The 140,690-nt window shown below is 51.8% G+C and overlaps 1 protein-coding gene across 1 annotated transcript; it reads left to right on the top strand.

The window, feature by feature from the left end:
* The first annotated feature begins 450 nt into the window (after positions 1-450).
* Positions 451-120,724, top strand: LOC141961798 (hydrocephalus-inducing protein homolog). The gene is given in 50 exon segments (XM_074909134.1): positions 451-588; positions 5,226-5,357; positions 6,525-6,650; positions 7,567-7,686; positions 11,691-11,825; positions 17,117-17,316; positions 23,165-23,289; positions 32,323-32,524; positions 35,199-35,370; positions 39,831-39,930; positions 44,371-44,489; positions 46,450-46,673; positions 50,898-50,965; positions 52,915-53,150; positions 53,959-54,059; positions 55,312-55,447; positions 55,909-56,073; positions 58,324-58,476; positions 66,135-66,373; positions 68,504-68,759; positions 70,625-70,768; positions 72,501-72,644; positions 73,490-73,803; positions 75,244-75,436; positions 77,326-77,442; positions 78,129-78,338; positions 79,196-79,333; positions 81,017-81,194; positions 81,703-81,833; positions 82,497-82,630; positions 83,633-83,769; positions 84,595-84,722; positions 84,835-85,026; positions 85,420-85,569; positions 86,654-86,893; positions 87,112-87,274; positions 87,413-87,593; positions 88,243-88,448; positions 89,074-89,247; positions 90,375-90,590; positions 91,037-91,185; positions 91,481-91,664; positions 92,143-92,284; positions 93,260-93,419; positions 94,170-94,784; positions 95,261-95,464; positions 95,871-96,085; positions 96,265-96,449; positions 120,218-120,487; positions 120,699-120,724. Coding segments are annotated over 50 exon segments (8,787 nt in total).
* Positions 120,725-140,690: the final 19,966 nt, after the last annotated feature.

The raw sequence follows: 140,690 nt of genomic DNA on the forward strand, positions 1-140,690 counted from the left end.
CCTGGTGTCCAGAAGCTGGCAGTGCCTGTGCTGGGGCTTTGTGATCTCCTCTCCACGCCCTGGGCTGCCCCACATGTGTCCTCTTGGAGTCAGAAACGCAGGCAGCCCGCAGAGCCAAGTGTGACCTGGGAATGATGGCTCCAAGCTGAGCTTACTGGTGACAGCTGGATATTGTGCAGGAAAGCAGAGGGAGGTCATGGGGCAGGGAGAGTGTTGGCAAGGGAAGAGGGGCTTGTGGGTCCCTGAGGGAGGAGAGGTGGGTATGTGCCAGCCCAGGAATGGAGAGGGGGCAGCGATATAAACCCCATAGCTCCTCTGACTCCATGGTCCTGAGCATCCACAGTGGTGAAATTTCAGCTTCTGGGCTCTCTTTTTGAAAGCGTGGGTGTTCCCTGGGGGCGATGGCTGATGCTTCATTTTGTGGCTGGCTTGAAAGTCTTCTTGGAACCGATGAGGCCAGTCACTGCGAAGGAGCCTGGAGGAGACTTGGTCCTCCTGCACTTCCCTGTCTCAGCTGCACCCGTGTACCTGGGCAGGGAGCTCCATGAGAGAGGGGTCTATCTGAGGACTTTTCCATCTCCAGGCATGGTGAGGCCCAGGAGTGGGTCAGAGTGGAACGGGGTCAGCGAGGGACTGTCTGTAGCCGCTGCTGCGAGCCGGGGTGACGTATCTGGGGCTGCGGCTGTGCTGGAGCCGGGCGGTGTGCTGGAGGCGGTCTCAGGGCCTTGGCTGTGCTCACTGGGGGCTTTGGGCACTGAGCATCCCTGTGCCCCCTGCCCCCATGTCACAGAGCTGCCCCCCCAGCCCCCACCCCCCATCCCTGCCGTTGCCATGGTGGTGTTGGGGCTGGCTGTGATGCCCAGTTGCCCTGGCAACGGGGGCAACAGCCAGTCTGGCAGTGGGGATACCAGCCAGTCTGGCAGTGGGGATCCTCCCGTGAGTGTGTCCCCACAGCCCCCGCGGAGTGAGAGAGGTGAGGGATGCTGCGGGGCGGTGTCTGCGTCCCCTCCACGGCCAAAAGCCGGAGGGTGGCTCTGGGTGCCGGTGCTGCCCGGGTGGCTCAGCTGCGGGCGGGGCGGCTTGGGAGCTTGGCGGAGCAGGGACCGGGGCTGCGGGGGAGCTCGGGGAGGCACTGACACCCCCTGCCCCACGCCGCGGGGCTGGGGGCATCCCTTGTGCGAGAGGGGGGTACCTGGGGCAGGGGAGTGCCCGGGGCAGGGGCCCTCGGTCCTGCATTTGAAATCCGTAGGTGAATTTCTGAGCAGCAGCTCCTGCGTACATCCAGGGAAAGGACCGGTGGGCTTGGCAGTGCTGGGTCTACAGCTGCCCTCGATGATCTTAAAGGTCTTTTCCAGCTTAAACGGTTCTTTGAACTGTGGTCCGGATGCCAGAAAAAGAGTAAATAAAAAGGGAGATGCAAAGTTGCCAAGCCAGAATAGCAGAGATCGGATGCTGGGAAGGGGAAAATGGTACTGTAAAGACTTAAGGCAGGAGCCACAGCAGTAAATGATAGTATGTGGAGCTGGGGAATCTCCATCAGGCTCCTGGAAGGGACCCTTGGTGCATCTCACTGTCAGCTGACAGCTGAAGTTCATTAAATGACAGGAAGGTGTAACACTGGGCTCCTGTTCATCCTCTCAACTATGGCAGAGCTTTTGTAATAAATTGCAGGATGACAGTACCAAAGTGATAAAATTCAGAGGGTCTGGAATATCAAGGTGATAGGTGAGGCTTCCTGGGTAGCGAGATTTGATTTAGAAAAGCACTCAGCCACTTAGCAGTGGGCTGGAGGGCCAAGAGATTCATCCTGGAAATTCTCCTCCTTTCCTGGCTCCCTTGAGATGCTGTTTATATGGTAATTATAGCTAAGCAGGGGATTCCTAGGCAAGAAATGTGACCTTTCTGCTTAATCCTGAACAGGGCAAGATGATGTAACTGAACAAAATTGTTCAACAGCATCCTGAGTCTCACTTGTAACAGATCTCGTGTCTTCCTCTTCCAGCAAAGTGTAGTAGAAAGGCAAATTAACCAACTACTCCAGAGGGAGATGGTTGATCTTTGTGGAAGGAAGAAGACAGAGGATTGATTGTGCATACTGAAGCAAGATTCAGACACACCCAGTCTGTGACCCCACTAGAGCAGCTGGGTGTAGTGTATTGTAGGGCAGAGTGTGCCCATCTATCCCCAGCCTTTAAGTCTGGAGGGCGATCAGTTGGTACCAGACAGCTCTGAGGCTGGCGCTGCTGCTCCGGCACGAGTGACGTGGGGTCCCTTGAAACGAGAGCTCTGGCACGTGGCACAGTGAGAGGCACAGGGTCTGTCCAGGCCTGGAGCTGTGCCTCCGCATGGAACTGGCCTTTTGTTCTTCATGTCCTTTAAGCACTTTGCTGTTTATTCTTAATTTCCCGTCCCTGTCAGCACAGTCTCATCAGAGCTCTGTTCAGTTTTATTGTACTAAGGGAAGCTGTCAGACACATGCACAAAGGATTTGGGTGCCTTAGGGCCATATCAAAGTGCTCACATCAGCTGCATCCTCAGCACAGCTTTTGCCAAGCCCCCTCGGGCCCTGAAGGCCTTTAATCCCAGCTCTTGCTGCAGCATGGCCTTGTGTCCATAGGACAGGGCTGTGCTCTGGGGTTTCTTGCAAACACAAAAGGAACTGGCAGCCTTGTCCTTTCCTGGAACTGTAAAGGGCCCAGTCCTTCGGACATGTGCAACACTGCAGCTGTTCTGGAGTAAAGGAGTGAAGTTACTGCCTTGCTTGCAGGGTGTGTGTAAAACTCGAGGGGAAGGGAATGTTAATCTTTGCATAGGTGGTGTGGAACAGAAGGAAGCAGGAGGGAATATGATCTGTGATTCTACTCAATGTCAGGATGTAAAAAATTGTAGAGCTGTGTTTGAGGGTGCTGGACTTTCACATCCCAGAAAATAAGTGGGAAAATCCATCTGTTCCTTGATCCAGTTAGCCAGAAAGGGAGGGAAAATGATTTCTAGTCCAGAGTAGTGCTTACTAAATGTTGTACGTGTTTATCTCTGATTTTTGTTGGTTTGCAAAGTAGGAAAGTGGTCTGATTTTGTGAACACTGGGCACAGCAGCGATCCTTGGGTTTAAGGCTGTTCATAATATTCTGAGCACTTCGTAAGGTCCGTCGGGTCAGCTGCTCTCTTGAAGTGAAGCAGCTGAGTGACGTTTATCTTCCTTCTGTTCCCACCAAAAAAATGTCAAGAGTAACAAAGGAGAGTTTGGATATTAATAGCGATTTAGTTCATCATCCCTGTAAACGGGGTTCCAAAAGTCATGGAAGTGGGGGGAAGGTGAGAAGTGCCAGCAGGCCCTGGTGTGTGTTTGTGGCCCGACCGTGGCTCATTTTCCTCTGTGCTCTTGCCAGGCAGCCAAGCCGTCCTGTTTTCCTGGTTGCAGAAGCAGCTCTGGCCTTGAAATGAACACAAGGGATTTGAGCCAAGCTCAGTAAGGCCTGACCTCCTCTTATCCCCAAGCCAGCCCCTGCACAAGGGCACTGGGCAGAGGCACTGGGGTGCAGTGCATCTGCCTGAGCAGAGCCCAGGGGGCTGGAGCTGCTGGGTGAGGGCGTGGGGGGAGCCGGGGTCCAGTCAGGAGTTAGTGCTGTGCCTGTCGGGCTGCGCTTCGCAGGGGTAATTTATGACACGGCGTCCCCGAGAGGGACAGGGGTGGTTGTGCTGGTTTGTGCATCGGTGTTTGCCTGTGGCAGGGCTAGGGGCAGGCTGGGAGCTGTGAGGTGGCAGCAAAGCAGCTGAGCTGATGGAACTGGGATCCGGGTTAGGAGCAAGCGTGGGGAGAGGGAAGCAGCTTCTCCCTACGGAGGGGGGTGCTGGCACTGCTGTGGGTTGTGTGTGAGTGGCTTTGCAGGCGCTTTTGCCCCCCTGAGTGTTCCCCAGTGGTATATGGCTCTCTCCGCAGCAGAGTTAATTAACCCTACACTGCCCGTGGGCTCACTCTCTTCAAGCTGGGAGAAGCCCTTTGGGTTCTGCCGGGACTGTCTGTAGCCGCTGCTGCGAGCCGGGGTGATGCACCCGGGGCTGCGGCTGTGCTGGAGCCGGGCGGTGTGCTGGAGGCGGTCTCAGGGCCTTGGCTGTGCTCACTGGGGGCTTTGGGCACTGAGCATCCCTGTGCCCCCTGCCCCCATGTCACAGAGCTGCCCCCCCAGCCCCCATCCCTGCCGTTGCCATGGTGGTGTTAGGGCTGGCTGTGATGCCCAGTTGCCCTGGCAACAGGGGCAACAGCCAGTCTGGCAGTGGGGATACCAGCCAGTCTGGCAGTGGGGATCCTCCCGTGAGTGTGTCCCCACAGCCCCCGCGGAGTGAGAGAGGTGAGGGATGCTGCGGGGCGGTGTCTGCGTCCCCTCCACGGCCAAAAGCCGGAGGGTGGCTCTGGGTGCCGGTGCTGCCCGGGTGGCTCAGCTGCGGGCGGGGCGGCTTGGGAGCGTGGCAGAGCAGGGACCGGGGCTGCGGGGGAGCTCGGGGAGGCACTGACACCCCCTGCCCCACGCCGCGGGGCTGGGGGCATCCCTTGTGCGAGAGGGGGGTACCTGGGGCAGGGGAGTGCCCGGGGCAGGGGCCCTCGGTCCTGCATTTGAAATCCGTAGGTGAATTTCTGAGCAGCAGCTCCTGCGTACATCCAGGGAAAGGACCGGTGGGCTTGGCAGTGCTGGGTCTACAGCTGCCCTCAATGATCTTAAAGGTCTTTTCCAGCTTAAACGGTTCTTTGAACTGTGGTCCGGATGCCAGAAAGAGTAAATAAAAAGGGAGATGCAAAGTTGCCAAGCCAGAATAGCAGAGATCGGATGCTGGGAAGGGGAAAATGGTACTGTAAAGACTTAAGGCAGGAGCCACAGCAGTAAATGATAGTATGTGGAGCTGGGGAATCTCCATCAGGCTCCTGGAAGGGACCCTTGGTGCATCTCACTGTCAGCTGACAGCTGAAGTTCATGAAAACAAATAGTTGTGGCTCTTGGGACTGCACCCACAGCTAAAGTCTGTTTTGGCTCAGGGAGTTTTTTTATGGAGTTTGACTTCTATGAATCTTAACTCTGCCACTTACATATGGTCTAATCACGAAACAGTGTGAGGCAGCCTTATGTTCTCCACTTAGGAAGGATGCCACAGCCTGGAGACACAGGTGTATCCTTTGGGTCTGCCGTGAATGGGATTCTGGATTTTTTAAGTCTCCCTGTTACTCCTTCCAGATTTTCCTAGTCGTGGCCACTGGCAAGATTCATCAGTCCATGGGATCCCCCAAAATGGCTGATGGACTCCAGAGAAAGGTGGCAGTACGCTGTTATCCGAAGCTGGTCAGAGAGGCAGAGCGGCGTGTGCCTGTAAGTACCTGCTGGGGGCCGGGTAGGAGCTGGGCTAAGGCTCCTTAGGGAAGCTGCCCCTGCCCCTCCTCTGCCTTCCCCTCCCGTTGTCAGGGCGCTGTGGAGCCAGGCACCACTCCCCACCTCTTTGCTGCCGTACTTCTGTTGGAGGGGGCTGTCATGGTGCGGGGGGGTGGGCTGTGTTGCTTCAGGGAAAGTCCAGGGTCTTGCCTGAAGGTGCCAGTGGAGCCGAGATAAAGGAATGTACTGGGCCTTGCACGGGAACAGCTGAAGCACAAATGTGCTGCCTGCCCTCCTCTTTGCTGTGTGGGCAGTAACATCTCCTGTCACAGGGGCATACCTGCCAGTGCTGCCCTGGCCACACCGCTGGGCTGCTGGGCATGTGGTGGGCTGCTCAAACCGCCTGGAGTCTTGACAGGACACGGCTGTCCCAGATAGAATAGCTTCCAAAGGAGTTGTTTTATGGCATCCCGTGTCCTGTGTGGAGCACAGATGCAGCCCTGCAAACAGCAGTGGGGATTCAGGGCGATTCCTCCTTGCCACCCACAACTGTCCCGTTTGCTGGCTGGAGCTCCCTTCACTGGAGGTGACCCAGTGTTGAGGCTCTGTCAAGGAGACATCTCTGTATCCTCCTGTGGAGGGGTCTGTGAGGCCAGAACAGAGAGGAAGCAAGCGCTGATGGAAAAGAAATAAAGAAAACTTGGACCCATTCCTCTCCACCTCTGTCTTGGCACAACACTGCTCGTCTGCTTTCCTCTGACTCACCCAGCAGTGCCATCTCCACCTGCGAGTTGGTGTGAGCACTGTGCAAGGGTGGAGTTAGGGGATTTCTGATAACTCCTCCCCGCTCTCTTCAAAGGTCTCTGGCTCAATCCAGCAAAACTCAAGAGGGGACAAATACCCAAAGAGCAGAAATCCCCAAACATGTCACATCACCTCATGAAGGAGATGCTAAAGGGACAGAGCCACTTGCTTGGAGCGTGTGTATTCAGCTCTATATCATTAACTTACTGATGTTAAATATTTCAGCAGGTAGTTTACAGGACTTCCAGGACTATCCTAGTGGCTGTGATCACAAATTATTGATCAGTGGTACTTGAACACAAAAATCCTTTCTGCAGAAAAGAAAAAAAAGTAAATCCTTTCTGCTGGTGTTTTGCGTTTCAGCTGACTCCCTCTGCCTTCCTGAAGGAGATGTCTCTGACCACCCAGCAGAGGCTGGCCAGCACCCGGGAGATGAGGCGGCCCCGGATTACCCAGCTTCTAGACATGGGAGAAGCCTCCCATCACAAGGTAAACTTTTCCTGCCCTTTTCCGTGCTGTTTGATGTGACATTTGAAGAGGGTGTGTGTTTGTGACAGGCGTGCCTCTGGCTCATCTGAATACCTCAGCGCCTAGGGCCTGTTGTCTTTTCAAACTGCTGGTGGTGGTGGAGTTCTTTCTGCTGGGGAAAGGTAGAACGTTTTTCCCTGGTGAGAGGTTGGAAGTCCTGATCTGTGCTAAATCAATATAAATAACCTCTGCTGAAGTTGGTGGGGTTTGCTGGAGTTTAGCTGATACTGGGGGAAGGCAGGGGCAGGCCACAAGGGCCCGAGCTTCCCATTTTCCATCCTCCTGGTGAAATAGCCACCTCGTGCTTTGGTGTAGTCACTGTCAAATGCTTGGGGTCATGGGACTCCTTTGACGGTGGCAGCATTGGCCTTTGAAGGCTGAGGGCCTATAGTGATTACCTGTTTTGCTTTGTTAAAAAGATTTAACAAAACCAAGTGCATTAATGTTTTGGGTTGGAACAATGTGTGGGACCTTTACAGGGTGTGAGATTTTGCAGGCTGCCAGATATACAGATATCTCCTGTAAATTCTTGGGTTTCGCTTGCTCCATGAGTGCTGGTGGCTCTTCAGGAAGGGCTCTGGAGCTGTGTGACCACGTCAGCACAGGGCTCTGCTGGCAGTAAGCGCTGCCTTGCCTTCTGGAGAAGGAAACCTGGAGGAACACCTACCAAAAGAGCTTCTTAGCTTGAGCCTGCTTAGTGTGGTCCAGAAACTTTTGATCAGCTCAGAACAGAGGTAGGGGGTTGTTTCCCTAGCGTGAGCTGTGCGGATGTACTCACCGAGAGACTGTACTCCACTGGAGATCGGTGTAGGATTCTGTCGTGAATCTTTCTGCCAGCAGCTGACCCTCCTCTCACTGCTCTATCTTGCCTCTCCAGTTCTCAGCAGTTGACCTGGACCAGAGCTTGTTTCAGCCTTTTCCTTCAGAGGTGGTATTTCAGAACTACATCCCCTTCGAGGTCTATGAAGTGCCACTGATTCTGAGGAACACTGACAAGGTAAGTGCTGGGATGCAGAGGTTTAACACTGTGCTGGGAGAGCCATGTAATTCCTGTGGTTTACAGCGTAACAAGTTATCTGCTGCAGCACGACACATCCAGAATAACATGTCTCACCACCTTTATTTTGCAAGACGGTGGAAGTCTTCCCATGCTGGGAATCCTCCCCCTGATTTTGGCCATGCATTGGTGGTATCTAACGCAAAGGAGCTTTTCTAGTCAGCGTCCTTCCCCTTGAAAGCCCTGCATTGATGGGGATGTTGGGGGTTGTACAGTTGTTACCTTCTCTCCTGCTTTACCTCGAGTGTGCACCATGTGCTGGTGGCTCCCTGGTTAGTCTCGGTTTCTGGCAGGGCACCTCTGCCTCTCGCAGCCTGTTCAGCTGCCTCTGTGCAGCTCGCTGTCAAAGCCCAGGGCTTGAGCCTTCTCCACTTCATGCTGGAGGAGGTTAGGGTTAGTGGCATTAGCACTCCAGGAAGGGTGTTTTGAAGCAGCAGGGGAAACGGACTGATCTAGCAGAAGCGGTGGGAGGCCTTCCGGTGCCACTTTAGGCTCCTGCTAAGCTTAATGCAGTTCTGCTCAGTTTTCTCTTAGCAGCGTGGCTCTCTGCTTTCCCTTTGGAGAACCGCAGCACATCCAGAGTAATATTCTCTTGAAGGTCTCCACCTTTACTTGAAAAAGTTGTGATCATTTTGAGATTTCCCAGAAAAGTTGAGAAGGGAGAAGTTGAAAAATGTCAGCAATGTTGTTGCACTATAAAGAGGAAAATTTGAATTTCAGCAGGGGAAATGTTTGCTTGAATGAGGCACGTTCCAAGAGCAGCTAGTGGGAAAAGACAGGAGAGAGGAAAGGAGCTGAGTGGGAAAGTGCTCTGGGAGAGAGCATCGTACACACAAGGGTTTCTCTTGACACGTAAGAGTAAGTGTGCTGGAAGCAGAGAAAGTTCCGAAAAAGAAAGGTGTAATTAAAGATACTGTTCTGTAATGAAGAAGAAGATGTGTATGTGAGAGGAGGGCAGGATGGGCAGATGGACGTGTACGTGAGAGCACGTGAATTAATCCCCCTCCAAATCTACCAGTCTTGTTGGAAAACAAACAAGGGGACAAAAAAATCTGTCAGGGCATGTTGCAGGTGGGGGAACAGCAAGAGAAGTCAAAGTATATTCTGAGGTAACGGGTTTTGACAGGGACATGGTTGAAAATGGAAGACCCTTTGGCAAAGACAGTTTCAGGGTGGTCCCTCAGTTATTCCTGGAGAGTCCTGCCCCGTTCCTGGCCTGGTTTAGCTTGGGAGTACTGGAAAGAGCAGCATGGGTGCCCCTGTCCAAGGGACACCATTCATGGGGTCCACACTGATTCTGGGCACTCTTTGCTGTAGGTATCCTCTTTCCTAGTTTAAATGTGCCTCAGTTTCTCTTGGTTCCTATGGCTCTGCTTTGTTCCCATTAAGTTTTTGGGCTTCAGCTGCTCCGTTATCCAGATGGCACTTCAAAATATTTGTCGTTGCCAAGTACCAGCCAACAGGCAAACAGTCAGTTTGCTCTGTTCATGCTTCCTCGAGTGGAAAACAACATCTGCATCCGCATTTCTGCTATTCCCAGTAAAAAATAATAAACTTGTGCAGCTGCACCTTGTGATTTGTATGCCGTGTAAAGGGGAGGCAATGTGTGAGCTGTTGATTTTTTCCAGAAGGAATTAGTTTTGAAGCTAGTAAGTCCTCAGCCATTGGAGAGCTCTGGTGGAAAAGCAAGATCAGCTTTAAGGGAAATCCTTGGCATATTGAAGTACACAAACATAGAGGTGATAATCCCAAGAGAGGTGCTTATATTCTAATTTTGTTGGCTTTTGGTGATGTCCAGCAACACTGTACTCTGTCTCAAAGTTTTCTCACCAGTTTCACAGATCCCTCCAAATCACGCTGACCTGTACTGCATGGTAGCCTGAGCTTGTCTGATCCATAAAAATCCAGCTAACAGCAAAGTGTATATTCCAGATAGAGGCTCTGTAGTCATTCAAATAGAGAAGTGCTCTGCTGTATAGTTACTGCTCTTCCCTGTGTGTTGTAAAATTGCTTTTCTGTCTTCAGGCTGCTCCTCACCACTCTCAGCGATGTTCTCGGTGGCTTTTGCTGAAGGTCTTAGCTCATCTCCCAAGGGTCTTGGTGACCAAAATGTTTGTCTGCAGTGTAAAATGTTCTCCTGGGTCTTGCTGTCCCAGGGCACTGCTGGGAGCAAAGGGTGTTTGGAGACGTCAGGACTGCCTTGGCCGTGGGTTATCGGGCTCGAGCGGGTGGTGAAGAATGAACCTCCATTTTGCCCAGGCCTCACGTGGGTTTGTTATTTATCAGTGAAGCTGCTTGTCAGTCAAAATTGCCTGTTTTAGACTTTCTGAGATGAGATTTGGTGTTCAGGTGTTGACATCAGTGTGCTAGAAAACACCTCTTTGCTGTGTCTGTGCTTGTGGTATCCCAGAGGGCAGAAACCTGCAGCAGGGTACCTGCCTGGACTCCTGGCTGTGGGGAGGAGTGCCCAGAAATCTGCCTTGCCTGCACTGGCAGCTGCCTGGCTACAGGCACCAGGCAGCAAGAGCCTCCAGAGAGCCAAGAGTGGCTTTTAACAACGAAACCACACCATGAGTCAGTGCTGGTCACGTATCTCAAGGCAGAAAATGCCTCTGAAGGCCATAATTGATAGGCCCAGCCTGGGGGGCTGTGTGGCTTTCCATCATTTTGGCAAGTTGACCGCTCTCATCTTCTGCATCAGCCTTTCCCTGTAGTGTGTTTGGCTTCTCCCTTGCTTCTTTACAGCCCACTCTAAGTTCCCTTAAGCCATCTCCTTGTTTCTTGTCTCGTTGTCTTCCTATGTTCCTCCTTTTGCTCTCCAGGTTTCCTTTTATTCCCAGTAAGGCCACAGTGTCTGTGGTCTCCTCTTGCTGGTCTGCCTGCGTGACTGTAGCAGTGCAGCTTGACTGCCCCACTCAAACCCAGTATGTTAGAAGTGAATTTCTTCCTCCCCCCAGTATAACAGGTGCTGTTTTGCCTTCGGGTATTTCATCCCCCTCCAGAGGCGTGACTGCTTGGGTGTGTGCAGGCAGAAGCCCGCAGGTTCTTTGGGCTGGTTGATATGCTATTGTGCCCTGGCAGAATGGATTCCATCCCGGTGTATTCCTCTGTAAGGAACTGAAGGCATTGATGCCTCAAACATTCATCGACACAGAAAACCTCCAGGACCAGCTGTGGCCTTTGGATTAGTCTAAGGAATGTCACCTGAGGGAGCGGGAGTGTATGGAAGGCTGCACCCCCCCACTCCCTTGTAGTTGTGTTGACAAATGCCTTATGTGGACCTCAGAGGGGGGGAAACTGAGTGAAACCAAAAGTTTCCCCTCGAGCACCAAGGCCGCTCATCACTGGCTGCACTGTGTAAGCCCGGTACTGTGTGGCTCCATTGTGTCAGCCAGACACCATGCTGGCCTTGCTAACGGCCTCGTGCCGTCGCCATTGAAGAGGCGGCAAGGCCTGACAAGAGGTGAGCATTTCTGCCCCAGAAGCAGAAGTGTGCTAACCAGCTGGTAAGATGAACTGAAAAGGGGACAGAAACTTTGTTGCGTCTGCACCCACCAGCCAAGATGGTCGGACCTGAGACAGCACTGGATCCAGGGGTGCTGATCCGGATTGCTCTCCCTCTCCCTCTCCCTCTCCCTCTCCCTCTCCCTCTCCCTTTGTAAGACACCACATTGCTTATTATCCTTTTCCAAGTTTAAATTGTTTTCTACCGCAAGTAAAACATTTTAACCGGTCGCTTGGTGTCATTTCACCTTAATTTAACCCAAGGGGATCACAGAACTGTTGCGACTCTCTGGGCTTCCAGTCTGGGTTGTGACAACCTCAAGAGTTAGAAGTGCTTTGGAAAAGTGGTTAAGGAGGGATGTCCCCAGGGCACGGCCAGGTATTTTCTCCTCATGTTTCCGTACGAGTGGCAAAATCATAGTTTCCTGTCTTCCCTGCAGGTTCCTCGGCTGGTGAAGGTTGTCTTGGAGCCATCGCCTTACTTCAAGTTGACCAGCCCCAGTGGTGTGTGCTGTAAAGTAGCACCTGGCTTGTGTGCAACTTTCCGCATCCTGTTCACCCCGGAGGAGAACGAGGTGAGACTGGAGGTCCAGAGAGGTCGGTGCCTTCAGTGTAAGCTGAACCTGCTGGGCTGGATTCAGAACAGGGCATCTGCTGTGGGTTTTGAGGACTGTCCTGGTTCCAGTGGGGTTGTCCTGGATCTAGAACCAGGGGAAACTCCTTCCCCATGGGGAAGATTATGCTCTCATAGGCTGGAGGCTCTTACATGTTTCAGATCACTTTTGTCCTTCAGTGATGGAACGTTTAATGTCATGTCTGCTGGTTTGAGAGATAAGAGAGTGCCGTCTGTAGTGGGGCGGCCTCCCGAGGTGTTGGTTTCTGGTATCTGTCCACTGCTGTGTGATTATGGGTTTGCTCCACTAACGGTAGATACAGAGGTGTGTTTAAAAGTGACTTGTTACTTGGAGGACCTAAAGTGAGCCTGATCAGAGTGAGGACTGCCACCCGTGGAAACTGGAGTCACCTTAATGCCTCGCGTGTTGGCCACGGTAGCGAGACAGCAGAACATTATGTCTGAAGTCATGGCGGATTTTACGCACTGGTTATAGCCCACAGCCTGCTGTGGGGTCTGCTCCAGGCTGTGGTCGGGCAGTCTGCAGCTGGTCTGTTAGGATGCTGTTAGCTGCTGCAGCAGGGACTGATGGGCTGTGCTTTCCCTCCCTGCGCTTCCCTGAGTGTTCGTGAGGGAAGATGCATGTGGAACTATAGGAAAATGGCAGGGTGGGGTATTGATGTTTGACCATCTCATCCCAACAGTAGGGGTTTAATTATTGTGGAAAATACTAGAGGAACAAATAGATCCAGAGAGCTTTTCTGTTTCCCATCGGGCAGCCACTTCCCTGCCTCACCCTGGACTGGAGCAAAGATGGTGCTTTTCCATCCCCTCTGTTTTCAAGCCTTGCAGCTGGGCTGTCCCTGAGGACACTTGTCTGTCTGCGATGCAGCTGGGAGGCTGGGGCAGAGGGAGCGCTGTGCAGGTGGCAGGGAGCCAGCCGGGCACAGGCACACTGAGCTCTAGATGTCCCTAACTCGGCAGGAGGCTGTTGGGCTGCAGGTGGCTTTGAGACATCTGCCTGAACGAGCACATAGGGGAATAAACGGGCAGGTACAAGCTGCAGGCAGACACGTTACCCAGAGCCTGCGCTGTGGCCGTCACGCGTGTTACTGTGGCTGCTCTGTCAGCTGGCACCTCTTCCATGCCAAACGCGCCGTGCCTTTGCTTAGAGGTTTGCACATCAGTGCTGTGGCCCTGGCAGGTCTGATTCTCAGTGCTGTGATGTGAAGGGTCAATACTGTTATCTGGAGGCTTGTTAGTGCAGAAGAATTTAATACCTGGCATGGATGGGAGGAAGCACTGCAGGGAAACAAGGACAGGCAGGCTGAGTCCTTTCACCACCGTCCTGCTACCTCTTAGCACTGTCCTTCGCATGGCTTTGTTGGAGAGACGAGGCCAGGGGACAGCTTTGAGCCAGCAGATGTTTCTGCGCCGGGCCAGCGGTGCAAGATCTCTTTGGGCGTACCTGCTTCTTCATCTTTCACTTGCTACTTAGATATAATTTAACACTTTGTCCTATCCTCAAACAGCACAGATATAGAAAACTGAAGAGAAAATGCCCTGTGGTCCCTAGCTCCCCATGCTTGTGAAATAATCTGTTCCTTTGGAGGGATGAGAAATTATTTCACATCGTTAATATTTAGGGTTAAAATTCTGTTGTCCTAGGGCAGTTCTCCAAACTACTCAAGTGACACAAGAGCTTAATCTCATTGAGGTAGGCTTTGCAAAGTACACCGGTGTCTTCAAACTCTGATTTATTCATATTAATTAGTGTACTTTTGGGGGGTGGCAGAGGTATATTGGTGCCCGTGAAGGGCAAAGTGCTGCTCTTCGAGTTTAGAGGCAGCAGAGCAACACGTGAACATCACCACAAATACAAGTGGGGTGAGAGAGCCCTCAAGAACCCCCATGTCCAATACTTTGTCCCTTGTCTTGCCCTTGAACTGGCGAGTGTATGGAGCAGGGAGCTCTGCCAGCAGAGCTTCAGCGACACTCCGGTGGTTTCTGGTGCACTGGGGGTTGTGCAGGGCATGGGGAGAGGGATGCCTGCTGCTCAGCGAGGAGCACGTGGGGATTTATACAGCTGAATCAGAATTTTGTACGAATTGAGCATTTTGTCTCATACTTGATGGAGTGTGGGGCCAGCGAAGCACCAGAGTGCCGTAGCTCAGCTAGAAACGCATCAACAGCACAGCCAGGAGGTGCACGGCGCCTTGAAAACCCCTCAGCAAAGAGGCTTTGGGAAATGGTTCTGCAGAGCCGCCTGCGTTGGGCTGGCAGTGGCTTGCACGCAGAACACCTGTGTGTTAGTTGTGGAAGGCTGACGAGCGCTGCCTTTGAAGAGGCTCTGCCCCTCTGCTGCTCCATCACCTGCAGGGAGGGTGGATAACCCCGTGAGCTGGGACGCAGGTACAAACCCCTCTGCCAGGGCTGGGCACTCCTCCTGCTGTGGAGCTGGTTTGAATCTGTTCTTCCCTGGGGTAAGTCTGACTTCAGCAAAGTCACTCCTGATTCAAGGGAGTAAAATTGCAGCTAAGCCCTAAATAAAAGGACCATGTGAGTTGTTAGTGGCTGAAATGCCACGTGCCATATAGCGCTTGCTTGAAAAATGAGCAATTTCCTATTGTCTTGCAGTCATTTGGGAATGTGCCACAGGATGGGACTGTCAGAAGGTAAATAAAGAGCTGACATGTCTCTGTTTATTGGCACTCTCCTTAGAAATAAGAAATGCTAATCTTTCTGTGGGTCAGCGTTTCCAGGTAGTTACTCTTGCTGCTTCTGTTGTACACATTTCGGGTTTAGGGCTTCAGCTGCACGGTGTGGGTGTTCTCGTGCCACCCTGTGTTCGGGTGTCCTTGCGTTATGGTCTGACAGTCTCTGCCTGATTGGAAACCATCATGGAACTGACTGGCAATAGACAGGAATACCTACCTTTGTGTGTGTCCTTTGGCTTATTAATAGATTATCTTAAAGGAAGAAGGAAGCAAGAAGCATATGAATACATAGCACAGCTTATTCTGTTTTGTCCTCTCGCTCTTTTTGCTGTAGCAATACAATATATTCAAGCAATACGCGTTCAGTCTGTAAGGTTTGCCAAATTCACTACTGTTGCTCAGTGGAGACTGAATTAATGCTCGTTAATGTGAATTATGACAGGCTGATGAGTTATTGCATTACTGAAATCAGAATTCAGTCGGGTGCTGTTAGATGTTTGGTAGCACACTGAAGCTATTCCAAGTATCCTTTTAAGATGACTTTTGAGGGGAGGAAAGGGGCAGAAAATCAAGGCAAATGGCCCTGTGCAAAATGAACCTGGAGCCAAGTGACCGATTTCAAAGCCTGCTGTGAATTGGTGGCTGAGGAAGGCAGGAGAAGGGCCACCCCTTCTCATGGGAAGCTGTCTACATCCTCCAGTCTCTCCTCTCTTAATGGCCCTTCTTTTCCAGCCTTTATGATATCCTGGTTTCAGCAGGGAGCTTTCCCTGCTTGACTTGCTACGTTACTTTGTGCTACAAGGATCTCTTCTTTGCAGTTGTCTGATGCAATGGGTTCAGTGAGGTATTTAGGGTTGGTTTCACAGCAAAACCGCCCCCTGCGTTTGCTGGTGTGCTGGGCAGTGAAGGTTGCTGTCACTGTGACAGTAATTAACGTTAACCTGAGCTTGCAAAGAGCCTGAACTGACACCTCTGAGACACAAGCAGTTCTTTAATTTCATTGGGTGCGAATTCAAATGCCAGTGGTGATACTTCGCAGGCCAGAGCTTGTAACTTATTGCTTCTCGAAGGTGAATAGGAGAAGAGGAACCATTGCACAGTGACAGGTGTTTTCCTTGAAACTGGGAGAGGAGTTGTATGAAGGATGAAGTTGTATTTTCATGAAAATCTGTAGACTGAAGCTGGTGGGTCTAAAAAGAAACTTTAAAGTGTGGAAGCGATGCAACCCCTCTCTCACCCAGGCATGTTTGTTTAGAAACCTGGATTGAAACCGTCTAAGGGTTTGCAGTTGCAAGGTAAAACAAGGCTGTGAATTGGTTCCAGCTGTACCCGTAGACTGTAAGTAAATGCCTAGCAGAGCTGGTAAGGCAGGGCAGTGCTGCAGTGGAGATCTGCAGCCCCCATCTCCTCCCACGGGAGGGTTATTCAGCTTGCAAATGCTCACAGGACTGTGGGTTCACAGCAGCCTGCACAGCCAGCTTCTGCCTGGCACCCCTCTTCCCTTGGCTTTCCCCCGGTTTGGCCTGAGGCTTTGTTCAGCTTGGTGCAAGGTCCCATTCTGGTGGGTCACGGAGCGTGGCTGAAGGTCAGGGCACTCTGAAGAGCTGAGTCCAGCCTTGTACGGGATGCAGCGTCCCAGGGCGTCCCTGGAGAGGGGGCTCGGCACGCAACGTGCCTGTGCATGAATGGCGAGAGGCAGTTTGCTCTCTCAAGGTCATGGTTGTCTCTGAGGCCAAATCCTTGTTGCTTTAGCCTTGCCTTCATGTACCTGAGATTAGGCACAGGAAGAACTCTTTAAGTCTAGTGTAGAGCTGGAATAGGCTGCTGAGAGCAGGGGTGGAATTGTTAGTGCTTTTAAGTACTTGTCAGACATCTTGCAGGAGTAGATTGGGTGTAGAGCTGAGCCAGTTCTGCGGTTGGGAGATGGATCAGCTAGCTTTTTAAGGGTGTGTGACCCCAGCCTTGTCCCTATATTGCTCTGGGAAAGGGTAGGAATTACACACTTACCCTAAACTCACCTGACATTAAAACAATTCCCATGTCCAGCTTGTTAAATATTTCACCAAAGACTGAGTGTTGGTCGTGCACGTGGCAAAGTCCTTTTGAAAAGGCACCTGAGCATCCCCTCCCTGGCCAGCATCAGTGAGGTCACTGTGTTGCTGGGATTGGAGCTAGTACTGTGGCACAGCTGGGTGCTTAGTGGAGCCTTTGATCATCTGCGGTGGGGATGATCACGGGTTCTTGTTACTGCTGTAATCCCTTCCATGAAATTGCTCTATGTTGGTGCCTCTGAATCAAAGTATCAGAAAATTTCGTCAGGTTCTGCCAGCTTGCTGTGAAAGCAGGCGAATCAATGGGATTGTTTCTTCTTTGCAAGTTAGCAGCCTTGTTCACACTACAGGAATGAAAGGTCCTTAAGGTAAAAAGCCCTTTGACGTTACTGGATGCTACTGTTAGAGTCATAAAACCAGCAGTTTTTCTTCTGCCATGGGATGGTACAAAATGCACTGTGCTGAGATTGTTTCTTTCCCTGCAGGATTATTTCCACCAGCTCACCTGCATCACAGAAAGGGAAAAGTTTATTGTGCCAATCCGAGCTGTAGGTGCCCGAGCTATCCTGGACTTCCCTGACCAGCTGAACTTCTCCATCTGTCCAGTCAAGTACAGCTCCCAGAAAACTCTGCTGGTTCGCAACGTGGGTAACCGGGAGGCTCGCTACCGCATCAGCACTGAGAGGTAAAGGAGCTCATCTTCTTTGTGCAAAACACTGTTGCATGATAACATGGTTGGTAACAACAAGGAACCAGAGCATCTGAGCTGCTGTATTGCGGCTGTAGCTGGAAACGGGCAGGACATGTGGGTTTTGCTGTTGCTTGTAGTGTTTTAAGTATGATGGAACCTGTGATAAAACTCTGCGTGCTGCAGCGAGGTTTTGTACTGCAGTGGTGTCTCCAACAGAGCATCTCGCAAGACTGATTCCATTAGACTGAAAGAGCACATGACAGAAGGCAACCTGGCTGCCCTTGGGCTGTGTAAGGTGCTGCGTGGCAGGCGACAGCTCTAGGAGCTCGGTTCCTGTAGGCCGAACACAGTGTTAAGAGATGGGCAAGCTGTGAGCTGGTGAGAGACGTTTACAAATTTACCAGCAGCTGTGTCTTTATATGCAAGTGCCATTAGAAATCGTAGATCAAAGCAATTTGTATTGAGGCCCTGACAAAGGCCAGGAACTTTGTTTTCCAGTGGGTTTGGTCTGGTCCGTGAGACCAAATATTAAGTAGAATGAGCTTTTAGGTGGAGATGAGCAGACACTGGCTTAAAAACTGCACCACAGCCCCAAAGCAGCATGCTAATGAGGGCACAGGCAAATGATGCAGCCAGTGTCTGGTGCATGGGTTGGGGGCCTTTTCTTCTAGAGCTTTATCTCTCCCAGATTTCCTGGAGAGTGCTCCAATCTGTAAGTATCCAGCTTGCAACCTCCTGATCCCGAGTGCCTTCTGAAGTGGTTCCATACCAGTGTCGGCCAAAGACAGCCATGCTCTGGGAGGCTGCGAGCACGTGGTGTTCCGGTGGTCCCGAATCAAATGCCTGACATGAGTTGTGTGGTGGACAGCCTGTCCTGCTCCTTCTGGTCTCAGAAGACAGCCCCCGGTTTCCCAGTTGGCTGAATGGGAGAGGGTGATGCAGCTGCAGGGAAACTGGTTCAGTTGGCTGGTAATTCGTGGTGAGTTGCTTGGTCCCGGAGGTCTTGGTGTAGGAGCTGAGGTCAAGAATGCAGCAAAGACCAGCGGTCTGACTTGGTGCACCTGAGCTGCTTCAACTTCTTCTCCAGGAAAACAGGGCTCAAAAGGCCAGTCTTTACTTTTCTCTTGTGAAACATGAGGGTTCAAGAGGAGCTTCCACCAAACCCTGGCAAGGCTATTTAAGCAGGCTTCTAGGATGCTATTTAAGGAGGCTGCTTCTTTTCCCTGTGGAAACACGTAGGCAGGAACTTGTAAATCACTGCACAGTTTTTCTCTGGGATTTCCAGATCTAGCTGTTGCCACCAAAATAAATACTCAGTAAAATCTCAGTAATCATCTTTTTGCAATGGACTCTCCAACTCTCCTATTGAGTGATACAGCACGTCGAGTCCTCCTTGATACGGATTTTAAGAGTTTCTGAGCTTGAGCAAATATTTCCGCCCAGATTTGCAATAAAGAAATGGGAGGCATTGCAAATGTTTTATTTCAAACTACACACAAAAAAGTTCTGAACAACTGGACTGCATGTGTACAGGGATGGGAAGCTGATATGATTTCCCTTGTCGGCTGAGGGCATCTGCCATCTCTTCCATTTCATGATAAACTTTTGAAAGCTGCTTTGAAATTTCAAACAGATGATTTAAATCTTTGAATATAAGTAGCATTTTATTCTAATTAAGTTGCCCTGACTTTCATTCAGATTTCTTTTTAAATACTCTTAAAAGAGTATTTAAAAATACATGCATGTGAGAGGAGGAGGAGGAGGAGGAGGAGGATTAGTGGAGTAGAAGGGAGTGAGAGATCTGTCTAAGCTTATAGATCCATCAAGTGACCTCTGTGTCCTTTATTCTCTATCTAAACAATTTAAACTTGTGTTTTCTGGCCTGAGCATGTTCAGGCTCTTGCCCATTCACAAGTCAGCTGCAGATGCCACCATTTCCTAGTCCATCGTGCTGCTCATATCACATTTCCTCGCAGCTTTTCTCTGGATTTCCTTCTCTGTGGCATCAAGCATAACCTGTCTGCCTTCACCTTCAGTGCATTTTTCAGCCCATCTCCAGTCCTAACCTTTCCCCTCAGCTCTTGCATCTGGTCACTTCGTGATGACTTTCCCTGCCTGTTACTCATTTATCTAAAGGCTTTGATGTTTTCTGTTGTGCATTTCCCTCCAGGGAAGAGCTCTTAAGTGAAGCCATGGGGCCAATTCAGCATCCTTCTGCTGTTCCCGTTTGGAGCTCTCCCTTGCCATGGTTTCTACCAGAAGCATGGCCGCGTATTTGATCACTTTTCATGGAGGGAGAAAACCACCAAAGCACTCCCTGTTATGCAGTCTGGCTTTGTGCCTCTCCTCCCTCTGCGTGTCCATACCCAGCTCTTAGCTGCATAGCATGGTAATAAAAAGTAATAATAGTATAAATAGAGAAAGTCTCTTCCTGTTGTCTCATTGTTAAGGCAGGATAACCAGTTTCTGCTTCATGACATTCACAGAGATAAATGTCATTCCAGTACATCCGAGTTGAAAAGGGTGTCTGGAAGCAGATCTCAGTGCAGCACTGCCTTCTCCTGACATTGCTGACGTTGTGCTGTGCCATGCTATGGGGCTAGAGGGGATCAGTCTGAGATAAGATCCATTTAGGAATGTCCCCACCAAGCTCTGAAGGCTCAGGAAATTATCCTGCGAGGCACAGTGCCTCGAGCCCCCTTGTATCCCTCCCTGTAGTACCCATACGCTACATGGAGGCGTGAGACTGGCGAGTTCCCGTAGGACGTGCAAAGACCATCCAAGGACATGAAAATTGAGCCTAGGTACAGTGAAAGAGGGAAATACAGACCTTGCGTGATGCTGACAGGATTTTTTAGCACAGAGATGGAGTCTTGGATGCTTTGACTGTAGCAGACTGGGTTTACTGGAAAAGATATATTGCTTGAGTTTGGTTGTTATACCGTTACTATAAAATAATATATGCCAAGATGAAACTACCTTTTTTTTTTTTTTTTTTTTTTTTCCTGCAATAGATCTTAGTGGACAGAAGAGGCAGTTCAATCACCAGTAATTTTACTGTCTTCCTTGGGTTTGGAGGTAGCTTGTAATGAAATCTATTTTCCCAAACTCAAATGATTTTATAAGGCCCCAGTAGACCAAAGAAAGGTTCGCTGCAGGAGATAAACATGCCACGGCACTTGAAGTATATTGCAGCCTCCTTGCACACTGCGTGTGCCAAAGGTGTGGTTCAGGAGAACAGGCAGCATGGTAGTTTGAGAGCCTGGGCCACAGAACTGCCAGCTTTATTCACTTGTCAGTTGTATTTCTCAGTTCTGTCAGGAGTATTTGGCCTTTGGTATCATCACGGGATGCCCAGCTGTCAAGATGGGGAGCTGTTGCCTGGTGAAAGTAAGCAAGATGTAAATGCCAAAACATATCATGATGAAATTGCTTACGAATCTAGTGTTGCTTTCTTTCTGAAGGGCAATAACAGGCAAGATCTCGGCAAGTACTGATGGGCAGGTCTCTCCTAAGTTGGTGTGGCTAGATGTGTTTATACAAGCTGCATAAGGGACTGCAAGGTGCCATTGGGAGATCTGGACATGTGAAAGTCTAGATGTCGTACAACAAAGCAAACCTACAAATGGACATAGTTACAAAGCATGTCAGAAGAAAACGAGCTATTAAAAAGCCTCCAAACCTTACCTTTTCTGTCTTTCAGGAGCAGTAGTGATTCATTAAAAGGGTAGATCTAACAGGATGCAAATTATCCCAAAGAACAGCTCACATTTAATGGGTAAAAAGCCAGTGTCTATCCCACTAGTGCCATCTCTCAGCAGTGGTTTTCATTTGGCTGTGACAGTGTGTCAGGGATGTCTCCTTAGCATCTCGTCTGTAGGCTGCAGACAACAGCTTAGTGATGGTGACTGAAATTCAGGGGAGTTAAGTTGTTAAACCATGGAGCTTGCATCTTTGGGTCTTGGAGAACCAGGTCCATGTGAGGGGTAATGAGCTCCCACTACAGCAGGAAGAGTTGTCTCATGGGTACGGCGTGGGGTAGGATGTAGGACAGGCAGTATCTGATTTGTGCTCCATTTCTCAGCCCTGAGAACTGAGTCCTGAACTTGGCTGGATCCTCTTCTGACAATTTGAAAAGATGAAGGTATCTTCGGGAGGGTTATTCCCATCCATCTGAGGGCAGGAGTATGTAGACATGGGGAAGGAGCAGGAAGGTGATAGGATGGGAGGTAGTGCTGAAGTGTTGTCCAGGATCCCCCTTAACTGGCAGCTTTTCTGTTCTGGCAACATTTCTGAAAGAAAAAGAACAAAAAACAAAACCAAAGAAACTCCAAAATCTCTGCCTTTCCCACACCAGGCAATGATCCCACCCAAGCCCTGGCAGAGACCTGCAGCAGTCCTGTCAGTGACCATCAGTGCGGGTGCAGGACCCTGTAGAACAGCCCAGTTCTGAGGCTGGTGGTGCCTTGTCTTTCCTCCTCTCTCCAGAGTCTCAGGCCCAGCACACAAACATTGCAGGCCCCGTGCTTCGGTGGCAGTGCTCCCGTGGTTGTAATGGGAGCAGGTCAGGCCCCTAATTGCAGTGACATCTCCTTAATGAGCAGAAACTCCAGCAATTTCATCAGCTGTCACTACTTATATGAACAAAGTTCAGCTTGCGCATGGCTCCAGTTGTTCTCAGTATTTTTGTGTGTGTTGCATTCTCTAATCATGGTAAAACTCTCCAGAGCATGTTTTTAAGGTGACAAATTGACCACCAGCAAAGCACTAAAAGCAATAACTTTTGTTTTCTAAGTGGGGCTGTAGAAGAGCCATGAAGCCCAGCTGCAGAAGCATGTTACACCTGGCTTGTCCCTTTGCATTAAAGCACTGAGGTTTGTGTCTGTCAGCCAAGAGCCGTTTACCTGGTGACAAATCATAATTGCTCATATTAAATCCAAAGTACCCCAACACATTTTCATAATTATTTCCAGTGCATTGCACAGAACTTGCCTGGTGGGCCAAGCAAACAGTTACCGAGCTTGGATGACAACCCCGAGTCCCAGATTGCAGTGCTTGTGAATACACAGAAAAACCCCTGTTAAACCCGCCTTGATGTGCTCCTGGTAATGGCACTTCATGTAGCCGGGGGTTTAACGGTTCAGGCTGTACAAGGGATCCTCCTGCCGTTCTTGTTTCCATGTCCTTGTATCGCTCTAATCCGCGTTTGCACTTATTCAGCTTTTTCTGATTGTTCCTTTTCTTAGAGCAGCTTTCACTGTAATGCTGACGAAATGCACCCTTTCTTAGGCTAAACTAGGATGTTTTCAAGGTAAAAAAATGAATTCTGCAAATTAAATCATATTTGTTCTCTGGTCTTCAGAAAGACACTTATTCTCCCTCCTGTCTGATTGCTAGGCTGCAGTCTCACTGGGACAGGTAGTGCCCTGACATTTGCATCTCCTGAGGTGGAGTTTATAGGTGGCAGGAAAAGAGAGATTCCCGCGGAAGTCAGTGTCAGGTTGTGCAGGCAGATCGCTCTCACCCTCTCTGTGCTCCTCAGAACCCATCCTCTGGCTGTGCTGCCAGCAGTCGGACTCCTGAGCCTCCCTGCAGAGATGGGGATGCAGAGTATGGGGGAGGTGAGGTCATTTGACACCACAGGATGTTCGGAGAGCCGGATCTCTTCAGAAGTGAGAGTCTGTAGTGCCATTTCTGATCCTCTATGTTCTGTTTTTAATGCTGGCTGTGGTTTGTTTGCTTCCTGCTTGCCCAATGAGCTGAAGTGGAGTAGGCTGCAAAAGGAGTGTAGTCCCCGGATCGCCCACAATAGCCCTGATGTGTCTCTTTCTCTGCGTTGCAGCCCCTTCTCTGTGGATCCCTCCATCGGGACTCTTGGGATTGGTGATGCCGTGCAAGTGACAGTGGAGTTTCACCCGCTGAAGACCGGGGATCATTCCGGTTCCCTGGTAGTTCACTATGACACAGGTAAGTGCTGGGCACTGCGTGGTGCACGCTCTCTGCATCCTTCAGAACAGAGCCCCTTCTAGGCAGAATAACGTTAAACTTGCTTTGCAAACTACTTCTAAAAGTTTTTCTTTCAAAACCTCTGCACGTCTCAGTGCTTAGAAGGGAGCAGTTAAAGGGCAAAGGCTGAGCCTGTTCTGTGTGTCCTGTGTGGCTGTGTGCTGGTCCATCCCTGCTGTCAGCACGGTGTTCTCCCCCCAGCACGCCCCATGACAGTCATCTACCATCATTGCCCGATGTCGCAGCCACCTTAATTCCCTCTCCAGGTGTACCTCCCCTGTCCTTTACCTCGGGGAAAAAGTGACAAATAGTGTCACTTTAAGAGTAGGTGGGAAAAACTCAAGAAAAGGTGTAATGTTAAAAGGCTTCTGTCTGCCTTGGTTCAGCAGAGGTATCTCGTGATGCTGATCAAGACACTTCTTCAGTTGCCTGAACGCATTTTGTGTGCATTTTCTCTTGCCTGAAAGAGAGGTTTGTTTTGTCCCTATTCCTGAACTTCATTCCTGGGAAGTGTGATGTCCTCACCTAGGTGCGACTGCGATGCTTTAGCCCAGCAATGAGCATTTTATTGTCTTGAGTTTGTGGAAGTTCTGTAAATTCTCTTATATCTTCCAAATGCTCTTTGCAGCCTTCTGAATTATCACAGCTTTGTTTAATATTTTTCAGTCAGTGACACATTCACAGAAAATTTATGCTCACTCAGAGAAGCTCATTGGTTTGGGTAACACTTTCTTGACAGAACAACTGACATTTCAGAGAACGACAAAAGGTGCCTCATTTGTATGCGTTTAGGGAACCTATAGGATAAACTTCAGAGGGATAGATCTTTTCCTGGGTTGGATGAGGGCTAACAGGGCGGTGGGGTTTATACCATGTGAAATGGAAAGTGCAATTGAAGAATCCAGGGCCGGGATCTTCACAGCTTGCTTGGAAAACCTGAGCCTTGTTCTTAACACCCGATCCCTCCATGGGTAATCTTTGCCAAAGTGCTTTTCATGGACAGGCCACAGGGACCAAACTATCTGCTGGCTCTGGGGTGGGCAACCTCCCCGTAACATGGTGCAGCTGCCTGGGAGATGAAGGCAGGATTTGTTCCTGCCTGTCAGTACGGCGCTGCAGTTATTTTTTAATAAACCACAGACTGAGGAGAGCAAGGAATAATTAAGGGATTATTTCTCACACTTTGCAGCATACAAAGAAGTAAAAGGCTGCTGAGATTAATTGCTGAAGTGAAACCGAAGCATTTAATCAATCAATCTTAAAAGCCGCTTGTTTTAGGCGTAGTGCAGAGCACCAGACCGTGTTACCCAGCCTGGCGGGGAGAGCCCTGGCTGCTTTGTCCTGCGCTGTCAGACTCCCTGCGACTCGCATACAAAAAGCAGCTGGGCTGCTCTTTCAGAGCTGCCAACAGACTGTTTCTTAAGAAGCGGAGGCACTAAGAGCAAAATATCAGTGTAGGGTGTTGGGAGGCGTTTTCCTTGCTTTACTGTGTGTCTGTATGGACTTGCTCACAAGTGGCAGTAGTTCTCAGTGAATCCCACTGGTTTTAGTGTGACTGATGCAGGATCAGGTGCGTGTTGCCTGGCTTTAATTTTAATTCAAATCTGTCCCTAGCATTGCTTAAGGAGACACGAAGCTCTTCCCTTTGCCTGCTATTTGGCTGATTAGAATTGTGCCTCCTTTACACTGTCCTGGTTAGGAGTGCAGGTGCTGTCCCCTGGACAGGCTGTCCGCGTGGTGGTAATTGTGTTGCTACAAACTTTACAGGTGAGTGTGAAGAAAATGTCTTTGCTGCTAAGAGCATAATGATTTACAGTGAAAATTTGATCTTCACTGCTTTACATGTCCCAGCTCCTCCATTTCCCCCATGTACATGGGTCTGGGTGTGAAAAAGCCCAGCTCATACTCCATCTGGGAACGTAAACGTGTTGGGATGCTGAATCCTTTTCCTTGGCTGAGCAGGCTTACTTCGGTAACGAGGCCACCCATGCAGGGGCTTGGCGGTGTGTTAGTGGTCACTGTACACATGCAGGACACTCATGAAATCCCAGCCCTGGCTGTTTATTGCTGTTTGAGGCTGAACAAGTAATGGTAGCGTGGACGTGCCGGCACCTCTGAACATCTCAGCTACCACGAGGATAAAGCATCTGAGAAAACACTGCCTTGTTGTGATAGTCATCTGTGGTTTGGCTTTGGAGAAAGCAACCACCTTTGCAGAGCTCTGTTCTCTTTCCTCTAAGAACCCCCTTTCGACCAAGGGTCTTGTCATCTGTCTTGCAAGGCTGGCATTGCAGTCACTGAGTTCTAGGAACTCGTTTGAAAGTGAAATGAAAATCCTATTGATTTAGTCTGTAGACCAAGTCTTTTCCTTCCTCTTTTTTCTCCTTTGTAAATTCACTGATGCATGTGGACAGGCAGCAGGGTTTAACTGAGGTTTAGCCCTTGTTGTGCTGCATTTTCTGTTCCTGAGATCACTCAGACAAGTTGCTGAGTGTTCTCAATTTGAACTGACTTCAGCCGGAATGGAGGAGGCTCAGTACTTGCCTGAGCAAACTCCCTACCTCGGTACATACTTGACTCGTCCCTGTATTGTGCAGGATACCAGGGTGGGAATACTAAAACCAGTTTCTGGCTTTAATCTTAGTCTTGTGCCAGTGTTTACAGGGGCTCTGGTGCTTCTGTGAGTAGCGTTAAGCTACTGTTGAGCTAAATTCATGGCAACAGACCGTGAGCTTCTGACGCCCGCCGCTGTGTGCCACTGCCACTCCAGTCTGCAGGTGTTCATCTTCATGCACTTCTCCGTTCCTTCCACACCAGGAAGATTTACGGTAGCTGCTTAGAGGTGCTAAGAGGTGGGGAAATCTTCCGCTTCCTAAGCAACAGCCCCTTTTGAATCCAAAGCTTCCCTGTAGTGCTCTAACTGCTGTAATTCTTTTTTATTTTGTGTTTAGTGCTGGCAGATGGTTAGAAACTGACATTATTCTGTGAGTTTTTAAAGAAGATCTTGTTTCCCGTGTTAGATCCTAAGGTGTAAGCCAGACTGATGCTGTACAAGAGGCTTCTCTAGATTTTCCTTGGGCTATGAGGCATTAAAAAACTTTGCAAGGGGATTTTTCTTTCCGCCTGTCGTAGGTGGTGAGTGCATGTTGTGCTTTTTTTTCCTTCTCTTGTGAGAATTCCCAGCAGTATGGCTGGTTTCTGTCAGACTTTTATGTTCTCGTACATCTGCTTCAAAGTGAGTGGAGGGAGTCGTATATTGTAGGCAAAAAAGGTGTAAATAGGAGTTTGTGCAATTATATGTTGACTTTGCATCCTAACAGTAGCAGCACTGCAACAGACCGAGGGTTGGTAACTAATACTTTATACAGCTGATTGGTTATATGCTCTTATAGTTCAAATCACTTAGATTGATGGGTGAGTCTAGTTGGTCTCCAGAGTGTTTGTCTCTATCAAAACAGGTAATAGGTAACAACTGTTTCCTGTCTTTGTTTCCCCTTTCCTAGAGCTGCTTGTAATAATGAATTTTTCTCATGCTGTTTTTGGTAAGGTTGTTCTGCTCCTTGCAGAGTATGGCCCCTCTCCAGGGCCTTGTGTTTCAGGAGAGCTGATTTGTCACTTTGAGGGTAGATGAAGGGGAATGAAGTTTGTGCTTCATTTGCTTGAGGTTTCTTTGCACAGCTTTGTAGCTCCACAACTACATAACACCCCTCTGAAGAAAACCCCTGCTCCAGCAACCCATGGAGCTGACTGCGTGAGCACAGACTGGGATGTATGTACTAGGAGGGTGGCTTGGAAGTTAGAAATCTCCTTCTGGCTGTTTTGTTCATCCTCAGGCATGCACAGAAACAGACATCTGCGTGACGCTGCATACCCCATTTTTAGCACGTGAAAGATTTCTGGAAGAATGTGGTTTTCATCTCTCTGCAGGTCATCCTTGACCACAGCTTGTCTACTCTTATCATCAGTGGGAATCACTGACGTGTTCTAAGTGTCATTACCGGTGGAGGTGTTTCAGGACAGAACTGAACATTCATTAGCTCCTTTCCTTGTGGATCGATCAGCATCTGCTGAGAAGCAGAAGCACAGCTTGAAGGGTGACTGATTTATTAGGTGGTCTATTGAGCATGTCTTTGCCAGGCAATCAGAATGAAAGTTCCTGCACCATTTTCCCCATGGCCAAAAGCAATGTTTCAGCCAGTCGGGTACCCCAGCGTGTCGTTACTGTGGTAGCAATAACGATTAAAAATAGCCCGCAGCATCCTGGGTACGTGGCAGTGGTCTTCCATCCTCTGACGGTTTCATCGTCCTTTTCAAAACATTCTGCAAAGCTCCTTCATGCTGGGCAGGACAAAGCCTCCGTGCTGGCTTCTGGATATTCCTGTGCCGGAGTATTTCATCCTGGAACCAGGCAAACAGTTCTTCCTAAGCACGGTGCAGAGGGGTGCTGGGGAATGCGGTGGGTGCTCGGTCACAGAAGGATGCACAGCGGGAGCCTGACTGCAGGGAGATGGCTCAGCGTGCAGGAGAGCTGTCTGAAGAGCCTGCAGCCTGTCCTGTGGAGCACTGCTGCCTGGTCACTGCTTTCCACCTCCCTTTTCATCCCCATCTGTTGTCTTATGGCTCCTTGCAGGGCCTCTGGGGTAGAGACCCTCTGCTTTCACTGTGCTGCGTGGGCTCAGTGGGTGCTTTGCTGAGGCCGGGGCCACACTGGGGACTCTGTCCGTTACAGCAACAACTGTGGGCACGGTCATGAGGAGGATGCTCTGAGCTTCGTTGTAGCCTGGGAGTGGTTCTTCAGAGACACCTGTGTTGCCAGCAGCAGTTTTTTAGTGGTGAGGTTTATAAAGGAGGTCTGGAGTAAATAACGTGATGGTTTAATGACGTCTGAAGGCAGCTCCTGAACACCGCCTCGGAGAAGCACTTGCAAATGACTGTCGCTGCTCCATGCTTTGCTCTGGGGCTGGAGATACAGGCGTGGGGACGGACAGACGCCTTTCTCAGGCCGGCGGAGACTCAGCGCATCCTGTAGGTGAAGCCATCAGCTTCCCAAGAGCAAAACAGCTCAGAGGAGCGCTCCTGACTCTGATCTGGTGGTAGCTCTGTGGGAGACGCAGCAAAAGGCACATGGTGGGACGGCTGGATCAAGCTGTAGGTGACTTCTCCAGCTTTCCAGAGATCGCTCGGCCTGGTGAGGTGACTCGCTTCTCCGGCGGTGAAGCGGTAACGGAGACCTCTGCACACTGCTTGAAAAACAAGAATATGCCGGCAGTGGAGGCAGCTGGGTATGATAGCAGGAGCAAAAGAATTACTTCTCATAGGTCGATATGGGGGTACAGTCACATCCTTTTGAGTGAAGAGCTCTCCTTTCATTGCTTGCTTGTATTTTCAGTGAAAAAGCAGCAGCAGGAAGGCACTGTCTTCTGACAGACTGGGCAAATGAAATTACACTTGCTTTCCATGCTACCTAAATATTCCAAATGTGACTGTCCTTCACTCCTAAAAGATTTTCAATCCAAATTCAGAGAGAGAATCTCAGAGAGAAACCCAGGGATAGAGGAAGAATATGTCGTGGCGAAGACAAAATGCATCAGGGTGCTGTTTTGTTTCTCTTCAGTCTAATCGACCTGGCTACCAGCTTCCCAATGTTTAGAGCAGTAATCAATGAAGGAAAGTACCAGCTCTTGGACACTAGGAACGTGTTCTTCATCAAACCTGAAATTTGTTTTGAAATCTTGTTCAAGGGCTTGCTCATCTATCCTTTCTGTTCAAGATCAGTTTGTACTGCTCTGAAAATTACTCCCTCTTGTACCAGGATGCTTGTGTAGTATTAGAAGAATTCAGAAAGATGCTTTAGCTCTTCTGTAAATTCTCTCTTTGTCTGTTTTCCTGCACAACAGGAGTCCCACAGATTTCTCACTTCAAGATAGTGAAAAGTTATCGTGGTGTGCTGATACGTGTGTCTGTAGCCATGTGGATGGATGCTGGGATAAAACACAGAGGTGTTTCTGCTGTGTCAAAGAGCACCACTCAGGAGTGCACAACCCGAAGCATCTGCTCTGCTGCTCTGTAAAAAGTCTAGCGTTTAATTTCAAGTTCAGGCATTGCTTTGTTCAGGTTGCAGAGTGAAAGCTGTGTCCTGCCACCTGTAGGAAATGTATCAGAAGCATGTAAGAATGAGAGAGTTGACAGTCTGCAATAAGATCACGTTGTGTAAATAATGATAGGGCAGACACATCTAGATTCAGTAGATGCGCTTTCATGGCAGCCAAGCATCCCAAACCACACGCCATGGACACTGCCCTGCCAAGTGAAATGCCTAGTGCTATGTCGCTGTTACAGTACAGAGGGGTTTATTGAAAAATAGCCAAGAGTCTTAAATGAAATGTCATATCTGATTTGACACCCAAGACATGAAGCCTGCAGCCGCCCGTGGCCGACCCTGGCCGGTCCGCTCTCCGTGTCAGCTCATGGGCCTGGCAGACAGATCCGTGGCTTCCTCCTGACTCGCTGGCAGCTGTGCGCACTCTCCTGGACCCGGCGATTTGTGGGTGTCTGTATTCAGCACGATGCCAAATGCTCTCTGTGGTAGAAGGTGCTCCGGCAAACCCTCCAGCCTTCAGAAGAGTCCTCAGTGCCTGCAGCCAGGAGGGCAAGGGTGACTGCATCCCCAGCAACTCCCCGCGAGAGCAGCAGTAGGGGATGTTTAGCAAATTGTGTAGAAACAGGCGGTGCACATGCTTTCTCCCTCTCGGGCTCTGGAGTTAGCATTTTTCTGTGCTGGAGGCTTTATTCTCATCTCTGTTGAATAGCTTCTGATGCCTTTATCTTCTAAGAATTTGTCCGGTTTCTCCCTGGATTTGCAGCTGTTAGCCTCTACAGCCTCCTGTGGCAGTGTGTTCCAAAGGAAGGAATACTCCCTGGAAAAGGACTGCCACTTTTGTGTAATTTCTGTCTAATAACATTATTTCAGGCCCTCAGGTTCCTGTTTTATGACAAATAGTGACAATTTTTTCCTTATTCACATTTCCCAGGCCATCCATGCTTTTACAAACCTCTCCCATCTATTGCCCATATGATTTCTAGGATGAGGAGTCGTAGTCAATCTTCTTATAAAAGCTACTTCATACTTTAAATTGTTCTTTCTGTCCTTCTCTATTTAGCTTGAGATGCTTCAGCTTGTTTTTTTGAGATCAGAACTATACCCAGTATTTCGAGACGCACGTGGCCATGGGTTTAGGCAGGGAGACGATGATAATTTTCATGGTGTTTATTTTGCAGTAGTTTGTCATCTTGATCGTTGTAGAGCGCTGGCTCGTGTTTCCATAAACCCAGGCTCGAGGCACTGTGCATGTCTCCCATTTCTTGGCTCCTGGCTCCTTTGCTTGCCAATATATGCCAAGGATTCAGTGGAGGGAGAGGCAGTGCTCATAAAGCATACCCGCCTCTGTAACTCTCCTGAACATCAGTCATTTCTGTATGCCAAGTTGTCCATTATAGAAAGCAGATTGTCAAGTCACTGTAAACATTGCTGCTGTCCTTGCAGCATAACTCTCATCTCTGACCACAAATCCCTACCACTCCATACTCCCTTAAGAGCGGAGAAATTGAGGCTATACAGGCATGAAGGCTGGGTTCTCTGTGTGTGGAGATGAGTGAATGACTCTGGAGAACTAGTGTTTTAAGGGTGAGTCAATCCCCAGTGCCCCCCCAAAAGAGGGGGCTCCTTTTTTTTTTTTTTTTTTTTTCCCTGGAATGAATGTGATTCTGCTGTGTTGTGTCTGGCTTAGGATTTCAGGAGTGCACCCAGCACACATCCAGCGCTCTCCCTGTGTTGTTGCACAGTAGCGCTTTAAAGGCAGGTCCGTTGGCTGGCTGCCTTGCTGTGACCTGTGCAGAGAGGAGGAGGCTCTGCCTTTGCAGAGGGATGCTCTCCAGGCTACGGCCAGGCTGCTGCACTTGTCCATTGGGGCTGGCTCTGAGGCTTTAAGCGCCACTCCACAGAAATGCTGTTTCTAGAGAGCATGTCTGATGTTGGCTGTTTGAGTCTCACCTGGGAAACACTTGCCTGCAAGAGGAAGAGTGAGCTTGGTACTGAAGTTTGATCTCAGTTGACTGCCAGGAGTTACTTGGCTGGGAAGAAGGAAGGTTTGAAAACTCTGGAAAGGAGGGAGCCTTTGGGAGTCTGTTTGGGAGGGTGACGTGCTGGCAGGTCCTCCAGCAAGGCCCCAGTCGTTGGTCAGTTGATGTGCACAGCCAGGGACACTCTCCTCTTCAGCGGGCTCTGAGGTGGAAAGCAAAGATGCCCTCGCTCTGGTCGTTGAACGGCTTGGGAAGACGCAGCGTAGACTTGCAGACTCGGGCATAAGCAGCAGGGTCCCGGCTGAGGAAATGGGCTTGCAGGGCTGTAATGGGCAGGTCGGGGTGGGCCGTGCCCCACCAGTCTCTTCTTGACACGTGTTCACAAACCCACAGCAAGTGAGGGCGCTGCTTCTGCAACACAGTGAAGCTCTCTTCTGTGTCCCATCCTGCCCTGGGCTGTCACTTGTTCCTCTGAACCTCCCTTTCCTGCCTGCGTGCCCCCAGGCATCTTTGGGTGTCAGCAACAAGGGATCAGGAGAGACACAACGCTGGGCAAGCCCTGACTGAGGTGGGACTCCTCAGAGTCACCTGAACGACTTGGATGCAGAATTCTCTATGACTCGAGTGGGATGGCAACCCAAAGGCCACCTGGGCACATCGGAAAAATCTCACTGTAAATACTGTCACCTTGGGGATAGATCTCTACAAATGCACCCAGAAATAAGGTGCTGACGGTGGTGCCATCCTCATTCTGTACATGGGCAACTGTCAGGATGTGATGAGTGTGCTGATCTGTGGAACTGCCAATACAGCTAAAAGCTGTAAGAGTTTATTCTGTTACTGATGGTTTGCTTTGTTCCTCGTACTTCCATCAGCAAGTGAGATGAGCAAAGACTCCCCTGTGCTTTTTTCCAGGTGAAGATATTCACACAAGCCTCTCTGGGGCAGCTGTAGATGTCAACATCGGTCTGGCCAGGAGCTCCCTGACAGTTGAGAAGACTTACCTCACACTGTCAAACCACAGATCTGTAGTCATTCACAATCGGAGTGAAATCAAGGTTCACTTCCAGTGGAAGGCTTTTTCAACTCAGGAAGAGGAGGATCATCAGAGGCTGAGGTTCGTTTGAAAGATTCATTTCAGTAAGATACACTGCCCAAGGGTAAAACTAACATGTGGCCTCAAGAGGTGTGGTGCATTGAATGGTTTAGGGCAAGTAAACCATCTATGGCATCAGGTTAGGTGTCCCTGGGCTTTAGGGTAATGGAGCTCAGTGCCTCGCATTCCAGCTCCATCCATAGTCCAGCTGAGGATGGTGTTTTGTGGAGGAAAGGTTGATTGCAGTGACTGGATTCCCTCAGAGATCAAATTTGCATTTTAGGGAGCCCCAAACCACTGATATCCAGAGACCCCTGGGTTATGGGGGGTCCATGAGGCTGAGGAAAGTGTCAGCACTCGTTCCCTGGGACTGCACTGAGTAGCAGCACTTAACATAGCTGCAGGTAGCATAACTGTTGTGATATTCACTGCAGCTTCTTCCACTCCAGCTTTGATAAGGTGGCAGGCTCCTTCTCCAGGAATGTGCAGGGTCAGGTGCTGTGTTGGCCCAGCAAGTTGAGGCCGTCCTGCTGTAGGATGTTGAATTGCCTTGCACTGTCCCGGTTTCCAGCACAACGAGGTATTTCTACCCTTCCTCAGAGACTGGGGAGAATTTGGAGGTGAAGGGTTCCGCAGGGAAGGCAGGGCAGCACAGGACAGAGCGCGTTTGGGCTGCAGCAGCCTGTGTCTTCATGGTGCTGAGAGATGGGGCAGGTTCTTCCAAGGGTGTCTTTGGTGAAGCTTTGACATTCCCCTTTCAGGCAGCAGAGGGGGCATGAACTGGAAATGACACTTAAAAGTTTGGGTGATTAAGGGAATCCTTGTGGGACTTTCCAGACTTGCATGGATGTAGGTGTGTAGGAGTTAGCTCACAGCTGATCAGGAAAGTGCCTTAAACTGGAGCACTTTTTAAAGGCTTCTGAGCCAATAAAGTTCAACATAATTAGGTCAGAAATGCCTTGAAGGCCAAAACTAGTTTTTCACTGTTCTCTATTTTTAATTACACAGTGTGTGACTTCCATGCAAGCTGAATGTGTTAAAAGAAAACCTCATTGCCTTCTCTGGGCCCTTGCCTGGACCCTTCCTTTACCGCTCTCTCCTCACCTGCCTGTCTCAGATTGGACCCTGAGTGATCCTCTTTCCCCTCAGAAGCAACCGGGCTTCCCCACAGTTCACTTCAACCTGATTCATTTCCAATTACATTTGATCTCATGCCAGTTTATGTCCTGAGTCTGACCAGGACGTTCTGTTCTTCCTCCTTGCAATCCCAGGGATGGTCATAGCTCCAAGGCCACTGTCCTGCTGCCAGAGAAGCCTTAGAGATCTCAGAGCAGAGAGGACTTTTTCCATGAGAGGAGGCAGTGCAGGACCCTGCTCTGGGCTGTGACCCCAGAAGACCTGGATCCTTAGGTGGTGTATCCAGGGGTTTGCTGTGTCTCCCTCCTGTAGGACTTTCTGGGATGTAATGGTGGAATTATTGTCCGCTGATGGAGGCTGAGCTGGGGGTTGCTCATCGGTGGCGGGAAGCCCTCCTCACGCGCAGGGCTGTAGGTCAGCCGTGGAGAAACATTCCCCACTGCGCCCCAGGGGGGGCGAGCCAAAGCAAGTGCTTTTGGTGCTGGTGCCAGCCTTTGCCCCAGGCTCTGTCTGTGTACAGCTAGTAACATCCGTGACCGTATTTCCGTTGGAACTGTATTTGAATTTAGCTGGGTGATGATTGCTATCCTGGTTTTACTACATTGCCTTGATCTGCTGCTACACATGGAGCCTTCCACTCATCCCCCCAGAGTTGTCACCTGCTGGTTCTTCATGGCCGGGGACTGGAGTGTGCAGAGGGGACAGCGATATGCCAGCTAGGAAGCAACTGCTCTGTAGCAGTGCTCCGTTATCTCTTGGTTGTGATCTTTAAACTCTAGAATGATTTCTGCTACAGCTGCCAAGTAAGGGAGAGATGAACTGCGTCATAGCCCTACAGAGATGGCCAAAAAGAGGAAAAAGATAAGGTGGTTCAAGGCCAGACGCAAGGGTTTGGATTCAGAGATGCTGGTCCAGACTTCTTTAGTGGGTGATGCCAGGAAAAGTGCCTTCCCCTCTCAGGGCCTCTGTTTCCATGCACATATAGACATTGGTCTCACCGAAGTGATGCAATGCCTGAATTCATTGGTTTGCTTTTACAGTGCTCTGGGATCCTCTGGTGAGAAGTGGTATAGGGCACAGAGAGCACATTTAGCTTGCTTACCCCTGCAGGTCCAAAGGGGAAGGAAAAAGGAGTGATGCCAGTAGCCTGCAGCTGAAACCCAGCTGCGTCTCCCCTTGCCAGTGAAGCCCTGCAGTGGGTGCTCCTTCGTCTTGATCTGGCTCCCCCAGGCAGCTCTGTGGTAGGAAAAGCCAGTTGGGGTGGTCGGTGGATTCTCCATCAGTTGTGGCAGAGGCTTTGAGCCAGGAGGCTCTCGAGGGCTGCTGGCTTTCAGAAACCTCTTCTGAGCTTGTAAGCGTGGAGTAAACCTGCGTGCCGTGGTGGTGGCCAGCAAGTGATAATCTGACCCATGGGGGACCCCGTGGCTTGGGGTCAGCCCCTCGCTGAGCTGCTGCTGATCCTCCCCGAGCGCTTTGCTGCCCCTGCGCTCACATGAGTCTCTGCAAATATGTTGCTCATTAAATTATCTGCTTGGTTTGTCTCTCCCCGTGGCTGCAGGCTGCAGAGGTGGAAAGGGGGCAAGATGGATCGTTGTCTGAGGGAGTGCAGGGTGGACTCTGCTCTTGGAGAACACCTTCCCCTTCTCTCCCGCCCCTTCCAGAACCAGCGGGCAAAGGTGCAAGGAGACTCCATGCTTTTCTCCGACGATGTGTTCAGCCTTGAGCCAATGGTAAGCGATAGCTGAGAACCTCCCTTCCTTCTCCTCCCTGGCTGAGGTCACTTGGCAGGTCCCTGTGTCAGCTGGCTTGATGGGCCAAGAGATAACACCAGGTTTCTAGGGAGGCTGCGAGAGCTTGTTGGAAAAAGCATCTCTGTGGGCTCCTGGCAGAGCGAGAGGCTGCCTAAAGCTGAGCTCTGCTGCAAGGGCTATAAATTAAGGGCGCTTGGTAAGTGTCCTTACACTGTTGAGAGCCATCGATAACGATGAGTGAGGGCACAGCTTACACATAGTGTGTGGGGATTAACAAAGGACATTAGAGCGCTCTCAGTTCATATATTGACCTGAGGAATGAAATGGTCCTCTGTGGAAAGGAGGCCAAGTTCAACCCAAGTTTGATCAGAGAGATACCAATCTCTTCATATAACCTGGATGGATACCACGGCTCAATCTCCCTTCCAGTGTCATCTGTGAGCCTGGACACAAGGCTGGCAGGTTTAAACGGACTTCCTGAGTTTCATGGCGCATAGGTACAGACATTTTATTGCCTCTTCTGTTTATGCAAGCAAAACCCCATATCCTGCAATCGGCCAGATCCCTGGTTCTGAGTATTTGCATGGTCTGAGATGAAGAATGCCCACTGTCCGAGCAATGTAAAATCCCTTTTCATCTTGGAGTAAATCCTAGGATAATCTCAACCTCTTCTTCCTTTTAAAATAGGTGAAACTAATTTTTTTTTTTTTTCAGGGAAGGGGATCATCTCCTCTTCTTAGTTGTTCCTATATCCCATATAAGGCTGAGAGCCACCAATGTTGGCACAGCGGCAGTTTCACACCACTGTAGCTGACAGCAGCATGATGTGACCAAGAGATTGTGTCAGAGCAGTGGGAATGTTGTAGAGAGAGGGAGCTGATCAGCTGAGCATTAAGACCAGCCTGTGGTGTGTCAGAGCTGATTTTGGAGTGTGCCTCAGGGCTCCTGCTGCTTTACAGTCAGACTGTCTCTACAAGTAGCTTAACCTGCTCTTAAGCTCCTGAATGCTTTGAGGTGAGGTCCAGAAGTCTGGCTGCCCACAGCGCCGAGTCCTGGCGCTCCATGTAGTGACATACAGACATAAAGTGTAGCCTGGCCTCAAGTCTCGAGGGGAAACCTTTCCTGAATGGAATGTTACACAGGTTGCTCTAGGACTGACTATAAGTGGGCTACCACATGAGTCTCTCCCCTTCTGTTTTGTCCAGCATTATCAACCTTTTGATTTCCATGAATTCCATTATTGATGGAACAATCAATTTCACATTCACTTTTGCTCATGCCTGTCTTTCCCCCTGGCATATGGGTGTCTTTACATCAAATGGTAGTAAGCATTTTCTACTTTTATTAAATGTAGAATCTAAAACTCTACTGCTGCTGGCTTCCACAACCTTCTTTGCGGTGACAGCCCTGTAACTTTTAGCCTGGACAGACACCCTTCGTGCACTGCCATGTAAATCTGCTGGAGAGGCCCCCCAGAGATGGGACCTTATGTCAGTGGACAGTTAGCTGCCAGTATTTTCAGGTGCTGCAATCTGTAGAAGCTGCAGCAGGTCGCTTCAGTCTGTATAGGGTTTACTCGCTGATGGAAATAACAGAAAAGAGGAGGTGTGATTTTGGAATTACCATGTGGATGAGAACATTCTGAGCAGTTGCCCAAGCCTGTGGGAAACAAGCTGATACGCAGCTCTGACTTTCTGAGCACATCTCAAATTTGGTTTATTTTTGCATCTACACATGATGTGTCAGCAGGGGCAGCTGTGGTAGAGGCCCAGGTGGCTCCCAAGGGACAAAGTCCTTGCTGTTTGCTGCATCCTCCCTGCCCCAGCTTGTCTGTAAGTCCCATTGGAGACCTGTGGGAGCTGACTCCTTGGAAATGGCAACCAGAGGAGAGGGAGGACGAGGACTTACTGCTACACTGACCTTGACAAGTCCTCACTGTCCTGTCCTTGCCTGGTAGTGACTCCTCAGTGCCACGTGTGAACTCTGGGCTGATGGAGGTGGTCGACAACATGTCCAGGTTACAAAGGTGCTACTGTTGTTGATCCAGAGGTTGGGCCAGAAGGTGACAGTGGTGTTTGTTGCTGCAAACCTGCACCTCAGCTGGGGAACCAAGCTGGTCCCCATCCACATGAGAAGCTACTGCAGAGCACTTTGTTTTTTGGCGGAAGGCACCATCTCCAGTGGGAGCTGTGGTCCATCCCACAGTTCCCTGTGGGCTCTGTTATTTATGGAAAGAGGCAGATGTTAGCTGTGGCACTGCCTTTCTCCTAAGTGTCCTGAGCTGAGAGGATGCACTTTGAGTGTCATTTTAGCACTTCTGTTGCCAGCTCTGTCTTTTTTTTCTTTGACTGCTTTGAGTGTGATTTCCTTCCATGGATTGCCTTCCCCCTCTGCAAAGCAAAGCAGGTGATTTGACCAGCAGTTGGTGGTGCCTGGCTTTTCAAGACCAGCTTTTTCTGACTCCGACTGGTGGAGATCTAGCAGATCCTCATTATTTAGGGGCTGAGGGAGGAGAGATAGGATCTGCCATGTATTTACGGTTGGGCTCTTGCAGAGAGATCACTTGTGTAGCTGTGAGTCCCGGTGTGCCATCCCCTCCTGTATCACCGTGCTTTATGCTGTAGCAAAGCCAGGGTAGGACAGCTGGAGTGGTGGTGCTGTACCATCGTACATCCACCGTCTGTATTTTATGCCACCTGCCGGTTGCAGCCTGTCTGAGGCCAGAAGTGTTTCAGCCAGAAGTGTTGCAATACCGTGTTCACAGCACTGCATAGTTTTACATCTGTCCTGGTTACCATCCACGGTGGCTCTCCATGCTCTGACTCCGCTGCCCTCCTATAGAGAACACGTCGCCCAGGCACGGGGCTGGCTCCTGAGGTGCCCCGAGGCTCGGACGCGTGTAGCAGTAGCCTGCAAGGGTGGGTAATGAAGCATTTCCTTTCAAGCAGCAGTTCTTTTTTCCCCTGTGGGGTAGCAGGAATGCAAGGAACCTCTTCAACAGCCCATTTTAATTTCCCAGGAGAAATAACTCACAGTATTTTCTGTGAGTTATTTCACAGTTCTTCCCTCTGTTCTGTTGACTCTGAGCAGGCTGTGCCTTAGGGAATTCTTTGCAGCTGCAGCCCAATAACTCACCATGTCATAGCTCTTCCATTGTTGTGGGGGCTGTCCTTTGAGCTATAAGGGCTAATTCGATGGGAAGTATTATAGTTACTTAATATTTATGCTGCAGGAGTGCCAGAGGCTCCACTCCGTTCAAGGCTCTTCTGGACAAAGCAGCGAGGATACCCAGCAGCATGCAGAATCAAAGCCTCGCTTTGCTGATAGAAAAAGAACTCTGTTCGTCTCCTTCTATAAGCTGATATTTTCCTTCCTTTGTCGAGTGTTATCACAGTTGTCAGAGGTGCCTCTATTTATGTCAACAAACACACAAGGAACATTGGTAATGCTAGGGGTTCAGGGGATGTAAGTGCTGTCTCACTTGCAAGAAGTGAGAGCCTTTAGAAACCAGGCATGCCTCCGAAACTGTGCGACAAGGCTCCCTGGGACTGAGCGCCAGTGCCAGGACTCTCTGGGCGAGAAGCAGAGAGAGAAGACCCCGAGGAAGCAGCAGAGAGCTGCAGACACACTGGTAGCATGGCCCAGACTTAAATCCCTGAGCAAGAGCATGACACGGAAAAGAGCCTGTTGGTTGAAAGAGGTGTGGAGCTGTAAGCAAATCCCATCTCTTCTTCTCTGAGCCTGTGTTCAGGGACACAGGAGCATGTGCACCTCGCAGAGAGAAACAGGGTGCATCTGTCTCTCAACTCCTTTCCCAGATCATCCGTCAGCTGGAGGAGCCTGCGTGCTGGCTGGCTGCTCATGGCTCGGGGCAGAAGCAGCCGCCAGCGGGCAGGAGCCTGTTCTTCTTCTATCCCCAGGCAGGAGGGCTCGTTCTGCTTGGTGCTGCGTGCCCCACTCACCGCAGTACGTTAAATACTTAGGGGCATGTACAGGTGAAGGCTATAAGAGGCAGCACCTTTGTAACTAAGAATGGGAAATTCTCTTTGATTTGTTAAATCTCTCCTGACCTGAGTAAAAGTCGTCATGTAGCCATAGTGCTACAGAGATACATGGGAAGGTTTGGAGGCGAGAGGGACCTTTTTCTTAAACTGGCTGGCATCTCTGGAGAAATCCTACTGGATTCACTGGAACGTGAGCCAGTTTGGTGGCTTCATTATAGCCCTAATTTAACAAAATGCCTCTACCAGATGCCAGTAAAGGTAAGAGACTTAGAAAGTTCTTTTGAAGCTGCTTCCAAACCCCCCTAAATTTTGTTGGTAAGTGTTGCTTGTTCCCTGCTCTTCACTGATGCTCTACATAAAGGCTACAGGGCTGTGGTTGAAAACAAGAAATGTGACATTTGAAGCTAAGTGGTTTGCTGTCTTCTTCTGTTTCAGGAGGGAGATATCTGGCCAAATTCTTCAGCTGAAGTTAACGTGATCTTTAGACCCCGAGAAGCCAGAGTCTATCAACAAACGGTCTACTGCGACATCTCAGGTACGGCTCCTTTCTCCTGCTTCTGTTCCCCACCGTGGAGGCGCAAGTAGTCTTGCAGCCCCCTCGGTTCTCGTCTAGTTGGTAGGAAGGGTCAGTGGTCAGCAGGGTGCTGGCACGTGCCCACTGCCCCTGCGGTTTCCAGGTGGTCTCCTGTCCAAGGCCAGCCCTCAGGATGTGTGGCTACAAGCCTGGATCACTGATCCCAGAACAACCAAGGCAGTGAAGGGATAAGTTCTCATGCCGTGGGTTTGCCAGCATTTGCTCTGCTGCCAGGTGCCTGTAGAGGCCAAAGAGCTCCAGAGCTAAACAGCTTCAGTGGGCGAGCACCACGTCCCTGTAGACCATTTGCCTCCAGGAGGAGTCTTTATTACACGGATGCATCATCAGACTCCTGAGGCAGTAGGAGCTGAGTTACAAATGTGCTTCCAGAGCCTGGATCCCCTCTCACTACCCCGACACTGCCAGACCTTGGGTGGCTGAGCCCTGCTGAGCACGGGCTGTCTGCAGAAGGACACCTCTGGCCAGCACGTGAGAATTGTCACCTTGTGGCTCTGAGTCTGTGGTGCCTCCGGGTACGCTGTGCAGGGCTTGCTGTGCTCAGCGGGGTGAGCGCCCTCCCTGGAAATCAGAGTCCGAGCAGTCTGCTAGGCAAGCTTTATGCTCATCCTGTCTGACAGAAGTGCCATCGCGTCTTTTGCTGGGAGCAGTTATCTCTGGCCCACGTGAGCTGCACCTTCTGTGCCCTGGGAGAGGTGATGGCCTTGCTGTGCTAGCACGGGGCAGGGAGTGCCTGCAGCAGGCTGCGGGGTTCGGGTCACCTCATCCTTCCTCTCTGTCTCTGCGTGGTGCTGCTTAAGGTGTTTTTCAAGACTGGGAGAGCGCTGTCAGGCTTCCATCCAGGGAACGTGATGGTTTTTCCCCGTCTGAGAGGAAGAGGTGTGAGGCCCGTGGTCCTCCAGCAGCCAGGTGCCTGTTCTGGAGTGTGCTGAAGTCACTAACCCAGCTGCTTTGTCGCTTTACTTACTGCCCTAAGCTGGGGGATACAAATGTCACAAAACAGCTTTTTATTTATACTGTAATTGTGCAGGGTTTACTTGGCAAATGCCCCCTACAGTCATTACCCAGGGCTTGTGTTCACAAAGTGTCTTCCTGCCTCCCAGCTGCAGCTGCTAGAGCTGTGGAAGGAAAGGATCGATTTAAAAAGTTGCGCCTGAGGGATTCCTCGCTCAGTGCTGTGCTTCTGGCTCTGGGATTTTTTGCTCTTGTGATGGGGGTGTCCATCATTTTGCTGCAGGCATCTCCAGGGGTTGTGCCAGGAGAGCGTTTTTGTTGCAGAGAAATAGGAAGACTACTTACATGCAACCCTTGAGCTGGTCTGAGAGTTACAGGAAACAGAGATGAGCAAATGATCTGTTTAGAAAGAGAAGCCTGCTCTTGAAAAGGTCCTGATGGACCCTTGGGAGAACTGAACTCCCCCACTGGCTCCTTGGAAGAGAACCTCAAGGAGGTCATTGAAATGATGCACCTAGCCCCCTCCCTTACAAACCAGAGCTGACCCCCTGTATTATCAGGGTGGAAACTGTCCCAGAGTCAAGGTCCCTGAGTGCAAGAAGAGTTTAAAGAAGAGAACAGTGATCTTTAACTAGAGAGTCAGTTACCTTTGCTTCTTGATTCCTCTAAGAAGCGTGACTGCCTTCCTCATGCACTGGCATGCCAGTCACAACGCCTTTGGAGGATGGTTTGCAGAGGGTGTGTGTCCCTTGCTGGGAACGCTTGGGAGCTTTTCCCAGTGCAGCCCCATGAGTTGTGCAGCTGGATCTCATGCCCCTCTGGAAAGGGGCTTTGCTGGCCTCCACTTTTTTGCAGGTGCCTCCTTGAATTGCCAAGCAGATGCTTCTGCATGCAGTGATTTACAGAACTAATCAGCACTGTGCAACTTGCCAAGCTGGCAGTTAAGAAGTGGTTTGAAATTTGCCCTCGTCAAATATTGAATCTCAAAATGAACTTCCTTAGTTATTCATGCAAATAAAGCTGTGGCTCTTGAGTGCTGGAAGGAAGCACATGGTGGGGGCTCTGACACCTAAAATTCAGTTTTAGGTTTGTCCGCACACAGAACTGAGCTGGGTTACACCTTGCAAGACCCTTTCTTAAGGGAGCAGCAGAATCCCACGTGATGATCAGTCCCTTAGCTTGTGACAGAACTGTCCTGCATCATGTAACACTATTGATGTGGTCAGATGAGAATCATGTTCAAAACCAGTCACAAGGGACGGGGACAGTCTGTGAGCAAGCAACTGAGTGTCAGAAAGCAGCAGAAGTTAAGGCCTTTGGCAGCAGAGCCCCGCGCTGTTGGGCCACCTAGACCCCTATTTATTTGGAAGCGAGGCAGCAGCGCCACCCTGTGCACCCTGTGACCCGCCGCTGCGTTATTCCTGCTGAGATCCCAGTGCTCGCTCCACAGCACCAGGGGTGGGTTTGGGACTGAGGACAAGGCTGTAGCCCCTCCATGCCCTTGGCCTGTGTGCTCGGGGACGTGTTCCGGTGGGAGCGTCCCAGGGCCACAGCCCAGCTGTAGCCAGGCCTTGGGCAAAGGCTGGATGCTCCTGGAAGCCCCAGCGAGCAGGAGGACATACTCTCTCTTTTTCCCTCTCAGCTCTCCTGAATGCTGCCTGCAGTTGAGTCTGCTCCTCCTCCTTTGGGAAAAGCCCTCTCTGCGGTTCACCTGGAAGGAGGAAGAGCAACATTTCTGGGATTTCCTAAAGTTTTAAGTTCAGCGTAGGGGTAGAAGAAAGGATGGTTTCCAGAGACCACCTGGAGAGGGTGAGGGCCTGCTGCAGAAGGGGAAGAACCGCCACTGATTTTTTGATTGCAGTGGCCAGGGAATGTGTGTCTCAGCATGATCATGGACAAAAGCTTGTCACTTGGAAATCTTTGCCATTACCTAAGAGCTTTGATTATTTAGACCTAGAGTTTTTAATGAAAATTAAGCCACATGTGATGCAAGGTGGAGTGATCTTCTGACAGGTAGCACCCAGTACTGCCTCTCTTATGGTGTCTGGGAAATAGAAATACACAGCCTTCCAATTAATGCCTGAGCTGTGCAACCTGTCATCTCTGCTGTCAGCTGGGCTTTGTCTGGAACCACTTGAAAAATGTTGAATTCGACAAAAGCTCCCACGCTCTTCCTTTCTGGCTTGGACATTATCAAAGGTCCTCATTCCATGGTTGCAAGATCAGAAAGTCAGCAATCACTGAAAGGGCTGTTCCCAGGGAGTGTTTTTTCAAGTTGTGATCGAGTCACTGTGTTGTCCCACCTGGGCTGCTCTTTGCAATAGGAAGTAGTTTTGGACATTCTGGAACAACTATGCAGCAGATTAAAAAAAAAAAAAAAAAAAAATCAACCTTCAATCCCTAATTTTTAATGAATGGTGAGCATTACACAAAAGGAGAGAGGAATATTTCTGCACAAAAGCTACACTGAAGGTTAGATACAACTTCTGGGCCTTTCTTTTCCCCTTGTGCTACTTGCTTTCTGTGCAGAGTAGGATGGGATGGCAGGGAGACCCAAGCCCAAATTGGAGCCAGGGTTCAGGCACTTGAGGCTGCTGCAGTGGTTCAGAACAGCCTTCGGACTGCAGGATCCCACCCTGTCATCTTAGCATCTTCTTATGGAAGAAAATGATCATCTTAGAGTTTAGCTATAAGCCTTGCCGTCTCGGTTCCCTTTGCAGCAAGGGCTGTGTGTATTAGCAGTATGTTCATGGCTTCTCTGACCTCAGCAGTGAGGTTTTCCATACCTGTTCAGCATGCCTCAGGTAAGGTGTCTTTACAAAGCTGAGCTCTCGGTATCATGGTGGGCACAGGCAAGTGCCTCTGGAGAGGCATCTCTCTCTGGAGATCACAAAGCCCTGTCGTATTTAGGTGCCGCTGCAGGAGGTGAGCCCTGGAGCCCCGGGCACGGAGCTGTGTGTCAGTGCTGAGATGCTCTGCCTGCTCTAGGCAGCTCTCAGACATGCACAGCGCCGTTAGCAGGGAGCTTCGCCTTGCCTGGGCTCGTACTTGTCGGCTCCTGTGCTCTTGTCTCCGATTGCATCAGTACAGATGGCATATTTAGATCTTCAGTTCTGTTTCATGAGCTTTGTGCCTTCACTGAATGGATTTCAGAGCTCATCTAAGAACACGGGAAGAAATTCAGATTGTGTTTTAAACTCAGCATCGCTAACTGATGGCTAAATGAGAAACCAGCCCGTGGCGTTGGTTAGAAATCAGAAGCCAGCCCCAAGGCATATCTCCTGAGGGCAGGGAAGAGTCCTGTGTCTCCTCCTGGAGCACCTAGAGCTGTTCCCATCCAGGCCAGAGTCAGGGAGGAGCACTGAGGCAGCCTGGACAGTCCGGGATAACAGAGGCAATTACTGTACTGAAGTGGAAATCTCTCCGCAGGCCGCGAGACCAGGCTGCCCCTGCGCATCAAAGGGGAAGGCGCAGGGCCTCGGCTCCGCTTCAGCTGTGAGCAGCTGGACATTGGGAAGGTGTTTGTTGGATTAAACCACAGCTATGAGGTGAGTAGTCGGGATTCTGAGGGGCTGGGGGGGATCGTGATGGCTCCCGGGGCAGCAGTGAGCCTCGTGGGTCTGTGGGATTTCTGGCAACTCGGGTCATTGTCAGCAGGGACTGTTTGACATACTAGTCAAGTCTGGGGGCTTTCCCAGAATCTGGATACTTCTGATGGGATCTGAAAGGTGCCTATGTTGTTTGTGAAGTCTTAATCCGTGCTTTTTGGCAACCTTCCTTGGGGATCAGCTGGGAGGCTTCATGTGAAAAAATACCCCCTTGACAGATGAAAGCAACACTGGGACAAAAAGATAAATATTCAGAGGCTTTTGTTTCAGCCCTGGATGCAATGCACCTTTGTACTCGGGCTGTTAAAAAGCAGCTGGAACAAATGAACTGAGTTTGAGCTCCAGGCCATTGCAGCCAGCTTTCGGGTCAGTGCGTGCTGCCGGTCCTGGGAGCTGGAGGAAATCTGTCCAGCCTCTGGCTCAGAGCTGGGTCTGGCCGCGGAACTGGGAGTGCTTCCCCTTGCTGACCAGTCTCTTGCCACTCTTCAGATTTGCTGCATCTCTATGAAGAGCAAAGCATTTCTGGAGATGAGGCAAAGGAACTTTCTACGTATTTGCCTCCCACTGCCAATGGTGTCTTCTGCAAAAAAATGAGATAGGGCAATGGAAAGAGGTAGGAAATGAGGCAATACTTTCAAAAGCTTGACTGGGCAGGGAAGGATGCATTAAGGTGTTTTCTTACCAAAATATTGTGCTCTCTATGCATTTTTAATGGTGATACTTTATTGATTATCTTTTTATTATTTTCATTACTTGAGAAAATGTGACTAAGTAGATGATACTGCTAGTGCTGTGCTGACTGAAGGTAAACCTCAGCTCAGCACAGGATCCCTGAGTGCAATTTGTAACTGAGGTGTAAAAGACATGAGAGGAGAGAGTAGTTTCCAGGTTAGCCTTGCAGAGCTTGAATACGTGAATATCTTTAACAGCAGCTGCAAAATTAAAAAATGCTTCTGTCTCAATTTTTCTACCAGGTTTTACAAGGACAAAACTTAGGGAAAAGAAATCCAAAGCAGATAGTTAATTCCATGGAAATGGCAGGATTTGACCCTGCAGCAATCAGAAACTTTACTGCTTTGCTTTGGGTGGGTGTGTTGGTGACTGGCAGCAGCTGTGGGCATTGCTCGCCCAACGTGAGAAGAGCTGAATCTCAACAAGTGCTGCGGGATTATGTCACTTGTTTGAGGCAGTAGGTCTCTCGAGTGTTCAACAAAATACGGCTTAGTTTTAAATTTGTAGTTTATTCTGATAATAGTAAAGCTTAGGTGGTGGCTGTGAATGTTTAGGAAAGAGAAATTCTTTGGAGTAGACGGAGCTGCTGTGCACCGCACGCTCATCCTTTCCTGACACGTCTGTTTGAGCAAAGGCTAAGAAAGTCTCCCATTAAAGACAAAATAAGAATCCTAAATGACATACCGTAGGAGAGCTGGGGAGTGCTTCTGAAGTTGGTGATAGTGCTGCCCTGAGGTGTCTTCTCCATGCAGTAAACTTGTTGGCTGCAATGTGTTGTGCCCTCGGCAGGATCGAACTCGTCGGGAGCAGAATCAGCTGTGTGATGATTCACTAGTAAAGCTGCAAGTGCCCTTCGTTGCTCTTAGGGACAGGTCTGAATCGGCTTGGTGATGCTGAGCGGCTCCTCTGCGCTGCAAGTCGAAGTGGGCTGCTCTGTGTCAGTGGAATAAATCTCGAGTGACTGTGTCTATGAAGCTGTCACTGCTTTGCATGAAAAACCCGAAGGCAGAGCTTGTCCTGTTGCATTTTGTTTGGCTTCTGCCAAGCAGCAGGACACAGCATCTTCTGCATTTTACAGATGTTAATTGGTTAATCAGAAAACAAATCAGCCTTCTGTAAGAAAGGAAGATTCCTTATGTATTTCCCTTATGCTTTCTTGCTGCTGCAGGTGGTCCTGTTTAACAAAGGAGCCATCGACGCTGCCTTCAACTTGGTCCCTCCAGCTACAGCTCTGGGCTCCTGCTTCACCTTCCTCCCCCAGGAGGGCATCATTTCTCCAGACGGGCTCCAGGTCATCCGGATCTCCTTCAGTTCCACCGTCCTGGGGAAGTTCACAGAAGAATTCAGCTTCAGTGTGACTGGATCCCCTGAGCCTGTGACCTTGACGATCAGGTGAGGAGGGTTATAGGAGCTTGGTGTATGCATCTGTAGCTGTTGGGTAATCATCTCCCACCTACCTCATTTTAGGATGAAACAGAGAAAAAAAGGTGTTGTCTAAGGTCTTAGTCTTGGCTTGGATCCTAGCATCCTCACGCTAAGAGTCAAGGCTTTTTAACCTTGACTCCAGTCTGAACATTGCAGTTGCAGCAGCAAATGAAGCGTAATTATCTGCGAGAGGAAATCGTAGAATTGTAGAATAGTTTGTGTTGGAAGGGACCTTTAAAGATCATTTAGTCCAACGCCTCTGCAATGCGCAGGGACATCATCATCTCGATCAGGTTGTTCAGAGCCCCGTCCAGGCTGACCTTGGATGTTTCCAGGGATGGGGCATCTACCACTGCTCTGGGCACCCTGTGCCAGTGTCTCACCACCCTCACTGTAAAAATTTTTTCCTTTATATCTAGTCTGAATCTTCCCTCTTTAAGTTTGAAACCATTACCCCTTGTCCTATCGTGACAGGCCCTACTAAAAACCCAGTCAAAATCTTTCTTACCAGCCCCCCTGAAGTACTGGAAGGCCACAGTAAGGTCTCCCCGGAGCCTTCTCCAGGCTGAACAACCCCAACTCTCTGGGCCTGTCCTCGCAGGAAAGGCGTGCCATCCCTCTGATCACTCTGGTGGCTTCCTCTGGCCCCGCTCCAACAGGTCCATGTCTTCCGTGTGCTGAGGAGCCCAGAGCTGGACAGCCCTGCAGGGGGGTCTCACCAGAGTGGAGCAGAGGGGCAGGATCAGCTCCCTCGAGCTGCTGCCACCTGTGACCATGCCTCCTGTGCCCGTTTATCTTTCAAAGTCTTGGGTTCCTCTGGGAAGCAGCTTTGCCTTCATGGTTTGGGCGAGTGGCTCTGTGACTTTGCAGGACGCTGTTTGCACAGAATTTGGCAGCAGCAGGTTCCAACACGTGTCTGTGTGAGAGCCCCGGGGCTTTAAGTGACTACCTGTGCTGGAAAACAATTTGCCTGGAGGCTGTACAGGAAAGGTGTGGAGATGCCTGCTGCCCAGTCCGGGTACCCAGGAGCTGGAGTGACTCCTTCCTACACGTAGCTCATTCCCCCTTGGGCAACATCAGACAGCGGGATGGCATCAGCTTTGGGCAGTAGCTGGTCTGGGCTACCCCCCTGAACACACAGCAAGGCCAGCAGGGCTTTGGGGATGGGCCAGCCTGGGTGGCTGCAGCCAGAGGCAGTGTTTTTAAAATCCTCTGTTAATAATCCATCCCAAATGGGCAGCAGCAGCCTCAGCATCACCTCTCATGCTCATGGGTTGGGACAGGCTGTCCTCTTGTGCAGCCAGCGCTGTGGTGGTGCCTCCTCTCTGCAGCCAGAGCAGTGCTGACGGGGCAGACGGGGAGCTCTGCGGCTGGTGCCAGGGCAAGAGATAATCCTCACCAAGCAAAAGGGAGAAGGGGGTAAAAATCTGATGATAGGAGAGGCAAAGCTCACTTGTCAGGACCGCAGCAGCATGCAAACTTGTCCCAGCTGGTCTTTAACCGCGGGCTGGTGGGATGACGTGGTGTAGGCAGGAAAGCTGGTGCTGGGAGCCCTGGAGCTGTGGGGCTGGCTGTGCCTCCTCGGCAACCAGCCTCCTGGGCTGCTGCTGCTGGGAGGCTCTAGACGAAGGCAGTAAAGCAATGGGAGGACTCTGCGGTCGACTTTACCAATAAAATGAGGGAAATGGATAAAAAAGAACAGAAAGGTTATTACTTTGCAAGAGAAGAGTGGTGAATAGGTCTGTTGAGCTCAGTAGAGAAAGAATTACATTGGCTTTGTGTTTGGAGGGAAAGTGCTGCTTTTTTTTGGAAATCAAAAGGGAACATTTCACAATCAAATAATTTATTCTCCTCTGTTCCTCCCCCAAACTGGTCACAGGGTGTTATTGCATGAGCAGCTTTCTCCTTGAGCAAGGGCAGGTTTTGCTGGTAAGGATGCATTTATCCCTTGGATACTGCTTGGACAGTGCCCGCTGCCTCTGCCTCACAGTGGCCTTGCTCCTGGGGAAGGAAGGAAGGAGCTGTCAGAGGGACGGTTGTGTTTTGGCTTCCCCACAGCCAAATGAAGTGGTCCTTTTTTGCCCAGTGATGCCCTGATTCTCAGTGCCCATCATGCCCTCCCCTTCTCTGTGGCCACTCTCTGCCGTGTTTGGCCAGCACTCCCCTGGGCTCAGTGTAGACCTTCTGTCTCAGTGAAAGAGGATTGCTGGTCCTTTTTTATTTATTTCTTCCCCATCCTTGTACTCCTCCTCCCTGGATGGTGGCTCCCATGCAGCCCATCTGATGGCAGCCCAGCACACCCGCCTGCTCCCATGCAGCTGTCTCTCAGCAGCAGTTCCCATTGCAGTCCTCTCCTCCCTGAGATGGCATCTGCCTCCTTGAGCAATGTCTTGCTTTTCAAGGATCCCTTTCCAGCCCTTCTGTCATTCTCCAGCCCCACAGCTCAAACTGTTTGTTTTCAAATGCCCTTGAGATGTCCACCCACCAGGTCCAGCTGAGCCTCCCTCTTCGGAAGGTTTTGTGCGCTGGATTTCATCCTCCATGGAGAAAAGCTTCTGGTTCTTTCGAACAGAGGAAAGCTGGCTGGTGGGACACTGGGATGCAAAGGAAGGAACGGGGATGAGAGTTAAAGCAGTTCCATTCCCACCTTGTGTTGTTATTCTTCCTGCTCTGCCAGGACCCTGATCTCCCTTCACACATGCATTACTTAATGCTACTGTAAAACACAGTTGTCAAAACCACTGCCTATTCCCCCCTTCTCTTGCAAGCTGTACTGTTACCAGCTCTGGGTTGGCTCCTTGCCTGAGCCTTCTGGGCGGTCATTCCAGTTTAACTTCCCAGAGCACAGATTCGGTGCACTCAGGAGAAGGGGCAGTCATTTCCCCACTTGCTTGGCAAGGCTCATCCTTGGCAGTTTCCTTATGTCATCCCCAGTCGTGGCTGGTTTGGAGGTATTTTTCCATCATCTCCTGGCAAATGCTGTGATGGAAAGCATATCTGCTCCCTTTGCTCCGTCTGGAGTAAGCTGTTAGAGCTTGGGAGGTCAAGTCTGGTTATGTGAGGTCCCTGGAGAGGGAACTTCACCATCAGCAGGGGTTTGGTACCAGGCTTATTCTTAGGAGCTGATTCAACTGCAAGAATCTAGAAGTAGCGTTGGATTGAAACTCCTGAAAGTCAGTTTTTGAGTGCTCTTTGACTATGCGGTCAGAAGGCGTCAAGACCATAGGTGATTACTCGTTACATGGAAACCAACCTTAGGAGGTGCTGGATGCTTGTTTCCTTGGTGTTTGGAAAGGGATGCTGGAAATGGGACAGCAGGGATGGACGCAGGTCCCTCCCGCGGGCTGCTGGGGTCTGTTCATGTGCAGAACCTGTGGATAATGACAGTGGCAGTCCTGTGAGTAAAATGAGAAGGCACTGTTCACTGTGGCCCTTGATTTTTAACTGAGGCAGAACTGGCATTGATTGTCATCAACCATGAAGTCAATTAATGTTTGTTGTGCAGCTTCGAGTACGGATTTCAGTGGATGTGAGTGAGTTTTGGAGTTTGGAGCCTGTCTGCTGAGTTGAGGGACGGGCGAGGTGGTGCCCTTGGGTGTGTCAGCTGGTGCACTGGTGACAAGCTGATACTTCTCCAAGATCGAACTGTCCTCTGCGTAGAACTGTTGCTGCTCTTCTCAGTGGATGTTTGGGGCTCCCCTGGATTCATGTGTCCTGCATGTGTAATGATTGTGTGCATCAGGTCTTCTGAGAAAGGTGTTCATATACTCCATGGAAACACCAGTTCCAGCTAAGAAATACCAAAGCAGGGAACCCGTGGCTGGGAAGGCTCGTTACAGTGAGTCCCCTTTTGTGTGGACACCTCTGTCCATCACATGCCGGGTGGGGAAACCGAGGCACAGAGCCATCGCTTGTTCCGGGACCTTCCTGGGGCCAGCGGCAGCCTGGGGGCACACCCTGCCGCGGTGCCCTGAGCCTCAGCAGCAGCTGTCGGGTGCTGACCACTTTGCTTTGGCTGCCTGCTGTCCACATGGGTGCTGTGCTGAGCTGTCACGGGGGTGACAGGTTGATTTGAAACCCACCGTGGTTCTGAGAGCAGCTTTTACCCACCCGAGCAGTACGGAAAGCTGAGCGCTTTGCCATTCTCTCTAACCGAGCCAACATCTCCTCTGCCTGTCTTTGTCCTTGCAGGGGCTGCGTCATTGGACCGACTTTTCATTTCGACGTCCCTGCCCTCCACTTCGGTGATGTCTCCTTCGGTGAGTGTGCCCTGGGCTTGGTCCACGGGTTGAGAGCTCTGGGAATTACCAAAATGGAGCATTTTAACATAAGACCATCTGTCACTTGTGCTCCTCCATAGCAGCCTTCAGGGTGTTAAAGCCAGGGCTGCTGGTTGCTGAGGCAGTCCTGTGCCATCGTGAGATCAGTAGGACCAAAGGGATAGAAAGTCAGTATTTTTTGGTGTCCTTGTAGTCTGTTCAGCCCCAACCTCTCAATCCTTGACAGCAGAATGACTGTGAAAGTCCTTGTCCCAGAGGGCCCAGGGGACGGGACTGCAGCAGAAGGGAGTTTAAGGCACGTACTGGCCTGTAGCTGCTCTGGGTCAATGTTCCTGTGGCAAGGCAGGGATACCATTTACCCCCCTGACCTTTAGTGCCAGATGTTAATTAACGCTGTGAGGGCCCCTCGTTGTCACCCACCAGGTAACATGCCCAAGCAGTAGCTCTGAATCAGGCACTGATGTCCTCGGACCACGGGCTCCTCCTTCCCCACCACAGGCCCAGCTCTGCTGACAGAGCCTGGGGCTGAGCATCCAGAGCGTCCCCGTTGAAATGCAGCTTCTGGTTCTCCATCTCAGTCTCACAAAAGGCTTTTGACTGAGATGATCGACAGTTTAAATGTGAAATCCATTGTGGATTGATTGAAGGGCCATTATCATTCTGTGCCCAGGATGCCTCTGTGTTTTCATGCTGTTCATGGACTTTTTAAGAAGACTCATTGCCTTTCCTGAGCTGCTTCTCCCCTCCCTCCATCACCACTCTGCTACTTCTTTATTTCCTTTTGAATAAAACAAGAAGAAACACACCAGACAGAAATGTGGAGATGTAACAGGAGATTCATCCTCCCTAATGTAATTTCATTAATAAGGGCTTTTCAGCTGAAGGCAGCTATTGTGTTGTGCTGCTGACTATTGACCTGCATCTGGTGACTTTGGTCTCGTTTGGGATTGTGAAGTCTGTGTTTGTCCTTTTTGTGCCCCTCCTGCCTCCCTGCTGGAGTAACTGCTGGAGGTGGGCAGTGGTCACTGTTGTTGGACATGGAGAACCCCCCCGCTGTGGCTGCAGTTGGTTTTCCTCCCCGTCTGTATTCAAACGACGCTTGGTGAGCAGGCCACGGGAGATGTCTCCTTCTCGCAGAGCTGGCCAGCTGAGCCAGATGTCCAGGCCAGAGCAGGCTGTGGGCTGATGTCCTGTCTCTGCAGAACACCCCCCCAGGTGTGGCTGTGTCACTGCTTTTCCATGAGGGAAGGCGAGTATCACAGCTCAAGTGATGCCGACCTGTGCGGGGCAGTGTGCAGTGTGGAAGCCGTGTCCTGTTTGTTAGGTGGGGTGGAACATGGCTCCTGCTGATTTCTGAGCAAGCATCAGGTTTGCCTCCAGTGCAGGGCCATGAGTTGTCACGTGCTCAGTCTGGTAGCCCCAGGCAGGAGATGCCTTAAGGGTCCTGCCTTGAGAAACTGCATTAGAGTGCTTTGCGTCATGCTGTTGTTCCCAGTTTCATCCTTCCCTCCTTTTACTGCAGCTTCTCCTCGATGACAATACCCGCTTTTATATACTGAAAACTGTGGGAGTGTTCCCAGAGTCAACAGGGCATTGAATTTTGAGAATAAATGGTCTATCTGGATGGACACTTGTAAGTGAGAACTAATCGGTGCAGGTTTGGGGGCAGGCGAGAGAGCTCCTCACAGCTAGAGAGAGAGAAACTTCTGGGGTTCAGCATCGCCAAGAGTGGCCATTTCCAAGGAAGCAATCTCTGCGATCAGCGTAAAAGGGAGCTTAAGTGACAATTAATTCCTGGCGTAACTTCTCAGCTGTACTTCAGATTGAAAAGAGCTAAACTCCAAGCCCAGTTTTATCGTAACAGGCTATTCACACCAGGAATCACGGGACAGTTGGTGCATAAATTCATATTTGTGTTATTTTCCTAGGCTTTCCTCACACCTTGTCATGTCGCCTCACCAACACCTCCTTGGTGCCCCTCACCTTCAACCTTCGCATTCCTGGGGACGGCTTGGGAGAGCCCAGTGTCAGCAGTCTTGCTCAGATCACAGAAAACACTCGCCTACTCCAGAGAAAGGGAGCCCAGCGTCAACTCAGGCCAAGAGAATTCAGCATAAAGCCCCGCAGAGGGACCATCCGCCCCCTGGGATTCCTGGATATCCAGGTATGGGAAGAAGCGGGTGGAGCTGGAGCTTCACTGAGGGATGGGAGGGCTTTAGCACCGCTAGCTCTGAGCGTAACGCGGGGGGGATATCTGCACTGGTGTTGGGCTTTTGTTAGCTGGGTTACTCTGGGGCTTTTCTGGAGGACCACTGCTTTGTTCCCAGAATGGTCAGCTGAAGATCATGTCCCGTATGGTCAAGTGCAGAAGCCATTCATCTGTTTCTGAGAGCTGCTTGGAGCAGTTTCTTTGATTTAAAGTGGGCGAAGGAAGGGTGAGGACAGAAGGTGGCTGTTAAAAAGAGAGATGTCATTGTATAAAGCACTTTGCTTTTCTTCCCGGTCTTATTTGTCCCCTCCTGATGAGCAGAATGAGTTGTATTCACTGCCGTGATCTCCAGTGGGGACTGAAAAATCTCTGGCAGCCATGAACTGACAGCACCTGCTGGGCTGCATTTTGCCCTCAGCTTCCCAGTGTAAAGCTGAATCTGTTGAATTCAACAGATTGCCTCTGCATTTATGCTGTTGTAGTTGAGATTAAAAATTAGTCCTTTTATTTTAATACAGTGGGGAGTAGAGCATTAATCTAATCGTGGTTACATGTGCCCTGGTAAGCGCAAGGTGTATTTAACAACGCAGATATGTCAGAAGACTTTTGTTACTCCCAGCAACTGTGCTCTGTCTGTGGACCAGCAGAAGAGTTAGGGCAAAATCCTCCCTTTCCTGCCCGTGGAACGAGAACCGGAGGACAGCACAGGTGGACGGTGGCTTTTGGGAGTGATGAAGTGTTCGATGCTCTTCTCTTCCACCAGGTCACCCTGTGCTCCAACACTCTGCAGAGCTACGAGCTGGCTCTGGTGGTGGACGTGTGCGGTGTTGGCAGGGCGGTGTCGGCGCTGCTCCTCACAGCCAGGTATCGGTGCTTTCCTTGCAGCTCGTCGTCTCTCCTCGTGCATCCAGCACCACGCTGCCTTGCACGTGGTTTGCTGGCTCCATCTCCCAGTGACAAGTGTTGCTTAATGAGGTAGTTCTGCCCAGCCAGATGTGAGATGGGCAGTGTTCTGAAAGCAGCACCTGTGCTCCACGGACAGGCGTGGCCCTGAGCCTTTTTCTAAAGGGAACAGTAATTCTATTCATTATTGGCCTGGGTTTTGGTGCTTGAGGTGTAACAAATTTCCAAAGGGCCATCTTTCCTCCTTCCTGCAAGTGGCGGACTTGTGCTGGGTTGCAGCCAAAATACAACATCCATTTGGGCCGCAGTGAGCAGCCTGCTGAGAGCTGGTGTCTGGGTCACTTAACGAAGGAGCATGGGAAGGGGAAAGGGGCTTATGGCAGGACTGGTGAGGGGAAGCTCAAAGCAAGACCTTATGAAGGGGAAAATAGTCCTTGATGTGGAAGGTGAGCTCAGGTTTCTCTGCTTCCCTCTGGTTCTTTTGAGCATTAATGTTCTCAGACTTAAGCCAAAAGTTGTTCTTGCTGCAGGCAGATTCAGCCCTGTTGTGCTGCGGTGGGTGTCGGTTTAATTCCAAGAGGGATGAGTTCACTGTGCTGTTCCCTCTCCCAGGCAGAGTCATCCAGTCAGTGCCTGGGCTGCAGTTTTGTAAAACAAGTGCAAATGGGGACAGAGAGTGCACGGAGCCGTGGGGTGCAGGAGCTGGGAGAGGGTGATCCCCCACTGCCTGAGGCAGGGGGTGGCTTGTGCCCTCCATCGCCGGGCAAAGGGCTGAGTTCTCAGGCAGGGCAACAGCGGTGTGGGAGAGGAGGCGGTCGTTCTCACTGAGACACTGGGGTCTTGTGCCCTTTGAGCCTTGGTGAGCACTCGGGGGGGAAGGCTGCCCCAGAGCTCACGCCTTGCCGGGACTGTTGGGAGGGTCCTTGCAAGCCTCCTGGGACAAAGAGCGGGCAGAGCTGATCAGGGAGCTCTGGCACAGGGCACCGTGCGCTGCCCGGGCACCTGGCAGCCTCTGCGAGGCCGAGTGCCGGGGTTTGCCCCAGCTTTACAGGGGGTGCTGGAGTCAGAAGCAGTTAAAGGCCATTTATCGCTGTAGGGGTATTAAGTGTCTATTTGACAAATGTGCTATGCTCTGTTTCATGCTACTTGGGGAGTAAACGAACTCCACATTCTCTCGTATCTCTAATTCCCTTTCGGTCCTCTCTTTGCCTAGATGCGTGGTTCCTGTGCTGCGAGTGCTCAACCCTGTCATGGTGTTCGGACGGTGCTCTCTAAAATACCCTTACCAGCAGATGCTGACCCTTGTGAATGACAGCGATCTCCCAGGCTGCTACAGGGTTCTTCCTCAGGTTTGGCATTGCATCCGCCTCCTGCCCTCAGACGTTACCAAGGGTTTATTAGGGGAAAAAAAGGGTTTTGGATAAGGCCTTGCTGGTTTATATTGAAACCTAAAGGTTGCTGAGAAAAGGAAGCTACCTGAATATAAACGTCAGGAAGCAGTTTAAACTTTTTAGGAAGCAGTTTATATTCTAGTCTTTGGGGTGCTTTCATGCAGGAGAACTTAGAGCGTTGTGAAAAGCTTCTGCAAGGAGGCTGCCAGCACAGGAGTGGGTGTTTGTGGGTGCAGCAGGTTTTGGACCCTCTGAGGATGCTAAGCCCATACAAGTCTTGTATCTTGCTTTGTACTTTTCTGCTTTCTCCTAGGGGTTTTTGAAAATGTGTGTGAATTGCCATTGTGGTAGATGTTGAGGAGTTCAAAGTTTCCCCCAAGGTCACTCCTGTGTGTTGCGTTTGACTCTGTCCCTTACAGGAGCACAAGGAGGACGCTTCTGTGTGGTACTCCAGCCCCGTGCCGTGGGGGATTGTCCAGCCTCGCAGCTCCGTGGAGGTCCCGTTGACGCTGGAGGCCCTGGTGACGGGAGAGCAGGACACTGTTGCTCATGTTGCAGTGTTTGGGAGTGACAGATCCCCTCTGGTGAGTTCTGGGGGACGTGGGCCTTGGTGCGACTCCTCTTGGTGGGGTGTGAAGCCTCAGGCAGGGTTGCTAACTCCGGGGATCCTTCCCGGGAAAACAAGAACTTGTAATATATGCCGGTGTGGACAAGGAAAGAAGGGGTTTGTGGCACACGCAACAGCTAATGTCTGTGAAACAAAGAGCTTCACAGTCAGAATTATGACGGTTCAGCAGGGATTCTTTATTCACAGCGCTGGGCAGCGCTGGGGATCGCTCCACCACAAGTGCCGCAGCTACTAGCAAAGCTCTCTGACTAATATACAGAATTCATTTACGTAGTAAATGAGCGTGCATTGTAAAAATAGACTGAGGGTCTTCTCCCCCCTGGTGGTCCACATCGTCTTCCTCACACTGCCCGCTGGCTGAACTTGAGGTTTCCCGTGTCCATGCATGGTCATGGAGTGACCTCACCATCCTTCAGCTCCTGTTTGTTCCGAGGGGGTTGGTGTAAACCCGCTCCCAGTCGCTTTTCGTGACACTGGCGTCTTCTCAGGCGATTGTCTTGCGTTCTTAGGTCCCTGTTATCAGGGAGGTACTCAGGGAGTTTACCAGGCTGTCTAAGGCCTGTTTTGTCTCCACTAGGCAAGGGTTTACAGGTTTCAAGATGTTTTACAAGTGGGTGAGATGTCAGAGGGTAGTTAGGAAAAGAGTATAAATGAAATAGTATACATTGCAGTACAATACAGGAAAAATAAAAGCTAGTGAAACACAAGTGATGGTTAACGTTAAAACTAAGCATCCTACTTTACTGGTTCCTATCCATTAACAAGGTCAGGAGGTCTTGTAATCTCAAGTAGACTTGCAGCCACTCCCCTTCACCTAGAGAAGAGGAAGGATGGTATCATCCCAGGTGGTAATCTAAGTGTCTGACACAGCATTTAATTACAGCTAGGTCAGACAGGATAAGAAGGCCAGTCTGAAGCCCAGAACAACCCCTCATCTGCTGTGTGGTTAGATGAAGAGCTCTGGTGCTTCGTTAGGCCTTTTGTTCAGGAGCACACAGGGACATCCCTGAATCCTGCTAACGCAAGCGCTGTGTAAGAGGCCGTGCTGAAAGTCAGGCCCATCGCGTCTGAGAAACACCCATCATAGCTCTTTGCCGAGAGCCCCAGCCAAAGACTCATGAGTCTCCAGGCCGCTTGCACCTGGAGCACAGAGACACTTTTTTTTCTGCCAAGCTTGGAAATGGATGAGGCAAAGCATTCCTGGACTAAAGCTTCCTGAAGGCTGATGTTCACAGTCAGGCATACACAACAGCAGCAATGACCACAAAATGTAGGCAAGAGAATGTTGTCTGTAGTGTCCTGGCTTCATTTAGCTGAAATCAAGATCAAATACAGTTAATTAAGCTTTAATTTAAAAGGATATCAACTTTTGAAGCAGCTGTTTTAAAATGTCTTCTCATCTCTGAGCATGAAAGAGGATGTCAGAGGGCTCCTGTGAGCCTTAAGCTTTCTGTAACAGAAAGAAAGGCTGACATTTTGGAAGTAGTTACAGGGATTTAAACTTTTAATGAAACAAGTGGAAATGATGCTGCTAAATCTCCTGAATGCCTCCTGAATGTTTTTACTGATGTGAGGAGGTGGTTTAGCAAAGGGATCCACATTCCTTCCCCAGTAGTCTGTGACGGTTCTTCAAGAACAGAACTTTTGGGTCTCAGACTGTCAAAAGGAAAAAATACTGCTTGAATGATGTAATTAATAATTAATGCCCATTATCCGTATAATACCAGGAATAGACGTAAGTGCAGATCAGAGCAACTAACTTGTGTGATCTCTACTCTGAAGGGCCTGCTTTGCCTCTGGCTGGTGCTGGCTTTCACAGGCGTAGCTTTGGGACTAAAGCCACTGTCCCAGTGTGCTGTGCAGCAGCAGGAGTCAGGGAGGGTGCTCTGGGGCAAGACTGAGCAGTAGAAGGAGTGGGAGCAGGCACAAGGTAGAGGAAGGAGAGTTACCAGTGCGGAGGAGGTGTGAAAAAGCAAGCATGGGAAACAGGGTTTCTTTATCCTCTGATAACGGGAGCTTGTGCCTTTCAGATGGGATCAGTCCAGGTCCCACACTGGCTCCAGGCCTTTGGTTTCAGTTTTACAACACTGAAAACTTCAAACAGCCGTAATTATCCCCCAGTCTAGGAGTACCCTTAGAGCCGTTTAATCATTTTAAACTTTCTCTCTTCTTTTTTTTGATCTTTCCTACCTGCTTTCTGGAGCAGAAAATCCATCTAGTGAGCACTGGAGAAGGACCAGTTGTCTACGTGCATCCAAGCAAAATAAATTTTGGCAGTATCCAAGTTCTGCAAGATGCCTCCCGAACTCTCCACCTCTCCAATCAGAGTGTCATCCCTGCATCCTTCAGGGCAACGATGGTAAGTGTCTGTGGAGCTATTTTCCAACAAAAATGACTGACGAGCAACCTGTGACTTAATTATTGTATGCAACATTTGCATATCACTAGATGACTGAGAGAGCAATGTATTCCATCACAATGCAGCAAGAGGAGCCTGGTCTGGGGGCAGTTTTAGCTGGGGGACCCCTGAGTAAAACAGAAAATTTGCGTAGATGCTTGAGCAGAAATGAGTCTGGATCAGTGTTGCAAGTTCTCCCTTTATTTTGTGGAAGGTATTTAGCTCTAAGACTCATGTGTTTGGAGCTCTGAGACCAAGAGAACGCCGTGGCCCTTTGCTCCTGAAAGGGCATGGGTTTCCACACGGTTTCCCTGTTAGATCTGCATTTGCTTTGTGCCGAACTGCTGGTAATGACAGAGACTAGGGTGTGAGGTCTGGCCTCAAACTGCTCGCAGTGAGGTGAGTTTCACACCTGCTGGGTGTCAAACCAGCTGGGTTGTTGCACAAGAACGTACGTGTAATGGTGGTGTACCCACGGTGGAGTCCGTCGCGTTGCAGAGCACCTCTGGAGACTGGCTGCAGAGAAAGGCTCTTTAATCCTGGAGGCTGCGTAGGGTGAGAAGCTGCACGGCCCAGGGAGGGTGGGTTGCTCCTGGCAGGGGGAGCAGGGCTGATGCAGCCAGCACGGGCTCGTGCGCTGAGGCCGGGTGGGGTGTGCTCCCCACTGGAGGGGAGATCTGTGAGGGGCTTGAAAGCAGGGTTCGGAGGGGGTTTGTTCTTCTCCGTGCCAGGTGGGTCAGGCTCCTGGGGCTGGTTAGCCCAGGCCTGGCAGTGTGGACTGGGTGTTGTGGATGGAGCATCAGGCAGTGTGTGAGAGTACAGGCTCAGCCTCCTGGGCCAAGGACGGGGCTGAATTTCCCTCACGCGGCTTTTCCAGCTGTTTGGGGGATAAACGTAACCTCAAAGTGGGGGATTCCCAGGGCAGCTTGCTTTGATTCCACAATGAAAACCTGCTTTCCATCTCTGCAGAGAGCAAGCCACCTGGGGTGGGTGGTGCTGGTGTGTGAAGGACGGGGTTTGCGTGCTCATAGCAGGCCCTGACCCGCAGAGCTGCTCCGGCACTGCTGTCCGGCCTCACGCCTGCCCTCCCTCCCCGGGCAGCCTGTGTGTCCCGGGGGGCTCGCAGGGTGTCTCTGCCTCTGCATTGCCTCAGGGCCCTAAGGCGTGGGGCTGGGCAATGAGTCCTATCCTGCTTCACTGCCATCTCTGCAAATATTGTGGCTAATCAATAAATAGAACAATAATAGCAGGGGGGTCAGGGATGGTTTCTTGCCCTGCAGTAAGGGTGGGCTCTGCTGCTCCGTAGTCCCCCCTGCTGACCCCACAGGCTTGACTTACCCCACGGTGAGCATCTCGGCTTCTCAGGACAGCTGCTGCTATCACGGAGGTGTTCAAGGGAGCAGGTCCTGAGAACCTGCTCGATCAGTCGTTTCAGCAAGGGCTCTTCAGACTCTTCATCCCCCCGATGCTGAGCTCCAGGGGAGCAGCACTGCGGCAGGCGAGGTGTGCTCCAGCTGCTCCCTGCCCCCAGCAGCTGCCTCCTTTGGTGCTGCTTTGCTGCCTCAGTTGAAGTTTTGCCCTTTGCTGCTGCCTTAGGCTGCCTGGCCGTTTATTGAGGGGAAGAAGAGAGGACTGAATAATTTTGGAGATAAGATCTGAGATGCAGTCAGGTGCCAGGGTGAACTGCACACGTACCTCTGAGAGCAGAGGCAGTCCCTTAGCCTTGCTGGTGGGTGACTTGGGCATCCTGCATCCAGTTGTGCCCCTGAGCCCAAGTCTTGTGTTCTCTAAGACAGAAAAGCTGCTGCTTTGATTTCCTGCCTGGAGATTGCTGCAGGACGGTGAGCTGTGATTTCCCTGTCTCCTGTTTGATGGCTGATCTCGAAACCGTGGCTGTTTGCAGTTAGGCTTAGAGATCACGGTCCCTGCTCAAAGGAAGGAGCTATGATTGAAATTTTCACAGCAGCATTGCATCAGCAATGTTACAGCACGCTGACTGGCAGCTCAACAAACCGAACAAGATTAATAAAGGGACAGCAACAGGGCAAGTATAAGTTTAGTATCTTGTTCGAAACAGGAAAGGAAAATGCTGTAATGCAGATGGCCATGGTGCCACCTTGGTGGTGGTATTAACCATCACCTGCAAATTGCTGTTCCTGTCAAGTCAAGATTTCTTCTTGCTCTATGGGAGAAAAGAGCATTATCTGAGCAAGGCAAGATGCTTTTTTTGTGGGTAACAGTGCTGTGCCCTTCAAATGATATCTGTAATGCTATTTAGAAATGAGTGTTGAATTAACTTTCCAGGATATGGGCAACACTGGCCCTGAATATGGGGTCTCTTCCAAGGTGAGCAGAACTTTTGAAGATAAGATGCTGTCCTGGTTCAGCTAGGATAGGGTTAAGTTTTCCCCAGCAGAGAGGGGGAAGGAATCTCCAGCCAGGTTATTCATACCATGCTGACCTCAGGTCCAGGCGCGGGAGCGTGGGAATTCTTTTTCCTTTGTGGCTTTGGTGGCGGGGAGCACGGGGCTGTCTGTAACCATTGCGGTATTTCTCTGTATATCTTTTGTCTTGTTTACTGTTATTACTGTTTGTTGTTGTTATTATTGCTACTGTTGTTGTTCAGATTGTTTATTACACTGCTGTATTAAATTTCTTCTTATCTCAACCCGGGGTTTGTGCCCTACTTGTATCCGAGGGTGGGGGAGTGACAACAGCAACGTGGTCTCCGGTCCCGGCAGGGCCTAAACCATCACAGCCTTTTTGGCGCACCAACGTGGGGCACAAGAGGGTTGAAATAAGAATCAAAAAGGGACAGACCCTGACCAGAGTGTGCTAGAGCAATCTGTTGGGTGCAATTTTTCTGTTTGTATTTGTACGGTTTGATAAGACAATGTTTTCAATGCTGGCCCACTTGCTTGCGTGGTGGAGCTGGATTATTCCTTATATCCACTGTGTGTTCCCAGTGCTGGTGTTTGTTATCAGTGGAAAATGTGTAAAGGGTCTTATTTTGCTGTACTGGCTCCTGACTGCTTATAATGTGTTTGTATCGCTGGGGGGGGGCGGGCCGGTACCTGTTTGCCGTTTGGGCTTTTGTTAGGGGTCTCACCCCCTCTGTGGGTGAGCCAGGGGAAGAGATCCTCTCGGTTTTTGAGAGTTTCAGTTATCCTTGGAGCCTGCAGGGCAGTGTGATTGCAGCACAATGCTTTCTGAATGCCTGCCAGATCTTGTTTTGGCCATGCGGCGCTTCTCTAACAATAGCAGTGCCTGGAAACCTGCTCTGTGGTCAGATGATAGTGAGTGGCAAGGGGTGTGGGAAAAGATGGGCGAAGGCCTGAGTCGGTGGGCACCCCCAATGCTTCGGAACTTCACTCCTGAGCAAATGCAGAGCCCTGAGAAGCTGATGGAGTGCTTAGAAAGGGTGTGTTACCAAACTGGCAAAACCCAGGAGACACAAATCGCTGCAATGTGTTGGGGACTTGCCCATGCCTACCGTGTCCTCTTTAATACCACCCACTGCCCTCAGGGGGGAGAAAAGGCTACAGAACCTGAGAGTGAAGTTACTGGTACAGTATCCGGGCCGGGGGAACAGGCAGAACCAGTATCAGTCGCCTCCACCAGCACAGCGACTGGGCCAGAGAGCCAGGCAGTGCCAGTGTCAGTCGCCCCGATACAGAAAACAAAATATACCAGAATGTCAGCTGGCAAAGTGGGGGATGGGGATGAGCCAGGCCCAGCACGGGAACAGATGCACAGGCTTAACTCTTTCCAGAGCTGTCTCACCAGAGCCTCATGGTGCTCCAAAAGCTCACCTTTTAGTTTAGGTTTTAAAGGCCATGTTTTGCTAATACAGCAGTACCAATTTGCTGATTTCCAGCCAGTTTGGTCTTGCCAGAGCTGGAGGGAACCATTCATTGTAGCCACCTGTGCCTGGAAACACACGGCATCAGTCATGAGCAGGGGTCACGGCCAGGAGCGTCAGTCTTGCCCTGGTGACAGGTTGTACCAAAACCTGAGGAAGGTGGAAGGCTGCGTCCCTCCCAGTGTCGCACACAGGCTTAGGTCCAGCAGGCTTAAGTCCAGAGCATGTGGCTCTTAGAAAGGGGAGCAGAGGTGTGGAGGAGAGCTTGGAAAAGGTGCCTGAAACCTGGCGACAGGGGGGAGTTTGGTTTTTATCACGTAAGGTATCTTCTATGAGTTCATGCCCTTTCAGAATTGCTGTTTTTAGTAATGGAAGAAATTATTATCCTGCTTGTCTAGGGAAATTAAACTTGTCGTATCATGCTGTACCTGTTGGCTAAATGAATTAAAGAAGGGTAGAATCTTCAAGGCAGTTATGCTCCGAGAAGCAAGAGTGACTCAGGAGGGTGCTTTTCCCAAAGGAAAAGCAGGAGGAGTTTGGTTATCAAACCAGGTGGCCCTGATCTCCCCAGCCCAGCGAGGAAGCGCAGATGGGATCTGGAGGGGTGAGCTCTGGACCAGGGACACAAATGGAGACAAGTTTAGTTAGCTCGCTCAGCAGTCTGCTATTGGCTGAACCAAGCTTGACAAGTTAGGCTCTGTTGTCAGTGGCAGTGAGTGCCACACTACTTTTTTTTTTTTTTTTAGAGGCTCTGCCTTTTGATTTCATAAAACATCCCGTTGATGGTGCTCTGGGGCAGAGGCTAAACCAAAGTGGTCCCCATCCGTGCTTTCGCCGAGGAGATGCTGGTGCTGAGGTGCCAGGAGGCGGCTGGTGGTTGGTGGGAGCATCCAGCCAGCCTCGTGCCCTGACCTCCACCTCCTACTGGGGCTCGGGGCCGTCTGGGGCTCTCTTCTGCCACTGGCAGTTTGTGCGGATAAAGAGTAGCTTTGAAATGAAGAACGCAGGGTCCCCCACCTCAGGACTGCTGAAACACCCGGGAGGAGGCTCTGTGCACAACTGATGTGGGACGGGGTTTTATTTCCCCTTCATGTGCAGCCTCTGTGAGGAGCGATGGGTCAGCTGACAAAGGTGTGAATGCTCCCTTGCTAGGGCTGTGGCTTGGTAAAGTACAGCTGCATTTTAATACTGAGTTCTGCTTCCTCTTTCACTTGTGCAAGGCCAGAATGACCAGATCACTTAATTAACTAGCTTTATGCAGCTTCAAGAGAACTGAGTGTGGTGGCTCCTCAGTCATCCCTTAGGGCATCCATCCCATCCCAGCCATCAATGCCATTCCATCCATCCATCCATCCATCCATCTCTTAGATGCACAGTGGTGTCTTATATCCAAATTCTGGCAGCTCTTATTCGCAGTGGAAATGTGTCCTGGGAGAAGCTAGTGATCTCAGCATTGAGCTTCTTGAGTAAGTGATTGATCCCCACCCTTGCCCAGCACTCAGGGACTCTGTGCAAGCTCCTGCAGGGACAGAAATAGCCACTGTTTTTGTCTATCCAGTGCACAGGGCTGCTGGGTTGTGTTCTGGAGCATTCAAGGATAAGCGAGTAGCAGGGACGTTATAAGAATTTAGATCGTGGTCTTCAAAGTGGGGGGAATTTTTAGCGTGGCTCCAAGAGATTCCTTGTCTCTGGGACGCAGCCTGGATCCACGCAGGCAGAAGCTGACCTGGAAGCCTGAGTGAGTCTGGCCCGGCAGAGCCTTTTGGTCCCGGCAGGTCTCCTGTTCAGTGGTGCACTGTGCTGCCCCGTGCTGCCCCTTGGACCCACACCAAATGCTAATGGAAAGAATGAGGACCCGATGCCATTCCTGCTCCTCTGGAGTGGGCTGTTGGCCCTGGCTCACCCTGGGAAATTCAAAGTCTGGCTCCATCGAGACAGCCTGTCATTATTCCTCAGTCATAGTTTCTTGGGTACAATTTACTGCCTGGCTTGTTGCCAAGCTTTGATAAATGAGCTTTGCCAGATAGCAGACATGCAGGTTCACCTCTGGGGTGGAGCTATCAGGTCTCCTTTTCCAGTGAGCTACCATGAATCAGAGGGCAAAGAAAAGCTAACAGCCACCGGCTTGGTGTGAACGCCTTGGCTGGGTAGCCCTCGGCTGGTGGCAGCGCAGGGGATCCTCTGAGGCTAGTGATGGGCTGCGCACGGGATGCAGGGGCAGCAGAGGAGGGGTGGTGGGATCCTGTGTGAGGCCCCAGAGTTTACCCTGTGCCAACAACCTTCCTTCATCCCATTCTCATCTTGCTTTTTTAAAGACTTTCTTTTGCAGCTCTAGAGGACAAATTAAATGGAGCAGAGTTGATTGATTTTGCCAGCACTTGGAATAATGTTGATGCCTTTGGCATGCTCCACCTGGGACGCAGGCGTGCAGACCCGACCTGCTCTCCATGCAGGGCACAGCCAGCCTAAGGAGCTATCCGAGCTGGGGCATCCTACACACGCTGCTGGGACGCTGCCTGTCAGCAAGTTTTTGCTTCCCTGGCCGCAGAAAGTCTTACCCTTGCTAGCAGAGGTCGCTTTGGGGGGTTATTTAAAATGCTTCCCAAGACTTCAAAGTGCTGCTTGGTTTTCTGACGCTCTTCTCCCTTGGGCTGGCTGGTGTCCTGTTAGAGCTGAGTGCTGCCAGCCTGATGGATGGGAACTCGAGCTAACCTCATCTGGATCGAGCATTTGCTTGGATCGTGTCAGGCCTCCAAGCACACTGTTGCTTTCCATTAAAAAATAAAAAAGGCGGGGGGAAACCTCTTCTCTTACAATACTGCAGGGTTTTGGATGAGTAGTGCCTGTCACCCCAAACACGGCACTGAAGTGTGGGGTGCAGGCACCACCACCACCGTGATGGACACTTGGAAGCTGTACATCTGCCTCCCTGTGCATTTCCCGCTGGCCAGGGAGCACGGTGTGTGTTTCCTCTCTGCAGGCTTGCTCCCTGGGAACGTGGTTTTAGAGGGGCTGGGGTCCAGCACCTTCACTGCCGCAGCTGTGGAGGGAGGTCCATGAGAAACCAGAGGGAAGAGAGTGCTTGGAAGCCCGGGCCATGCCTACAGGGCACGTGCCTTCCAGTTTGCTTTCTGCTTATTGCTTTACTGCCCTGCTATGAACATTTATAGCTGAATTTTCCAAAGCAGAAGGCACTGGGGCACCTCACTGCAGCTGGTGATCAGTGGGAACCGAGTGCTTCAGTTCTTCGGGGGCTGTTGAGAAGCACTGAGTAACTCTTGGGAAAGAAGACGTTGGTGTCAGGGGTTTGATCAGCCGGTTTTGCAGAGTTACTCTTCAGGCTCTCAGCAGTATCCCCCAGCCGTGTGGCTGCTGCGGTGGGATTTGAGCAGTCCTGGCTTCCTCTGGCCTTGAGCCTTTATGCCAGCCCAGCGCCCATTGTCAGGAAGCCAGGAGAGGTGAAGTAGCTTCCCTTGGCGTGCGCTCCGAAAGAGAGACTGGAGGAGGAATAACCTCCTCCTGAGGATGAGCATCCCTTGGGTTGGGCAACACTGGGTTAATGAAGTGAGTCTGTTAAAGGAAGGTAAAATACAGGTTGTAGAAGCTCCTGCATAGTTGTTGTTTCCAGCTTGGATTTAGGGAAATGGAGCCTCTCTGGTTTTTATCCTCATATCTTCAGTCCTTCCTTTTCCTGCACCCCACAAGAGCCCAGGGTCCGTGGTTTCCATGCTAAGTTAGTGTTCGGCTTGTCTTACAGGCTCGTGAATGCTCGTGCTGGAGGATTGAACCCAGTGAAGGAGTGATTCCTCCTGAGACAGAGGTGTCAGTAGCTGTCGTAGCAAGCTTGGATGACACGGAGAAATTCAAGGACGAGGTGAACCTGTTCATCGAGAACAGCCACACCTACGTGATCCCCGTCCGGGCTGTTGGCACTGGCACCACGATTGTCACTGACAAACTCTTTGCGCCGGAGCTCAACTTGGGACCCCACTTCAGGTAGGGTATCTCTCAGCTTCTGCCGTGGGCTCAGCAAGGGGCAGTTTTGCTGTAGTCCTTCAGGCTGGTTGTTCTTCAGCGCTCAAGGTCCTGGCTCTGTTTTCCTGAAGCCCCAGGGCTTCCTTTAGAAACCTTCTGTGGCCATTTGAAAGTTGTTAGATACCCTCAAAAGCCACCAAAATGGAAACCAGTTGTTAAATTGTCACTGACTTGTCTTTAGTTATAATACATCTATTTCCTCACTTGAACAAAAAGAGATTTGGAGGAAAACAGCAGGTCCTGGAAGCCTCTGGGTGGAAGATGCTACATTACAAGTATAAACACATTTCCCTTTGCAATCATGTTGATTGTTTTTCCCTTCCCTGTGGAGTATCATCTCGCAACAGCGGAACACCTTTGTGGTAGCTTGTTAGCAGGTCCCTGACTAAATGAATGGTGCTGTTTTGTTTGCCCTCTGCCCAGCGGTCCTGAGGAGCAGCAGAATTTCTTTGCCCCGTGTCATCCCTCATTAGCTCGCCTTCCCCGTCTCCCCTGCCGGGCTGCTCTTCATCAGACGTAGTCGCTCTTCCCTCGTCTCTCCCACCGGCTTTCCTCGGCGTCACCGCCGCAGCGGAGCCTGAGGTGCGGGCAGGCGAGGGTGGCACTGGACCAGCTCTGGAAGGGAGAGGAGGAGAAGTCCACTGAGTTTGGGCAGGATAAATGGAAGGTGTTAATTAAAGAGCTTGGCTCAAAGGAGGGGGTTCACTGGTCCTAACGCGTCTATCTGACCAGGCCTGTTCCTGTAAATGGGAGAAAAATAAGCCTTTTCAAAGTGCTGCCTGCTTTGTGTTGGACACCTCTTAGGATGAGAAGAATAGTCTTTTTGAGGTGCCTGTTCCTTTCCCTGGCTGCAGAGTGTCCACAGCGGTCCAATCCCTAAATTTGGGGGTAGAAAAAGCAGGTTGATCCTACTCTGTAGGATAGATTTTGGGGGGTTAAATATGCATGCACAAGCCACCCACATACGCAGGGACATTGCAGGGGGTTGGTGCTTGTCCAGCGTGTCCTGTGCTCTGTGCAGCCACAGACTGGCTACCCAACGGAGTGGGCGATGTCAGTGTGATTTGTGTCATGGTCCTCTGCCCCCCTTCACGTCTTGCTCTGCAGACTCTGGAGTTGTTGCCTTTGCTGTCGGCTGCAGAGCTGCCCCAGGTGAGCTGAGACGGGACCCAGGTAACATCTCAGATGAGTTGGGCTTTCCCAGAGCCACAAATTCTGCATCCACCCAGAGCTTCTCCAAGCTTTCGTCTGTGCTGTCCACCACAGAAACCATTTCACACTAAGCTTGTACGCATCATGTTTTAACAGTCTGTTTCAGCGGCTGGTTTGTTCTATTCTTGGCTCAGGTCTGTGCATTTAGCTGCCTGGGGCAGGCATGCATTTTGTAAGCCGTGTATTCTGTCCTTTTCAAAAAACCAGTAACTGTTCCAGGAACAATTCACGTCCTGGTCATGCTCAGATTTATAGAGGGTAAAATAATTACTCCAGATGAGCCTGCAGTTAGTGTTTCCTTACATGAAGAAATCAATTTCCCTTGAGTATTCATTTTGGTTTATATCTAGCTCTAGTTATTCATCTCTCATCGTTTCTTCATCCCCTCAGCAGCCAGACCTGGTCTTGCTGCCATGTTTGATCTGGGGAAACTTCTGTTGATCCTGTGTTCTCACAGTGCATTATCTTCCTAAACCACAACAGCAGCTGCACTGTTCAGGCAAAGGATGATGTGTTGGGGGTGATGAGGTTGGATGCTCCCTAAGGGGCTGGGGGTGCCAGGGCAGGGGCCCTTCCAGCGAGGCAGGGGGTGCCCAGGTCACCGGCGGGTCTCTAGGCTGGTGATGCTCTGTCTGCAGCAGCTGAGATGATGATCTTCATGCAGCTCTTCCTTGCTGTACGCAGAGCAGCTGCTGGATGCTGATAAACTTAGGGGCAACCAAGGTCTGGCTTTTGCTGAAGCTTTGAGCTAGGTCAGCCTTTTTGGAGGTGCTTTTATTGCTGAGTGTGCAGTCGGGTAACGCCATCAGGGTGCTGAAGCCGGGTGACCACTGGGAGATAGCAGCTCCCATGACTTTTTCCATCTCTTTTCCCTTCCAGCCTGGATCCCTGCTGTTACCGCTTCAAGGTAACAAACAAAGGACGGCGCACCCGTTGGCTCTACTGGTCAACAGCAGGTTCTGGCTCGTTTCGCCGGCGTCATCGTGTCCCTGCTGTCAGCACCACCGAGGGCCAAGGTTCCTCCCAGAGCCCCAGACCTGCCCGCCCTGGGTTTAAGGTTCAGCCACTGAGGGTGGAGCTGATGCCGGGCAAGACTACGGAGATGGTGCTGGAATGCTTCTCCAGCACTCCTCAGGTGAGGTCCCCCCCGAGGGCTGAGCCTTCCCCATCAGGAGCAAGTGCTTTCAAGAAACTGTTCTAACAGCACGAGCTACCATGGCAGCACCAGCTTTCCTTGCTGGCCACTGTCAGTTCCTAAGGCTTTTTCATGTTTCCATGGCTACTGTAAACCCAACCTGCTGATACCAAAACACGGACTGAAGGAGATATTGCTACTTCAGGGGCAAATGGCAGGTTACAAGGTGTCATGTGCTGAGGCAGAAAGGAAGGGCAGAGAAAATAAGTTACGCTTAGACTAGGAGCACAGGCAGAAAGTAAATAACAAAGTGCAAAGTAATGTATTTGGGGGAAGCAGTGAGTAAAACAAAACACCTGTGAAGGGAGGGAGTGTCTGGGAGTAGCATCATTTTTCCTCCGTAGACAAGCATGGGCAGAGGGCTCGTCTAGCACTGAGTCCTGGAGCAGAAAAATGAACACAGTGTGTCAGCTGTAGCGATCGGGTGATGTTCATCCACGTGGGAAACTGTTTGCAGGGATCGTTACAATTGACAGCTTGACTTTGTCAGTATTTCCATAACGGCTCACCTCAGTCTCTCAGCCAGTCCCAGGGTCCCAAGGGCAGCCAGGTCTCGCAGCACCCTTGGATGGCAGCTCAGGGGGAGATTTCAGCAGGGTCACGGGGTGTTCTCCTCCCTGGACTCTTTATTTCCAGGGGAAATCCTACTCTGCAGAGAAACTTCCAGCTAACCCTGGTGTGCATTCCCTCTCTCCAAGACTGCTGGGCACAGATGTTTAGGCAAATGTGGAATAAATCTGCATCAAGCTCTTGCTGATACTTGTGTTTTGAAAGGTGTTTTAAAGGGCTGCCTTGGTAGGTAGCTTGAGGAATACTTGATTACTCACCTAGTTGACTGCGATGGGACTGTCCCTGTGCAGTTCGGAGCCCAAAGGTTTTGTTGAAGCAGGGAAAAGAAAGGAAATAAAGTGATCAGGGTGCTGGAGAGGCTGTCCTGCCGCGAAAGCTGAAAGAGGATCTGTGAGCTGAGCTGTGGCTACCTGGCTCCTGCAGTCAAAGCCAAGACCCTGGGAGTGGGCTTTCCACCTTCCTCGGGTCTTGAGAACTTAATACTCTTGATGTCGGTCAGAAGCCCAACTCCCTGCATCGCACATGCAGCACAGATGGTTTTGAGTCTGTAGGCTCTGAGGAGGAGTTGTGGTGTTGTAGCAGAGGGAAGAGTGAGAAATGAAGGGAGGATTTTGGGGAACTGAAACCATGAGAAATCAGGAAAAAGTCTTAAGAGCATCCAGCTTAAGCAGAGGGTTTTCATGTAAACTGCAAGACCTCTCTTTCCTGGGGAGGTTTCTTTTAAAACCAGCTCTAGGAGGGCACAGTACCTGCTAGGAATGGGTGGCCCCCTCTTTACCTGAAGGCAGTCTGCCTGTTTGGGTTTTTCCCATGGATCCTGTCCTCTAAGCTTCCAAGGGAGGGTTTGCTAGCATTGGCCCTTCTGTCACCTGTTTCCCTTAATATAGTTGCATTTTAAAAATTTTTTTTTTAATAAGTTCCTACAGCTTTCTGTAAGTATTATGCCTGGCAGTGGGACAAATCAAAACAGTAATAATTTGGGGCAGGGACTATTACAATTGTAGGCAGCACATGACTCACAAGGGCTTTTTGTGGATAGTGGGGTGTGGCATTACGGACGTTTGAGAGCAGAATAAATGGGATGCAGCATAAAAAGAAAAGGGGGCTGTTGAGGAGCCCAGTGGCTGTAACTTGATGGCGGTAACAGGGTCTGTGGTTGGGTGGGCAGCAAATACAGTGCGTTTTGGGGACGCCCTGCTGGGCCCCGCTGGGTGACGGGTGACTCCTCCGTGCAGGTGGTGAAGGAGCGGCTGCTGTGCCACGCCGTCGTGGGGAGCAAGGCAGAGAAGGCTCCGATAATGGAAGTGGATGTCACCTGCGAGTTCATCGCTCCCGTCCTGAAAATGTCCTCCAGGGAAATCGCTTTCCGGGTGGAGAAGGTAAGTCTCTGGATTTCATCCTGGCACTGAAGAGCATGGCTGGTGACTGAAAGCCTGGTGGGGCGTGTGCTTGTGTTTGAAGGAGGAAGTTAAATGGCTTCTCCAAGTCTCTGGGGCTTTGACTATTGAGCTGAGCGGGACCAAGATTTTGCCATTAACACTGAGATCAATATTTCGCCCCTCTGGGATCGGGAGCAGTCCCACCAGCTGTATTCTGCCTTTTTGATGTGGAGACAGAGTTGAGCTGCTGAGCCAAGGGCACAGGGCGAGATGTGTGGGACCCACGAGAACAGCGTGGGCTTTGCACAGCCACCTCGTGTGCTGGGGCTGAGGTGGGCGAGCAGAGTGCTGCAGCTGAGCGATGCTAAACCCCCTCCTCACCCTTCCTGAGGGGCTTCGTAAAGTAAGCGAGGGTGTTTTCAGAGATGGGACTGGTTTTTAACTTCACCCAAGTAAAACAGAGAGAACAGCTGCTCTGCCGAGGGGGATCATGGCTACTTCTAGAGAGACACCAGTTCCTGTACTCGGGGTGAAGGGAGGCTTCTGGGGATCCTCCAAGGCACGGTGATGTCTGAACACCGATCCCGTAGGGAAGCTGAGAAGAACTGAGATTCCTGTCAGCTCTTCAGGCTGATGAGAAAAACCTGTCATTTTGTCTGTTTGCCTTCTCTGCTCTTGGCATGGATGGTAGCCCTTTGCAATTCCCCAAGCTTCACCTTCTTCAAAGGACCCGCAGACATCCTTCACCTGCAGTGATGATAACGCCAGCGCAAAGCAGGTGCCCCTTAGCCTCTGGATCCTGACTCCTGCATCACCTTCCCTCTCCCTTGAGGTGTCTGAAAAAGAGAAGCTACTTCATTATTTAGTTTCTGTGTTTTCAGGCCTCTCCTCTGGTTCCCAGGCTTCCAGAGAAGCACAAAATCCTGTGAGCAGGCAGTTCAGGTTTAATTAGAAGCTTTTCAGCTATCCCTGATGTCTGCCTGTGGTCTGCTTGATGCCATGTGCTCGGATTTATTGAGTGTTATGACACTGCAGCTGTTTGATATCAATACATCCAGAACAAGTTGCCCAAACACTGTCTAGTTTATATAAACCATGCAGGAAGCCCAGAGCAATGCATAAACAGGAAGAAATAGCTTAGGCAGAGCCGAGCTTTGAGGCTACAGACAGCTTGTCACTGGAGCAGGGGCAGCAGGACACCCGTTGCAGCCCGACTGTTGAGGTTTCTCCTGGCTGTATGTGCCTGTAGATGCTCAAAGCCAACCTTAGGCTGCTGCAGGCTCTCTGCTATGGGCCAAATCCTGCTCGCTTTTCTCCTCTGACCAGCATCACTGCTCTTATGAGGCTACTAGAGCTGACAAGGTTGTAAGAAATGACTATGTGAGTGAAAATCATCTTGTGCCGTTCTTCTCGAGAGGATAGAAAATGGAGACAAGTGCTCTGGGTTCACTTTCTGCTATTGGTCTTGTTCATGCAGCTGCCTCCTCTCAGGGTCCTATTCCCTCCTCTGTGTGCCAGAGTGTTTCCCTGTCCCCGGGGGATGCTGTGGTTTCTAAACATGGAAGGATCTGATATACTTAGAGAAAAAACACCTAGAAGGATAGAAACTAACAAAAATAGTAAATAGAGGTGTATGCACTTCTGGGGTTGGAAAACTTGAAATGCATCAGAAAGGGAAGGACTTCCGTGGCTACTTCACGTTGTTTTTTCCCCTTGTGTCCTGTTTCTGTAGCAACCTGGTGATGTCCTAACTCTGCAGCACCAGCCTCTTTCTTTAAGAAACGCCTCGGCCCTGCCACTCAGCGTCGTCCTGGCCTTAGAGCAGCCCTTCTTAATCTGTGACGCGGAGCGGCAGCCCCTCTCTGCAGACGCTCAGGTGAGCAGCCGTGGGCCCTCCCGCTGTGGGGTTTGAAGAGGGGGGGTGTGGTGGTACGTTTCTGTTGGGAGGTCCTCTAGCAGAGGAGTTTATTCTTTAGACTCAGCAGTAGACTGGCCTGAACTAAGTCAGATTTGAAGCAAGCTGCTGAAGGAAACGAAATATCATCTGAACTGGGGAAATACATCCTGGCTCTAAGACGTGAGGAGAGGGGAGCAGGCAGCTAGGCCTGGGCAAGCCGTGTATAACGGTGTCTCTTGGAAGTCACTGAGCTCTCCAGCAGCCATTCTCAGATACCCTCCAGAGCAGCTGGCTTTCCTCAGGGGCAGCCCTGCCTCCAGGAAGGCTGAGGAGGCTCCTCCAGCCGCTGCCTGGCCTCTGCCCTGTTGTTGGAGGAAGGGGTTGGACATGGGCTCTGCTAAACGTTGTAGGCACGGCCACCGCTTCTGTGCTGTGCCAGTGACTAGCCCCTGCAAGGGCGAGGCTGCAGTGCCATGCTGCTTGTGCTGGGAGAGCAAAGCAGTTCCTCTAGAGCTGGGGCAAAAGGCCCTGGTGTGCCAAATGCTGATTTAGTTGTGTATTTAGCACATCGCTCCTGGGGGTCCCAAATTCAGCAGTAGAATATTTATTTTCCTCGTGTATTGATGCAGAGCACAGTGAGATGAGCCTGAGATAGTCTCAGACAGAGCGTGGTGGGGCTTGCAGTCAGGCACACACTGTGAAGAAAACACAGGATGAACTGAGAAGCCTATGCTGGGGTCAGACGTTGAACATTTCCACGTTTCGTGCTGCCAGACCTTGGGACTTCATCACACTGGTGATTAATACTCTTCATTTCCTTGCAGCCCATGAAGCTGGAGATAGGGGAGGAACTTCTTCTCTCCATCAGATTTAACCCTGCTTATAAAGAGGATTTGTGTAGCCGGGTAGTGGAGAAGGTTCTGAAGATACAGTTTCTGGAGCATCCTCATGAGGAGCAGGTCACCATTCGGGGAGAAGTCTGCTTCCCAAATCTCCGTATCCAGCCCACGGCCCTGGACTTCGGCTGCATCTTGAACGACACCAGAGATGTGCGTTACATCGAGCTGACCAACTGCAGCCCGCTTCTTGTCCAGTACCACTGGTCCTTCCTGATGGACAGCCGCGTGAGCCAGATGAGGTATGTGCCCCTTTGCTCTCTCCTTGAAGCTCTTCTCCTTCCTCGTGTCCTGTTTGTGCTTTGCAAAGACCAAGGCTGTTTGCCTGTGATCTGACAAATTGCTTTCAACTTTCCCTGGGGGAGTAACACCTCCCAGCCGTGGTCGGGCTTAGGTGCTCAGGGAATAAGTGATCACCAGTTTGACGCTGGGAAGGAAACAACGTTCTCCAGCCAAGCTGGGGCTGTGAGATGCTACCAACACTTCCTGCATTGTCCATAACCCAGAGTCCTGCTTTATTTCTGGAGCTACAAACCCATACCTAGGCACTGGGACAAGCAGATATATGATTTTTCTTCCCTGCCAACCCTATGTGTTGTCATTTTACACTAAGAACCTACACAGTCTCTTGCTGCTGCTTTACTGTAGCCCCCATACTGGTTCCCCTGGGAAGGAAGGCTGGGGTTGGAAAGCTGCTTTCTCAGACCTTTGTGGCCTGAGGCGAACACCACACTGGTGCAGTGAGTTTTCATCTGTTGAACTGCACATCACATTCCCCAAACAGCCATTTAGTGTCTTACAGGGAAAGGGCAGGTTCTGCTGCAGCTGTGGGTGCAGCTGTAGGCGTTGGTGGGAGCACTTGTCTGAACGTCCTGGGAAGCAGGGCCAGCCAGCGCTGGGCTGTGGTTTACAAGCTCCCTTCCCCGGAGCACCGATCGCTGCTGCTTCGGCGCTCCTCAGGGATCAACGGGCTGTTCAGCCGTGTCTCTGCCGGAGTTTCTCAGCGGGTCTTTCCACGCTGCCCCGCGTGTGTGGGGTGTCCCGTGCCGGGCTCCGTGGGTGCCCCGCACGGCGCTGGGCTCTGTCGGGGTTAGGGCGCAGCAGGCTCCGGGCTCTATCCCTGCTCCTGCCTTACGTGCTTGGAGAAAGCCTCGGGCGTTGCTGCTTGCTTGTGCTGACCTGCAGCTGCGGGTGGTGTCAGGGGAAATATTCCGGGTTAGCACCTGGTGGAGCTGCAGAAGTTCTCGCCTTGGCCCTCTGGGTGGGGGAGGCCCAGTCTGCAGCTGTGGGTGCTTTCAGGAGGGCACTGGCGGCTCTGCACTGGCTTGTTGCTCTCCGGATCTGCCCCTTTGTGTCTCAGGCTCACCTTTTTGCACAGTCTGTGTGTCTCTTCCTTTCCTGCTGTGATTTTTACCTCCCTACAAGGTTTTCACCCGTGTCCTCTTCCATTTCTCCTTGCAACCAGTTGCCAGCTGCCTGTGCCGCCGCTACAGCAGCGTCATCCCTAGGCAGCCCCGTATGCTGACCTGCTCCATCCTGGTTTGGGAGCTGCTGGCTCAGACCCGTTACTGAATTCACACCCGCAGTGCCCAGCCGGGGGCCGCATCCTGCCGAGGAGCTGCTCGTGCAGGCTTCCCTCCCTCCCACTGCAGGTCCACAATCAAAGTCATGTTATTTTCCAGGTTCAGCCCTCCGGTACCGAAATTTTTCACCAAACCCCAACCACCAAAGGAGGAGGGAGCCTGGTTGGAGCGCTCGGTGTCTGCAGGGAGCAGCTGCAGGGGTGGAGGTGTGGAGGAGCCAGCTAAAGCCCTGGGAGCCGCAGGGGATCCTGCCCAAGAGCCAGCAGGTGCAGATGACTCCCTGGAAGCAAAGGTAGATTTTCTTGTACACCTACCGCTTGCGTTGCCTCCCCCATCTTGCCACTGAAAAGCCGTACTTGTGCCAGTCCCCCTTTTTGCTGCCCTGTTGTCATGTGCCCTGAGGGTGGGCTGGGCAGCAGGGCCAGCGGCTGGACATGGGGCTTCTGGGGAGGGAGAAATCGGGTAGTTTTGCTTGGAGAAGCCCACTGAGATCCTACAGACCTATGCTGAGTTTGGGGTTTTTTAGCTTGTTTTTACACTGTAAAATGAGCCTTTTATCTGCATCATGATGTGAAGGCTTCCAGTTTCCTTCCTGTATCAAGCTGTGCCAAGTACTGTGATCTCCAGGTACCACCTTCTCACCCCCAGCTGGAGCTGCATGTTTTTATGTCTCTGCCTTCACCCGAGACCTGCAGTATCGCAGGGATGGCCACAGAGCCATCTTTGATAAAATGAGACTTTTCAAGGTCATTGTCTCTTCCTCCTGGCATGAAAAATGGCCTTTGGTCTGCTGACCTTCCTGGTGAACCTCGGTGCTTTGGAGCTTGATGTCCGTGCTAGTGGGAACTGGCGCCTTGTTCTGCATCGTGTGGGACAGAGGCTGCTCCTGGGGCAATAAAAGAGGATGCAAGAAAGCATGGGAAGTTCTGAAAGCACTGGCGTTGACATTAAGGTCAAGGAGAGGGGTTGCACCTGCTCACATCCAAACTTCGGTCATTTTAACATTATAACGGCACATTTTTTCTGGATCAGGAGAAATGATACCCCGTAGACGTAAAGAATGGCGTGGCTGAATGTTTTTGGATAGAAGCGTGGAATCTTCTTTATTTCCTGCTTTGTTGCCATGTATGCAGAAAAAAAACAGAGAAAATCCAGTAGATGTGGCTAAGTAGGATCCAAAAGGCTTCAAAGGATACGCCTGGATTGCAGCTTCCCCTTCTGCTTGTGTGACTGTGTCAAGGCAACACCCACATAACCTCCCTGGGGAGGCGGGAGACCATAGGCCTAGGAAAGGTGCGGGTTAGAATCTTTGGGAATAGGCACTTGGCAAAGCTTTGCTAGGCTTGAAAATGTGGAGATGAGAGAAAGAGCATTGAATCTTCTGATTCTGAGCTTCATCTACCGGGGAGATGTAGCCTCTGATTAGGTGTAAAGATGTCCCATAAAAATTCTTGCAGATTCTGCTGATGCCAAGGCCCCAGCACAAAGCCCTTCTTCACGTTACTGAAGAAGCAGGTATTGCCACACTTCAAAAGCACTCACAAAGCCCTCGCTTATTAAATAGGGGATGAGGTTCCTTTTGAAAGATGGCACCGCTGAGGTCAAACACCAGCTCTCAGCTGCTGGGAGACAGAAGAACATCTCTGCCGCCTTCTTCAGGAAGGTGTCATTCAAGAGAGTGACTTGGTGGAGATCCTCAGCTCTCCAGCACTGATGGGTGCGCGAGATGAAACCTAAGCACTCTCTGAAATGGGATACTTGTGCCAAGCCCTTATTTTCCTGTTTTGATACTTCTCGCTTGCAGCTGTGCTCCTGCTTTTGTCCTGAAGAACCTAACCTGTCGAGGCATGGGGTTCTGGGCACGTTCCCTGGGCAGGAGTGAGCGAAGCTGGTCTGGCACAAGGGTGCAAAATGCCCTTGAGGTCTCTGCCAGGACTGAGGGCTGGGTGCACTCAGCTTCCCCATGCACGCTTGCGCGTAGGAAGCGCAGGCGGAGCCCGTGTCTCACCTGTGGGTGGGCTTGGACCCACTCAACGGATGGCACGGACATACCCGTACTTGATTTGCACCCAGGTCCCATCTCAGCTGCTCCTGGCTGGGTGAGGTGGCGGAGCCTGCAGCAGAGTGCTCTCGCCCAGACCAGCCAGGTGCTCGCTGCAGCCCATGGTGCTTGTTTTGCAGGTGCTGCCATCCCCTGCTGAGGAGCTGGAAGGGGCTGTGGAGACACAGGGCCTGGTGGGGATCAACAGACTGATGCAGTCTGTGGAGGCAGAGCCCGTCAGCTTGGGAATGGAGGAGGTAAGTGGGAATCCATCTTGTGCCACGTTTCCGGTGTGGCAAGCAGTTCTGTAGCCCCCCCTCCCCACTGGTGGCCCTCGATGCTGCTCGCAGAGTGGCCTCACGTCCCTCCAAGCCCATCGCACAGCGCTGCTGAAGCAACCGGTCACTGGAGAGGCCACGCAGGACGTGTCGTAGGGCTGACCTGTGCAGCAGCTATGGAGGGCATTCTTCATCTTGTTGCCAATCAAGTGGTCAACAGGAAATTTCTGCGGTAGCTTTTGCTGTAGCATCTTGAGAGCGCGCAGCATGCGAATCGGAGAGAGTGAAAAACATCAGATGAGCTGGGCTGGAGTCCTCCCCCCAGCTCTGAGAGCTTTCACCTCTGAATACTGTGTTTTGCTTAGGGCAGTAAAAGGTGCTTTTAAAGGCAAGTTCTGCAGTGGAGAGAATTTCTTGCTGCCAGGCGACATCCCAAATTACTTTTAATATGTAGTGTATTAATTAATGAGGGAGCATGGGAGAAGGTTTTCCCCGTGGCCCCTCCACTGCTAAGTGGAATGGGTACAGGATGAGATTAGGATGATTTTGCCTGTGTTTGAGGAAGAGCCCCCTCCAGCCACGTCTGTACTTCGCTCCAAGCCGTGGCTGCTCTTCTGCATCAATTTCCATGCTTGACATCTTGATCTCTCCTCGCCTACCTCCAGGTTTTCGATGTCCTGCCGCTTTGCGGTGTGCTGCAGCCAGGCAAGAGCCAGCGGGTCATGTTCACCTTCTTTGGCCACACAAATATCGTCGCCCACGTCACGGCGCTGTGCAGGGTGGAAGGAGGCCCGACCTATGAGATCGCGCTGAGCGGGGAGGCTTCGCTCATCAACTACCTCCTAGATGTCACGGAGATCGACTGCGGGCTGCAGGTACCGCACGCTTCTCTTGGCAGAGGTCCTTGCCGTGAAACCATCACCGGCGTGTTGCTGCCACCTAGGGCTGGGGCTCTCTCCCCTTCCCAACTACTTTGTTGGCTCTATGGCTTGGAAGTACAACCTTGGAGTGATATGTTCTGCATCCAAGCTGGTTTTTAATGACCATGTCCGCCCCCCTCCATCTGGGAATTCCTCCTCCTCAAGGTAACTAACGCCGCCTCCTGGGGCAGGCAGGGTCCCAGTGGTGATTTCCAGAGGGACGTGCCCCAAGACGTCCATCTGCTGATCCGCTCCTAAAGCCTGAGGTCCCAGGAGGTGCTCTCTTTTAATGTTCTTGATTAATCAGCAAAATAAACCAGGGAGGAAGTTAACTTGGGCTTCCCAGTCACTGTAGCTGGAGAGAATGTCCTAGAATAATCCCCACTTCCTTTCGGTCAAAAACCCCACAGATATTTCCAGCTGTTGGCCCTGTCTCCCATTTTGCTGTCACTGCAGGTGCTTTTTCTTCTGCAGTGTCTTGATGGCACCTCCTTTGTCCCAGCTGGGTGTGAGATGACACACCATGAGGTGCAGAGAGCTTGTCTCCTCTTTGCTTTCCTTATGACTGATCTCTGTGGTTGGCATTGCCCCTCTGCGTGCCACCATCAGTGTCTGTTCCTGCGTAGGGCTAAGGGGTGCCCTGTGGCGGTGGCTTACCCAGGTTAACCAGGGAGACTCAAGTGCCTGTATCTCCTCTGCCTCTGCTTTTCTCCTGCGTTGAGTTCATTTGCTCACACCCCAGTGAATGCAGAAGGAGGTTCCCAGTATCAGGCCTGTGCCTTCATCTTGCCACTCCTCTGTCCTCTCTCCAGCTGTTTAACAAAGTCACCGAAGCAGAGGTCACCCTGCAGAACAGAGGGAAGATGGGCTTCAACTACGTGGTGCTAAGTCCCGGCGTGGGGACCGCAGAGAGCCCCCTGCCCGGCGTGCCCCTGGTCCTGCCCAGCACGGTGAGTACGGAGGTGGCGCCTGGACCCTGGCTGTGGGTCAGGCTGCCCAGGAGGGGGTTGTGGGGGAAAAACACAAAATTAAAAAAAAGAAAGCAACCCACAAAAGCAGACAGGAGAGACAGGGCTGTAAGCAGCTGCTGCTGGGGGGCAGGGGTGGTCCAGCAAGCGCAGTCCTAACGGCCCCCCTTCACGGCCTTTGCCGGCGGGTGACCCTGCCGTCACACAGCAGCCACTGGCCGGAGGCACCAGCGCTTCGGTGGCTCTGGGGACCCCAACTGCTGAGCGCTCCGGCTGTGCGGGCACCGGGGCCGCGCTGTGCCGGCTCTCCTGGGGGTCACCGTGCCCAGGCTGTGTGATCGGACAGGGCTTAGCCCTTGTCCCTGCCTGTAGCACACCCTGCCAGGCCCCTGCCAGCACTGAGCGGGACTTAAATCCTCTCTCACTTGGGCATGAAGCTGCTTTGGCAGAACTGTAGCAGCCCCTGTGCCGGTCCCCCACTCCCCCAGCTTTGCTGCTCTGCAGGAGCTCTGTGGGGCAGTGAGGGGGCCAGGCAGGAGCAGGGCTGGAACAGCGAGGAGAGGAGTTTGCAGCATCCCACCGTCCGAACTTCTCAGTCCTGCGTGGCTGTCTTTGGGCTGGAGCAGCATTCCTGTCTAGTCCCTTTTTGCAGTGGGAAGAGGAAGCCAAACGGCGTTCACATCTCCTCATGCCTGTCTCCTACAAGGGGTGACACACTGACGCCCTCTTCCTGCCAGCTTCCCAAGACCCAGCTCTGCTTGGCCCCGCGCAGTCGGTCGCTTTAACAGCCCCGCCGGCGCTGGCAGCTTGGCAGGGCTGGCTTTCGCTGCAGCTGTGTTCTGCGCTGCACCAGGGGCTCAGGGCACCAAGTGGCAGGATCTGTCCCACTCAGCACCTTCTCCCTGCAGCGTGAAGGGGAGCGGGGAGCCGAGGGTCCAGCCCAGCGTGCAGAGGGCAAGCCGAGGGAAGCTGCGGCTGTGTCCCGTCACCCAGGGCTGTGTTGCTGTCCGCTTGCATTTGCTCTCAGCCTGGCTGGCGTGAGCCTAGCCTGGGGCTGGGGCAGCCTTTCTGGAAGCCCGGAGAGGAGGTGCCCTGCCTGGCAACACCTTCCCTAGATGTCATCCTAGTCTCTGCTCCTGCCTTTCCGGAGATGCATGTTTGCAGGTCACCGTGAGTCTGGATAGGCTCACGCACCCCGGTGTAACCGCATAGGCAGGAGGTGTTTGGTTGGGATCATTGTAAGGGGTCAGGCCCTTCAACACCAGCCTGGGAACCGCTGGTGTGCTGTGGCAGGAGCTGCTGGCCATGCTGAGAGTGTGGGCACTTCCCTTATTTTGTATAGGGGCTGCTAAAAGAGCTTTTATTTCTTCAGTCTGGCTCTTGCTAGCAGAGGGTAAACACCATTAGGGGCAGAGCTGTGCTCATGCTGAGCAGGGGGTGGTCTGTGGGTCTGTCCTGGGGGAATGCATCCCTACGGGCCCTCCGAAGGACCTGGTGTAGGAGACCTCAGCTTCTGCGATTCTATGAAAGCGAGAAGGCGATGCTGTCTGATACTTTGTTATGTACGAGAACCTGCCTTCTCTTCTCGGCATGTCTGTCGTCTGAGCCGTCCCTCCGCCAAACCCTCTCTGGTGCATTCCCTCCCTCTTCTCCCACACCCTGCAGGGTTACGTTGGACCTGGCAAGGAGCAAGTCCTGAAAGTCTACTACCTGCCAGGAGTGCCTGGAGCCTTCCGCAGGACTTTCCAGATCCAAGTGGGTCACCTGGAGCCCGAAGAAATCTCCCTGAAGGGAGAGGGGAGCTTTCCCAGGATCTACTTGGACCTGCCCAGGAACATCAAAGGTGAGCACGGCCTGTCTGCTCCCCAGGAGGGGCCCCTGTTTCTCCCCCATGTCAGATGCCCGTAGGGCAGCTCAAACTGCCTCCACCAAGCCTGGAGGTTTCAGGGCTGTCAGACCAACACTCAACACCCCGGTTGCTTCCTGAAGCTCTGGCAGATGAGCCCGTGTGGGCTTTGCCCCAGGAACCATCCTGCAGAGCTTGCCAGCAGGTCGGAGTCCTGGGAAGGTGATGGCTAGACAGAAATGCTCTGGAAAGCTGAGCACAGGCTGGCAGGGATTTTGTCAGGGTTGGATTTGCAGCACATTGCAGGGGATGAGATGCTCCCATGTGGGGAGGAAGATGGGTGGGAATGAACATCAGGGTTGATAGAGGAGAAGCATCTACTTTCCATACATTGCTTGGGGAGGGTGTTTCTGGGAGAGGCCAGAGTCAGGGGAGTGGGGCTTCCCAGCTTTGAGGGGAATGGCTCTGTGCCCCACTTCTATTTGTGGATGTTTTCTTCCTTCAGGAAATGAAAAATATGAGAAGGTCCTCAAGGAGGTGATAGAAAAGATGGAGGAAGATGGCCAGAGAGAGGAAGCAGCAGTTCTGGGGGCGGCTGTGGCTGCGGAGCCACCCCCAGATCCCTTGGACGCCGTGGTGAGAATGGCTGCTGCCCCGTTTGACGCGTGCCACCCTCCCCCGGTGTCACTGGGTCCCTGGCAGCCCGCAGCAGGCTTCCCGGGGCCCTGCTGGCACTTGGGACCTCCCTGCCCACACCTGCCCATGATCCTGCACAGCTCAGCAGTGCCCCCGGGGCTGCCCCAGGGAGAGATCCTGAAGACCCTGCTCAAGTGATGAAATTTATGGCACTTCGTGATGGGATGTAGGTCATCACTGGGGGATTTGCTGCTCACAACCCAAGCCCTGCCAGGTTTACAGAGCTTAATAGCAGCAGCCTGACTGTGCTCTGGGACTGTGCTGCCAGTGCTGATCTCTCAGAGACAGCAGCTTTATCGTGGCTCCCTTTACAAGAGAGCTCTTGTCCGAGCTGCTTTGACACTGGCTGGGGGCAGGCAAAGACTTGAACCTCTGGAAGGTTCCTGGCTTGTCTGTCTGGCCAGATCAGCTTTTGTAACAGTGACTGGGCAGGCGAAGTTGCTGGAGTTCGTTGCCCTTGAGATGAGGCCCTGCCTGAGAGAGCAGGAGGTGTCACAGACACTGAGCAGCGAGACAGAAGGACCCCATCACCCCTCCAACACGAGCAGGGGGGAGCCTTGGGAAGGACCGCTGCTAACCAGCCGCTGCCTTTCCTTCCCTCAGCTGGACCCTGGGCTGCAGATGCAGATGGAGCAGCTGCTGATGGAAGAACACGCCCTGGAGCAGCAGAAAGCTCTCACCTCTGGTCCCCCAGAGGCCACTGCCTTTGACCAGCGCGCTCGTCAGAGGCTTCTCAAGTTAGTAGGGGCTCCCGTACCCTGTCTCCAGGTGCCCCGAGGGTAGCACCCAGCAGTGCACCCCTGCTCCTGAGAGCTGGGGGTAGTGGGGACTCCAGAAAGGGTCTGATCCTGGTGGCTTTGCCGTGCTCCCTGTGAGCAGCTCACTGCCACAGAGCCACCCTGAGCTTTGGAGGTGCTCAGCTCCCCACAGATGCTGGGTCCTGCTCTTAGGGCTGAGGGGGCCAGTGCAGAGCATCAGGCCCTTCCAGAGAGCACCAGCACCGTCCCTGCTGACCAGATCTGAAAGAGGCAACTCAAATCTTTGTTCCGGCTAACAGACCACACTGAGCAAAAAGAGTAGGGAACCGCAGAGGCTGACACACCCTTGACAAATCCGGTGGCTCGCATGCTGGTGGGACTGCAGGGCTTACCTCGGTATCTTCCCTCTGCTCCTCCATGAGGAGGCACGGGCACGGTAGGCTCCAGTTCGGGAAGATGCTCTGCAAAACAGATCACGTATGTGCTTTCCCGAGTGAGATTGCTCTGGGAAAGGCCCCTCCCATGAATCTTGCAGGTGTTGATTACTGCATTTGTCCGTGCTGCTTTGGGGACAGATGTGGTTGCAGAGCAGTGAAGATTTCCTGTGCAGGCGAATCCCATGACAAGGTCCTGAAGCACTTTCAGGCTGGGGCTGCACATGGGGCATAGCAGTTTCACTGAGACCGGTGGAGGTCCACTGGACTTACCTACAGTGGCTTCCCGTAGCAGAGGAGCTGTGATAAATGATATTCATTTTAAACTAATTTTATTTTAAGGCCCCACTGGTAGCTGATAAAACCTAGGTCCTATGCTCCTCGTGACTTACCAAAGTCTTATTACCAGGTGGTCAGGCCTTGGATTTCATGGTCTTGAGTTGAGTTTTTACAACAGTGAATCCAGAAATATTTTATTTGCATCTTTCATGCTCTTGGAAATGCAGCCAGGCTGTGGTTTAAGGATTGTCCTTACTCCTCCTTTCAGAGCTGAGCTGCCCGAGTACCTCCTGGACTTTGGGTACGTGATTCTTGGTAACACCCCCATGCACGTCGTGAGGATCACCAACACCGGGCAGTTCCCTGTGTCCTTCTGCGCTGACAGACAGGTCCTGCGTGACACAGGTAACCAGTGCTGGAGAGCCTTCACGTGGGCTCGAAGGAGCTGTCTCTGACAGTTTAGCTTAAGCCACTGGATACGGGGAGGTTTTATGAGTGCTTGTATGTATAACTTTTTCCTCCTTGGGACCTGCTGCCTGGTGCTTTAGAGCCTGAGTTCTCCAGGCCAGCAGCACTCAGAGACCCGGCCCTCCTGGGCCTGCCCTAACGCTTCCCTGCAGGGGCTGGGTGGGCTGATCACCTTGGTCACCTCTCAGCATCTTCTGCTCTTGGCTACCATGAGCATCATCTGATGGGCACTCCATGAGCTTGTGTTGCAAACAGATGGACCCTTTGTGGTTTGGAAGTGCTTTGTTTAAAGTTCATCATGCCATAGCACTTCTGTTCAGCCTTTAGTGAGGAGACAGCCTGTGAGGTCCTCTGTTGTATCAAAACAGGCTTCCGAAACAGGCCGTGACGGTGCCTCGCCGTGTCTGAAGGGTGATCAGGTGCCTCCTCTAAATCGTTTTTCAGAGAGCACCATGGCATGGGGGAATCTTAGTTGGAAATTCTCCTTTGGAGAGGTCTGGGCATCCTTCCCTGGGATCCCTAGTGAAGGAATGGCTGGAGCTCCTCAACTGAGATGTTTCCTTTTTACCATGTGGGTCTTGGATTCTGGCTGTGAAAACCCTTTCTCCTTGTGCGGTGACAAGGGAGAAGGAGTGGCAGTCTTCTCCACAGGTACAAAGGGGAACTTCACAGAGCTGCCAGCCAGGACATACGGCCTTAACGTGCTTGTGACACGTTCATGTCGATTGTGTATCTCAGCTGCTTTATTTTCGTCTGTTCAAGGTTTCAGTGTGGAGCTGGACCGCGTGAAGCACCTGCCCTGCTGCGAGAGCAAGACATTTGAAGTGTGCTTTGACCCACAGAGTGCCAACCTGCCGCTGGGAGAGGTGGACGTGCTCCTGCCCATCAAGGTACCTGCGGCGTGCTTCCTCGCCCCGCTGTGCCCGTGCACCTCTCGGGGCAGGTCGGGGACAGCAGCAGATGTCACCGGGGCTCTCAGCTGGATGCTCTGTCCTTCCCTAGGTAGCAGGAGGCCCCACGTTCCACGTCCGCCTCCGTGCCAGCGTGGCCATGCCAGCCGTCTGCGTCTCCAGGGACAGGCTGGAGTTCTCCACTCTGCAGTGTGGGCAGTGCCAGGAGGAAACCATCCAGCTCCACAATCAGGTCCAGGTCCCCTGTAACTGGCTCATCACTATAAATGAGCCTGTTAAGAAGGTAAAGCACAGACCATGTGTAACACGTACCTTCTCGGTTGGGTTTTCTTTGCCTCTCTTGCCCTTTCTGCCCTGTGGCTGCGTGAGCACTTGGGCTGCAGCTCGTCTGAGGAAGCTTTGGAGGTACAGAGCAAGGCTGGCTCACCTGGACCTGGGCATTAGCTGGTGCTTCACTTCTCTGCCACCTTCCCCCGTTCCTCCTCTTCTGAGGACGGTGCCTCCCCATCTGCCTGCCCTGCCGACGTGTTTTCCCTCCAGTTCAGGCCAGGGGTGGCCTCGGCTGGTTTGGCTGTGGGTGCCCTCAGCACCGTGACGGTGTCTCAGAGCACTGCGGGGACCGAGGGTCTGTCCTCGCAGACCGAGGAGACCTCACACAATTGTTTTCTGTGCTCAGGTGGACAAGCATTGGCCAGCGGGGCTGCGTCAGAAGGTGCCCCAGAAGTTGAAAGCCCAGCCGTGTGTCTTCGAGGCGCTGCCCTCGGCTGGAACCCTCGCTCCGGGACAGCGATGCCACGTCCGAGTGAGGTTTTCGCCCACCGAAGAGGTGAGATGGGCGAGTGTCACCCCCAGGAGGTCTGGCAGGACAGCGTGGTAACGAGAGCCCAGCACGGGGAGGAGGAGACGGCGTCTGCCTCCACAGAGAGCTTTCTGCAAGCCCTGTACCCACTGTGCCTCAGTTTCCCCTGCAGCACACTCTTCTGAGAGGGGCTTTGAAATCCCCCTGGGGAGCTTGCTCAGAGAGCATCAGGGCACGCTGGGCTGGCTGCCTCTTGGTGCATGGGGGGAAATCTGCCTGTTTGCCCTCGTCTCCCCCTTGCAGGCGCCTGTTTGAGGCTGCAGCGCCCTGGTGCAGAGCAGCTGGCGCGCTCACAGGGGATAACCCTGCAAGGGCCAGTCTAGGCAAGTCCTGCTGCTGGTACCAGCAGGCAAAACAGCCACCGGGCACCTTCCTGGGCACGGCAGGACAGTCGCCTGGAGTGGCTGCTGCCAGCAGTCCCTGTGGCTCTGGCTCAGCCTGCCTGCGCGTTCCCAGGCACTCTGGGAGTCAGCTGCAATGACGGGGCGTTCCCAAAGGCAGTTTGCCTGTGGCCACCGTGGCTTGGAAACTGGCAGTGGGTAACAGGATGGACACAGGTGCTTCCGTGCCTGGGAACAGTCCCAGGGATGTTTTAATTGCTGTAGAGGTGTAACCATCTTGTGTCTGGCATTGACCAGAGCCAAACACTGAGCAGAGAAGTCGACCCTTATTTCTAGCCAGTGAGAGCTCACCTGCCTCATTCATCGAGCTGATGTTTGCCTGATGCAGCAGTGCCAGGACTGTGTCTGGGAAACGTAACCCTCAGGACCTTTCTCATGAGCATCACACTCCCTTGTGACTAGGTGAAAACATCTGATAGTGCGTTTTAGATTCATCTGACACCAAAATAGCCAGTTAGACTTCACATTAGGATTCATCCCAGTTCCTCAGAGCCAGCATGCAGATGCTGTAGCCCCTGCTGGAAGTAAACATCTGTTTTCCATTCCCCTTAGAGGTACTGGTGACACCCCTGCCCTGGGGAAAGAGTTGAATTTGAGGCCCTGTCACTTGGGACTTCATGGAGGATCTTTCTGTGCCTCTCTCTTTTCAGAAGTCCTACAGAAGTGAGATGAAGATTACTGTTTGCCAGAGCAGCCAGAACCTCCAGCTGCAGGTCTCGGGGCGTGGGCTGGAGCCACAGCTGGAGTTCAGCCCCCCAGTGCTCGAGCTGGGACCGTTGCTGCCGCACAGCCGTGGAGCAGAGGGGACGGTGGTGGTGAAGAACCCATGCGAGTTCCCCATCGAGTTTTACTCGCTGGAGTTCGACCAGCAGTACCTTGCTGAGGAGCAGGTGAGAGGGAAGCTCTGGTCCCCATGTGCACGCTCCCGTAGCTTCACAGTGCTCCAGCGTTCCCGGGTTCGTGCCAGGGAGATGGAGACAGTTCCCAGGGCAAAGCCTGGTGGCATTTCAGGGTTAGCCAGCTCTGCTGGCAGACTGTGGAGGGGCCTGGATAGTCCGTGTTGTTAGAAACACGTCCTGCATATGTCTTCTCTTCCCTACATGCACAGGCCCTGCAGATGCTTAAAGATTATGACTGCCATAACACCTTATTGCTGCCTCCACGTGCCCCGGGTGAGAAGCTGCCCCCAGAGGTGCTGGAGTACTATCAGGAGCAGAAGAGGCTGCAGGATGAGGAGTCCAAGACTGGGGAACCAGCAGGCCAGGACAACGGTGAGGGTTTGGCATTGGCTGTCCTGAGTGTGGACACAGCGGGGAGTCCAGCCCGCACACCCTGAGCTCTCCATGGGAAGCCCAGGCTTTCAGCAGCCACCCATTCCCCAGCTTGGTGGAGGAATTCCAGCGTGAAAGTCTGTGCCTTGTAACACGCAAACTTTGAAAATGTCCAGTCTCTGTCAGATCAAGGAAGAAAGTCCTCTGCTGGGATCATTCACGCTGTCTCATCCCAGAGCTCATCCGTTTTCTCCTCCGTGTTTGATGAAAGCCAGTCCAACGAGGTGGACTCTAAATCTGAACACAGAGGAGAGGGAAGGTGTTGAGAAAAGACAGGGGATGGGTATTGTTGCAGACGGGACAGGGACAAGTGAGAGGCCAGAGAGGTTCTCCCCAGTTTTGCCAAATGAGCACCTTTTTGCCCCAGGAGCTGCTGGGATCAGGGTGATGCTGTTCCCTTTCCTAGGCAGGGCAGCGCGCTCTCTGTCCTGCGTGACACTGCAAGCCGAGATGGCTTTTGGTGACCTCCTAAGGGCAAAGGTGGGAGCTCTTTGCAAATGTGTTATGATGAATTCAGAGCCCAGCTACATCTCCTGGAGTAATATTCCTAAAGCATCCAGCTTTTGGATAATCGCTCAATGTGCAAATGGAGCCTCTCCCTTGGGACAGTGTAAAATGCCTGGTTCTGCCTGTCCGCCCCTTACTCAGCAGGACCTGGGACCACGTTGACAGGTGACGGGACATTTGGCCCAGTCCTGTTAGGTATTGCCAAAGGCTTGTTCTTTCCTCTTTCTGCCAGCCCATTTCCTATACTCTGAAGAGGCACCTTGACCACCACCTAGGGCAGACCCTGATCTGCACAAGCCTAAAGGAGGGGCATGGTGAGACCTCGGTGTGGTGGTGGTTTCAGCAGAGTCTTCTCTGCCAGGATCTGAGGGGATGGGGAGGATGATCAGGGTCATAGGTAGGCAGGAGGCTGACTTTTCTATCTGGTTCCGCACAGCAGAGCATGGGCAGAGCGTCACCAGCAGCAGGGCGGCCGCGGGAGAAGTGACCGACAGCCCTGTGCATAGGGCCATCGCCCGCCACCTTGGCATCGATATCTCTGCAGAGGGGCGCGCGGCCCGAGACCGCAGAGGGATCGTCGTCATCGTCCATGGGGCACCCCTGACAGGTAGGTGAGCCGAGCCCGTGGCTGCAAGGAGGGCGGGGGGAGCAGGAGAGACACGTCCTGGTGGGCCGTGCTGCTTGATTGACCACTTGAAGCGAAGCGAGGTAAGCCACAGCCCTGCTGGTACATGAAATGGTCCCAGGCCTTCACCAGCTGGGGCAAGTGCTGTGGCTCACCCTGTGTCCACAGAGCCAGGCTATCCTCCCCCCACACAGGGTGGCCGTGTCCCCATTGCTTGGTGGGAGCACGGTGCCTAGTGCCCAGGTTGCCTCATGGGCGCGGTCCCTCGCCCACACTGACCCCCAGCCCGTGCCCAGACGTTGCCTGAGGCAGCGCCGGCCAGCGCAGGGGTGGCGGGACCGGGCTCGAAACAACGTCCTGGCCCAGGGTTGAGGTCCCCACGAGGGACAAAGCGCTCAGCTGGGTGTGAGGTGGAGGTGATCCGCCTGGCTCTAGAGGACAACGCTTCCAGCCGTGCTCAGCTCCCTCCCTCGTGGTCTCCCCTAAAGGGGCACTTGATTTCCCACTGTCCTTGAAACTTTGAAATCCTGTCTGGGGACTTTCTAGAGCCTGTCCCTGAAAATGCTTCACGTGCAAGTGTCACCAAGCAGTCTTCCTCTCTCTCAAGGAAAGACAGCGGCAGCGGTTGCCCTGTCCAAATACTACGGCGCTGCCTGCTTGTCCATCGACGCCGTGGTGACAGAAGCCATCTCGGACAGGAGCAGCTCGGCAGGGCTGCGCGCCCGGGAGCTGTGCATCGGGGCTGCCATCGAGCAGAGCTGCAAGGAGGCAGAGGGTGCCGGTAAGGAGACACGCTGGACCCAGAGCAGCGCTTCAGAAACCCACCCTGACCGTCCGCTTCTGCTTGCTCCAGAGAGGGAGTCTGACAGCCCTTGGGTCTCTTAGGGAACATGGGTGCAGCGTGCAGAAATGCAAAGCCATTTCATAAAGCATTTCATGTTATTAAAGAAAATAATCTCTGTTTTAAGGGCTCAGACAGGGGCACTTTTACTGCCTCTGGGCTTCTCAGCACATACTCCTTTTCCTAGGAGTGGTGAGGCACACCTGAATTTTTCTCAGGGTTTTTTTACATTTCCTCAAAGCTGAATCCAGCTGACTCCTCGTGGCCATCAGGCAGAACTGATGCCCACTTGAACAAGGAAGAAGCCCTCTGAAGCTGCTCGTGAAGCACTAGACAACTGACTTTGAGTGTGGCTTCAGAAACATGAGAGGAAGGGAAGAATAACCTCCCAGAGTTTCAGATGAGACTCTTTTCTCCAGAGGTTTCCCTATACACGCTGTCAGGTCACACAGCTCGTGCATGTGGTGCTGTTCTGCACCTGAGACCAGAGACTTTTAGAAAACCTGGTTGGGCAGTTGGTGCCCCGAGCTCTGCAGGGTGAGGCCAGACCCTGGTTCTGGTGGGGGAAGTTTTGCATTGCTCAGCTTTGAACCTGGTTGGGTTGGGAGCTGGCGGAAGGAAGAAGGGTCTGGGCCCCAGGTGGGGTTAGCCCATGCGGAGGATTTGGCTCCAGTGGAGATGGGGATGCAGCTGGGGCAGGGCTGCATGTTACCGTCTCCACGTGAGAGTGCAGGATGGGCGCAAGGTACAGAAATGATGCTCCTGGAGGATGGAGCCTTGGCTTGATCCATAGGGGAGCTACTGTGCGGCGTCACCTGCGTGCACATTTGTGAGGAGGGATGCGGAGCTGTGCCTTAAAAACTCTCTGGCTTTAAAATCCAGTATCAGGTGGTGTGCTTTACCATGCTAAAAAGAGAATCAGGGCAGGAGCTGCTTCTGGAGATGGGTGCTGCTAGTGCCCGGCAGGCTGGGGGACGAGGGCCGTGTCCCTGCCAGGGCGCAGGGCTGTGTCCATTGGGGTGGAAGGTGCCTGCTTGCTCCCCACTGAGCGTCTGTCCCCTCCGCAGGTCACAACGCAGATGAGCCCCTCGGCGAGCAGTTCCACGCCAAGGCCAAGCGCAGCCTAGAGACGAGCCGGTCCAGCTCTGTGGACAAAGTCAGCCGGCAGTCCGTCAGCTCCCGAGGCCAGGTGAGCGCTGCGGCAGGCGAGAAGAGGGATGGCCCCACAGCCCGATCCCAGAAGCAGCATCTGATGGATCTGACAGGCTCCCAGGTGAAGCACGGCCTGCACTGGTTGATGCCTGGGACCTTTCTGTTGCCTCTGAGAAGTGAAGGGGCCGCTTCCAGTGGAGGCTCTGCGTCACCCAGAGCCTGGTGCGGGGGTCTGTAGTGCAGAGAGCCAGCTGGGCAGGCTGGGCATGGCTCGGGCTGGGAATGAAACCCTGGCAGAAACACTCTACGGCATCTCAGCCGTTGGTTGGCAAAGTGCAGTCCTGGCTAATGTGGCTGCAGCCGTGGGCAAAGCTGCTGGATGCTGCGCTGGGGGCTTGCGAGCTTGGGTCTCTGCTGGCCACGCACGCACCCTCCAGCGTGCTCCCCCGGAGCTGCTGGCCTGCAGTTTTGTTCTATTCTCCTGCTAGGGAGAAACCCCAGCTCCAAGCTCAGTAGTTGGAATTGTTTGGGGGTTTCCAAAGCGGTTGATTTTTCTGGTGACGTTCAACATTGCAAGGCTCATCAAGTTCTCACCTCTCTCCCCGTCCCTGCTTTCCTGCGCAGCGATCGCTGAGCATCGGTAGCAGCACATCAGAAGAGCTGGGCTTTAGGAGCTGCGTGCTGCCCGAGGACCTGCTGGTGGCCATCCTCTCTGACAGGCTGCAGGTACGTGGGGTGGGGGCGTTCTTGCTAGGGAGAGACAGGCAGCGAGGTACAATTCAGAGAGGAGGAGGAGGGCTGTGCCTGCTCTTGGAGGAGTCCTGGGCTGCGTGCAGGGATCCGTGGGTGAAGCTGCAGATGCCATGAGCTGGCAGAGCGCGGGGGAAGATCAGAGCTTGTCTGAGCTGCTGCACTTGGAACTGGGATGGCTGGTGATCTCTGACGACAGGCTTTAGTGACTGGCTGAGAGCCCAATGCGTGCGACAGCTGACTTTCTCTTCCTTTTTGGCTTTATCTGCAGCTGAGCGACTGCTACCAGGGAGTGGTGTTTGATGGCCTGGAGACCCTCTTTGCACGCAACACGGCGTCTGCTCTCCTCTGCCTGCTCAAAGCTGTCAGAAATCGGCCTTACATCTATTTTGTGAACCTGTTCCAGGATTATGCTTCTTGGAAAGCCAGGGAGATGGCCGCAAAAGAGCAGGAAGGTGAGACTCTTCGTCTCCGTAACTCTGACATGTTCTCTCTCAAGCCTTCAACCTTACCCGTGTGTATCTGGGTTACCAGCAGAACTTGTAAGAGGGGTTTTTATTAATCCTTCCACCTTCTGCCTCGGTGTAGCCAGCACTCAGCTCACAGTTGCTTAAAATACAGCAATGCTGAGGCTGACCTCAGTCTCTAACATTAAAGCTTGGGCACAAGTGTAAGCTGCTGTGGCTCAATAACTAACCACCGGCCAGCCGTCCACGGCGCTGGGGCGTGTGAGCCAGGCAAGGCACGGGAACTCACTGAGCAGCGATAGTTTGGGGGCTTGTCTGAATTTTGAAGCGGGGATGTGAGCTCGCCAGTATCTCCTGGCAGGATGATAGGCTGGGTCGGGACAGAGTTGTGAATCCTGGCAGCTCACCCAGAGCAGCAAGCTCTGCTTGCAGGCACTGACGGTTTCTCCTCTGGTCTGTGCTGAAGGACGGGAGCGGGAAGAAGCTGCCAGGAGGGAGAAAGCACGCCTCTGGGAGATGGACGAGGACGAGTATGATGCCCTCACCGAGGAGGAGAAAATTCAGTTTGATAACAGTATACTGCAAGTCAAGCGTGAGAGGAAGAAGAGGTCTGTAAGCCTTCTATGGGTGCCTCCCCAAGATAGCATCCCCGAAGGGTTTCCCTGCTCCGGAGACCTTGGTTGAGCTCAGAGGGGTTACCAAGGCCAAAAGCATTAATTACCAGCAGCACAAGGACTGCCAGTTCCACCTCCCTGGTTCCCAGCAGAGGAGGCACCTTCCTCCGGTGAGATGAGAACATCCTCTCTCCGCTTTAGTGGTGAGCCCTTCGGCTTGGACACAGGCTGCAGGGAGCTGGGCTCTGTGCTTGCCTTGCCACTGTGCTTACAGGTGTCTCTAGTTAATGATGTTCATTCTCATCTTCTTCATCGCCCTTCTTCTCCAAACCAGAGGGGTTGTGGTGTGGGTTGGTGTGAGGCACAGCTGTGCTGGCTTGGTTTAGATCCCAGTCCTGGTGTAGGTGAGGCCCTTGCACTGCTGAGCTCCCAGGGTTTTCCTTTACTGAGTGACACCAGCCATAAAGCTGGTTTCTCCTAGGCTCAGCTTCAGCTGCAGCAGCAGATGAGCCTGGGGGAAGCTCTGATCCCGCAAAGCAGCCCTGTTCAGGAGGATACACAGGATAAGCTTATGGCTCTCTTAACTCCTGCCTGAAACTTGGGGAGGGACTTGCTTAAAGCGAGCCTGTGTGTCAGCACTTCTTTCAGCCCCAGCTGAAGTTTGTTTCCCTGGATCAGCCAGTCTTTGGCAGCATTGCTGGAGGTGTCCAGGTGGACCTTACTGGAGAAGTAATGCAATTTAGACCTTGTGACAGCAAAGCCTAGATTTGGCTGGCCCTGGAGGTCCCCTCCCGCCTTCCCTCACTTTGGATGTCCCAGCCTCCCCAGGTTGAGGGAAGTCCACAGAGCTGGTCTAACGGTTGTGCCTGGCCTCAGGGTCAGTGAATGAAGTGTGGGACCAGCTGGGATTGCAACGAGCCCAGATTTCTGGCGGTGACTCTTGGGGATGTTTTGTTTGTCTTGCTGAAGGGAGATGGAGCGGCTGGCTCAAGAGCTTGAGGAAAAGCACCGGTGGGAGCTAGAACACTTGAGGGAGGAAGAAGATCTGAAGAAGTCATCTAAGTGGGCCAAGAGAAAGCCTGGGAAAGATAATGCTGCAAGGAAGAAAAGCCAGCCTGGAGTCGGGCAGGTGGGTGGTTGTGTTTATAGAGATGAGTAAAAGCCCTGGGGCCCCTCCTGCTGAGCCGAACCATTCCTGGCGCAGCCAGCAGCCACCCGCAGTGCTGGGGATGAGCACCTGGCCGTCGGTAACACACGCGGCTGTGCTGGGAAACAGCAGCCAGTGTTTGATCCTGCTGCTGCTTCGCCAGGGCTATTTTTGGCTGGGTTTGTTGGGTAGAGCTGCTCTTCTAGGGTCATGCTGCCTTTGAGTCATGGCTTCACATAACTCCGAGCCCTAGATAGTTTTAGTCCAGCATTTGTCCCCGTTCTGCATGTGACTTACACCTCTGAGCCCTGACCCGCCTGGGATGTGGTGTCTTTTGCTACCTGTCTGGCAGGAGATACCACCAGGCCCTCTAGGTATTCATTAGCAGCCAGACTTCCCAAAGTGTCAGTCAGACATAGGGATGGATGCTCAGCACACCAGAAACGTGCCCGGAGGACTGCACAGGAGTAAGGAGGTGTCTTAAGTTTGGGTCGGGGAAGCTGTTTTGTTTCTCAGCTGGTTTGCAGGACTCCTCATCAGTCTGACGCTGGGGAGTTTAGTTTCAGTTGAGCTCAACTGGGTACCAGCTGCGCTCTGAATTGGGATTTGTAGAGCACCTAGCACAAGCCTCAGATGAGACATGGGGTGCTATTGCAAAGATCGCCGCTGTCCTACAGCATTTGAGTTGGTGCTTGGAAATGCTCACCGCTTTTTCCTGCTCCTCCTGCCCAGAATACGAACGCATCCACCAGAAACACCAGAGCATCCCTTGGCAACCTGTCCGAAGTCACCGAGGGGGGAGAGAGGAAGGGATCTGCAAAGGAGCACCCGGACTCTCTTGCAAGTGACAAGGAAGATAAGAAAAAGCAGAGCGAGGCTCCCCTGGCAGATGTCTGCTCAGCAGAGGTTGTACAACCTGCGGACCCGGAACAGGGAGAAACTAAAACCGAGGCGCAGAGTGACAGCGAGAACTTGGCCCTGAGGTTCAAGATCTACGAGGCATCGCAGAAGGATGTCACACATATTTTGTCATCCTGGGACAGGGCTCAGGGTATCCTGCTGTCCCCTCTGAACCAGGAGGTGGTACAGCAGCAAGTCCAAGGCCAGCGCCGTTGCAGGAGCCGAAAGGACAGAGAGAAGGAGCACCAGGAGAGGCTGGAGAAGGAGCGTCTGGAAAAACTGAAGGCTCCTGAGGACTCCAAGTTATCTGGGCTGGAAGGGGAAGGTGCAGAAGGGTCATCCAGAGGCCAGGACGTTGGGGTGCCCTGCCTGGACATCCAGGTGCTGAGCTCTGCAGATGTGACGAGGGCGATCCTGGAGAGTGGCAAGCTGCCAGCGGCAGAGCAGGTAAAGCCCTGTGAGGCTCAGATGCTGAGCCTGCCATGGTCTAGGCCCTGGTGCATTGTGTCCCGCCAGGTGACAACAGCACAGAGCCTTGTCCAGGCCACTGATGATGTTCCACGATGGCTTCACAGCAGCCACGTGGCTGGGGAAGTTCTTGCCATCCCTCAGGTCGGGCAGAAGAGCGGGGGGCTCTCATCCTCTCTGTTCAGAGAGTTTCCCAGTCTGGAAATCACTTAAAATGGTCCCAGGGCAGGGCAGCTCCTGGTCATTGTTTCCTTCAGCCGAGTCACTCAGATTTCTCTCTAGGTCCCACTTGTAGGTCCTGGCACTGCTCTGGAGCCTGCCCACCCTGCTGGGCATAAAAAATCACTGTACTCCATCTACATAAAAAAAAACCATTGCCAAAAGCTCAGTGTCTTTCAGGGAGTGTGAGGATGAAGGCGACGGGAGCATAAACAGGGTTTTCTCTTATGCTTTAGATCCTGGATGACTTGGGACTGGGTCCCTCGGGGCCTCCCATTCCACCTACGGCTTTCTACTCCGTGATCCGCTACCCGGAGAAGCGGATGGTCCCTGCAGCAGGAGAAGCCCTCGAGCACTTCGCCTTTGTCGTGCCTGAAGGTGCCACTGCAGAAGAAGAAAAGAAGAACACCAGAAGTCTCTTGGATGTGCCTGCAGTGGAGGTGCCAGGGCAGGGTCCAGGCTGGGTGGGGGCATGGGGGGCGGGTGGAATGGAAAAGGATCGCTGTGGAAGGGCAGTGAAGACATGACAGGGCCCCATGTCTGCAGGCATCCCTCCTGTCTGTCTGAAAGAGACAGCTCTGCTTGAAACATGGGGCAGTTCTGTAAGATGAGAGGAAAAAAAAATCAGCTAAACCCTTCAACTTCCCTTGAGGAGAGGGTCCTGGGCAAGGAGGGGTGTTGTAGGAAAAACAAAGTCCCATAAGGAAGACCAAATCCATGGGCAGAGGTGGTTGGTGGTTTATTCTCTCTCCCGTCTGTTAACAAACCTGCAGCTTTCTCTCTGGGATGGGGGTGTCTCAGGGCAGGTCTCACCTCTCTCCCTTTCCTCTCTGCCTTGGTGTGAAGGTGTCAGAGGAGCAGGTCACGCCAAGCAGGGGCCAGTCGGGGAAGGAGAAAGCCGCGGGCAGGCCGGAGGCTGTGAGGAGGAAGCGGAGCTCCAGCCGGGCGAGGTCTCCAGGCAGGAGAGGTCTCCAGGCGCCGGGCACGGGAGCACCCACGCAGCGCCCCGGGGCACACCAAAGCGACATGGACACGGCCCCATCCCCGGGGAGATCCGTCAGGTGAGCCGTGAGGGAGGAGGTGATCCTTCTGCTTCACGTCCATCTTGCCAGCGGGGTCCATCGTCCCCAGCCCCGCAGGGACCCTCTGCCGGGGCCTCCACGGGATGGCGAGTCCATGAGCCGCCTCCTTCTCTCGTTTGCTCGTTAGCAATGTCTGAAGCCTCCTCTTTCATTGCCAGGCTGAGCAGCTGCCGGTGGATAGTGCCTGCCCACGGCGAGGTAGAACTGAAGGTCCAGTTCAGCTCCACGGTGCCGGGGCAGTTTGATCAGACGCTGCATTTTGAGGTGCTGGGGACAAACCGACAGTACCAGGTGCACTGCAGGGGTACCTGCCTGTATCCCACCATCAGCCAGGACCCCCACGGTAAGGCTGGGGCATGGGAGCCTCCCACACTGCTCCTCCCTGAACTCAGAGCCAGGGCTGCCCCTTGTGCCCCAGCGACCTTCTGGCTCGGGCAGAGCATGCTGCCTGAGCCGCCCAGTGTCTCTTCCCGTGCTTGGAGCTGGGAACCAGTACTGGTACTATGGGAGACCTGGGCTGGTCTGAGGGATCAGAATGTAAGTTTGATACTGACTTTGAGCAGATAACCACGTACCCTTAAGAGACGTGAAAGTCCCGAGAAGAGCTGAGATCAAGGAACTGCCAGACCAGAACTGCCTGACCGCAAGGAGAGGAAGGTCATCGAGGCTGCAGCAGAGAAGAGGGCATCCAGCCGTGAACTGTTAGTCTCCACCAAAACCAGTCGTACATGGACACAAACGCTGCATAAAGTCATTAAAAGGCTTGTTGGAACAATAAAGTAGCCATTTTGCACAATTCGGTGTTTGTCGTGTCCATCTCAACAACGACAAATGGTGGCCCCTATGTGATCCCAACACCGAGGAAATAAATAACGGCGGCAGGAAGAGCTGCGGAGATGGAGCCCAGCCAAGCGCAGCGGCGGGGAGAGCTGCACAGTCCCGACAACCTTTTGGAATTTGACACCGTCCAGGTGAGCGGCTGGGAACAAAGCGATGGGTGCCATCCTCTCTAAGGAGGAGGGTATGATTCTGACAATGTGGAAGTTGGTGCTTCAGCGCAGGGGAGTCAAATTGGATGATGTAGCGCTCCAAAAAATGTTGTCGTGAATCAAAGCGCAAGGGTATGAAGCTGGCACTGCCACTGCATTTAGTGCGAGCAAATGGGAAGAACTGGGACAGAAACTGCTGGAGTGTGCCTCTCGCGGTAATAAGAATGCAACCAACCTCCTTACAACCTGGAGGTTTTTAAAAGAGACTTTAAAAGACTTTAAGGCGGAGAAAGCAAGCTCAGGGGAAACACCTTATAATCCAGGGGTGTCCTCGGGCCGGGTCCTGGTGGCGAGAGGTCAAGATATGGACCTAGCGGGGGGAGCCCGTCCCAAACGTAGACGCGGTTGAGGGCGAGGGGATTGTGTGAGGACTCTGATGAGGAAGCACAAGATGAGTTGTTTCCTCCACAAAGACGGAATGAGCAGAAAGCCCCTCAGGCAGTGCCCCCTCCACCTCCCATCGTGGAGCCCTCTGCTGCCACCTCCCTCTGACGAGGGGAAAGCCCTGCGCACTTTGCTTATCTGGTGCAAAAGGAATGGGGTCCCTGCTGATGCACGGTCTGCTCTTGATCTGGAAACATGGAAAGGGGCAGGGAGCGCCTTATTCGAGGCGGCCGTAAGGAAGAACACCATCGCTGTGTCATCTTCAACTGCATGGCGACTGGTACAGGAATTCCTGAAACAGTTAAAAACTGATCGGGCTGTGGCGGCAGCTGCATGGCATGGAGCCAAGGACGTTATCCAGGGAGGGGGGGGTGGGGCGAGGGGTTTTTAACTGTGGTAACATAACGCTTTTCACTGTCCCACTGTGTCTGTTAAGCATTGTTAGTGTTTGAATTCAGGTGCTATTCCTGTTTTCTTCCCCTAACAAGTCTGTCTTTTGCCCTGACTCATGGGTGCTCGAGCCACCCCTCTCTGTCATTATCTCCATTCCTGAGCTCTTTGCTTCATTTCTCCTTCCCAGCTCTGCGGGGAAGGGGTGAGTGAGCGGCTGCGTGGTGCGCAGTTGCCCTCTGGGCTCAAACCAGGGCAAAATTTAAGGATGGTGTCCACCTAAACAGGCCAGAAAGTGAAAATCCCCCAGGAGCTATGGCGATTTGATGTAGCGTTTTTAAATGGTTGGAAATGGCCCGGGACATGGTGTTCGATTTGTCGAGATTTGTAACACTGGTGTAACAGGGGGTTTGTGCAGCGTGAGCGTATCGAGTCCCAGACAGCTTTGTCCTGCTCTCAAAGCTAAAGAAGAATTTTCCTGCTTCCATGGGAGCAGATGGATTTTTGAGAGCTCTTTCTAGTTCGTTAACCGTGAGTCTGGGAACTAATGTTCTGATTCAGCATCTCCACCCAGAGTCATGGGGGGTTCCTCATGCAGTGGGTGAAGCGGTGGAGGGTCAGATCTACACACGGGTCAGGGGCTGCATTGGCCCCCCGCCTCCCGCTGCAGGGATGAGCCCAGGCAGAGGCGCTGTGAAACGCACATCGAACCTTTAATGAAGTGAGAAACAGAGAGATGGGAGAGGGCTGGGGCTGGGGCTGGGGCGGGCGGGCGCAGGCTGCGTGCGGCGGGGATCCGGCTCCACGTCTTCTCTGCCCGCCTGTCGGAAGGGGTCGGGGGGCGGCGGCACTCTGTCCGTGGTGTCCCTCAGGTTCTGGCTCGCTTGCCGGGCACGTGGTCGGCATCGGATGCTCTCCGCTTGCTGCTGCCTGCTGCTGCCTGCCGCCACGCTGTGCCTGTCCGGCTTCGCCTCCCGCGGGGTTTTGGAGTGTTTTCCCACCCGTTGCTCCACCATCTTCCTCCTCTTGGGTGGGATGTTGTCCCGCAAGGGTTTTTCTTGCTTTTTGATGTTTAAGACTCCTTTAAGGAGCTGCTGGACTATGAGATCTGTAATTTTTTGGTTTCTGCTGTCATTTAAATCAACCACCTTAATTCCACATTCCATTTTTTAATTTTTTATTTCTAAAAGCATTGTGTACGAGTAGGAGCAAAATACTGAGCATGGCTGAGTCCTAAATCTATTTGTAGCTGTGACCTAATCAAAGCAGAAGACCCAAGCTCCTAGAAGTGGCTCCTCTTCCTCCCTCCTGCCACCACCCCAGGGCATATTCTCTGCAAACAAAGTCATACCTCGGTAAATGAAAGGGCTGCTGTGCATTGGCTACGCCCCACTCCTCCCATTCACGGAGGTGATGTCGGATTACTTAGTTGAGAAAAAACTGCCAGCACTGACCATTATCTGCTGAGGCAATTTAAATTAAGCCCAGGATATTGCCACGAAAGATTGTGCCTCCCTTGTTCCTGCCTAGGTTTCTGCAAACTGCCCTGTCTGTAGTGAGACAAGAATGTTCTCAGTGGAATGGTAAATCACCTGTCGTGGTAGTTCGGGCAGAAACTGAATGCTTACATTCCAGAACACACTTTTATAGTACTGATTGTACTCTCCTGTTGGTAGACTCAATAGAAAAATAAAATCTGAGAACTATTTCAAGTTTAATAAGAAGTAGCAGAATGGTAGAAATGGGAATTAAATCTTACTGGAGTTCAGTCATCTAATATCCAGCACAGGTTTGTCTTTTAATATGCATTAATATCACCCCTCAAAAAATTATTCCCAAATCGTAGCAGCAGCTATACCAGCAAAGTTAAAACCAGCAAGTTTTGGTTCTCCATCAGATTCAATAAAATAAGATAGGAGGTGTGAAATTCAGTATCGAGATAGAGAAATCAAATAACAAAGACAATCTCATTTATCCAACAACATGAGTAGAGGGCTTGGGCCTTAGGTGATATTCAGTCAAAACAGCATTCCATGACACCCTGCCTTTTTTTTTCTTTTTTTTTTTTTTTTAATCTTTTTCCTTAAGCAGGAGCTTTGTCTCTCTGCAATCCAAAAATATTCCAGCTGCAGTAGTCCTGTGTTGAGGTAGGGGTATTAGCTGTCTTTTTCTATCTGCCAATCCGCAGAGGTGTGGCGCTCAGATCACAGCTAATCCATGCAGGAGATTATGACCTTCGCGGGAACAAAAGCACAGACGCCAATATGGTGGTTGCTTCTTGTTCGATTTATTAACTGCACAATTGCTTTATATATGCCTTCCCGTACATCGCGAGATCTTTACTTCCCTATTCTTTCTGTACATCGTGAGATCTTCCGAGCGCCTCTCCCTACACTTCCCCCTCCCCATGCTATATAGCTATATTTGAAATAATTGAAGACTTGTTGTTCTATTTCTTCATGTGCAAGGGTGGGTTTTTCAGTGTTGGTTTTTTTGGTGTTGGGTTTTTTTTCCATTCTTTCTCTGTATTAACCACAGCTGCTGTATGCTTCTCTGTAGTGCTTGCCCATATGTTGGGTCTGGGCGAGATGGTTCGTCTAGCAGAAGATCCAAGTAGCCAAAAGCCACAGAAAATCTGCAAAAACTTTAAGAAGAAATGGTTATTTCAGGTTTTATACATCGGGCAGGTATCCATTTAATTAAACCATCTTTTTCCACTGCTGCATACCCACGCCCAAACACTCTCAGTGACCAGCCTGATTCCCACTCTATCGCTCCCGGTTCCTTGACCTGAACCAAAGGATAGTTTTTTGTCTCCTGGGTTGGCATAAAGTGTTTCCACAGGGGAGGTGTGGACTCGTCGCCTCTACAAAATGATTTAAAGCATAAAGGGCGCGGGACAGTAAAGTCTGTTGCCGGTCTATGGGTATTGTCCCCTTATGACCTTCCCCCTCCCCAAGCTGTTGTAGTTTGGCTTTTAGGGTGCGATGCGCACGTTCCACTATTGCTTGCTCTTGACTGCTGTAAGGAAGGCCGTGTACTAACTTGACGTCCCATAACGCACACCATTCTTTCGTACATCTCGCGATGAAACAAGGGCCGTTATCTGTTTTAATCTCTTGTGGCTTCCCTAATAAGGCGATGACGCCCTCCCAATGAGCAATAATGTGTCTGGCTGTTTGTTTGCAAGCCATCGTGGCTAATATTGTAGAACTCAAGGTGTGAATGGTTACTATGAGGTATTTATTTGGTTTTAATAGGTCAAATTCTGTTATGTCAGTTTGCCATATCTGATTGGGGGAGATACCCCTTGGATTGACCCCTGCTTCCCACAGTGGGCCCTTTTGACAGTAGGGACAAAGTGCCACTATGTTTTTTGCCTGTGACAGAGAAATATGACATGTTTTTGCTAAGGCTTTTGCTCCGAGGTGTAGAAAGGCGTGTAAATGCTTTGCAGCATCTAGTGACCATACACCCCGTGCCGCCTGGTCAGCCTTATGATTGCCTTCTATAATCGGACCAGGTAAGGATTGGTGACTGTTCACATGTGTAAGAAAGGCCTGTCCTACGTGTTGTTGTAGAGCGTCATAAAGCAAAGTCGATACTTCCGTCTGCACAAATCCTACGGTTACCATTTTGTGTACAAGTTTATAAACATAGAGAGAGTCTGTAACAATATTAATTGGATTCTCTGTTTCCTGCTGGAGTGCCGTCTGGACCGCTTTGGCTTCCAACCATTGTACTAATTTATTAGTCTGAGTCCACAACCTCTTTTCCCAATATCCTTCAGCTTTCCATACGACTGCAGCTGTTTGTGATTGCGATGAGGCATCTGTAAGGTATGTTGTACCGTTAAGAGGGCGCATGACTAGAGGTAGTGTAAGTTGTAGCTGAAGTGTCTTCAGGTGTGTAACCCATTGTAGACCCTTTCCAGTTGTCATGGACCCTGGAAAGTCAAAGATGGCACGTTGTAAGTCTTCCGAACGTGTAACCATGTCGTCCCACACTTGCTGCTTCCAGGGGATGAGTATTGTGTCAGGTTCCTTCCCAAAGTGTTGAAGGGTCATGTTGCGTAGGCGTCCTATGAGGTCCGCTGCAACAGCGACTGTGGTAACAAAGGCGGCCTTGTTGGTATTTTGACAAGCCCAGGCTAAAGGCACGGGTTTGCCATCCCAGCCAGACTGTCTGATGATACCAACCATGTGTCAGATCGGCTTTTTGTCCACCAAACTATATACATCCCCAGGCCTGACCTCGCATGCTATTCCCAGCTACTGGGGGAAGAGAGCCTCTCAGCTCTAACTCCAATCAAACAGGTCTGAGATGGGTCGGCAGCAGTTGCTAAGCCCAGGCAAAATGCCTGCTGTCCTGATTGATTTTTCCCTGCCACCTTGGCACAGCTCAGCAGTTTCTTATCTATCTTCTGAGGCCTGCTCTTCATCAAAGCCTAGCTGTTTGTCAGAGGCTGTGTAAGGCCGATGCCTCCCAGATCTCCCCTTTCTCGGTTTTTGCAACGGCACCTGCAAGACTTGTTTGAGAGCTGTATCAACTAAAGGTTAGACAAACTTCAAAAACACAGCATACTTACAATAGTTCCACAGAAGGCTGAAACAGTACAGCAGTTACAATTACTAGTTAAAAGAGTAGGCTAATTTCAGTACTGATAAATAAGAGATATGACTAAATACTACAAAATAAACAGTAAGGAAAGTACGGAATAGCACACTTAATAGAAGTACTAACATTCAGATCTGCAATCGCTGGGGAACCCTGGATGCAGCGAGAATTCAGAGTGCCCTTCCTCACAAACTGGAAACCCTACGTGATGCGTCCATCCGTAGGTGAGGCATCCAAAGTCGCTGCAAGCAGGTCCAGCCTCTAAATCAACAGGCCAAAATAACTGGCAGTTTTCTTTGAGCGGGAACATCTGATTTCATCCTCCCGTTGGGTTCCACCCAGAGCCTGGCCAGCACTCCAGGGGGAAAACCAAGGGAGTTTCTAATAAGGTTAAACACTTGAGCTCTTAATTCTTAATATTGCTAAACAAAGAAAGTTGAATACACACATTCTTACAGCATTTCATCCTTATTAATAACTGCATTTCATCTAAACTACATCTTTCACTAGTGACTAGTAAGCCTAGATATCTCATTAAGGAGTTGCAATTACTGTCAGCATCTTCTCTTAAAAGAATTGGCAACTGTAGTGTAGTTTGTTCTGCTGCAGTAGCAAACATTACCCAGACATTCTGCTTAAATGACCAGTCGAAGAGACCGCAAACTGTCGGCACAGGGGCACCCACAGCACCCACAGCTGGATCCTGAGTGCTGGCTGCCTCTCACCCTCAGGGGGGGTTGCACACACCTTGCTGGTGACCATTGGAGACGAGACCTGTGGAGACACAAGCATAACCTCTTCCCCAGGTTATTAAAAGATATGGTCCTCCTCAGTTACTACTTTCTAAGTTTTTTGTTAACACTTGAGACTTGCTCTGGACCTCTTGTTGATCTGGTATCTTGCATCTTCCCCCTTTTGTTGTTGTTGTTGTTGTAACAGACGCTTTAGCTTGCTAGATGTATGCTCCACCATGGCCTGACCGGTCGGTGAGTGGGGAATGCTGGTCAGGTGCTTGACCCCCCACTGTATGGCAGGATGCAAACAGTGCTCCAGAACAGGCATCAGCAGACACATGTACATATTTTAACATTTCAAATGCAGCGGAGTGAGTGACATCAGATTGGCATAATTCTGAGGAGGTGAGTCCCCAAGGGTCGACACCACTTCCCTGTTGAGGAGATGGAGTCTGTCTGGTATTCAGGGCAAGTTGCAGTGATGTCTTTAGCCTGATGCCTTGACAAAGAAAACTGGTTTTGATTTTGCTCTGGCATTCTGGTGGAAAAAAGGCATGTGTTTTTCATCCCACTGAAACAGCGGAGCATATGGCTGCCCTGGAGCCAAGATCTCTCTCCCTTTTTGTTTTTGCAAAAGTGCTTTCAAAGTTTGGCGTGCTCTTTCTACGGTGGCTTGTCCCGTGGGGGAATGCAGTGTACCTGTGATGCTTGTCTGTTTGAGATGGCGTTAGCTATACGGTGGAGATCTTGTTTTGCTTTCTCTGTAAGTACTCTGGGTGATGTCAGTGAAGGATCTTTTCATAAAATATCAAACAAGCTATGCAGATCATCATGAGTTAGGCCCACACAGCTGTATCCCATTTATGGTTCCTAACAGTTTCTGTAAATCTTTTTTAAAGTCTTAACATCAGTTTTAAGTTTAAGCTGTTGCAGGACAATAGTCTGTTCACAAATCCTTCAGCCCAGGTACTGCCTGGTGATGATATCTGTACCTTTTCAAGCGCTATTTGCAACACCATTTGAGATAGTGAGTGCTTGGTTAAAGCCAGAGCCTTTTCCATGATCTCCTGTGTTACTGCTGCTGTAAGGATGTCATCCATATAATGATATGTAACAGCTTGGGGGACCTGGTGGGACTTTTATGTCTTATGGTAAAATAATGCAGTGGTATTGTTTTGCAGGTTCACTAACATCAATAGTGGGAATAGAAAAGGTAATTGTAGGTGCATCGTTCGGATGCAAGGGAATGATAAAATAAATCAATCCTTTAGATCAATTACTACAAGATGCCAGTTTCAGGTAATCATTGTTGGGGAGGGCATTCATGGTTGTAAAGTATTTTTATCCTGTGTGGTATCATTAATATGCTGGAGATCATGTAAAAGTCACTATTTACCACTTTTCTTTAAAATAAGAAACTTAATCATCCCTGAATTAAGTCATTAAGGTGGCATGACTTTTTCCTTGGCAAGGGCCACTGACCCACCCACACCGGTGATTCCATTTTCCAGGTGAGTTTCAGGGTGGGTTTCAGGGTGGGTTGTGCTGCAGTGGTGATTAAGACAAATTTGATCCAGTTGGAGTTCCCCATTGAGTCATACAGTCACAACCCCAAAACGTAATAGGGGTTTCCAATATAAATGGATGAATATTTGCTACCCAGCTTTCTGGGCCTCTTACATGAATGAGATCCTTGCTTTGAATTGTTACAGCATGACACCAACCCTGAAAAGCATTTGAGTTACCGGAGCCAACAGCCAGTCTGCTCACAGATATTACGGTCACATCTGCGCCAGTATCTAAAATGCCTGTCAGCTCGACAGATTTTTTAGCTTTAACGAGAGTACATTTTACCAGAAGTCAACCTTGTGTCACTGTCTGAGTCCAGAAATATTTAAGGGGTACCTGCTGTTCCAAATCCCGAGTCATCGCGGCTTCTCGGCATAGTAGTAGGGGGAGCCACAGTAAAATTAACAAGCTGAACAATTTTTGACCGTTTTGTTACAGAGCACAGGGGTACAGACCATAGTTTTGATTTTTCTCTTTATAACCAGCATCTACGACCCCTGGTAAAAAAACCAACCCCTGTCAGGTGGTAGATGATCTTTCAAGAATATTTCCATTAGGCAGATGGTTCAGAGGTGCACTCTCCCCGCAGAGCATGCACCTAAATTCAAGACAACAACCAACACAGAATGACTGCCTCCTGCTAGAGGAGGTATTTCACCTGTAACACTGAGAACACTGAGCCCGAACAGACAGCAGCACCGATGACTCCGCAGCTGCAGCTGGGCTGCGTCTCACACACGCAGAACAATCACACAACCACACCAGGAAGTCCCTCACACTCCTTACTGACACAACAGAGAATGACAAACATTACAAATACGAAGACTCCATTAAGAACATATAAAGCCTGTGCTGCATGACAGCGTCAGCACCTGCTCTGTGAAAAACTCGTTGCTTTTGTCGCGAGGAGGGGGGGGGCGGGCCCAGCGCGCGGTGCCGGGCTCAGCCGCAGGCGGCCGCTCCACGGCGCAGGGGGCTCGGGGGGGCCCCGGGCCGCCGTTGCCATCTCCATACTGCGCACCCCGACCGCTGCTGGACCCCGCGGACTCCTCCGACTGAGTAGTCTCCTCTGAGAAGCGTTGCAGTCCCCTGTGTGCATCCTTAGATGCACGTTGTTCGGCTTGGGTGGCTTTCATCAATGCATTTGCCTTATCCCAAGTCACCAAATGCTGTGGATTTCCCAATTTTGCCTGCTCTGTTAAATCAGCTTTGATTAGAGGCCAGAGCTCTGACTTCATGCAATCCATCGGCTCGGCCAAAATGCCGAGCTTTAATAATCTTTGTAGCATAGCTCTTAAAGCGCTCGACTTCATGGAAGTCTTATATTGCATTCCCCATGTTTTCAGTACCTTGATTGTGGCCTCCATGGCGCGCCGTGGAGTCTCCCGTCCTGCGTGGAGCTCCGTCACCTCCTGCCGTGTGCCGCCGACCGCCACCGGTCCGCACACCGAAATCACCACTGCCATCACGTCGGGGTCACCATTTGTTGTGGTAAGGCATCAGCTGTCTTTTTCTACCTGCCAATCCACAGACACGTGGCGCTCAGATCACAGCTAACCCTTGCAGGAGGTTAAAACCTTCGCGGGAACAAAAGCACAGACGCCAATATGTGGGTTGACTACTTGTTCAACTTATTAGCTGCGCAATTGCTTTATATATGCTCCTTAAAGGCATCCACCTTAAGCGTGGCTGTGTTTTGGCATGTTTGATTGGTTCCCTATTCTTCCCGCACATCGCGAGGTCTTCCGAGCGCCTCTCCCTGCAGACCGATGAGCTACAGAGCATCTTGAACTAACAGTGCAGCAGCATCCTGGTACCCACTGAAGCATTTGCAAGCCAAACCCCCTGAATTTATGTGGCTCTGCATGCAAACTTTGGGCGTATTACTGCAGGAATTGCTGCAGAGATTTCAGGCAACTGCCTAGAGATTCTGGACGCCCCTGCGTTGTGCTTATAAGCATGGCCTTGTTTGGGGGGGTGATTTAGATATGTCTGCTTAGTGCTGTCTTGTCACTGCACCCTCTGTTTCTGGTTGGATGGCAGCCTCTCCTCGTGTTGTAATGCTGCCCTGAAATGAGAGGATAGCTGCTGCTAGCATCGAAGATCAAACGAATACCTACATGTGGGGATAAGAAAGAATGGCACTGCTGTTCCAACACTGACAATGAACCAGGCCGGCTGGCTTTCTGATCCTTCAGCTGCAAACATTGCAGAAACAATGGGGAGAGAGGTGAATGTTTGGGAATGAGGAATGTGTGCTGTAACAGCGGAGGGGCCTTCAAAAACGCCTAACTCGCCTCGTAGTATGTTCTTCGAGGTAAATGGATGAAGAAATTGCTGTGTGGTAATCTAAAGGGTTTCCTTGGCCTTCCCCACCCTCAGGAGCGGCTGTGTTCGCGGGGCTGGTGGTGTTCTAGCGGTGGGGGAAGCGTGAGCCTTTCTGCTTGCCCATAAATTCCACAGCCGCCTTTGAATTGCCCCTGCTCATGGGACACTTTGAAGTATGGATTGTTTGTTAACTGTATCAGTGGCTGCGTGTCTGATTCGTGACATGATGAGTGGCATGCCGATACAGTTCAGTGAGCATGTGGAACCTCAGCAAGTTTTCAACTGTAATAAATATTTCCTAAAATATTGCAGCATTTTCAAGATTATCTTAAAGCAAATTCTGGCAATTAACACCTTTTTCTTTTGTTTTTTCTTTTCTTTCCTTTTTTTTTTTTCTTTCTGTCACAGGGCTCCTAAATCACACAAAATCTTAGAAACTGCTTTCAGGTGACATTTTTACTACTATTTTTACTCAATATAGCCTACGTAACACATGGAGTATTTTGGTACTTTCATGGCTAAGTATGGTAGATATCTGAACACAGTGCTGGGGCTTCCACAAAGGAAGCTATTCCAAGGACTGTGCTGCTGACTGTTTTGTTGTTTCTTTGTCAGATGACTGTTTTCACTTAGGTAAACTTGCACTTCAGACTGTCTAGACTCTCACTGTTCTTTCTAAGAAGCTAAAGTACTGGTACCCGGTATTTGGTACCTATTTGTATTACTAGGGATATACAGATCGGCTAAAGTTGCCTTCCTGTTTTGATGGTTAATTATTTAAGAACACAAAACTGCAGTACAGGTCCAGCTAATACCAGATTTTGACTCCTGTAACAATCCTGTCATGACTGGTGTGATTCCTATTTTATATCTGACTAAACTCTATTGATTGTCACGTTCTGCCACTTCACCCCAAATCAATACTACTTAGAACTCTTCTTTTTTCTCATCCATAACCCTGCAGAGAATGACTGTTTATTACATTCTGACTTTCTCAAAAGTGGATCTAGCAGAAAATTTGCAAATGAACAAACCCTTCAGCTGTCAATATATCTCATTCCTCCCTGATGTATTTAACTCTGCTGATACCAAATCTCGCATACTTCAGCTTGTGACCTTCATCTAATCATCTTTGTTCATCTTGCTTTTTGCGATAATTCCATAGTGTGGGGAAAAAAAAAAAAAAAAAAAAAAAAAAGAAGAAGAAAGAAAATAAGGAAGTAGGAGCAGGGTGGGGAAGGCTCATAAGAGGAGAAATGTGGATGGAGCTGATGACAAGTTATTCTGGAGCTTTAAGGCACTGTACAGAGTTCACTGTCAAACCTGTAGTATGGAGATAATAGCTGTGAGAAGATATTTTTACCCATATTTCAAATTCCTGGAGTTATATTAAAACTCTGTGTGTGTGTGTGTGTGTAGGAATTCTGAAGGGAGAGGGAGACAAACGGTTCATTCAGCTTTGAGATTTGTTCAGTGGCTGTAGAATTTTGTCCTTGTAGCTGGAGGTCTCCTGGGCGTGTGTCTGCCGTACTGTCCCAGGGCAGCGGGGTGAGCTCTGTCCTTGTGCAGTGTCTCTGCAGGGCCCCGTGGGGAGGCTCAGGGCTGACACGCGCAGCTCCGTGGGCTCGGCCGGGGCCATGGGCTCTCGCCTCGTCTGGCCTCCTGGCCTCAGGCAGGGTCAGATCTGCTCGTGTTCTTCTTACAAGGTGTTTGTTCAATCTTCTTAAAAAGTCCCCACCTCTCCTGTAAGCACCCTCTGCCAGCGCTTTATCAGCCTTTACACTGGACAGTTTTCTCTGAGCTCTAACCTGGAGCATCCCTGCTGCTGTTGGAATCTGCTGTTTCCCACTTTGCCCACGGCCGACGTTCAGCAGAGCTGCTGCTCCTCAGCTTCCTGGCTTTGTGCTGTGTTCCGCCGCTTTGGTCCTCTGCTGCAGAAATGCAGACCCCAGCTCCTCCCAAGACTGGACGGCTCCGTTGGCTCCAACGTTGGCTCCAAACTTCTCCTAAGTGCCCATCGCACTTTCTCGGTTGCTGGTGGATCAGCCCGTGAGCTGGCCCCCGTGGAGCCGAGTGCCCAGCAGCCTCCTCAGTGCTGGGCAGAGCGGAGGGGCGGCCGCTCGTGCCTCGGAGGCTCTGCTCCGGCTCGGACGCCCCGGGGACCTTTGCTGTCATTTAATGAGACATGGTGTGCATCCAGCTTCTGATTCCCTGCAGCTCCCAGGCTGTTCCTGCAGGGCTGCTCCTGGGCCAGCTGTTCCCATCCCGTGTTACTGCTGCTTTTTGGCGCTGCGGGCAATGTGCTGGGTCCCTGGTCGCATTTCCTGCAGGCAACATCCCTTCACGTCGGTGTGGGCTTTTAAGATGGGAAGTGTTGTGCATCGTGCGTGATGATGAAGAAATCTGGCATCTGGTGAAGCCTTCAGACATTATTTTGAACGTTAGTGATACCATGCAGAATAGTGGTGGGCTTTTTTCTAGACCAAAGCTGAATTTTTACTGCTCTGTTTTTATTTTATTGCATTTGTTTGGTGTCTTGGCTATGCCTTGGTTACAGTTCCTAACCACAGCCTTTGGATGTAGTGGCTACTAAACTCACATCCTTCAGGTTTCTGAGGGCGGGGGACTTGTTTCCTTGGGGTAATAAACGTTTGTGTGTGTGCTGATGGGGCAAGCCCACCATAGGGCTGACTTTTTGTCAACCTCCAGTTGTTTTTGGCAAGAGAAGCCAGCCAAAGATTCCCCATAATTCCAAAGATTCCCCCTAACTGCCTTGCATACACTTTGGGGATCATAAAGAAGGTTTTCTGAAAAATCAGAATGTTTTCTGATACCCTCTCACTCAGGCTGTAATTAATGTATTTTACTCCCTCCCTCTCAGCGTGTCTGCTTTGCTTGTCAAGCAAAATAGACACTTCAGCCTCGAGTTCTCTGTATATTTGATGAAATCATCAGTGATTTGGCAGGATTGTTTTTAACCTCCAGCTTATCGGAGAAGCTCAGTAATTGGGAAGGAACAGATTTTTCACACTGTGATCCGATCTTTTTCTCAGTCCCAGCTCTGCCTCATACAACCTCCGTTCCCTCTCTGCAGACTTAGGTCAGCAGTTCAGTACCATTTTGTCAGTGGATTGCAAGTGGCAGGGCCAGTGACACCGTCGGACGGCAGCGCCTCATCTGTCTTGGTGGCACATCCTTCTGCCTGCAGCCTGGCGAGGGGTGGCCGTGTTTGAGAGATTAATCTGAAATCGGTTCCTTAGCACCCTGCAAGGAGGTTTATCCCTGATTCACCAGGAGATTTGGAGACTGGGGTTAACATCGCTTCTCTGTTTCGCTCCCTCACTCCCAGAATCTTTGATCTCTGTGTTAGGGATGACTGCAGCTTTAGAAGGATGAATTAATTACGCTTTGCTTGATTTTCTCATCTGTAAGGGAGAGAAGTGATGTATTTCACAGGCATGTTATGAGGTAGCTTGAAAACCTCTCAAAGAAAATATTACAGGAGTGAGAAATAGGGATTTTAACCAAGTATAAACTAAAGTTTGCCAAAGCAGAAGGTTCTTTAACATTCACTATTTTTGTTATTTGTTATGTGGATTAATAATTAAATATCCTTACCAGAAAGAGGAAGATGTTGTCGCTTTTGACTTTTACAGCTCTTCTGAATGTTTTTCTACAGCGCTGATCGTGTACTCCATTTTTTTTCCCAAATATTGTCTACCTCCGTGATTCAATTTTCGTACAACAAAATATACATTGTTAAAAGTAGAACACCTTGCGGTCATGCTGTGCATTTCAGTGAGGTTTTAGACATGAAAAGGGCAACCAAGTGTGGCCAGAATTCATATTTGCTATATCCCACTGCAAATGTGAATGAAAAAGTGGGCTGCACTTCGTGGTGATCATGACTTAGTCAGAAACTGAGCTCGAGGGATAAAGCAGTGTGGTGTGTACAGTTTGATTCAGTAAGGGTAAAAATTTGCTCTGCTCACGTATTAAGGGGACTGAAGGTCCATGTATCTTACCAAATTCAGCAACTTAACTGTGACAGCAACACCTCCTCCCTTGGTTTTACCAAGTCTCAGCTACTTTCTTCGACGTGGCACAAGCACAGCATGATGAAACCAGTCCCAGGCTGTCCATCGACTGGATTTCACACCGGAGCGGTTCATAGCAGCAGTTTTTAATGTCCACACTCACCCTCTGGCTGCCTCAGCCTGTTGTTTCTCTTGACATCGAGTTTGGCCGCCGGGCTTTTCCTGAACAGCCGGGCTGCTGATGGGGTTTATCCGAATCTGGGTGTTTCTTTCTCCACGTGCTGAAAGCAGTGGAAGAGGTTCTTGGTGCCGTCTGTGCTCATGGAGCTCCTGCAGGGAAAACGTGTCGGACGTGTTTCCACGCTCGTGATGGATGACCCCTGAATCGTATCAGCTTTTAAATTGGGTAGAGTCCGTCCTGGGTTGCTCTTCTGCTCCTCATGAAGGGATTATACACAGCTTTTGCTCTGTCAGGAAGTTCCAGAATTTATCAGGAACATTTCTGTATTAAACAAGCCTTGTTTTTGTCAGTATGACCAACTGTAGAAAGTAGTATATAGGGCTTTTCTGCCAGCATCACTACTTACTTTTGATAAATATGTCATAATATTTATCAAAATATTATTTTTTAATAATAAACTCATAATTTGACAAATCATCATGTTAGGTTAATAGTAACAATAGTGATTAAAATCTGACTCTTTTCATACAGTCCTTCTCATCCATAGAATTCAAAGCACTTTATAAAGGACAGTAAGGTTTTTTATGGGGAAATGACTATAGAAAGATGAAATGACTTAAAGACACATTTCATGTAAGAAACTGAGCTTGTCATAGACAGTGACTATGAGCCAGCACGGTGCACTTGCAGCCCAGAAAGCCAACTGTGTCCTGAGCTACATCAAGAGAATTGTGGCCAGTAGGTCAAGGGAGGGGATTCTCTCCCCTGCTCAGCTCTGGCGAGACCCCCCTGCAGTGCTGTGTCCAGCTCTGGGCCCCCAGAAGGGGTCCCGCAGCTCAAGAAGGTCCAGAGGAGGCCTCAAAGATGCTCGGGGGGCTGGAGCACCCCCCTGTGAGGACAGGCTGAGAGAGGGGGGGTTCAGCTGGAGAAGAGAAGGCTCCGGGGAGACCTTAGAGCGGCCTCCCAGGGCTGAAAGGGGCTGCGGGAAAGGGGGGAGGGACTCTGGATCAGGGGGTAGGGATAGGATAAGGGTAATGGTTTTAAACTGAGAGGGGGGAGATTTAGATTAGATCTGAGGAAGAAATTCTCCCCTGTGAGGGTGGTGAGGCCCTGGCACAGGCTGCCCAGAGCAGCTGTGGCTGCCCCCTCCCTGGAAGGGTTCAAGGCCAGGTTGGACGGGGCTTTGGGCAACCTGGGCTAGTGGAAGGTGTCCCTGCCTGGGGCAGGGTGTGGGACTTGGTGATCTTTAAGGTCCCTTCCAACACAAACCATCCTGCAGTTCTCTGAAGGGGCGGTGATGGGTTTGCCAGGTCTGCGTGTAATTCTGCATCTGGGTCTGTTGTGATCTCCTGGGCTGACTGGAGCTGGGTTTGGTCCCGGCTCCGGCTTTCTCCAAGGGCCGGCAGTGGGGCCTCTCGCTGGGTTGGAATGACGGCGACACTGGAGATTCATGGGTTTGTAAATACTCCGAAAAAAGGCAATACAGGCGATCTCGTGAAACTGCAACCAGATTCTCAGCCAGTGAGGAGCGTTCAAGCCCCTATCATCGTGTTTTCCCTGTGTTACTCCACGGGCTTTTCAGGAGAAAGCGCAGGCTGTGTGCAGTGAGGATTGCTGCGATTGCCACCGGAGGCACCCCTGGAGAAATGGCTGTAACCTGTTAGTGGAAGGGGCGGCTCGTCACGGCACAAATTGGCTTCATACACAAGAACAGCCTACCAAACCTCCAAGCAATTATTCCTCTTGTGGGGTGTGTTCTAGCTGATTTGTAGAAGGGAAAAAAAACCCACACAACAGAAACCACCATACGGACTTATCATGTCATGTTTAAGTGTAGGTCGAAGAGGTGAAATTTATCAAAGTAGAGAAGAAACAGGAGGGAAGATGTTGTCTGGGCTTGCTGCTGCGTCACCCACGCGCGGGGTAGCCGCGCTGTGGCTGCTGCCAGGCTGCGTGGTGCTGCTGGCGTCTGGGCAGGTTGTGAGCGACCCATCTGTCGACAGCCTCGCGGACGGCGTCGTCTCGTGTCCCGCCGCGCTCGGCCTGCTCGACGAGGAGACTGAGCTCGGGGATGGAGAGGTCGAGCAGCTCCGTGGACACCCGGGTCACCTCTGCGAAGTGTCGGAGGATGAACGCGTCGGCTGCGTCTCGCAGGTCGGGACAGAAGTAATACCCTGTGAGCCTCCAGATGCCGATGCAGTTTTCCAAGCAGAGCTGGGATTTGAGGAACTCGCAGCACAGCCCAACGATGCCCATGACATTGAACTGCTCTGCTGCGATGAGCAAACTCTGCACGTTGTCGACCGTGACCGGCGCTGTCCCGGTGTAGGCATAGTTGATGATGAGGCTCATCATGTCAGGTGAAGTGCCGGAGATTTTATATACTGGCTTCTCGGCGCTGTTCCACCCGCTGCTGAACAAAGCCCTGCAAAACCAAAGCAGCAGGGGGGGTGAAAACCAGCTTTGCTGGGTTAAGCCCAGACCCCTTGATCCCCTGGGCTGCCTTCCCTGGGCACCAGCGTGGGCACCCGCAGTAGCCATGCCGGGAGGCCGGGCAGTGGGTTAGTGCCCGTTTGAGGAGCTGGGGCTGTAAAAAGGAGCCACAGCCTCGAGCTGCGGCCAGAGAGCGACAGGGCGAGGGTCCCCTCGCTTCAGCAAGAGCAGCAGCGAGTAACGTCCTGTGGGGCAGGAAAACCTCCTGGCACCGAGGGCAGGTGAGCCCGGCCAGCCACGCTGCCAGCCCTGCACTGCCTCGGGGCTCGTCAGGCACCGCCCCGGAGCTGCTGGTAGGCGCTGGGCTGGGGGTGAGTTCTGGTGCTCAGGGAGGGACCAGGACCAGGGGAACTGCTGGGTGAGAGTTTAGTGCTGGTGGGAGCGCTGGAGATACCCCCAGGCGCTGTGAGCCAGGCCAGGAGCTGCCGTCTGTCCCCATCCCCTCCTGCGTCCAGCACCGACCTGAAATAGTCGCTGCAGCTACATAGGATGGTCTCGTGAGCCTCAAACTCGACACCGTCCACGCTGATGACCACGTCACAGCCCTTCCCCTCCAGGCAGCGATCGCTGAAGCTGGGGGAAGCCATCTCCCTCGCCTGCCTCTCCGGGCGTGAGGATGAAGAGCCGGCGGGCGCTGAGCTGTCACCCCTGCTGCAGCCCAAGGCAGTGCCAGGTGCTGCTCCCTGTGGTGCTGCGGAGCGTTGTTGTGGCCCCCCAGCATCACCCTGGAAACCCTGCCCGGTGGTTCTGGAACCACCCCAGTATGATGTCATCCCCTCACAACGTCACGGACGCGGGGGAGCGGGGCCAGCCGTGAGCCCCTCCGCGGTGATGGGGTCCTGGTCCTGCCGGCCCTGGCTCCATGGCTGCCCTCGGCCTTTGCTCGACCACAGCCCCGGTGACCCGGGACCCCATTCCCCCCATTTCTGCCCCATTTCTCCCTTAACCCCTCATGGGTTAAAGCCTCCTGGGTGGAGCCTTCCCGGGGCGGGGTCTGCTGTGCTGGGGCGTGGCCTGTCTCCACCTGCAGCTGTGGGATCTCTCCCCAGTGGGTGGAGCGGCTCAGAGGGTGTGGCCTGCTGGTGGGTGGGGCCAGCCCCAGAGCCCCGCCCATTATTATTGAGCTGTGGCTGAGGGGGCCTCTGAGGGGGGCACAGCTTTCCCCTGTAGGGGTGTGGCCTCTCCAGGGGTGTGTCCCACCTCGGGGCAGGGCTTTCCCCACTCTCCTTTGCCATAGTGACGAGAAAGGGAGTTCTCTTGAGGGTGTGGCACCTCCGGGGGGCGTGGCCCCGGAGGGGGCGTGGCCTATTCAGGAGTGGCGTGGGCGGGTCCAGGGGCGCTGCTGTCCAATGAGGCACTGCTGTTCCATGAGATGTGCGGGGCCCTTGCCAAGCTGAGCAATGGGCGCAAGACAGCCAAGCTTGGGGGGGTTCATGTGGGCACTTATGGGGGTCTTCGGCAGCATCCCAGGGTTCCTGGACAGGTCATAGACGGTGTCAAGGGGTGCTGGGAGGGTCTTTAGAAGGGTCCTGGGGGCCCTTGAAAGGATCCTGGGGGTGTTATGGGGGTCCTGGGGGCCTTAGAAGGGTCCTGGGGGTGTTATGTGCTCCCGAGGGGAACTTAGAGTGGTTCTGGGAGGTCAAATGGGGGTCCTGAGTGCTCCTGGTGTTTCATAGATGTCCTGAGGGGTATCACAGGGGTTATGGGGGTGTCTTCGTGAATTATAGGGGTCTTAGGAGGCACCCAGGGTTGGGGGCAGGGCTTGGGGAGAACACTGAGGACCTGATGTCACTGATTTGCCACCAATCAGAACTAATAATGTTTGATTCCAGTATGAATACAGAAATATTTTAGTAGGGTTACATGTTTACATTTATCTTGCATTTTGCACATCTAACCAGCAACCAATGCTACTACAAACGCCTCTGTATAGCCCTGTACCAAGGCCGAAGATTTGGTCAGTAATCATTTACTAGGTTCACCTAGATACTGCTTAGGGAATTAGATTTAGAATTGAAAATAATTCTGTTTGAAGTCGTTAGAGATGTCTAGACACAGAAGTAATTTATTACCTAGAATACATTGGATAACGTCTCAGATGTACCACAACTCGAGATTAATGAGAACTGGGGAGAATGAACTGTCACAGTTTACAGATCTCTGCCAAGGAACAGTGAAACTAGGTAATGGGTAATTCCGGCAGGGGGAGATCGCGACCACCGACTCATGGGCCACCGACCCAAACCACACCCCAGACTCATTTCTAGAGATTTCTAAGCTTTAGTGCGCAGAATCGGAAGTAGGAGGGAAGTATGATAATGATTTCCAGGAATTCTTGTGTTTACGTATGAATACTTAATGAATATGTATGGGTGAATAATACATAAACTGTATGATTCTTGTGACTGGTGTGCGTTGTTGGTGAGAGCACTCACCCGCGCACCCGGCCGTCAATAAAGAAGTGTCTGCTTATCTGCATCACATTGGTGTCGGAAAGTTTCTATCCCGGCTCTTCGGAGACACTGAGAGTGCCCTGGGGACATACTGGGTGTCCTGGGGGCAACTGGGTGCCCCACAGGATAATGGGGTTGCTGTAGAGCACACAGGGGGTGCGGATCTTGGGAGCCAGCAGGGGCTCCTGGGGGGTTTTGGGAGGGTCCCCTTACACCCCCCCATGACCTGCCCCGGGTCTGTATTGACAAGCTGGTGAACAAATGGCCAGGCTCCATTGAGATGGGGGTGATGGCACACAACCCCAACAGCCTCAAATACCCCACCACTGTGACCAACCTCCACTCCAGTGACCCCCACACACACCAGGATACCCCCCCAGACACCTGGGTCCCCTCAGAGTGGGGCTGGTGTTCTGCTGATTACGGATACCAATTATACTCCGACACCAGGGTGAAAAGAGCAGGCATATTTTACTGGTGATAACAGTGTAATACAGAAAACACGCAGTGAGAAAAAGCAGAATAGTGCACTTAAAGCAGCAAACAGGAAAAAACAGGGTAATGCATTAAATCATTACTACACGAGAGAGAGAATGGAGATTAAGAAAAACACATCACCCCTCGCACACGTTCCCATCCCCCAGCCCCGCAGTGGCTGGGCAGCCCCGGTCACAGCGAGGGTTGGCAGAGCCTGTCCCGGCAAGGGGGAAATCCTACGCGGTGCCTCCACCCGTAGCTGAGGCTGCCAGAGTCGCTGCAAACGGGCCCGGCCTTAGATACCAGAGATCGACAGGCCAGAACAGCTGGCACCTCTGTGCTGAGCGGGAAATTTCTGGTTTCATCCTCCTGTTGGATTCCACCCAAAGCCTGGCCAGGGCTCAGGGGGGGAAACCAAGGGAGTTTTTACAAGGCCAGATACCTGGGTTCTCAGCCTTGCCGAAGGCTGAGAAAGGAAAATTAGAAACATTTTCCCCTCACTGCTGACTATATTCTGTCTAAGCTGCGTCTCTCACTAGCGAGTTTAGATACTGTGTTCATGACTACACACTAAGTTAGCAGCTTCAGCTTGGGGCCTGTTGTTCAGGCTTCAGTACTTCCATGCTTTATCACTTTTTACACCAGCATAAGTGCGTTGTTATAACTGAGTACAACACCTACTAGCACAATGGTTATCGGGTATAAAATGTACAGGATTCATCTATAGGTTGACTCTGGCTTGGGCCAGTTGTCCAAGCCTTAGCACTTCAGCTGGGGACTCCCCAGGTGCCTGGTTCCTCCCAGGACCCCCCCCCTCTGACATTCTGTGTGTGTGTCCCCGGCACCATCATGACGAGTGGCTGCAGGATCCTGGCCAATGGGCAGTGAACTCCAGTTCATCCTCGATGAGCTGCAGGCTTTAGTCCCCTGCCATTTACAATCCACACCACCCTCGGCTGGTGTGTGGCCCAGGAGAGGGGTTGGAATCACACCAAGCGCCAGGCGGCCCAGCAAGCATGGGGGGGAATTACCACAGCTGCTTCTCCCCTCTCGTACAGACTGATGAGGACAAAGCCCGCACATCTTGTTCAATAGTTACTATAGTGTTCACAGTCACGTTCTTGGAGAGGCTTGGAAAAAAACACGCCTGAGTTAAGGCCGAGCACACAAGCATTTCCATAGCAGTTTTAGATAGGACCAGGTACCCTGAACGTATTATTAGATTGGATAAGAAAAGGGGATCCTGTGTTCATGGAGGTGCTGGGAATGCCACAGCATGGCCTGGAAACACGGAGGAACGATGGTCATTGGCACTAGGAGTCAGCAGGGGTCCAGCAGGAGAAAGCCTGCTCGCCCCACCTAATAACCTTCCGTGGTGAAATGACCGGCTGGGGAGACGAGAGGAGTGTGGTGGCCACTGTCCACCCCGCCGTGAGGAAGGCTTTCCGCAGCGTTTGCCAGAACAGCCCCGTGGAGACGCTGAAGCAGCGTGGGCTGGCTGAGGAGAGGGGGAGGTGGGTAGAAAGTGCCTGAAGAGCCAAGCCCAGGGGTGGTGAGCAGCGGCACCAAGTCCAGCTGGAGCCAGCGGGGAAGCCCAAGGCAAGAGGCATGGCCAGCAGGTGGAGAGAGGGGGGGTCCTTCCCTCCGCTCCGTCCTGCGCTGGGCTCCCCAGGGCAGGAGAGGAGGGGCCATGCTGGAGAGAACCCCCAGCCCAGGGCCCCTCCACTGTCCGCTGGGGTCGGGCTGTTGGTCAGTCGGAGCCGACAGCCCCAGCGCCGGCAGCGGCACAACTGGATTCCCAAAACTCAAGATGCATGCGAGCTTATTAAAATTTGATCTTTTTTCTGTAAGTCTTCCTTATTTGCAACTTCACCATTGTTTCCTAACCACCAAGGTACAGAAAACACAGAATTTAACTTACTCATCTTGTTCGTGCACAAACATCTTTCTATACAGACATACCTACGTGTCAGTCTTGATGCTAGGTTTTGCATAGAGTCACGCACTGAAACAGAGCTGTAAGTGAACCAGTGCTGACACAGACAGCTTGTCCTAAAAACATAAAGCGCTTAATTTGTTGAGCTTCCTCGCCTTCAAAAGCATCCTGGCATACGGCAAAGAGACTAAAACACGAACATCTATCTTCACCACTCCAGTGCAGCAACCAGAGGAGTAAGTGGCACGCTGTCTCTGCAGATGGCTTTATTTAGAGACCCCAGGGGTCTCTAAATGTTCCAGCAAAGCCATTAGAAGCAGCTGGCAAAGTAATTGTAACTTGTAATGCCCACTATTGAAAGGACCTGTATTTTTAAGAGATTTATCTTAATTCCTCTTAAAACCTTTAACTCACAGCTACATCTCCAGTTCCAGTCTTTACCAGCATAAGCCGTATATTTCCAGGAATCACTACTGCCGCTTCTCTTCTATTTAATATGGGGTTGTTCCTGCAAGATGGGTTTTCTACACTAGGAGAGAAAACCACGCTGCTCATGTGCACTGACAAACGTAAGAAAAAGCAGCTGCAAAGAAGTGATGAAGTCTTGCTTTAGCATTTCAGGCTTTTCTTCAGCTAATACCCCTAAAAATGACCCATTCTGAGGGCAAAGTCTCCCAGTGGGAAGCATACTCGATCCACAGTGTCATGCCCGCAGCTGGGTTTGGGCTCTAGTTCCTGGCCTTTGACTTACTACTCATTTACTATGACTATCCATGAGACTCTTGACGTGGATTTACTATATATTTTCACAGAATCAGCTAGGTTGGAAAAGCCCTTGAAGATCATCCAGTCCAACCGTTAACCTAGCACTGACAGATCCCAACTACACCAGATCCCTCAGCGCTATGTTGCTATTTTGCATCAAACAGTAACTGGGTAAAGGCGAATATAATCCCGGGAGCAAGGAACAGGACCCAGCCCTTTCCTCCACACGGACTGCTCTGCTCCTTGGGTGGCAGGAGCTGCTCCCACACGCTCTCCCTCTGCCCATGTCTCCTACTCTCCAGTACCGTGAGGTCTGCAGTCAGTGGAGGAAGCTGAGGATGCTCCGCGGGTCTGTGGTTCAGGAACTCTTAGGAGAGGGGTGGATTTGAACTCCTTGGGTCTAAGGAGGGCACTGAACTTGGATATTTCCCCCAAGCTCTAACTGCTCAGCTGTGACACAAAACAGGGGGTAGCACTAGCAGAGGCCATATTTCCAAGGAATGAGACGTGCAGGTTGCCTGCACTGACAGAGAAGGTCTGGCTCCAGTTCAGAGTGAAGCCGAGGGACGCACGTGGGCACACCCAGGACGACAAGCAGGTGCCCAGTCTGGGAGACAGGCACTCCTCTGCATCTCCTGGGGACGGGACAGGCTGTGCTCCTCCCTGGCACGCTCTCTGCTGTGGATCTCGGATTGCAGCACCCAACCGCCCCCTCTTATTTTCGATAATCTTCAGCCATCAAGCGCTGCGGCGGGAGCTGCGCTCCCAGAATGACGGTGAGAAACGGAGCACAGCAATGCCCGGCATCGCCAACCCTGAGGGTACCAACAGGCAGACCCTCCTCGTCCCTCCGTGCTGCCCGGTGAAGCTGTCGCTCCCCACTCGTGGGCAGACGCCCCCCCACCGCCTGCCTGTGCTCCCTCATCAGACAGAGCGGTTAATCACAGCTCAGCGGGTTGCACGGCACGGTAAGAGCGGGGAACTCGGGCAGCTGGCAAAGATGCCGTCAGGGCAGACGTGGAGCAAAACTTCCAGTGTGAGTCTCCGTCAGTGGTTCAAACCTGCTGGGCGAGGAGACTTCCAGCTCAAAACCAGACAGACAACTTCGGCGAAGAACTGCAGTGTGGATTCTGCTTCCCTGCCTTTAGATCTAAACTTGATTTTACTCTTGCCCCTCAGTTCATACTGCTGGTTGTCTGATCTAAACTAATTCTTTATCTTGATTTTCGCTCATCTAGCTTGCTTACTCTTCTCACTTTGGAAGAAGGTTTGTTATCAAATAGTCAAAATTTAGCTCACGAAGCAGTTTTCTGATCCCATCTAAGTACTACTGTTTTGGTAGTAATGGGAACTGCATTAATGCAAATTATATATGCAGATCCCAAAATAAATACAGAATGTGACTTGTGTTTGCTGTGAAATCAACGATTCAAGCTCTTCTCTGAAATCAACGATTCAAGCTCTTCTCTAAACACAGACACTACAAACTAATTCCTGAGAGTGGCTGAGAGCCGTCATGTAGATTCTGTATATCACGATTCTCTGAGCTTGGGTGTTTCTTAATTGTTTTCAATGCATGGATTTATAGAGCAGCCACAGGCAGAGGTTGGAACAGACAAAGAGCATTACAAGAATTTTTGTTTCCTGCTTTATAGACCTTTAGGAGATTCTTCATACAGAAATCAGCTCAACCTAAATATTTTTCTGTGCTTCTATACGCAGTTTGAGCTGTTCTAACACCACCTTAAAACTGGCTCCCATCAATTGTCTCTCCTCAGCCTGAAATGACCTTTGTCTGGGGGAACGGATGTTCACAGAGTAGAAGAGAACAGTCTGGGCAACATATCTTCCTCTTCAAACAAAAAAGCTCTTTCAATAAAAGGTGGAAAGATGCTACTTTGCTACACCAACCTCATCAGGAACATTGAATCTGGAGATTCAACAAATAGTCGTATAACATGATACTCAACCTGCATAAGAGCTTTAGAAAACTGATGTGTAAATCCACCTACAGACTTCTCTTACGCAGAACAGACACTTATCTTTTCTAAGGAAGCACACAGGGTCACCTCAGAAGACTTTTCCTATACCTGGCACTATTGTGTGTTCTGCTTGAAGAGAAATGGATGGCAATACATTTCAAGCGCCTTGGGGAAGCGATGTTCACCTTGCAGTGGCTGGAGGCTGGATTTATGAACGGATGCCAGGCCCACGGCTCCAAAGGGAGCATTTTGGAAGCAGCACTCCCCCTGTCTGCCAGCTCACTTGGGCAATCCCTGTCTCAACCAGCAAAGCTTCTCAGCTGTGGGAAACGCTTGTTCCTGGCCTTGCCCTAGGAGCAGGCCGGCTTTAAAAGTGCTGAACAGCTCGGCGCCTGGCTCCTCTCCAGGGACCGGGGTGAGTGTTTCACACTACACCAAGTGCATCAGGGTCCACGCAGAAGCAGCCCAAGGAAAGCTCCCTTCTGCTCTCTGCTTCACTGGGGAAGGGATCCACCTGGGATTTGCAGGACCACGTTTATCTTTGAACGGGGAGGAGGCTGCACATCATCTCCCCATCGCACCACCTGGGACACACATCCAGCAGTAAGAACCGGAGGAAGAAACGGGGTTCCCAGCCTCTCAGCTTATTGTGGCCCTCTCCAGCTCCTCCGTAAATCCACCCCCTTTAGGGCACCTGCCTGTCGTCACTACCCGCTGCTACATGGTGGGATCCCAACAGGCCTGAATTTCCCACAGCTCCCGCCTCCATCAGGAGACCCCTACCCAACCCCTGTAGCCAACACCTGAGAAAACTAAGCTCTACAATCCAAAGTTTTGGGCAAAGTCGATCTAGCTGCTCGTCCAGATGCTGATTTTGGGTTTATTTTCTTCATTGTGGTTTATTTATTGGAACAGGGACTGGACATGCATTTCTCCCTTCTCCTAGCTGTGGCAACTGAAACACAGACTCTCCATGAAGTGCAAAAGCAAAGACCCTTTATTATTACAATAGGACATATTTATGCTATGGTTAAAGCTTTTACTCCACAATTAGCAAATCAGCAATTCGACAGCTCTCAGCCTTTTCTCCTATCAGCACAGGACCACTCTCACAGGGGCTGTGCAGACCAATCCCCTGCTCGCTCAGGCGCTGTTCACGTGGCGGGAACTTCCCACAGTTCAGGATTTTCCCACAGCTCAGTGTTGCCGCTGTCTGTTGTTTTTCCCTGCCACCCGGGCACAACTCAGCAGTTTCTGATCTTTCTCCCAAGGCCTGTTTCTCATCAAAGCCTTGCTGCTTCTCAGGGGCTGCGCAGAGCTGACAGGCCGATGTCGACTTGCCTCTCTCCCACACCTAGCTAAAATTGTAAAGGAATAAAAAAAGGTTCCTTTGAGCACATAATACCATAGAATGGGACTGTCAAGTCTGGTTTATGTCTGTTCTGCCTGCTACATTGCTATATGCACATATGAGAAAGAAAAAATAACACAAACCTCTCTCAGTGGGGTCAATTAGAAGAGTCGCTCTCACTAGCGATGTGCAAGGCCGAGTCAAACAGCTCGGCCGAGACCTGCTCATCAAATGCCCACGGTGCCGACGGCGCGGAGGGCTCCTCCTGGGCCTGCAGCGGCGGTGTCTGCCGGCCTTCGCACGGTTCCTGCCAAGAGAATGCCACCTGTCAAACATTCAGACTTCAGCCGCCACTTCTCTGACCTGGAAGAACAACTCAAACAACAGAACGACCGAGGACACGAGTCTATGCAGCATCTGGTCCCTCCAGCCTCTACTTCTGCAAAAAGCATTCCCAGGAGGAAGTGCTGGAGAGCAGGCATGCGTTCAGCCTGGGCAGCAGCAAAACCCCCACGGGCTGCAGGGGAACTTCCTCCTCGAGGTACTGGCTTTCTTTGTGGTAGATCTGAAAGGCAAGTGCCTTGTGACTGGCCAGACTAAGCCTTTCCTGCTGCCTCAGCATGCCCTGATCTCCAGACACATGGCGTTACTGGGACTGCAAATAAAGATGACAGTTAGCATGGGGCAAGCGGAAAGTGGTCCAGGATTTTCTGCACTTTCCAGCATTCCTATTTTCTACCCTGTTTGTTGTAACAAACAGGATATTCTGTTATATCCTTATAAGGCAAGAGTGAAAAAAAAATGTGTAAGGTTGAGTTACAGTGAATAATACACGTATACCTTTCCAGCTTACTGCTGATGGGGAATTACTCCTATCATCCATTGACTACCTGGAAATCACGGCTGCATTGCGCTGCCACTTAGGTTATAAGGTAGGAGGATGAATTTTTGAATTTCAGAGCCTTGCAAGTATTTGTTTAGGGTGTTACCATCATGAACACAGCTAAGCTAACTGCTTGACTTACAACTGTATGAGGTATGGAAAAAGCTTGCTCTCAGGCTTGTCCTCTTGATGAGCCATCTAGCAAGGCAAAGTCCCAGAGCACAGCTGCTTCAAAGAAACAGTCTACTGCCTTGGTTTGCCCCAGAAACTGCAGATATGGGTTGTTTTGCTACAGGGTTTGTGAGCCTGGCTTTGCCTCTCCTCCTTCAGCTTGCCAGGCCATGGCTCCTCCTTCTGCCAGGCTGCAGAGCAAAGAGGGTGGTTGCTCAAGGTGCACCAAAGCGGGTGGTTGCTCAAGGTGCACGTCTGCCTGACACACCATCTCCCCCTTTATTCCGTGGTCCCCAGGCTCATCAGAACACAACTCTGGAAAGCAAAAGCATAAGGAAAGACACGTGTTGGGGTCTGTTGAGCTTCAGAAGTCATGACTCTGCCTTTTGATTCAGTAGGACAAACTACATCCCAACACCGTGCTGCAGAGTGACTCCTGTGAAGTAAGATGGCAAAAACCTACAGCCCAACTGACGAGGGACATGGTCATGATTGCTGACCCTGACACCGTGTGCTCTGCCAGCCCTGCTGCCCTCCTCGGAAGGACTCCTGGCAGCAGGTGTCACTCAGCAGATGTCAGACACTGCAGCCCAGAGCACCAGGTCTCACCGTCAGAACTGCCCTGGAGGTGACACCACATCTGAAATGTGGGCACTTGGTCTGAATGGTACCTGTCCCCTACAAGACAGCTAAAAGACCCTGCTCAGAAAAGAAGGGCTACAGAGAACACAACACAATCTACATTAGTCAGGTGGTAAGAGAACAAAACTCCCACCGCAGACCACCTGGTTCTGTGCCAACGGAGAGGAGCCTCAGTGCCGCTGGGCAGCAGGCTCAGCAGGGCCCAGCAGTGGCACCGGTCACAGACCTCAGGCCACATCTGATGAGCATCTGGAAAAAACAAAGAAAGAAGCCCTGGCCTGTGTGCCAGGTTGTGCACTGAAACCTGAAGAAAGGTCAGTTAACCTCTGGAAAGGCCACCCTAATTCACCCTGTTTGTTAACATTCAAAGCAGTAAATTCCAAGATGTTATAAGGGCAATGGCTAGAGAACCGCCACCCAAGGGGATGCTCCCAACTGCACCACGAACTGCCTGTTCCAGGTGTATCTGGATCGATGGGCTTTGAGTTGGCCATGAAATCAAGACCTTTACAGCATTCCACCTGTCTGCACAGCAGCGTGTGCTCTGACCTCCTCAGGCTCAGGTGCTTTTGGCTCCAGCTGCTCCTGCACTTGCTCCTCGGCCAGGGCTCTCCTGAGATCTTCTCTGTGCCTTGGAGTCTGAGGACAGTGATGTGGGATACTCTGGCCAGGTGGGAAGAAAAAAAATAAATCCATCCCAGATTACTTTCTGTATGAAAGTGGTACTCCTTCTGCCCACAGGTAAACAAAGAATGATCGCCTCTCACCCGACAGATGTGCAGTTCAGGGCCCTGACCCCCAGGAGGGAGTCGTGGGCTCCATGCAATGAGACACCATGGGGGTGTTTGCTCCCCAGGCCTGTGCTGCACCCAGCTCCTCGGGACCGGCCCCACAGAGCCCTGCCCCAGCACCCCTCTCGGCTGCCGCGTGGGCCAGAACAGCCACAGCCGGGCACAGGGCACCGGCGTGAGCACAGGGGACACGGGCTGCCCCTCTGTGCTCTCACCCCGGCACTGGAGGTTTCCGCCCCAACTCCTCCAGGGAGGAAGAGGCCTGTGTCTTGATGGCTTCCCATCCCAGAAAGGCCGACCCTCCCGCCCATACACAATGCCAAGGAGGAGAAATTGCCTGGCACTGAAGCAAAGCCTTGATGGTCGAGGCAGTTAATGTCACCGGCTAGAGAAGAGAACAAAGGCCAAGTGGGAGAAACTCCTCTGATGGTCCATGCTAGAAAGCAGAGTCACTGCCTTGACCCAGCTGGAACAACAAAGACACTTCCAGATCCACTGAGGCCCAAGACTTCCATGAGTAGACCAGTCGAGGGCAGTGGGATCACCTGCATTTCCTGGGCTCTACTCCTTTGCCCGTGCACAGGGAATGGACAAAGGAAGAGCTCTGTATCACTGAACCTGGCTTTGCTGTCTCCCCTGCAGCCCCTCCAGCACCATTTACAGCAGAAGAAATCCAGGCACAAAAGGAGCAAGTGGTGGCAGCAGGATTGGCTCGGTGTCACTTTAACAACAATTAAGGCTGAGTAAGTCGGCCAGCACTGCCCCGCAGCTGCCCCAGCAGTGGGGGTACCTCTCCCCCAGCTCTCGAGCTCCCTTTCAGCTCAGCTGGAGCATCCCACTGACGGCCACGCTGGCACCAGAGGCTTGCTACTGCAGCGGGGCTCACCTGAGGATGGCATCCGACCAGAGCTCTTGCCTCCGGGGAAAGTGCTCTTTCCTTCCTCCAGAGCTCTTTTCCGGGGCTGCAGCATAGGGCTGGCACCAGCTGGGGCTCTGCTGCAAGAAAAAGGCAGGGGTGACCCTGGAGTCCCACCCACGTACCCGGTCCTGGGACACGGCAACCTGCCCCTCCGCCCATCACCATCACGGGACCCGGAAAGCAGCACCGCCAGCCCTGGTGTGGACCTGAGCCGTCTCTTGACAGAGGAATCTCTAACCAGCGGCCTAGAAAGAGGGCAAATTTCACAGAATTAAGCTGTGCTCAAGTTTTTGCAGGCAGTATGGGTTTTTGAGCTGCCTGGTGGTGCTGTTGCCGGGGAACACTCAAGACGCAGGCAGGGGGTGGAACGTGCGCAGCGAGAGCGAGCGATGGTTTGTGCAGCTGTTCAGTGGGTTCGGCCTTTAAATGTGACCAGCCTGGTACGCCTGGTTCCTTTTTCCTTTTCAGACTGTATTTAGAGCTTACATCATACTTTTTAAAAAGCAAAACAAACAAGCAGACAAAGGAAAAAAAAATAGGCAATTTTTCTTCCCCCAGTTGGGCTTTTTTTCCCTGGCCCTGGCCACTTTGCAGCATGATGATTGGCCCCAATATTAGTGCACAGGACTGGGCCCAGGGCAGGGCTTTGGCAGGCAGCACCTTCCTGAGGCTCCCAGTAATGCAGTTCAGGTGGAAGTGCTCGAGAAATGGGGGCACTCACTCATAATTGCTCTTTCTGGTCTCTCCCCATCGCTGTCTGTCCGGATCCCTGCCCCCATTTTTTAGTCCCTCCCTCTCTGTCTTTAGCCCATCGCTATTTTGTCTTTCTCTTTCTTTCTCTGTCTGATTCCCTGTCTGCAGTTTCTCATTCCTCCCTCTCTGTCCTATAGCCTGTTGCTACTTTTTTATTTCTCCACACCTCCTTCTCCCTCTCCTCTTTTTTTCTGTCTCCATGTCCTGCTCTCCTGCAGCCTGGCCCCGCTCTCTTGCCTGTCTCCCCTGCTCAGCTGCCTGGGCCTTCTCTCTGGGCCTCTGTCCTGCTCCCCAACCCCTTCTGCTCTTCCTCCATCTCCATCCCGGAGACCATCGCTGTTCTGTCCTTCTCTGCCCCTTGTCCTGACCCACACCCTGTTTCTCAGTCTCTAGGGACAGTTTCCATCTTCTCTTGCTCCGTGCTGTGCTCTGTGTCCCTGCCTCTCCCTTGCTCTTCCCTCTCACCCTTTCCCCTCCATCCCTCTCTTCTGCTCCCCGTCCCATGTCTCTGTCACTCCACTCCCCTGGTGCCTTTGCTGTCTCTCGCCCCCCGGCCCGCTCACTCGCCCAGACCGTGTCTGTCCGTCCCTCTGTCCTCCTTCCTGCCCTTCTGCTCTCGCTGTCCCTCCGTCCTGAGGCTCATCACTCTCTTTCTTCCTGCACCCGCTGTCCCCTTCCCCTCCACCCTCCTCCCGCTCTGCCCCTCTGCCCGGCTCCTCACCAGTATGTCTCCTTCCCCCACTCCCTGCCCAGCTCCCCCCACTCTCCTCGTCCCACTGCCCGTTCCCATCCCTCTGCCCGCCGCCCGTCCCTCTCCAGCCAGCCCAACGCCCGTCCCACCTCTCTCCGCCGCTCTGTCCCTCCTTCTTCTTCTTCTTCTCCTTCCTCTTGTCCTTCAACTCTTCCCCCGCCTCTCCCCTGCTCCACCGGCCGGAGCAGCCCGGGGAGGCGGCCATGGGGCTGGGGGGCGGGGCCTGGCCGGGGACGGTGTCCCCGCAGGGTCAGACCGCGGGAACCGGCGCCCCGAGGCATGCTGGGAGCTGCAGTCCTGGGCTGCCAGGCGGCCATGTTGGCTCCCGGGGCATGCTGGGAGCTGCAGGCCTGGGCTGCCGGGCGGCCATGTTGGCTCCCGGGGCATGCTGGGAGCTGCAGGCCTGGGCTGCCGGGCGGCCATGTTGGCTCCCGGGAGGTGCAGCCTCTGCTCCAGCTGCGGCCCGGCTGAGGTCAGTACTGGGGTCACCCGTGAGGAGTGAGGCCCCTGGGCAGGGGTCGGGGTTTCTCCTGCCCGCTGGATGCCTGGGGGGTGTGTGTGTGCGCTCCCGGTCAGCTGGAGGCAGGCCCGGCCAGCGCAGGCCCAGGAGTAATGTGAGAGCTGGGGAGGGGAGGGGGAGGAGACAGACCCCCTGGGCACAGGCACCGGGCAGCCCCGCCCCCAGAGCCCCCGGGAGACCCCCAGCACCTTGAGTTACTACACTAATAGGAGTAGTGTGTTTTTCTGTTAACTCTTACAGGGCCTTTGTTGTCCTTCAGTGTTCATTACCCTGTGTGCAAAAAAGGGAATCTTACACACGGAGCTGAATCAGTTTAATCCGTATTTGTGCAAAGATGGGGGCTAGGTTCAATTCCACAAAGCTGGCATGCTACACAAAGGAACTGCTGCGTATTTATCTTGTTACATGATTAGTAAAAACCTGTCAAAGATTACACTCATGGGTCCGTAATTACTATTCCATCTGCTGTTGGTTAGTTATAGTTAAATTACCATCGCTTGCTGTGTAAATTAGCACACATGCTCCTTACAGTCGTGGGGGGGGCAATTCTTTCTGGTCTTGAATTGAGTCAGTGGTCACAGTCTCCCCCCCCCCCCCCCCCCCCCCGCCACCTTTGCCTTTCCCCCCAGTTATTGCTGGTTCTTGCTGAATTCATGCTTCTCAGACAATCATCCAAGCATCTGGCATCTTCTGGGACAGGATGTTCCCCTCTTAACACTCCTTTAGCTGTTCTTCAAAGGTAGAGCTGTTAGCCAGGCACCCACTGTTCATGCAAAGTTGGGGAAACTCACTCCCTTATCTCCTGGTTCCTTCTTTTCATGGCAAGAGTCTTAAATCAGAAACTGCCCCTGTCATTCCTCTATTTACAAGGTCAGAATGAGCAGAGAAGACAATTTCCTAGAGACATCAGGGAGGCCAGGCTGTGAGCTCTGCTGCTCCCCGGCTGCACCCTGGCTTTCAGCCTGGGGCTCGGGGCCACCCAGCTCACAGCCTGTCGGCCAGCGCCTCGCCCAGGGGGTGACAGATGCGGGTGTCCAACACCAGCCCAGACAAACACCGCCGTTGCTGCGGGGCTGGGCTGGGCTGTGCCCCAGTTTGTGACGGCCAGCCTTACTGCTCAGGGCAGGACTGAAGCAGAAACGGGGCTGCGAGAAGGGCTCAGGACCAGGGCCCTGGTCATGTAACCCCCAGAAAGGGATGGCACCCCAAAGATCGGGACATAATCTGCCACTTTTTGGTTTTACCCTGATTTGCAACAGTGCCAATGGAAGTGCCTGAGACCATTTTAAAGTAGTTTCTTGACTTATTTTATTAATTTGCCTTTTTAGAGTCAGAATGGTTCTTTCTACCTTTCCGCTGGACTGTGGCCTCCATGGTGTGTTGATTAGCAGAAAAAAGACTCTACAACTCAAATAGAGTTATAAAGCAGGCATGTTTACTCTGGCCGTGGTGCAAGGGGATTTCTCCACAAAGTGATACAGAGAAATGATTATTGTTTTGAGATTTATTTACTTATTTATAGCAAGTTATAGTATTACTTATAGTATTTTTTTTAATATTGCTAAGAATCCTGCTTGCCCGGACTGATTTGTGGAATGTTGCCCAGCGTCCCTGGGGGGCGGCAGGGGGGTCGGGGCAGCCCCGAGAGAGCCCCCCCACATCTGCCCAAGGCAGTGATTCGTGGAAAAAAGACTCTACAACTCAAACAGAGTTACACAGGAGGTCTGTTTACTCCGGCGCTGGGGTGCAGGGGGATTTCTCCACAAAGCTTGCACATGCACCGCACATTTTACCAAAAACTGATAGAGTGTGGATATCCATATTCATTGGATTACATAACACACACATCCATATGCATGAGTGAGGCTGGGTTAGTTAGAAAGGCTGATGTCAACAGTGTATGTCATCTTTGCACCTGCCCATTGCCTCCTGGTGGGCGTCTCCGGGGGCTTTGGGAGGAAGGCTCGTAGTCTTTCTCACTTTGTTTTTCCCCGGAGCATGCGCAGATTCTCTTGGCCAATTTCTTGAATAACAAGAGTGTTTTTCAGACGATTTACTTTCCGTCTTATCTAAGAGAACCAATAGAACTTCTACCATTAGTATATGGCTATCTTTACTCATTAGCAAAATTCCAACTAGTTAGAGCCACCTGTTCCTCAAGGCCAAAAGTATAATATTTTGCTGAACATTGTAGTCCTTGGTAGATTTTCACAGTGAACTGCTTTGTTTTGATGAACACAGCAGTCCTTGGTAAAATTCCACAGAACAGTCTGGGCAAGCAGGATTCTTAGCAATATTGAAAAAAATACTGTAACTTGCTATAAGCAAGTAAATAAGTTGCTAAGCAGTTTTCTGTAAGTAAATAAATCTCAAAACAACTAATAATTTCTCTGTATCACCTGCCCCCCCCCAAGACAATTGTCAGCACCTGGACAGAGCGTGGCTGCAGCGTGGCAACCTGTGCTTGGTACGGTGGGGGGGACCCCAAAATGCAAGAGGAAGACACCCAAAATGGGGGTGGGGGGAACAATGACAGCGTGAGGGGGGGCACTTAAAATATGGGGGAACTGGGTATGGGGGCAGTGGGAGGGGGAGTGGTGGGATGTGGGGGTGCAGTGGGGGTTTGGGGGCTACCCCGACCCTCCCTGTCCCCCCCAGGCGCTGCCGGGCGCTGCGCGGCTTCAGCTGTTGTTTTCGCGGGTGGGTTCAGATTTTCTCTTGGTGGGGGTGTGTGTGTTTTATTTTGTTTATCCCCCCTGCCTCGTGGTTCTGGATGACACCGACACCCCCCCCCTCCCCGCTTTCCGCCCGCAGCAGCTTTGCCGCCCGGGGGAGGCAGGCGGGAGCCTGTAGGACCCAGCGGAGTCTCCGCGGGCTCCGGTCCCGGCGGCAGAGGCCGGTCCTGGCAGCGACAGCCGCTCCTCCGGGGCTGCCCCGGCGCAGCGCGGGGAGGCCAGGTCTACCCAGGCCGGCCCCGCCCCCGCCGTGCCCCGCCCCCGCCGTGCCCCGCCCCCGCCGTGCCCCGCCCCCGCCGTGCCCCGCCCCCGCCGTGCCCCGCCCCCGCCGTGCCGCCACGGCAACAGGCGCCGCCCCCCCCGCGCGGCGCGGCCGTTGGCTCCCGGGTGTGGGGGGGCCGCGGCTGCCGGGACCCCCGCCCGCTCCCGGCTGGACAAAGGGGAGCCCCTGCGCCGCCTGAGGGCGGGGGGAGTCTCCTCACCTCTGCGGAGCCCCAGCTCTGCCGCAGGTACTGTGGCTGCCCCCCGCCCCGACCGGCTCCTGCGCAGGGCCGGGGGGTCTGAGGGAGGACGTGGGGCTGACGGCGTGGGGGGGGCAGGGCTGGGGGGTGTGGGGGCACCTGTGTGTGACAGGGTCGGGATGGGGGAGGTGTGGGGCCTTTTCCGTGTGAGGGGGGTGCGAGCTGTGGGGCTGCAGGTGTGTAACGGTGAGGTCTGGTCAGGGGCAGCGCTGAGGTAGCTCCTCTGACAGTGGGGGGGGCGTGGGGGGAGCTGTGGAGACCCCCCCGGGGCGGTGTGGGGGTGCTGGCTGGGCGGAGCTGGGGAGGCTGTCTGCGTGTGACAGCGGGGATGTGCAGGGGCAGCTCCGAGGGTCCCTGTGCGTGGCGGGGGAAGCTGTGGCAGTTATGTGTACAGTGTGACAGGTCTGCGGGGAGGTGCTGTGGGGCGTGGGAAGCTGGGGCTGTGCGTGGCAGAGGGGGTGGCGTAGGGGGAAGTCGGGGAGTGTGGGGCAGGGGGAGGTGTGGGGCACCTCCCTGTGTGGCCCTGGGGTCAGCGCCTGCCGGGCTGTCAGGGTGAGGCCTCCCCTCCTGCCTGTGCCCGAGCAGCAGAGGGCAGGGACGTGGGAGGACACCGTTCAGTCTGGAGGTGAAAACCCCCCAGCCGGCCCTCCTCAGTGAGTAGAACAGGATCCGATGTGCCTTTGGGTTCAGTGCCCTGAGAGTGCAGCTTCTGCACGAGGTCGTAGTTCAGAGAGAGAGGTTGGGAGCGTGAGGATGTCACCGAAGAGCCGGGATAGAAACTTTCCGACACCAATGTGATGCAGATAAGCAGACACTTCTTTATTGACGGCCGGGTGCGCGGGTGAGTGCTCTCACCAACAACGCACACCAGTCACAAGAATCATACAGTTTATGTATTATTCACCCATACATATTCATTAAGTATTCATACGTAAACACAAGAATTCCTGGAAATCATTATCATACTCCCCTCCTACTTCCGATTCTGCACACTAAAGCTTAGAAATCTCTAGAAATGAGTCTGGGGTGTGATTTGGGTCGGTGGCCCATGAGTCGGTGGTCGCGATCTCCCCCTGCCGGAATTACCCATTACCTAGTTCCACTGTTCCTTGGCAGAGATCTGTAAACTGTGACAGTTCATTCTCCCCAGTTCTCATTAATCTCGAGTTGTGGTACATCTGAGACGTTATCCAATGTATTCTAGGTAATAAATTACTTCTGTGTCTAGACATCTCTAACGACTTCAAACAGAATTATTTTCAATTCTAAATCTAATTCCCTAAGCAGTATCTAGGTGAACCTAGTAAATGATTACTGACCAATTCTTCGGCCTTGGTACAGGGCTATACAGAGGCGTTTGTAGTAGCATTGGTTGCTGGTTAGATGTGCAAAATGCAAGATAAATGTAAACATGTAACCCTACTAAAATATTTCTGTATTCATACTGAAATCAAACATTATTAGTTCTGATTGGTGGCAAATCAGTGACAGGGATGGGGAGAGAATTTCTGCTTGGGGTTGCTCCCTTTGTCAGTGTGGGAAGGGAAGTCTTGAAGCTGAAACTGTGTGAAAAAAACAGTCAAGAAAACTACCAGGCAACGTGTTCTTGTAGAATTCTACCAGTAACCCTGAATTCACTATTACACTGTTGAATCGTTCTACCAGTACGGAGGTGGTGATGTGTATGAGAAGTATTTGTCCCAGAAAACAAATGATTTCTCTTACCCTCTACTGAGGAATTACGTGACAAGCTTTCAAGTGAGTGGCAAGCATGACCAGCAGCATATTTTGGACACAGGACTAGCAGAAAAAGTAACAGTTAGATGTACCAAATGTACAGAACGTGGCTATACAGATTTAAAAAAAATTAAAAATTACACTGACTTGCTTGGAGGAGTAGGGGTCTGCTACATGGGATATCAGATCCCTGGAGCAGGCCTCAGAACAGTCTAGGACATGTCTAGGAGGAATCTTGCGCAGATCCCAGAGAACAGAGCAACATTTCAGGGATAAAAACCTCTGTTTATCTTCCTTGGAGAACGCTGGGGCTGCCACCCAAACTTAGACAAAAGACCCCTAAAGAAGAGCAGAAAAGACTCCCAAGACATGATTGGAGGAAAAGTGGGAGGATCCTGAAACAAAAATCTTATCTTACATGAGAAAAAGCATCTGGGTATCTTCTCTGGAGGAGTCTGGAGCTGCTACCCAGGATTAGGCCTCCCTAAAGCAGAGTTGAAAAGACTCCAGGCCGTTCCCGGGAGGGATCATGGTTGGATTGTGGAGGTGGGAGAGTTTGCCAGAAGGTAAGAAATATCTCAGGTAGCATCCTTGGAGGAGTGTGAGGGTGCTTCCTTGGATCTGATATCCCTGCAGTAGGGTCTGGGGCATGTCTGGGAGGAATCCTGGTCACATCCCAGAGAGGAGAGTGAATTATCAGGGAGTAAAATCATCTGGGTACCTTCCTTGGAGGAGTCTGGGGTTGCTACCCAGGATTAGGCTTGCCAAATCCCCGCGAAAAGACACCAGAATGTGCCTGTGAGGAAATGTGGGATGATACTGAAGCCAAAATCTTTCTTTCCAGGAGAAAACAGATCTCGGTTGTCTCCTTTGGAGGTGTCAGGGGCTGCTGCCTGTGATGTGATGGCCCTAAACAAAAGAGAGAAGAGAGCAGTAGATGCCTGTCAGAAGATCTGGGTGGAGGCTGGAGATGAGTTTTCTCCAGAAGGTAACAAATATTTCCTGTGGCCTCCATGGAGACTTCTTGGGCTGTACCTGGGATCTCAGGGTCCTGTATTATAGTCAGGTCAGTGTGCGACATGTCTGGGAGGAATCTTGGTCAGATCCCTGAGAAGAGCGTCTGTTATGAGGGAGAAAAAAACATCTGAGTATCATCCTTGGAGGAGTCTGGGGCTGGTACCTGGCGTCTCAGGCCACTGAGCGGTTATTAGGACAGTCTGGGACATGTCTGGGAGGAATCTTGGTCAGATCCCAGAGAATAGACCATTCTTCAGGGAGAAAATAGTTCTGGGTATCTTCCTTGGAGGAGTCTGGGGCTGCTACCCAGGATTAGGCCTCCCTAAAGCAGAATTGAAAAGACTCCAGGCTGTTCCTGGGAGGGATCTTGGATGGATTGTGGAGGTGGGAGAGTTTGTCAGAAGGTCAGAAATATCTCAGGTGGCATCCTTGGAGGAGTGTGAGGGTGCTTCCTTGGATCTGATATCCCTGCAGCAGGGTGCAGGAGAGTCTGGGGCATGTCTGGGAGGAATCCTAGTCACATTCCAGAGAGGAGAGTGAATTATCAGGGAGAAAAATCATCTGGGTACCTTCCTTGGAGGAGTCTGGGGTTGCTACCCAGGATTAGGCATGTTAAATTCTGTGAAAATATACCAGAAATGTGCCTGTGAGGAAGCGTGGGATGATGCTGAAGCCAAAATCTTTCTTTCCAGGAGAAAACACATCTTGGTGGTCTCCTTTGGAGGTGTCAGGGGCTGCTGCCTGTGATGTGATGGCCCTAAACCAAAGAGAGAAGTCAGCAGGAGATGCCTGTCAGAAGATCTGGGTGGAAGCTGGAGATGAGGTGTCTCCAGAAGGTAAAAAACATTTCCTGTGGCCTCCTTGGAGACTTCTTCGACTGTACCTGGGATCTCAGGGTCCTGTATCAGTGTCAGGTCAGTGTGTGACATGTCTGGGAGGAATCTTGGTCAGATCCCAGAGAATAGACCATTCTTCAGGGAGAAAATCAGTCTGGGTATCTTCCTTGGAGGAGTCTGGGGCTGCTACCCGGGATTAGGCCTCCCTAACGCAGAGTTGAAAAGATTCCAGGCCGTTCCCGGGGGGGATCATGGTTGGATTGTGGAGGTGGGAGAGTTTGTCAGAAGGTCAGAAATATCTCAGGTGGCATCCTTGGAGGAGTGTGAGGGTGCTTCCTTGGATCTGATATCCCTGCAGCAGGGTGCAGGAGAGTCTGGGGCATGTCTGGGAGGAATTCTGGTCACATCCCAGAGAGGAGAGTGAATTATCAGGGAGAAAAATCATCTGGGTCCCTTCCTTGGAGGAGTCTGGTGTTGCTACCCAGCATAAGGCTTGTTGAATTTCCGCGAAAATACACGAGAAATGAGCCTGGGAGGAAGCGTGGGATGATGCTGAAGCCAAAATCTTTCTTTCCAGGAGAAAACACATCTTGGTGGTCTCCTTTGGAGGTGTCAGGGGCTGCTGCCTGCGATGTGCTGGCCCAAAACTAAAGAGAGAAGTGAGCAGGTGATGCCTGTCAAAAGATCTGGGTGGAAGCTGGAGATGAGTTTTCTCCAGAAGGTAAAAAATATTTCCTGTGGCCTCCTTGGAGACTTCTTGGACTGTACCTGGGATCTCAGGGCCCTGTATCAGTGTCAGGTCAGTGTGTGACATGTCTGGGAGGAATCTTGGTCAGATCCCAGAGAATAGACCATTCTTCAGGGAGAAAATCGGTCTGGGTATCTTCCTTGGAGGAGTCTGGGGCTGCTACCCAGGATTAGGCCTCCCTAAAGCAGAGTTGAAAAGACTCCAGGCCGTTCCCTGGAGGGATCATGGTTGGATTGTGGAGGTGGGAGAGTTTGTCAGAAGGTAAGAAATATCTCAGGTGGCATTCTTGGAGGAGTGTGAGGGTGCTTCCTTGGATCTGATATCCCTGCAGTAGCGTCTGGGGCATGTCTGGGAGGAATCCTGGTCACATCCCAGAGAGGAGAGTGAATTATCAGGGAGAAAAATCATCTGGGTCCCTTCCTTGGAGGAGTCTGGGGTTGCTACCCAGGATTAGGCTTGCCAAATCCCCGCGAAAAGACACCAGAACGTGCCTGTGAGGAAGCGTGGGATGATGCTGAAGCCAAAATCTTTCTTTACAGGAGAAAACAGATCTCGGTTGTCTCCTTTGGAGGTGTCAGGTGCTGCTACCTGTGATGTGATGGCCCTAAACCAAAGAGAGAAGTCAGCAGGAGATGCCTGTCAGAAGATCTGGGTGGAAGCTGGAGATGAGTTTTCTCCAGAAGGTAAAAAATATTTCCTGTGGCCTCCTTGGAGACTTCTTGGACTGTACCTGGGATCTCAGGGCCCTGTATCAGTGTCAGGTCAGTGTGTGACATGTCTGGGAGGAATCTTGGTCAGATCCCAGAGAACAGACCATTCTTCAGGGAGAAAATAGTTCTGGGTATCTTCCTTGGAGGAGTCTGGGGCTGCTACCTGGGGTCTGAGGGCACTGTGGCAGCTCGTAGGACAGTCTGGGAAATATCTGGGAGGAATCTTGGTCAGATCCCAGAGAACAGACCGTTCTTCAGGGAGAAAATAGTTCTGGGTATCTTCCTTGGAGGAGTCTGGGGCTGCTACCCAGGATTAGGCCTCCCTAAAGTAGAGTTGAAAAGACTCCAGGACTTTCCCTGGAGGGATCATGGTTGGATTGTGGAGGTGGGAGAGTTTGTCAGAAGGTAAGAAATATCTCAGATGGCATCCTTGGAGGAGTGTGAGGGTGCTTCCTTAGATCTGATATCCCTGCAGCAGGGTGCAGGAGAGTCTGGGGCATGTCTGGGAGGAATCCTGGTCACATCCCAGAGAGGAGAGTGAATTATCAGGGAGAAAAATCATCTGGGTCCCTTCCTTGGAGGAGTCTGCGGTTGCTACCCAGGGTTAGGCTTGCGAAATCCCCACGAAAAGACACCAGAATGTGCCTGTGAGGAAGCGTGGGATGATGCTGAAGCCAAAATCTTTCTTTACAGGAGAAAACAGATCTCGGTTGTCTCCTTTGGAGGTGTCAGGGGCTGCTGCCTGCGATGTGATGGCTCTAAACCAAAGAGAGAAGAGAGCATGAGATGCCTGTCAGAAGATCTGGGTGGAAGCTGGAGATGAGTTTTCTCCAGAAGGTAAAAAATATTTCCTGTGGCCTCCTTGGAGACTTCTTGGGCTGTACCTGGGATCTCAGGGCCCTCTATCAGTGTCAGGTCAGTGTGTGACATGTCTGGGAGGAATCTTGGTCAGATCCCAGAAAAGACCATGTGCTATGAGGGAGACAAATACGTCTGAGTATCATCCTTGGAGGAGTCTGGGGCTGCTACCTCGGGTCTGAGGGCACTGCAGCAGCTCTTAGGACAGTCTGGGACATGTCTGGGAGGAATCTTGGTCAGATCCCAGAGAATAGACCATTGTTCAGGGAGAAAATCGGTCTGGGTATCTTCCTTGGAGGAGTCTGGGGCTGCTACCTGGGGTCTGAGGGCACTGCGGCAGCTCTTAGGACAGTCTGGGACATGTCTGGGAGGAATCTTGGTCAGATCCCAGAGAACAGACCATTCTTCAGGGAGAAAATCAGTCTGGGTGTCTTCCTTGGAGGAGTCTGGGGCTGCTACCCAGGATTATGCCTCCCTAAAGCAGAGTTCAAAAGACTCCAGGCCGTTCCCTGGAGGGATCATGGTTGGATTGTGGAGGTGGGAGAGTTTGTCAGAAGGTAAGAAATATCTCAGGTGGCATCCTTGGAGGAGTGTGAGGGTGCTTCCTTGGATCTGATATCCCAGCAGTAGGGTCTGGGGCATGTCTGGGAGGAATCCTGGTCACATCCCAGAGAGGAGAGTGAATTATCAGGGAGAAAAATCATCTGGGTACCTTCCTTGGAGGAGTCTGGTGTTGCTACCCAGCATTAGACTTGTTGAATTTCTGCGAAAAGACACCAGAAATGTGCCTGGGGGAAGCGTGGGATGATGCTGAAGCCAAAATCTTTCTTTCCAGCAGAAAACACATCTCGGTTGTCTCCTTTGGAGGTGTCAGGGGCTGCTGCCTGTGATGTGATGGCCCTAAACCAAAGAGAGAAGAGAGCAGGAGATGCCTGTCAGAAGATCTGGGTGGAAGCTGGAGATGAGGTGTCTCCAGAAGGTAAAAAACATTTCCTGTGGCCTCCTTGGAGACTTCTTGGGCTGTACCTGGAATCTCGGTGCCCTGTATCAGCGTCAGGTCAGTGTGTGACATGTCTGGGAGGACACTTGGTCAGATCCCAGAGAACAGACCATTGTTCAGGGAGAAAGTAGTTCTGGGTATCTTCCTTGGAGGAGTCTGGGGCTGCTACCCACGATTAGGCCTCCCTAACGCAGAGTTGAAAAGATTCCAGGCCGTTCCCGGGAGGGATCATGGTTGGATTGTGGAGGTGAGAGAGTTTGTCAGAAGGTAAGAACTATATCAGGTGGCATCCTTGGAGGAGTGTGAGGGTGCTTCCTTAGATCTGATATCCCTGCAGCAGCGTGCAGGAGAGTCTGGGGCATGTCTGGGAGGAATTCTGGTCACATCCCAGAGAGGAGAGTGAATTATCAGGGAGAAAAATCATCTGGGTCCCTTCCTTGGAGGAGTCTGGGGCTGCTACCTGGGGTCTGAGGGCACTGCGGCAGCTCTTAGGACAGTCTGGGACATGTCTGGGAGGAATCTTGGTCAGATCCCAGAGAATAGACCATTCTTCAGGGAGAAAATAGTTCTGGGTATCTTCCTTGGAGGAGTCTGGGGCTGGTACCTGAGGTCTGAGGGCACTGCGGCAGCTCTTAGGACAGTCTGGGACATGTCTTGGGGGAATCTTGGTCAGATCCCAGAGAACAGACCATTCTTCAGGGAGAAAATCAGTCTGGGTATCTTCCTTGGAGGAGTCTGGGGCTGCTACCCAGGATTATGCCTCCCTAAAGCAGAGTTGAAAAGACTCCAGGCCGTTCCCTGGAGGGATCATGGTTGGATTGTGGAGGTGGGAGAGTTTGTCAGAAGGTTTAGAACTATCTCAGCTGGCATTCTTGGAGGAGTGTGAGGGTGCTTCCTTGGATCTAATATCCCAGCAGTAGGGTGCAGGAGAGTCTGGGGCATGTCTGGGAGGAATCCTGGTCACATCCCAGAGAGGAGAGTGAATTATCAGGGAGAAAAATCATCTGGGTACCTTCCTTGGAGGAGTCTGGGGTTGCTACCCAGCATTAGGCTTGCGAAATCCCCGCGAAAAGACACCAGAATGTGCCTGTGAGGAAATGTGGGATGATACTGAAGCCAAAATCTTTCTTTCCAGGAGAAAACACATATTGGTTGTCTCCTTTGGAGGTGTCAGGGGCTGCATCCTGCGATGTGATGGCCCTAAACCAAAGAGAGAAGAAAGCAGAAGATGCCTGTCAGGAGATCTGGCTGTAAGCTGGAGATAAGTTTTCTCCAGGAGGTAAAAAATATTTCCTGTGGGCTCCTTGGAGACTTCTTGGGCTGTACCTGGGATCTCAGGGCCCTGTATTATTGTCAGATCACTGTGTGATAAGTCTGGGAGGAATCTTGGTCAGATCCCTGAGAAGAGCGTGTGGTATGAGGGAGAAAAAAACATTTGAGTATCATCCTTGGAGGAGTCTGGGGCTGCTACCCAGGATTAGGCCTCCCTAAAGCAGAGTTGAAAAGACTCCAGGCTGTTCCTGGGAGGGATCTTGGTTGGATTGTGTAGGTGGGAGAGTTTGTCAGAAGGTAAGAAATATCTCAGGTGGCTTCCTTGGAGGAGTGTGAGGGTGCTTCCTTAGATCTGATATCCCTGCAGCAGCGTGCAGGAGAGTCTGGGGCATGTCTGGGAGGAATCCTGGTCACATCCCAGAGAGGAGAGTGAATTATCAGGGAGAAAAATCATCTGGGTCCCTTCCTTGGAGGAATCTGGTGTTGCTACCCAGCATTAGGCTTGTTGAATTTCCGCGAAAAGACACCAGAAATGTGCCTGGGGGGAAGCGTGGGATGATGCTGAAGCCAAAATCATTCTTTATGGGAGAAAACACATCTCGGTTGTCTCCTTTGGAGGTGTCAGGGGCTGCTGCCTGCGATGTGCTGGCCCTAAACCAAAGAGAGAAGAGAGCAGGAGATGCCTGTCAGAAGATCTGGGTGGAAGCTGGAGAGGAGGTGTCTCCAGAAGGTAAAAAACATTTCCTGTGGCCTCCTTGGAGACTTCTTGGGGTGTACCTGGGATCTCAGTGCACTGTATCGGCGTCAGGTCAGTGTGTGCCATGTCTGGGAGGAATCTTGGTCGGATCCCAGAGAACAGACCATTCTTCAGGGAGAAAATAGTTCTGGGTATCTTCCTTGGAGGAGTCTGGGGCTGCTACCCAGGATTAGGCCTCCCTAATGCAGAGTTGAAAAGACTGCAGGCCGTTCCCATG

Source organism: Athene noctua, chromosome 6 (assembly GCF_965140245.1).
Source record: "Athene noctua chromosome 6, bAthNoc1.hap1.1, whole genome shotgun sequence".
In the NCBI taxonomy this organism is placed as follows: Eukaryota; Metazoa; Chordata; class Aves; order Strigiformes; family Strigidae; genus Athene; species Athene noctua.